At 36.4% G+C, this 142793-nt stretch overlaps 2 protein-coding genes and 1 long non-coding RNA gene across 5 annotated transcripts; 1 reads left to right on the top strand and 2 right to left on the bottom strand.

The window, feature by feature from the left end:
* Window positions 1-46709: 46709 nt before the first annotated feature.
* LOC149189705 (uncharacterized) lies at window positions 46710-88525 on the bottom strand. 2 transcript variants are annotated; one of them, XM_089413269.1, is made up of 3 exons: window positions 62730-62754; window positions 47892-48021; window positions 46710-47800 (listed from the first exon to the last, which is right to left on the bottom strand). In XM_089413269.1, exons 1-3 carry the CDS (start codon window positions 62737-62739, stop codon window positions 47086-47088), a joined length of 855 nt encoding a protein of 284 aa, XP_089269395.1. In that variant the 5' UTR covers window positions 62740-62754; the 3' UTR covers window positions 46710-47085. The 2 variants fall into 2 exon arrangements, with proteins under 2 accessions (XP_089269395.1, XP_089269394.1); XM_089413268.1 differs by lacking the exon at window positions 62730-62754 and adding an exon at window positions 88174-88525 and having other exon boundaries at window positions 46712-47800.
* Window positions 88526-99914: 11389 nt separating this feature from the next.
* LOC149189706 (uncharacterized) lies at window positions 99915-102884 on the bottom strand. The gene is made up of 2 exons (XR_016256426.1): window positions 102542-102884; window positions 99915-100601 (listed from the first exon to the last, which is right to left on the bottom strand). It is a non-coding gene; the product is annotated as an uncharacterized LOC149189706 (long non-coding RNA).
* LOC149189707 (auxin-induced protein 22B-like) lies at window positions 101102-102401 on the top strand. Of its 2 annotated transcripts, none has more exons than XM_089413271.1 (3): window positions 101102-101604; window positions 101746-102011; window positions 102148-102401. In XM_089413271.1, exons 1-3 carry the CDS (start codon window positions 101117-101119, stop codon window positions 102384-102386), a joined length of 993 nt encoding a protein of 330 aa, XP_089269397.1. In that variant the 5' UTR covers window positions 101102-101116; the 3' UTR covers window positions 102387-102401. The 2 variants fall into 2 exon arrangements, with proteins under 2 accessions (XP_089269397.1, XP_089269398.1); XM_089413272.1 differs by having other exon boundaries at window positions 102160-102401.
* Window positions 102885-142793: the final 39909 nt, after the last annotated feature.

A 142793-nucleotide genomic window follows, 5' to 3' on the forward strand; every position in this document is an offset into this window, starting at 1 on the left:
TCCCCGGTGGATTTTCTTTCTTCACCTCTCTGTGCAAGAAGACTTTCTTTTATTTCACCTTTATTTATTTATTTAATGAGAATTGTGCATTGACACTTATTTATTTTGAGGTAGAAAAGGGATCCTAACCTATTCAAAGAAAAGGAGGTTGTGCCTATAGAGAAGCATATAGATACCTTTGATTTAGGTTTTCTCATTTAGATTTTTCTCTTCTTCATTTCTACTAATTAGATAAGCTTGAGAACACTAGCAGAAAACCAAGTATAGACATGGGGTTCTCGGACTAGACGTGGTTTCATGGTTGGACCAAAAATCTCCTTACCGATGGATTGCATCTTCTGTTGGAACTTCATCGGCCAAAAGATTAACCAACACAAAGAAGATGGAAAAAAGGCTAGCCAAATGTTGAAGTGTCACAAGGCTCTTTATAGTTCGACCACACACATACTAAGAAGCCAAAACAGTTCCAGGCACAACACTTATTCTCATGATGAAAAGGAAAGGAGAAACTCAACAAGAAAGTAAACAAGTAGAAGAGAAAGAAAACACACAACAAGGAAACAAAACCAGAAGACAAGAAAATAAAATGGCTAAAGAAAACATGATGTAGAACTAGAATAAGGAAACAATGACAGACTACAGGGAACGAGTGTAGAATGAGTGCAAAAGGGGGAAAACTAGGATGTAGCTAATCCTACTCCTAACATAACATCTAGAAGGTCAGGGTCACATATAATGAAATTTCCAGTGAAGCCATCGTAGTTGTTTCGACCTGCATTCACATAGATATGAATGGTTAAAATAGATATAAATAAATGTGCAACAAAAAATATAAGAACTTGAATAACTTACACAAAAAAATGAAGCCCTTGCATGTGGGTAGAAAGATATGTCACAACCTCTACTTTCATCAAATTTTCATTCTTACCTTCCGACGAATACCATCTTTCAACGAACCTTGGAAGCTTCTCGTTGATATGTCCCCATCTAGATTGAACTCTTTAGCAAGCATGAGAGAAACTCTAAACTTGTTGTTCACGACAAAACTTGCTAAGTAAGATTTCTCCAACCATTGAATGTTGGATCGTACAATTCATGACAACCCTCTTGAAATCTTTGAAAATACGAGATTTCAATTAGAAGCATGGAATTATGCTGAGAATCTTGAAGGGGAAAATATATCTGATCATTTTCAACAATCACATTGAGATAGTGAGGAGCTAACATAACTATCAATGAAGCTTGTAGTGTTTCAACTACTCAGCACAAATATGAACAGTTAAATATTGAACGATGAAGGTTAAGAGATGTAAAACCAATGTGCTTGGATGTGTTGATGGGAAAATGATAAGCTCAATGACAATAATCAAGGACAGATGAATGATTAGATGTGATGATTAAACCATCAGATTCTCATTTTGCGATCAACAAAGGTAAATCAATTTGAATATTTTTGCGAATGTTTTTAATAATAGAATCATCTTCTTCGCGTGATGAATGTGACAGTCAATTTCTTTGTAACTAGTGACACATTGTACTAGCATCATAATCATAGGGAGAAGTGGAAGGGAGGCTACTATAGCAAGCACATGACACCAGTCAAGATGGAATGAACAAAAAGGAAATTAATTCGAACAATAACTCATGCATACATTCACACTCAATAGGGTTTCAGGTGCAATGAAGGAAAAGACTCGAGATATGATATTCACAAGCAAATCTAGGAGCTGCTCATCATGAAATACATATGATAGATATGATTCCTTTTGGCCAAATATGGTCTTTGTAATGATCAACTTCCACAAGAGGTACTCATTTCAAACCTCAGTTTTCTGCAAGAGACTTGCATGAAGACGAATGAACCAAAAATTATTATTGGGTCCGTTCAGAAGTACAATCTCAAGAGTTTGAAAGATTACATCTATACCAAACATCTCTGAGAAAAAGATTTACACTGAATGAAACCATGCAACAAGAAGTATTGTGTGAGATAATCTAGATTTGACTTAGCTCGGGGGGCTTACCAGATTCGCGAGATCTTGACATAACCATCAAAGGAAGTTGAAGTGCCTCGACTCCCTTGCGAGTCCTGGAACTTCCCAAGATTGTAGAATCACATTTTGAAGCTTGAACCATATCATGGTTTGAGGATAGTTATTGTTGCTAGTTTAAATATAGACCACCAGATGGAAACCATCTCTGTCACAGGTTACTTAGATGGAAACCATCGAATTCAACAATCAAATTACTCAAATGGAAAGGCTCTTCTGATGACAAATTCAAAGATAAATGAATCGGGGAAATTTCTTGAGAAAATTGATTTGAAGAGTTGTCTTCATGCAAGAAAAGAAATGATGAGGGATGGGAAGGGTACTCTATGCTTTGATTGTTTTGAATATCATCATGGACAACCTCACTGCATTGTGATAAATCATTGGATGAAGAAACTTAAGAGCATGGAGTATCTTCGTCGCAAGTAGATGCATTGCAAACGGTATCACACAAGGGATAGTGAGGTGAAAAGGAAGTTTTGACATAAACATCTTCTTTAACTAAATCAAATTTTGGATCAAATGTAATATCTTCATGAGAAACCGAAATATTATATGATGTACTTATACATTTGTTACCATGTACACCACCAGAATTATCTTCATTGGAATCATTATTTCCCAAGGCTATGGATTGATCGAAAGAATTGATTACATTTGATTCACTACCAAGATTGGCAAATTGAAAATCATCCAAGAATGGAAGCGCATCATATTAACGTGAAGGATCTTGAAAAACATAATAAATATTGAAAGAACCTTCACCTTCCTTCTCCTCTACCTGTGTAGAGTGGCTGCCTTGTACCTGATCGAAATTTGAACCAGCAACGCGATAATCAAGAGAGTGTTGAAGGCTAGTTAGTGGAACAAATTGCTCAAGTGGATCATGGTACAAAGATTCATGGCCTGTAGATGATAGAGTATGGTAGAAATCTAGACCAGATTCGAGATTCGAGTTATGAACACTGACATCATCTTGCAGAGTGGAGGAGTTAGTCTTCATCGTAGGCCTCATAAGCCATTCTTGAATTTCCTCCATTGAAACTGAGTCATGAAAGGTAGGAGAAGAATGAGAATATGGATTGGGAATTTGATGTACGGACTTTTCAAATTTGTTAGCATCGTAGAGAGGTACGCCTATCAAAACTGGAAAAGGAGGAGGACAAAGAACAAAAGGGACAGTAAATTCCTCCTATGAAATTAGAGGTGTCTCATGATTCCTAAGAGTTGGGAAGCAGAAAAATCATAAGGTTCAGGTTCACTGTGTGAAGTAAGAGGTCAAACTCTTGTTTCAATAATTCCCAATTCAAGCCTTCTTCTGGAATTTCATAGAAAAGGTGAAAGAATTGATGTGAAAATTTCTCAATTGATTCATTCAGCTCCATTCTTAAGAGATTGGTTATTTTACAAACATTTTGTTAATTATACCCACCGAAGGCTTGATGAAGCTCCCCAAGGAAGTGATGAAGGGAATGAATGGAAGCGGGTGGCAAGGTATGGCACCACCAATTAGCACGACCTTCAAGGGTGAGGAAGAAAAGCACACAAGCCAACTCTTCATCATCGATTTCGTAACATTCGTAAAATTTAAGAAAATCAGAAATGTGCTCGATTATGAATATTCCATCCTCACCATCAAACTTTGTCTGGGACCAGTGATCAAGAGGCTCATTTGGGGCTAAAAAATGATGAAGGGAAAACTTGAATAAACACCCCGTGAGTATTATTTGTGTGTGATACATTTTAGATAAGAGATTCAAATGAGGTGAAATGGGCTCAGCTTGTCATCTGGCCCTCCTTCTAGCCCATTTTGTTGATAGTGATGGAAATCCGTCAACCAAGGGGATATCCCCAATGTGAAGTCCCAATTAGACCTCACACCATTTGGTGTAGGAGCCCCATCTGAAATATCATCCCGGTTTCCATATATCTCAAAGATATCCCTTGGCTCTAACTATCAGTACGAGAGAGGGATGGAATGGTGTCTTTGAAAAAGCAAGGGAAGAGTGCCAGGTGAGTGTACCGTTGCAACTATTTCAAGGTTATTCTACTGCAAAGGGGGGAGAACAGTGAGCCTCTAAGTGAGAGGTAATAGTACCACCCAGAAGAGACACACATCAACTAGAAGGATTTGTCTCACATCTAGCGGAATAGTCCATAATGGATGCGGTGGTATTTACAACCAACAAATAGGGAAAGATATTTCTAGTATCCCGTGAAATAGTCCACAAGGATGTGACAGCAATAACAACCATTACAACACATTATGAATAATATAAGAACCAAAATAACTGAAATATTTCAACTATCTTAGTACATGTGAAAGAAAACATGAAATACAAACTTCCAGAGAATAGTCGTACAAACATTCATAGACAATGCATAAAGAAAAGGTTAGCCTTAAGAGGCTTTTGTTTTTAGGAAAACGTTCCAAGATAGATGTTTACAATGTACATTACTAGCCCTAATAGTGGGACATTGGAGCCACTCCTTGCTCATTAAAGAACTAGATAATCTCTCTAATGCCTCGCGAGAGGAGCCAAGGTGAAATCTCCCTTGCTCATGCAATGAGGGGGTATATATAACCAACAGGTCTTGAGTGTTAGATGACTTCTTGGATATGCTTTTTATTCTCCTCCGCATGGCTTGGTAATGTGGACTCTTCAATGATATTAATTCTTGGATGGTAGTTGCAAACTTGTTTTCCTTTGCTTCCCCTTCATAGATCCACTTGTGAGTTCAGGTACAAGAGAATCTTTAGGATTTATTCCCTTCTCCTTTTCCTTCTTCATCATCTTGCCATGACTTGATAATGTACTTGTTCCTGCAATTCACTCATGACGGGACGACATCAATCCGAGAACCCCCTAATTTAAGATTATGCATTATTATCTATGAACTGAGCTTGAGACAAGTCACAGGTTGGGAGAAAGGGCCTAGTGATTGTGAATTGCGCAATTCTAGCATACAGGGAGAGACCTTGATCGCTGACACTCTCCAATGCATAGTTAAGGCCATACTGAGGGAAATTTATGTGTATTCCTCACTGAGGGAAAAATTTGTGCAGTGCCCACTGTGCGAAAAATTTACGCAGTGCCCACTAAGGGAAAATTTTACACAGTGCCGAGTAAGGGAAAATATTGCGTAGTACCAACTGAGGGAAAAAATTGTGCAGTTCAAGTAGGAAGTGGCGACTACGGGATGGGGCCCTGGAAGGACAAACTGCCCAGTTTCAGTAGGTAAAGGGGACTGGGCAGCAAAGAGGCCTGAAGGGAAAATATACATAGTTTCTGAAGTTAGTGAGCTTTGACTGAGGGAAGGGCACTAGAGGAAGCATCTGCATAGTTTTGGAGGCCAAGGGAGGTTGTGCTCTCTTCACATTGTGCAATTCCAACATTCAAGGAAGAATCTTGAGGGTTGAAGGTGCGAAGTGTACAGTTCAAGGAAGACTAGGAGGCACAATTCTGGACGTCAAGGAAGGCTGTTGGACTCTAGAATTGTGCAGAACAACAACCCTAGAGGATAATGACTATGGACTACATAGTTCCAAGAAGTAGGGTCACATCCAAGAGGGCTGAGACTAAGCAGTGCACAGCTGAGTGAGGGCTCGGTGAAGCTAGGTTTCACAGTTGCGAAGATTTTCCGAAAATGGCTAAGTGCATGAAGGGAGATGGATTCATGATGAACTTGAATTGTGATCCCACACTTAGCATACTTTGACGACACAACAACATAGATCATCAGAACAAACAAACAAAGCATTCCCCTCTGTGTGACTGCCTCATGATAAGATGCGACAAGTGTGACACTTAAGATAGACTTTGGGATGACCGTGACGACACTTTTGCAACAATGTTGAATACTTTGTGTATAGATGTGACATATGTTTACATGGTTAGGAAAACTCATATACACAAACACTGACCTTCAAAACCACCATAAAAAGGCTCGCAAACATTATACAACACACAAACATGCCAAAAATATAACAGTTAATCCAACAACAAAAAAGGGGCCAAAGAACTTCAATAAAGCTCATGGAATGAGGTTCATTGTTTGCAAAAATCAAGGAAAAGACCAAGGAAGGCTCCAAAATTTGAGTGCAATCCAAAATTTTGGAGGGTGTTGCAACAACTCACAGGGGATTCACTCAACGAACCTATGACATATCACGTGCGTTCATGGCATATTAAACAATACTCTTAATTAGACTACATATTGGAAAATACCTTCGCATTATTTAACCCCCTACCAATATGAACCCAATATACCTTCCCAATTTTAAAACCCCTAATTTCACTAGATATTGCTGGTATCCATTTTTTCATTAACATTTTTTATACCCCTTTATATTTTTCATTAACTTTAGGCTCCATTTTTTATACCTTCCAATATAAAAACCCTCTACCCCCTATATCTCCCCCAATATATTATGTCATTTTTTCCTCAATAAATATCCCCCAATATGAACCCACCTAGTATGATATTGCTCCCCCAATGAAACTCCCATACAACAACTACAACATAACCCTTGTGAACCAACTAAAATGCCAACTGAAAAAACAAATGTTGTTCACATTACAATATATCATTTCATGAAATCAAAAAATAATTAAAAAGTTTAGTAAATACCCACTTAATCTCTAAATCGTTTCAGGGAGAACAAGTATATATATTGGTTTGTAGATTTTTGTGGAGTGGTTTCTGAGAGACTGAATTCGGATATTCCACAGTGTTCATCATTTTTATTTGTCGACGTTTCTGATGAGTCTTGGTCTAGGCTCGAAACGTCGACAAATAAAAATGATGAACACTGTGGAATATCCGAATTCAATCTCTCAAGTATATATATATATATATATATATATATATATATATATATATATATATATATCTTAAGGGCTAGTATTGACCATAGAATTTCAAAGATTTTAAGGAAACCATGCTTCCACTGAAATATCATAAGCCCCTAACCCTATAAGGTTAGAATCCTAAAAAAAGCTTTGGATTATTTTTCCTCATTAGAAAATTCAGCGATTCGTTCAACCATCCAAACAAAAATTATTGAAAAGAATAAAAAATAAAAAACATTAGTCTTGCAACTTATTCCTCCTTGCAAGAATTTTCAAATCGAAGGAAGTGCTTTATTGGACCATACCTACAAGGAAAATAACGAAGAAAAATTGTGTTACAGATTGGAAAATATAAATTTATATATAAGGAATTTGGGAAAAGAGTATCTGGTTAAATGCACATACCTCAATTCAAATTTATCCTACAGAGAAGCCAAGACCCAATGATGGGCGCTTATATTGCAAAAGAAAGGAAAAAAAAAAGAGGGTTTAAAGACCACAACCCAAAGTGTACAAAATCACTGGAGAAACATATAATGAGAATTTCCTCAGAAAATTGACGACACCATTAACCATGGCATTAAGGTAATACAACTTCTTTATGCACGGAATTGATACTGGAATAAAAGGGTCATAACCCAAGCAAACAAGGCACATATGAGCAGAAACGGAGACGGGTAGTAAGGAAAATAGATTTACGACAAAGACTCAGGAGCTTGAACTCTTCCCCTTGCATATATTTTGAAGAAAGCAATGTGTCCCTGCAAAAGTCGAGCTGTTAGGAAAAGATAACTTCTTTACCAAATAGTAAAATAATAAATGTGAACCAAAATGAACGTAATTTTCTTGAAAAAAAATACAAATCACCACTATAACGAGCAACTCCAAGAAAGATTGCCATGATAACATGTAACGAAGCAACAACAACTTTGTGGAGTTTCAAAAATATATATATATATATATATATATAGGGTACCTAGAAACGCTCACGACTGTAAAAAAATCTAAAATTTTATACCATGCTGAAAAACCCAAGATTGTAGGACATCGATTAGAACTTTTATGAAGCAGAAAAGCACAGGGTATGGAATTACTTAGAGATATGACTACTATATTCACATTACAAAATAATGATAGCAGGATTTGGCACTACCAGATGTTGAGATTTTTCTGTTTTAGATGAAATAGGCAAAAAATCCCAGTGTGTGACAACAATAGAAATCTCTTGCTGGATTAGCTCCAGGTTATTGGGAGAGAATTAATGCATCCCAAATTTGATGTGAGAGGCAGTTAGATTCTCCTTGCTATAAAATAGGTATTCATACGGATAGTTGTGTAGTGAGAGTTTCTGAGGATTCAATTAACTATGTAATCTCCTGTTTGATTAATAAAGATCGCCGATGCCTATGTTTGGTGGACGTAGCCCAGAATGGTTGGGTGAACCATGTTAAACCCTGTGTCTTTTTTTATGGCGTGTATCTGCTGTTGTTTGTTTTTGATTAAGCTGTATGATCCAACAACTGGTATCGGAGGTTGTTGGATTAACACTGCGCGCTGAGGATTAACACTGCGTGTGGTGGTCTGAGCCGTGGACCTTTGCCGTGGATCTGATTTAATATGCGTGGAGCAGCATTGAATTACCACATACCTTTGCTGCGGGCGCGTGGGATTATATTTTATTGTTTTTAAATTGGGCTGGCTGAATAAATATATAACAATTTGCTGTGTCTCCGAGTGCCCGATTTGGACAAAAGGACTCTGTTCAAGCTCTGAACGTCCATCCCATTCGCGGCAGGCCGTTCCACAATATGAGACGTGGAATCTAACCGCGTAACGGCTGGGCATAATCGTTATATAACTCAGTTATATGGACTGAAATATAGTGATGGCAATAGACTCAGCCAAAAATCAGAACTCTATCTTGTTACACACGATATCGCATGAGAATCAAATCTGCGTGAAATCAGTGTGTACATGATTTAATCTGGTGTTGCGTGGAGGTCATTGTTTCTGCGTGGAGCGTAGATCAGGCAACTGCTGCGTGGGAGTAGTGTAAAGCATTGCTGCGTGGAGCGTAGATCAGGCAGGAGTTGTCACAAGCTGCGTGGAGCGTAGATCAGGCAGCTGCTGCGTGGGAATAGTGTAAATCATTGCTGCGTGGGAGTTTGGCTGTCGTCGGTGATACAACGGTGATACAGCATGGGGATTCAATTTTTTTTTTTAAATCGCATGATTGCATACCATTTAACGCCGGGTATGGTGGTTTATTAAATCCACGGAGCGTTTTCCAGAACACACAGGTAATACAAATTGCTGAGTGCATTTGTTGATTTTTTGTCGTTTGTTGTTAATTTCATTATTAGCGCGGGTAACGCAATAACAGTCACGCCAACCAATTGAATTAGCGCGGAAACGAATTAATTAAGTGTGCCAATGCGCTAATGAGCTGATATGCGCGTATTTGAGTGGTATTCTTGCGCCATTTTGTCAACACTTACACTGTTTTTTAAAAGGCACGGTTAATGTGCTGAGCAGCAAGCGCCATTTGTTTTTTACATTGAAATCTGAGGTTTAAACAACAAAGCACAGGGGGTTGTTTTTTTTTAAAGGCAAAGATAATCTGAGGCATAGGCATTTATTGAGATTCAATTTTGTTTTTTTTTTTTAATTGAAATTGGAGATTCTTTGTTTTAGACGAGATGGCGAAAACTCAGAGTGCCCGATTTGAAATCGAGAAATTTAATGGCAAAAATAATTTCGAGATCTGGAAGGTAAAGATGCATGATCTGCTGGTACAGCAGGGCGTGGCAAAGGCATTGTTGGGCAGGTCCAAACTGCCTTACCCCGTGACAGATGATGAGTGGAATGAATTGGATGGAAGAGCCTTGAGCGGAATTCAGTTGTGTTTGGCTGATGATGTTTTATTTAACATCGTGTCAGAGAAGACTGAAGCTGGTTTGTGGACGAAGTTGGAGAAGCTGTATATGACGAAATCCTTGACAAATCAGATTCTCCTGAAGCAGCAGCTATACAGTGTGCGAATGAAGGAAGGTACTTCCATTACTGACCATTTAAATGTTTTTAATACTTTAATGGTGCAATTAGAAAGCATAAAAGTAAAGATTGAAGGCGAGGATAAAGCCATAACTTTATTGTGCTCGTTGCCTGAGTCGTGGGATCATTTTGTCACGTCTATAAGTCTTAGTTCATCTGAAACCATTGAATTTGATGATGTCGTCGGAGCTTTGTTGTCCGAGGAAACCAAGAAGCGGTCGAATGCTGACACCTCTACATCATAGGCAATGATGGCTAGAGGTCATTCTAGAGAAAGACGCTCTGGTAAGTGCAGCGATTCGCGTTCAAAGTCCAAGGGAAAGAATAGTAAAGTCAAGTGCTGGTTTTGCAGTAAATCAGAGCAATTGAAGAAAGATTGTTGGAAGCGACAACAAACTTCTAAAGAAACTTCATCGACAGAAAAGAAGGAAGCAAACACCACTGATACAGGTTCAGTATCTGGTTAGGTATGAGCGACGAAGTCTTGTCAGTTAATTTGTCAAATCATGATCAACATTGGTTGCTAGATTCCGGTGCATCAAACCACATGTGTATTCATAGACACTGGTTTAAGACATATAGATCAGTGAATGATGGAGTCGTGTACATGGGTAATGATGTCACATCTAATATTGTGGGAATAGGGAGTATACAGCTGCAAATGTTTGATGGGACAACCAAAATGTTAACTGATGTAAGACATGTACCAGATTTAAGAAAAAATCTAATTTCACTGGGGGCACTTGATACAAATGGATATAAAACTGTCATTCAAGGTGGAGTAATGAAAATTTACAAAGGTATTTTACTAGTAATGAAAGCTAAGAAAGTAGGAAATCTATTTCAGTTAGAAGGAAGAACAGGGTCAGTTCATGTGTCTACGGTGTCTGAACAGGACAGTAGTTCCATTCGCCTATGGCATCAGAGGTTGGGCCATATGAGCGAAAGAGGATTAAAGATTTTGGCTGATCGCAAGTTACTTCCTAATCTAAGATCTGGAAAGTTAGATTTCTGTAAACATTGTCTGTTTGGCAAACAAAGTAAACAAAAGTTTAAAACAGGCAAACATACTAGTAAAGGAATACTTGATTATATCCATTCAGATGTTTGGGGTCCAGCACCTACAACCTCATATGGTGGCTCGTCTTATTTTGTATCATTTATTGATGACTTTTCTAGGAAAGTATGGGTCTACATGTTGAAGAGGAAGTCTGATATTTTTACAATTTTCAAGCAGTTTAGAGCATTGGTAGAAAACAGCACTGGTAGAACAATAAAATGTTTAAGAACTAACAATGGTGGTGAGTTTACTTCCAAGGAGTTTGACAACTATTGCAAGGATGCAGGGATCGAGAGACATAAGACCACGGTTTATACTCCTCAGCAGAATGGAGTTGCTGAACGCATGAACAGGATTCTTCTAGAGAGAGCAAGGAGTATGCTGAGTAACGCCGGATTGCAAAAGGAGTTGTGGACGGAAGCGGTGGCAACAGCTTGTTATGTGATAAACCGATCTCCATCGACGGCGATAGGCTGCAAGATTCCGCAAGAGGTATGGAAAGGACACCCTTGTGATTATTCTAAACTCAGAGTGTTTGGTTGTGATGCATATGCTTTAGTGCCTAAACATCAGCGAACTAAATTAGATCCGAAATCGAAAAGGTATGTCTTTGTTGGGTATGGTGATGGAACAAAGGGATTTAGATTGTGGGATCCTACTACCTGCAAAATCATCATCAACAGAGATGTAAAGTTTGATGAATCCTCTCTTGTACAGTTAGATGTAGATAATAAATTGAAACAGGATGATGTATCTGATTTTCAGCACATTCAGTTTGACAACACTTCTGATGATAGTCATGATGACCATAGTTCAGATTCTAGTCATGAACAAGTTTCAGAGTCAGATTATGAACAGGGTTCAGATGGAGGTCATGAACAGGTCGCAGATGGCGATCATGAAGAAGTTCCTACAGATGATAGACAGCCAATTGTGGAAGCACCAGAAACATCCTTAAGGAGGTCTACAAGGATCAAACGTCCTCCGAGAAGGTATGATGATTATGTTACTTCAGTTGCTTTGACCGCTAACGATGATGAACCTTTATGTTATCAGGAAGTTGTAGAAGGTTCAAAAAGTGACAAATGGAAAGCAGCCATGAAGGAAGAAATGATGGCCTTAGGTAAGAATGGCACATGGGATCCGGTTGAAATTCCCAAAGGCAGGAAAACTGTGGGATGTAAGTGGGTGTTCAAGGTGAAATGGGGTGTGAATGATACGGAAGACAGGTATAAAGTGAGACTGGTTGCAAAAGGGTTTTCTCAGAAAGTTGGCATAGACTTTCATGAGATATTTTCACCAGTGGTTAAAATTGTTTCAATTAGAATTGTGTTAGCATTAATGGCTTTGCTTGATTTAAAATTACAGCACCTAGATGTTAAGACTGCTTTTTTACATGGTGATTTAGATGAGGAAATTTATATGGAACAACCGGAAGGGTTTGTTCAGCATCGCAATGAGAAATTTGTCTGCAGGCTCAAGAAGTCATTATATGGCCTGAAGCAGTCGCCTCGGCAGTGGTATAAGAAGTTTGATTCTTTCATGTTGAGTCAGAAATATGTAAGAAGTGAATATGATCATTGTGTTTAATTTAAGCAGTTAAGTAATGGCATGTTCATTATCTTAGTGTTGTATGTTGATGATATGCTTTTAGCAAGTAAAAGCATTGAAGAAATCAACAGGTTGAAGACTCAGATGGCAAGGACGTTTGATATGAAAGGTCTAGGAGCAGCAAGACAGATTTTGGGCATGGAGATTTTCAGAGACAGGAGCAATGGTAAGCTATGGCTATCACAATAGAAGTGTATTGAAAAAATACTTTTGAGGTTTGGTATGCATAACGTGAAGCCTGTGTCAGTCCCTCTTGCTTCCCATTTCAAGCTTTCTTCGAGTTTATGTCCTAATTCAGATGAAGAAAAGGAATTTATGTCTCGAATTCCATATGCTAATGTAGTAGGGTGTTTAATGTATGCGATGGTGTGTACGTGACCAGATATTTCACATGCAGTTGGGTTGTCAGCAGGTATATGGCAAATCCGGGTAAAGAACACTGGTCAGCAGTGAAATGGGTGCTTCGGTATTTGAGAGGCACAAGTAGTTATTGTATTACTTACAATAAGAGTAGTGAATCTGTTTGCGGATATGTTGATTCTGATTTTGCAGGTGATTTGGATAAGAGAAGGTCAACTTCAGGATATGTCTTTACTCTTGCAGGTGGAGCTATTAGCTGGATGTCAAAGCTACAAAACATTGTTGCTTTATCCACTACTGAAGTAGAATACATTGCTGCTTCACATGCTTGCAAAGAGGCGGTGTGGTTAAAAGGTTTGCTTGGTGAGTTTAGTAGGTTACAGGACAACATCAAGTTACTTTGTGATAGTCAAAGTGCAATACATTTGGCTAAGAATCCGGCCTATCATAGTAAATCAAAGCATATTCCAATCAAGTACCATTTTGTAAGACAGGTTATCACTGAAAGGGGAGTCTCTCTTGAAAAGGTGCATACAAAGGAAAACTGTGCAGACATGTTCACGAAACCAGTTTTGTTAGAGAAGCTACGTTGGTGTTTGGCTTCTCTTGGCTTGCAGAAAAGATAAAAATAATAAACAAACAAGGCATCAGGCTAATTGTTGTCAAGGTGGAGATTGTTGAGATTTTTCTGTTTTAGATGAAATAGGCAAAAAATCTCAGTGTGTGACAACAATAGAAATTTGTTGCTGGATTAGCTCCAGGTTATTGGGAGAGAATTAATGCATCCTAAATTTGATGTGAGAGGCAGTTAGATTCTCCTTGCTATAAAATAGGTATTCATATGGATAGTTGTGTAGTGAGAGTTTTTGAGCATTCAATTAACTATGTAATCTCCTGTTTGATTAATAAAGATCGTCGATGCCTATGTTTGGTGGACGTAGCCCAGAATGGTTGGGTGAACCACGTTAAACCCTGTGTCTTTTTTTTTATGACGTGTATCTGCTGTTGTTTGTTTTTGATTAAGCTGTATGATCCAACACCAGAAGACGTATTTTAAATTCTTCGTCACTGGGAATGGAGGTGAAATTATAATTTTCTCTCCAATTGAAAAGTAACTCAAATAAATACATTTTCCCATGCCCCGTAATGAATGCTAAAATAAATAAGGAAAATGAGCACATGAATGGAGGAAACGGTAATACTATAAATCTAAGTGATGAGAATAAATTTCTGGAAGGAAAAAAAATGTGTGAGTAAATTGCGTGACACCTGGACAATATCATGGGTAGCATCTATAGAAATATCAAGTAAATACTGACTTCAAAAAGGTTGGATAGCTACCAGGTGGAGTGTCTCTCTTTCCCCAACGAGAGAAAGGAAGAACAACGCACGAACAAAGAAATGTTAGTGTTTCAATTCCATTGAAAAAAACGCCAAATTGTTGACACCATTGGATATGAAGAGAAGATCTTGACTGTTGAAAAAGCGTGGATATTGAATCATGGGGAGTCACATGGAACGACCTTACAGGACTATTCAGGAATTCCTCCGTGTCGAAACATGAAACATGACAGTTGTATTCCACAATTTCGAGGTTAGTCAAAGTAGCCAAAGTTATACCTAAAAAAAATATCATAATGATATTATTGTAACAATAAAAGAATTTGTTGGATTTATGCTTGGGATAATGAGTTATTAAGAAAAAAGCATGATAATGATGTTGGACAGTTTTATATATATATATATATATATATATATAGTTTGAAAAGTTTGATATCCCGTAATGGGAGATGTAACCCAAGTTTTGATATTGGAAAGACAAATGAAAATTATAATGGTAATATTATATGTATGTATATTTTTATACATATATAGAAATATAGGTATGACACCATTAAAGGAATAAATGAATAAATATATATGAGAGACAATGTTAATCAAAGTCATCCCATTTAGATATTAAGACAAGTGAACCTTAGTAATAGCAATACAAAAGGGTTCGACAATATACCTTTGGAGATATATATGTAGATCATGAGTTACTTCAAAGGATAATGTGGGAAGGAAAACATTCCTATGGATAGTTGGTAGAGGTATATAGTTGAAAAAGAAAAGAAAAAACGGAATAGCATGTAGGAAAATATAAGCTAAGATTTTGAGGTAGGAAACGTAAAATATGAAAGAAAATATAGAAGTAAAATTTCTATATTTTATAGGTATATATTTAATTATATGTACCATTATAGGGTTAAGAAGAGAAAAGTATTAAGTGATAAGTGTTATAGGCACCATCCGAACTTAAAAAATATTTTCAGAGAAGGACAAGAGCGTTGTGAGTTTTGGAGAAAAAAAATACAACAGATTTAAGGATGCCGGGAAGGAATTCCATCTTTCTATAAATTAATCGGAACAAGAAAATCTTTGAATACCCATATGATATAAAAATATACAGTAAATATTTATTGAAAAAAAATGGTATAGAAAATGAGACATGTTACATATGGATCAGAGCAGTAGGTACAAAACTACGCCTAAGGGAAAACCACAACAAAAACAAATTGTTGTTTTCATACATAAAGGGTCGAGATAAGTGAATATCGATTGTGTTGTATTTAATTGATGTAGTTCATTGACAATGGAAATAAATTTCTTAGGTGGATTAAGATGTAAAATAGTAACATATTGTTACTTAACGGCAATAGAAACCAAAACCAATTAAAGGAACAAAGGGATCCTATGATGTAATTATAAAAATGCTATTGCAATGTCAATTCATAGCGAGTGTGAGTTTTTATAGGTAGAAAAAGGAGGTAAGAAAGTTTATCCTCATATGATTCTAATAGGATTAGAATAGAACGATACAGTTAAGGATGAACTTGCAAGCAGGTAAGCCAAACGTGATATGGTTAAATATGGATGACATGTGTTGGACAAGCATTTTGAAGGAGAAGTGTTTATGTTATGACCAGAAAGATTAGGTGTTATTTCTAAAACATATATTCTTGAGAAAACTTATATGATTCATCACCAAATGTAGAAGGATAGAATTGGGTGCTCCGAGGACCATTATAAGGAGAATTTATCAACAGAGAACGAAAAAAGTCATTTATGGTGAAGTCGTTATTTATTTAAATCAGGTGTTCATTAGCAAGGATTTCCTTAGCCAGTGGGAAAATGTGCCTCAAGGTTAAGAGGAAGTGGTATAGATGTGCTCCATCATTTGTTACTTTGCATTATGCAACAAATGATTATAGTATTAAATTGCAGGAAAATTCTATTTTAATCAAAGAATTCAAAGTTTCACGAGTCTAAATCCTAAGGGAATTTGTTTTATTGAACCATCATAGTGAGTTCATAGCTCATGTTTATAGGTAGACCAGATATTACATAATACCAGTGCAATGAAGAAGATGAATAAACAAAAAAAAAACCTTTTCTTGTAGCCTAATGACTTTTGAGAAAATAATTTGGATAACAATGGTGCATTTATGATTATGACTATAATTATGGTTGAAGTCTGATTATGATTGGAAATGAGAGGTTGTTATGGATATTTAGCAGCTTTCATATGAGATGTGATCTTTGGCTTATCTTAGGGTTCCAACTTCACTTATTTCACATGATATTTTGAGCTTAATTTTGTCAGCATAATGAGTTGTTGAAATTTATATGCAGGATAGAGTGTGTGGATTGGATAAGGCTCCCTATGTGATTTACATAATCATATTCACTATTTTCATCTTGGAAATACAGTCCATGGACTAACAAGAATGTTTGAGAGTTTAGATGTTATTTTAGATTGGAGAGGTTTTGTTGGAAGTATTTGTTAAGGAAACTAGCCATATGAATAAGTCACTATTTCGAGACAAGGCTGGAAGGGCTATTGGCTTTAGCAAATTTGAAAAAAAAGAGGTATGCATTTAATTTTATTACAACCAATGGATGTAACAAGTACACTATGATATATTTAGCAACATTCTAAAAAATCATAATTAAACAAATATTTCACAAAGTCTAAACATTGGAGGTGCCAAATTGGTAGCCAATTTTACTAGGGCATTACAAAATTATAAAAGAGTAATTTTCATTAATTAGTGAAGCAGATCTGGGAAATCTCATCACAACAATCCTCCTCTTGGGATTCATTATTAGATAGTTCAGTTAAGGATAAACTAGAGTTATTGTATGTAAGTTTCTTTTTGAAGGGATGTAATCCTAGAAGGTTGTTTCATATAAGTAGTTCAGAATATTGTGAAAAGAAAAATTCCAATTTTTATTATACAAATACAAAGCAACAAGAGTGAATAAACCATAAGAAAACAACTAAAATGTAAACATATCAAAAGGTTGTTGTAAGTCTTATAAGTTGGTAAGCTAGTGAAAAGATGGACTATTGAGAAAGTTAATGGTACCAGAACCTTGTTCCATACAAGGTACAGTTCATAAGAAAATGTTGTGAATAAGCTAGTAGCAATTGTGAGACTCTACAAAGAATACATATATGAGTGTACTCAAAATACATAAGTATTGAGGGACAGAATGAGAAAGAAATAATTAAATAGAGGATATAAAGTATTATTATGTACAAATTAGCTCGAATTTGAACATGCACACATATTTTAGAGATTTATTGGATAATCTCTAAGCTCATTTAGCAAGTTAAAAAAGAAGTTTTTGAACTCTAGAATGTGTAGCATGCTCTAGGTCGAGCATACAAAAAATAAAAACTATAATAGCCGACCAAAGCAATCACAAATTAGAGTATCATATTCTTGTCGGTAAAAGACAAAAGCATTATTTAATTGAATAGTCTATTATGCTATAATCAAAAACTAAAATGGAAGTTTAACATTCAAATCTGCTTGATAAAGGATTATTGTTAGTTTCCTTGTAAATGTATATATGGATATAAAGCAAGTAAATTGTAACCAAGAGGATTGGTTAACAAGAGGATACCATATGAATATGTGCATAGTCATATATCTAAAAAATTGTTAAATATGTATTATGTACGTAGGACAAGATAGAAAAATAACTATAAATTATGGTTAAAGGAAGTATCAATTAAGAAAATAACAAAGTATGTAGAACAATTAGATACTATCACATGGAGAACAATAGTAACAAGACAATTTTAACTAACAAAGACACAAAAAACACATGAAGGCACTCAGGAATAGTGCATAAAAGATGCATAAGTCATCAACATTACACAAAAATGGAGCAGAATAAAATTGATCAAGGTTAAAATCAAGAGTGAAAATAAGTAATCCCTCAAGAAAAAGTGTAATTGAACCTAAAGAAAAGCAAAGAAATCCTTGATTTGACATAAATATTATGGATGAAATGGTTTTAAAATTGTATGGGATTAGATTAGTATTATTTTTTCGTTAGAAAACTCGCTAATTAAAGTTTTATGGAACCAAAATAATCATAAAATGGGATGATTAAATGGAAGTTAATTAAACAATGATTGGAATGATGCAACCAATCAAATTGGGAATGTAGATTGGAAATTTTGATTTAGAACAACCAAAAACAAGAAAAATATTTTGGATGAATGATGCAACTAGAACTATGAAGGGAAAATCTCTAAACTTAATTTTTGTTGGTTGATGTAGTGTTATCTTAAATCAATGAAAATAACTATACTAACATAAACACACATAAATGTCATTGAGAACTTGCAACATACGACAAATGGAAAAACTCATGGGAGTGAGTTAAAGGAAAATAATTGATGAAGTATAGAAGGAATGCTAGAGATATGTAAAACTACCCCTTAACAACTTGTGTTGGTAATGTGATTTCTTTATTTTTTCTTCCTCCTACTTTGTGGTCTATGATGTTGGTAAGAATGAAGGGAATAGAAATTCCTTAAACTATTATTTCCTCTATGTAAATAATATGGAAGACCATGAAAGACAATTGACAATTCTATATTTTGACTTTCACAATTAAAAAAACATTGGATGCATCCATACCATTTGGAATAATCGGTGTATAAAGGTACAAAAGGACCTACTGTTACTATTGCTATGTTATACTGAAGTTACTGACCTTATTGGATGGGTGTTGATAGTTTTTGGGTGCAGGCTGATAATATTTTGTGGGATGTGTGACTAAGAATCTAAAGCATTTATTCAACATGCTAAGAAATGAGCGTGACTTGACTTGCTCAGAGCATAGTGTAATAGAAAGCACTTTAGCACTGAGTAAGATATCATGAAAGAAAAAAAGAGAGAAATGCATACTACATTATTTTTCTATCTTTAGAAAAGGTAAAATTGAGGAAACACCAAGGACGATGTTTACTTGAAGGGGGGAAGATGTAATGCCCCTGTGTTATTTTTTAAACATTGACAATTTTTAGACATTGAACTAATATTGGATTGAATAACTATGGAAGTCATGATGAGACTAATGTGATGATTGTAATATTTTATTTTATTGCTGAATTAATAAATACATTGTTTGGGATATTCAGGAAAGAGCACTAGAGTTTTAAAATATTTTCTTGCCATCTAGGAAACAGCAGTTGTTGGTGGTCAAGTCTAAGATGGACCTTCCCTAATATTCTCCTAAAAATCCCTAGGAGAAAATAATTAGGCAAAAAAAATGGATTTAATAGGATGGGAGAGAAAGATCATATTAAATCACTTAATTGGAGAGAAATACTAACTAGGGTGGAATAAAGCACGCCAGGAGAAAAAAAACATGCTTTAAAGAAAAAGAAAAGTATATTTTTCAAAGAAAAACTAAAACAAAATAACCTAGCAAAAAAAATGTCGGCAGACCTTAAAGCAAGACACTCTAAAATATAAATCAATAAAATGAACCACCTAAGAATCGAAGGGGGTGTTGATTCTAATGGCAAGAAAATCTTAAGTGAGGAGAACAAGTAGACGCAATTTATGGTCACGAGAAACATGCTCCCTTCTTGAGTATTTTCCCCAAAAACAATTATGGTTAAATTTTTGATTATACTCTTTTATTGATGATGAATGATAGTTGATACACATATAGATATTAATAGCAAAAACACATGCAATATACCCTTGTATGCGATTTTGTTCTGCATATATAGTAATGAGAATGGTAGATTTCATAAGGCCTGCATGGGAGTAGACTCTATGAATGTTGGATTTTCGAGGAAATTGTTATATGCGTAAAGTAATTAAATTCGACGAAAAACTTCTTTGAACATAAGTAATATATATATATATATAATTACTGGAAGTTTATATGTGGGCATTTCTATGAAGTATCATCATGTAAACATATATATATATATAATTACTGGAAGTTTATATGTGGGCATTTCTATGAAGTATCATCATGTAAACATGTTGCATAAATGTGGAATCCAAATTGTGCAGCCCAAGTGAATAGCAAAATAGATACCATGGTACCTGTGGGCAAGACTCTTTTATTTAAACGAAAGTATATGTCGAGAGAAGAGTTAAACTATTTATGTTGTGGAGTGTTTTCATTGTAAAAATAAAAGATCTTCCGAGTAAATAATCGCAACAGAACACTCCAAACATTGGATAGCCGGTAATACAAATTTTTGTTCTCTTTCATTATTATTGAAGGTAATATTTAATATATTTCCTCTAATACTTAAGCATTTATCCATGAAGAATAAGGATTAAAACGATTCGGTTGTTTTGATGATAAAATTTTGAAAAAAATAAATAAATGTTCATATTATATGTCTTATGGCTAATATTATGGATTATGATTACAAAGTAAGGCTAACTAACTCAATCACCTTCAATTACCAGCATCCTCACCAATAGCATCAGATAAAGTAGCAAAGGCATACCCTGTTGGAGTTTATCCCGTAGCACCAATTTTTTATACTCCAGGCGCAGAACCAGCAGCAAAGCGCCAAACAAAGGCATAGCGACCCGTCCAAGGTATTCCCCCACCCTGGTACGCCCGCCAAGCAAGCAAAGGTAGGGGCAAGTGACCCTTGTACCATCAATTTTATTTTTATTTTTTAAAGGATGCATCTTCGATCTTTTTTAAGGATGCATTTTCTTTTTTTTAAAGATGCATCTTCGATCCATCCTGGATTTTTTTTTTATGGATTAAAGGGAAAAATTCAATGTTATGAAGAAAAAGCTACAGTAAATTCGCTATTAAGATAGTGGATGCTCTGGGTAAAAAAACGTTTTTTAGACTTAACTTGTGGGGTATGTGACTTTTTGTTTTTAATTTGCCCTTAAGGTTTTTTGGCTGTATTGTCTTTTTACCCTTGTACCATCAAATTTTTCGATTTTTTTTTAAGATGCATCCTCGATCTTTTTTTTTCCTTTTTCTTTTTTAAGGATTCATCTTCACACCTACGTACCTATTTACCCTAGATACCAGGCAGGCAAGGACGGAGTCATAAGGGGTAATGAGGTACATGTCTCATATGCTTAGTGGAAATAGTAAAAATCAGAATTAAATACTAAGTAACTTGAACACACTTTAAAATTTGCCTTCGGTAAGAGATATTAATGCTCTGCATGTAAATAGAAGGAATTAATCTCAGTAAAAAAAATCAATAACTTTGCTATTCAATTTAAAAGGGGTCGTACGAATAATATTTCGAAAGAACTTGCAAGAGCTAAGCATACAGGGGAGAGAACTAAATAGAGAATATTGTAAATATGAGTAAATTAGAAATAGGGTCATACAGGGGAGAGAACTAAATAGAGAATATCGTAAATATGTGTAAATTAGAAATAAGGTCATTACAGCTAATTGTAATTATTAAGGCTTATTAACCAACGAAAATGCTAATTAGAAAATAAATGTTGTTCACATTACAGTATATCATTTCACAAAAGAAAAAAAGGGGTTTAGTAAAGACCCAAATATATCTCTAAACCATTTCATGCAAAACGAGTATACCTTAAGGGCTAATATTGACCATAGAATTTCAATAATTTTAAGCAAACCATGGTTCCAGTGAAATATCATAAATCCCTAACCTTGTAGGGTTAAAATCTTAAATTTATTCTTTGGATTCTTTTTCTCTTTGGAAAATTCAATGATTCATTCAACCCTCCAAACAAAAATTATGGAAAGAGTAAGTGTAGCAAGGAATCCAAACCTTCTATTACAGAAAAACAAAGAAACATTAGTATTGCAACTTATTCCTCGTTGCAAGAATTATCAAATCGAAGAGTCGTGCGGAGGTGAACGACGGGTTGGAGAGTCGTGCGGAGGTGCCGACGAGCTGGGCAACCGAATTTGCCGAAGTTGTGAAAATTGACTAAGTGTAAATTTGGAGTTTCCCAAGATTTAGCTTGTACATTGTAAAAGTGAAGTTATATAATATATTGATTCGGGTAGACTCATATTGCAGGGAGTTGCCCCTCCCTTTATACTATGCAATTGTCTTCTTCGTTTATAATTGTTGTTCATAATGAATGAGTATGGGTGTTCATTGGTATAAAGGATAAACATAATAATACTTGGTTGGGAAACACAAACTAAGTAGGAGAAAGTGAATTAAGGCGTAGTCCACGAACATAAGTATTGGTGAAAAGAAAGTGTTCGGTGGTGCCGCACCTCGCTATAAGTGGTTGAAAGACTACCGCAGGTGTAGGGGCGTGACAGTTGGTATCAGAGCTTGGTTGGAGCTAGTGAGCAAGGTTGCTCGTGACGAAGTGACAGTGGAAGCAGGTACTTGCAAGTGAAGGAAGCTGGTTTCACATACAAGTGGGACAAGGGTCGGTTCATGGTTGCAGGGAACTTGGTGAAGCTGGTGAATGTGAAACAGGTTTAGCAGGGGTGAAGCTTAGTGCTTGGACCAAGCTGAATGACAAGGCATGGCAGGTTTGGAAGAATACGAAGGGAAGCTCTTGCTTACCTTATACAGGTTGAAGCGATTGAAAGAAGAGAATCCCCGGATTCAAGAGGAACTTGAAGTCTTGGAAAAGAATGTTGAAGACGAACTTCTTCAACTTGGTTGGACAATGGAGCAAGATAAAGTTGCAAATTGTGCTGACAAGGAAGAGGAAGCCGTGATGATTGAGGATGTTGCAGATGTGACAACGATGGAGGATGAACTTGAGATTGATCAAGTTGGACCAGGATCGTGCAGTTTGCAGACATGGATGAATGAGGATACTCATTTGGAAGAACCTCATGATGATGATGAAGAGCAAGGATTGTTGATTGTTGCAGGACTTGTTGGGGTTGTTTGTGACCTTATGGTAGAAGGTGCAAAGGCCCGTGACAAGGGAGGAACATGATGATCATTGTGGAGGATTGGGTCATGCTCTAGCCACATGGAGAATTGGCTAAGTGCCCGGCATGACTCATGGACAGATTGGAGGGCACACACTTGAGGTATGATGATGCTTGGGTGAACTTCTCATGGCCGAGACCAAGAGATAGTCTTGGTGGAACCTTCAGTGGAGGAGCTATGATGGAGGGACTCATGTGATGATGATATGGTTGGGTGACCGAGTTCACTAGACCGAAGATTGTAGACTTGGATGAGGATGACCGATTTTTGTGATGGGTCTACTTGGTTGGACCACATGGGCAACATAGTCATGGACATCAGGTTGGAGACATGGAGCATGGCAGTGTTATGCAGGGACATTATGCAGGAGTACTTGTAGAGGTGTCACTTATGGACATCCAATGAGGAGTGCCAAGGCAGGGATGTTGTGCAGATGGATTTGCTGATGTGACATGGGGATGTTTTACTTATGAGCCGTTGGAGAGGTTGTGCACTCTTGTACAACAAGGCCATGGACTTGGATGGAGTTGTGAGCAGACTATAGAGCATTCCTACTACATGGAGAGCTAAGGCATCTTGCAAAGACCTTTGGGCCTAGACTTGTATGCTTGTTAATGTGTTGGTTGGGGATGACTTATGGAGCTCATGATGACATGAAATTGTTGTGACTTTTGGGGACTTCATATATGGTGGACTTGGAGGATTTGATGCATTGAGGAGCTGAGGTCAGAGACTTTGATGCAGGATGGGGTGCATACTTTCAAGTACATGTATGGGAATGGCTTGGAATAGTGACTTGATGTGGAGGATCGATATGAGACACTTTGAAGTGATGGAGTTACAACGATGATGATGCCTTGGTGGCAACACTTGGGCGTGGGTTGAGCCGAGACTCAACCACCCTTTTACACATGGGAGATGATTGATCTATGATCATGGGCAGCACATGGATAGATGAGACAAGTAGATACTTGTTTCTATGGCAGACTTGAGGGATGACACATTGGAGATATGATGGAGGTTGCTTCATGGACCTGGATGTGGCACACCGAGAGTTGGAGATTGATGAGATGATCTCTTCATATGGAGAAGATACACACATGGATGATGATGTTGGGATACATGTGGCTGATTTCATGTAGCACATTGACACCAAACATCATGGACAGCATGTTGCAGATGAGATGAGGACTACTTCATGGACCTGAGCATGGCTTACACTTGTATGGAGATGGATTCTTGATCGAGTTGAGGATGTGGCAGGATGTTTTGAGAAACAGTTGATGGTGGCATGAGGATGTGCATTCTCATGGTTTGGACGTGACGATTGGATTAGCTACCCAACTAGTTCAAACATGGGGACATGTAGTGTACAGAGATGTGTTAGCATATGTTGGAGTATCATGGCAGCAGTTCACATGATGACACATGATGAGGTCGACACGGGATGTTGCAGTGGGCATGTAGCTTGGATGGAGGGACCAGCCTTCCATGGTGGAGCAGCATGTGGAGATTGTGACAGGGTGATCGATGATCATGGATTGAGATGATCTCTGATGGATGACATACCGATGAGGTGTATACCTTGGTATGGTGATCTTGGTGACAGATGGTTGCCGGGGCGAGACATGGTGGAGACGGTGGTTCTACATATGTTGCAGTGATGTTTGCAGTATGTGGAGGAGTTGACATCATGGATATTGATGATCTTGGTGGATGGCTACCAGGATGATATGTTGTCGAGGACGACAACGACTTCAGGTGGAGGAGGATGTAACGTCCTGCGGTTCTACCCGGAGGTGCGACCGCGTTCGGCGACGGGCGAGCATGGGCGCGCGCGTGGTTGGAGGCGAGTTGCGATGTGCGACGGTCTCTTGGAACATTATGCGATGATATGCGACAATACTATTGCGATGATATGCGACGATAATGAGGAGAGCGTTGGGTTTAAATACACCAAGGAGCGTGGAGCGTTTAGCTTAAAGCCGACTTGCGATGGCGGGCAGGCCGACTTAAAAGTTGGGCGCTGAACGTTGCGAAGGGGTGTGCATAGCATGGTTGGGCGGTCGGCTGGGCAAGCCCCGCCCACACATTACAAAGGGTATATATGCGATGCGTTGAAGAGCATTCCTCATCACATTCGAACATCACTCATACGCACTCCTCTCTTGGAGTCAAGACTTGTGCGCAGATTTGAGGAGGATGAGCGCATAGCTCATGCGCTCCCATGGTAAGTCGCACTTGGTGAAGAGCTCTTGGTGAAGAGGTGAATGTGTTGGGCAAGACGTGCCTGAGGTGATCGTGCGGAGGTGTTTGTGCGACGACTTGGCGTGGGTGTCTTGGCGACTCGGGTGAGCGCCCGCCCACCGTGCAAGTGTGCACGAAGGTGAGATGGAGGTTGGAACCGGAGGTCGTAGAGTTGGGCAGGCGGTACTACGTGCTGTTCACACGATTTGGGCATTTGTCAAGGTTGGCAAGTGGGACTGCGTGTGGGCAGGTGTACACGGTTTGGGCGTTTGCGACCAAACGAAGAGTGAACCGGCGAAGATGTGCGACGAGGTGAACGACGGGTTGGAGAGTCGTCCGGCGACCATGCGAAGGTGCCGACGAGCTGGGCAACCGAGTTTGCCGAAGTTGTGAAAATTGACTAAGTGTAAATTTGGAGTTTCCCAAGATTTAGTTTGTACATTGTAAAAGTGAAGTTATATAATATATTGATTCGGGCAGACTCATATTGCAGGGAGTTGCCCCTCCCTTTATACTGTGCAATTGTCTTCTTCGTTTATAATTGTTGTTGATAATGAATGAGTATGGGTGTTCATTGGTATAAAGGATAAACATAATAATACTTGGTTGCGAAACACAAACTAAGTAGGAGAAAGTGAATTAAGGCGTAGTCCACGAACATAAGTATTGGTGAAAAGAAAGTGTTCGGTGGTGCTGCACCTCGCTATAAGTGGTTGAAAGACTACCGCAGGTGTAGGGGCGTGACAAGTTACGTGCAGCGGTAATTCCCAAAAAGCAAGCGCTGATATGGCAAGAGCGTCTAATTGAAGAGCGGAAAGGCAAACTACGGATATTCTAAGGACACCAAGTAAGCATTCCGTTAGCTTGAAACTATTTGTCCACTAATAGTTACTTCGGGCAATGATGTGACCACATGTTATCAGGTTGACCGCCAGAGGCTCAGGTTTTTATTTCAGTCGGGGCATATAGCTCAGCGGTTAGAGCCTTTATCGGGTCGCAGGGTTTGAATCCCGCTATGCCCATAGCCGTTGCAACATAGTCGGGCTATACAAATATTATTATTATAAAAACCATGACACAATTATATACCCCTAGACTCCGCACTCATTATATTGGTGTTGCGCTCGCTGTCGCACTCGTGCTTCCCATTTGGCAAACAGGTCTGGGCAGTCCTCCGCAGCATGGCCGGTATTTCGGCACATAGTTATATAGTAATAACTGCCATGGCATGGCGAAGGCAGAAAATAAGAGCTGCCTATCCAGCGGGTGCCAGATGGTTGGCCGATTATCCAGTTGTACTTCAGCAGGATCAAGTATAGGTCCCAAGATAGAGAATAGAATTATTCCCTGTCGCCTTACCCTGCCAGTAAGATGGTTGGACACCTGGAGGTGCAGTTTGCCTTTGCGCTATTTGACAGATGCACGAAAATGAAAATTGTGTTTGCAGTTATTCATGCAGTGATTGCATGCCACCCACTTGTCCTGTACCTTTTGCCATTTTAAGCATTTCTACACAGCCCTTCTCTGGTTTGGAATGGACGGAATGGACACTCCCGATCTTATCCGACGACAAAAGTCTTGACTGCATGAAGACGGTTCGAGAGTATGCCTTCCACGGCCTTCCTAGATATGTTTGGACAGAACCCAAGACAGGTTGCAGGTTGGGCGCTGCAGATACAACAGAGTTGTGAATTGAGATTATGGTGTTTTGGTTGGGGTCTGCTCTTCCCCCAGCTGTAATTGAGTTCATCTGCCTAAGGAAAATTCTGTCTTTAAATTATGTTCCGTATGTATCTTTTGGCACTGACTTGTCTTTCAAATTTTTCTTCCATTACCAAGTGGGGAGAGAAGATTATTAAACTTTTAGTGGTGAATTTTTTCTGTAGATTGTACATTTCCGGCGCCTGGATAAGCCGAAGGAAGATGATTTTTGTTTGGAACTATAAGTGATTCGAACCTTGGTCTCTATAATTGATGCAGGGAGGGAATTATGTTGATTTATATCTTTGAAGTTAAAATGACAACGATGTCGCGTTGCCGAAGATGAAGTCGGCGGTGCAAATTTTTTTTGTGTGCAGGGATTGAATCTCCTTTTTTTCCAGAAAACGTCATCTAAACACCAAAGATCCTAATTTTCTGAACCCTTTGAAATCCCTTTGCATACAGCGAAGACCAGAGGTAAATTCATGCTCTGAAACCATGCTTATCATCATTTGTTTTCCCCAGTTAGATGAATATCACAATATTTGTGTTACTTCCAAAGTTTTGTTGAGAGCTGAATTCTGCAAACAGGTGGAGGTCGAAGTGATGATTGTAGGAGTTAAGGACAAAGGTCCAATAATACTTTAGCAAGCCAAGAAGCATTCAGTTTCTCTTCTGGTTTTAGGGCAGCCCAAACCACCCTTACTGTGCAAGTATTGAAACAGAAATTCATGCTGCTAAATGCAGAAAACTCAGTACCATTATTATATTTGTAGTAAGGCAATATAGTATGATTAATAAAATATATGATTGGCTGATCATGTAATTGCTGATAAATTTGAGACTGTGTGCAGACTGATAAAAGCCGAAGAATGGGAAGTTATCTGATCAGTACCAAGAGACACAAGTCTAGTTTCATGTGTGTTGCGCTGCAACAGAATGTTTCTCTAGCTCCAAGATCGCATCCCTAAGCATATATGAAATATTTCAGGTTTCTGAATTAACACTGATTTCATATTTGTCCTTTTAAGAATTTAAATATCTCATTTTTTCAATGAAATTTGTATAGATTTAATATCTGTTTTTCCAGGTTACTGAATCCATACTATCAAATATCTCAAATCTTTTCAAAGCACTGATTTCATAGAAATTCAAATTCAAACTTAAATGCCTCAGGATTTTTATTTTTTTATTTTTGTATTTAAGATTTTACATATAGCAAGTAAAGGTAGGAGAGGCATCAATGAAAGAGATAGTTTGTTACCTTGTTTGAGTTTCAGTTTGAAAACAGTACCAGGAGAAAATTGACCGAGCTAAAGAGCCAATTCAAGCTCCAACGTCCCATGACCAAAGTCCCTGATTCAATTGCCTTGCCGCTGAAGCAGATAACTCATTCTAATTAGCTCTCTATGTACCAAAATTTGCAGAGGCAGAAGTCGGACAAAATTTGCAGAGGCAGAGGTCGGACAGGTTGTTGTTGTTGCTCATGCTCCACTGTGCAAAAGCACATGTTCTTGCTCATGTTCCAGATTTCACAGAGGCACAAATCAGAGAGAGCCCAAGAATGTTGAGTTTTTCTTGCCTTTCATTTTAAGAATGTTCAGTCTCGCTTGCCTTTCATTTTAAGGCGGGCAATTAAACTCGGTTGCTCTCATGCACTTGGAAATTTTGACACCGCAGGGTAGGCATGGTTTGACACGACTTGTCTCCAGACTGTACTTTAATGTGAATTTCAACTTATACTAATACCCAGTAGGGTTTGTTTATGAGCTAGCATTTAATTTTATCGACTAATGCTTAAATTAGTTCACCAGTGCCAAAATGCCAAGCAACTAGCTAGTTTCAAAATATGTCGATCAAACATATATGATATGGTTTTTGCCTCCCCGCCTCGGGAAGAGGCCAAATAAGACTCCGAAATATAATGGAGTGTAAAATACATAAAATATGTCCTGTCCATTAAAAAACTTTGGGTAAAAACAATTGAACTTGGGTGAAAACAGTTGAACTAATGTTAAGTTCGAAAATTTCTATTACTATAATCCCTGGCCATTGCGAGATGACAGGGCCTAATAAGGAAAATGGCCTTATGAATGGAGGAAACGATAATACTTTAAATCTGATAATGAGAATAAATTTATGGAAAGAAAAAAACGGTGTGAGTAAACTGCGTGAGACCTAGCCTATATTATGGGGAGCATCTATAAAAATATCAAGTAAAGACTGACTTCAAAAGGCTTGGATAGCTACCAGGTGGAGTGTTGCTATGTCGGCAACAAGCGAAAGGAAGAACAACCCACAAACTAACGAAATGTTAGGGTTTCAATTTCTTTGGGAAAAAACCCCAAATTGTTGTCAACGTTGGATCTAAAGAGAAGATCTCGATTGTTGAAAAAGCATGGATAGTAAATCATGTCAATTCACATCGAACGAGCTACTACGCTCATAAGGAATTATGTCGTGTGGCAACATGAAACATGAAAGCGTATTCTATAATTTTGAGGTGAGTCAAAGTAGACAAAGTTATATGTAATTTTTATTTTTTTATCATAATGATATTATCACAACAATAAAAGAATTTGTTGGCTTTATGCTTGGGATAACGAGTTATTTAAAAAAAAACATGATAATGATGTTGGACAGTTTCATATATATTGTTTGAAAAGTTTGATATCACATAGTGGGTGATGTAAACCAAGATTTGATATTGTAAAGAAAAATGCAAATTATAATGGTAATATATGTACGTATATTTTTATACGTATATACAAATATATGTATGGAACTGTTAAAGGAATAAATTAATAAATATATATGAGAGACAACAGTAATCAAAGTCATCCCATTTAGATATTAAGACAAGTACACCTTAGTAATAGCAATATAAAGGGGTTCGACGATATATACATAGATCATGAGTTACTCTAAAGAATAATCTGGGAACGAAAATATTCCTAGGGATAGTTGGTATAGGTATATAAAGCCAAATTTTTGTAGGAAACATAAAATACAAAAGAAAATATAGCAACATTTATATGTATATCTATATATATTTTAGGTGTATATTTAACTATATATAATATACCATTACGGTTAAGTTGAGAAAATTGTTAAGTTATAGGTGTCATAGGTACCTCAGGAACTTAAATAATATTTTTAGCAACATTTATATGTATATCTATATATATTTTAGGTGTATATTTAACTATATATAATATACCATTACGGTTAAGTTGAGAAAATTGTTAAGTTATAGGTGTCATAGGTACCTCAGGAACTTAAATAATATTTTTAGAGAAAGACAAGAGCCTCGTGAATCTTATAGTGAAAAACAAAATAGAATAGACTCCTGAATATCCAGGAGGAAGTCCGTTTTCCCATAAATGAATCGGAACAAGAAAATCTTTCAATACCCATATGATATAAAAATATACATCAAATATTTATTGAAAAAAAAGTATGGAAAATGAGACATGTTACAATAAATTACCAATGAAAAACTCACATTTACAAATGTATCTTGAAAATTGTGGTTCTTTTCTACATTTTTTTTAAGAAATTATAGCCATATGCATGATACCATATTTACTATTTTATTTCATATATTTTAACCCATAAATTATTCATCTTCTTCAAACTAGATAACCAAGGGAAGCATGCCATAATGGGGAGATCTAATACAATTTTAATAGGGCACATTTTTTTTCACTTAGTTCTTTTCATATCATGAGGAACTCGTTAGAAATTCATAAAGTTTCTACAAAATATTTTAAATGTTTCAAAATAGTACACACTTTTCGATATATACAAGTAAAATTATGTGAATAATAGAAGGAAAATAGCATTAAGAAAACTTTTTCGGTACAAATCACATAAGAGAAATGGTTGACCAATGGGTTTCAAACCAACAAGTCTGGTTCTGATGATGAACCACACTTGTTGGTTCGAAATGTGTCGGCAAAAAAAATCTCTTATATTATTTCTACCGAAAAACTTTTCTTAATTCATTATGGATCACAGAACCCTGAATTTACGAAAATATCACTTAACAATTTTTATCATGAGGAATTAATTAAAAAAACATAAAATTTCTACAATGTATATTTAAATATTTTAAAATAACACACATTGATATATACATGAGGAATTAATTAAAAAAACATAAAATTTCTACAATGTATATTTAAATATTTTAAAATAACACACATTGATATATACAAGCATAAGTATGTGAATAAATAAAACGAAAATAAATGGACTATTTTGCTAAATAAAATACATGGTTAATACATAGTTAATCAATTATTATTTATAACATTAATCTGTAGTTTTTTTTAAGTTAAAACTAACCCATAATTTTTTTTATACATAGTTAATCAAGGAAATAAATACATTAATAAAACATTCATGGTATTCCAATAATTTTTTTTATTATATTTATAAAAACTTTAACTATGTGAATGATATTTTTTAGTGTAATTATACTAATTGTAAAATTGTGAGCAAGATTATTAGTTACTTGGGCCACAAAGATAGGCTGCCTGCAATGGTCTCATGCAAATATTTTCAATGATTCTGGTTGTTTTGTTTCCTGGGGAAAGATGTCACTAAACTAGGGTTTCGATGCAGAATGATATTCGTCTTTTACCTATCATGATGCGTTAGCGATATCCTTTCACGTGCTGGACATATAACATAAAGGTCAACACAACTCTATATGAATTTTGTGGATGGTGATTTTATCGAGGTTTAGAACGAACTTAATTTTGTTTTCTATTTATTAGGTTAGGTACCGAAAGGTATCAAATTTATTGAGGGACAAATATGATTCTTTTTAGGGTTATAGGGTTTTTCCGGTAGGGTCTCGCTAGCTACACTTTGATTCATTAATACAGATACAATTTGATTCGTTAAGACAGCATTATAGGACCTTTAGGTGCCTACGTTTATGATTTTGATCCTTGCTACCAACCGTGTGTTTATATATATAGGAGTAGGGAATAAACGTTAAAACAAATTAAAAATAGTATATTTTAGTTAGACTAATTTCTTGTTTTCAATTGTTTTATATATATATATATATAAATAATTAAAATGAAAATATGAAAATATTTAATTTATATTTACCTATACATAGGTATTGAAATGATTGTTTTTTTCCTTTACATCTTATTAATTTTTTATTTTTTATTATTAAATTTTTAAATATATAAATTAATAAATATTAGTAAAATAAGATATATATATATATATATATATATATATATAAAAGGGGCATATATCAAATCTATATTAAGAATTTAATGAATTACACATTTTTTTTACTAGAATTAGGAAGTAACATAAAATTATTTAAGGTGGATTTCTTTATTTTTAATTATATGAGAATATCTATAAAAAAAACATTGTCTAGCTATTTTACATTTAAAAAAAAAATCTAGAATTCGGTGAAATAATCTTTTCTAAGATCATGTTTTTTGTTGTTTAAAATCTATTTTTGAATGCACTAATGGATTTGACACCCTGAAAATCTCTAGGGCACTTAGCTTATGCAGAGTTCAAATATCAAAATTTTGATTGCACAAATTCCTACCATAATTTCAGCGAAATTTATCAGAAAACCTTCAAAACATAGATCATCTAAACTACATCTATAGAGAAGGAATTTTCAAACTATTCCACTTTTTGGAGTATTTGGATGGAATCTAAGAAAACATTTTTAGCTCAAATCATGTCTTTTGTTCTTTAAAATCCAACTTTGAATGCATAAATGGATTCAAAGCCCTAAAAAACACGAAGGGCCCTTGTATTATGTAGATTTTAGACATGAAACTTGTGATTCAAAAAAACTCCAATTATATTCTACCCAAATTTCATCCAATGAGTCAAAGTTTCCTCAAATCATGTGTTTTGTGATTTAAAAATCATTTTTGAATGCATAAATAGTTTTAGCACCCTAAAAAACCTATGGGGGACTCAAATTATACATAATTCAAATATCAAAATTATTATTCCAACAAAACCATACAATACTATAGGCAAATTTGGATGGAAAATATACCCATGATTCTTTCAAAATGTAAAAAAAATATAGTATGACGATGGTGAAGGCATTGTCTAACTATTCTATGTTTTGGATTTTTTTTCCAAGAAGCAATTTTTTCCAAGGTCATATGAAAAACTATTTTTAAATGCATAAATAGATTCAATGCCCGTTGAAACCCCTAAGCACTTAGATTATATATAATTTAGACCCCCGATCGGGGTGAAAAAGGCGACAAAGAGGGTGATTAATGTGATGACAAGGAGGGGCTATAATAAGCCACCTTGCACACGGAGATCATTGTAGGTGGACAAGACGGTTGACAGAATGGGCATAATTGTAAAGAGCAGCGGAGAGGGAACTATGAAGACCAGAGGTGGTGCAAGTGACGGTGCTCCAGTGATGGGACAAGGGTCAGCTCGCACAAAGGCAAGCCGAGGAGGAGTGGGTGATTATGGCAAATGCAGGCGACAGAGGGAGGCGGTGCAGCAGCACAAGAAAGGGCGGCAAGAGAGAGGAATTGGATACGGGTGGAGGCATAAGGATAGGTATGCAGTTAATGCCCTTGGTGAGAGCGGGGACAAGGGTAAGAAGGTGGAAACCAGAGCAAGAGATAAAGCAGAGAGGAGACAGCAGCGGGGTCGACCTCCCGTCCCTAGAAAAACTAAGTGTAAGATAGCAGAGAGAAGAATGAGGAAGGTTGTGACTGTTAAGAGCAGGGGAGGAAGTCCTACGGGGACCGAAGGAAATTCGGTAGACTCCTGGGAAGAAAAGGAACAGAACCAGGTGGGCATGGAGGAGGCGCACAACCTAGAATAGGGTAGTCAAATGCAGAAAAGGAGAAGTGGAAGGGGGAAAGGGAGACCTTCGGAGGACATGCAACCAGAAGAGGCAGGAATTCGAGAAAAGAAAGCCAGAGGGAGAGGAGAGGAAGGCTGCCTTGGAACCCCCTCAGGCATAACTGGTCAAGGAAGTAAGGTAAAGGAGGGCAACAAAGCTGGCGCAGGACGTGGAAGGGGCCGTAGAGGCAAAGGGAGAGGATGTCAGGCTGGAAACCAGGAGCGGAGCTCCCTTCCACCAGTAGGAAAAAGACGAGGCAGGAAGACGTTGAAGCAACAGGTCCAGTATGCGGAGAGGGCGTATAGTGAAGAAACGAATGTGGATATCAGGAAGATAATCCAGCAGTTGGAGAAGGAGGCTACCCAGGAACAGTCGGAGACCGAAATGGAAGACTGGGAGTATCTGCTGCCAGACCCAGGTAACACCAGAGGACGCATGTCCCTGTATAAGCAGGCTCTCCATGTGTATTGGGTAATGAAGAGGCTGCTAGCAAAAGCTATGGAACAGGTAGCTATGGAGATGGCAGAATTGGCCCAAGGCATCCCAAATCTGAAGAAAGAGATGAACAACCTCCAGATAACCCTTCTTATGCAGGATAGTAAGCTTGATGAGATACAGCAACAGCTAAAGAAGCTTATTCCTGGAGCAAAGGAGGAAGATTACCAGCCGGGCGCCATGGCAGATTGATTTTTCAAGTTATGTAAATCGTCTCCTTAGTTAGGAAGCTGAGAGCCTGCTCTCCTTTTGTTATATTTTATAATGCAGATAGGAAACAGTGATAGTCTCTTTGAATGTGTAGTATATTTAGCATGGACAAGTAGACTCAGTAAATTTTGTTTCTGGATGGCAATTAAAAACTTAAGGTGGCCAACAGACCCGGTTTCCCTTCGGGGCAGGTTGAGGCCACTGTATGTCTGTACAGGCTTTAACTCGAATTAATACGAATGGTACCATGTTAGCTTATATTTATATACATATATATATATATATATATACATATATATATATATATAATTTAGACATCAAATTTGTGATTCCAATAAACCCTACCAAAATTACCAAAAAAACCTTCAAAACATAGAACAATTATACTATTCTAAAAAAAGTGTTCTAACTATTATGTGTTTTAGAGTTTTTTGGTCAAAATTTAGGGATACAATTTTTCCTAAATAAAATAACAAAAACAAAATTAAAATAAAAAATAAAGCAAAATTACTTATGTCTATTCACATGGAAATATCCTTTTATAAATATTATTTTTATAATTATATCAAAAAATATAATTTTATGAGATTCTATCATTAGATTAATATTAAATAGAAATATCTTTTTATAAATTTTACTTTTATATATCCTTTTATAAATATTATTTTTATAATTATATAAAAAAATATAATTTTATGAGATTCTATCATTAGATTAATATTAAATAGAAATATCTTTTTATAAATTTTATTTTTATATAATATTAAATAGAAATATCTTTTTATAAATTTTATTTTTATAATTATATAAAAGAATATAATTTTATGAAATTCAATCATTAAATTAATATAAATTTAATTAGGAAACTGAAATAAATAATCAAATATACACCAAATCACATGGAAATGTATATTTATAAATATATTTTTAATTAGATAAAATAATAATCTAATAAACTCAATATTTAAATTAGGTATGCACTTAGCTAGAACTTTAAAAGATATAATAAATATGCATCAAATTAACAATTTGTCTGTAAATATTTCCAAACGATTTTAAACAATATAAAGGTTACAATATGGTTAATCAAGTAGTAAATTTAGGAACAACTGACATGTGGAAACAAGGATGAGTAGTTTTCCAAGTTTTAGAATTGGATGATTAAGATATAAACTTATGAAAATATATATGTCAATAATATTTATCATTAACCTGGTTTACAAATAGATATTATGAGAATATTATTATTATTATTTTACTTTTTAGATATTAATTTTATTTCCTTTCTTGACAATTCATTATAATTGTTTAGTTTTTTCTTTTATATTTTAAACCTTATTTTTAATAACAAATTATTAATATTTGTTAGGTTTTGTATAAGTCAATATAATTTTTTAAGCAAAGTTTTTTTTGGTAGAAATCACATAAAAGAAATTTTTGGCCACGCTTTTGGAATTTCTCTTATGTAATTTCTACCGAAAGACTTTGCTTAATTCATTATGGATCACAGAAGCTTGAGTACATAAACTATATTTCTATTTATTTTTATTTTTATGGGAATGGGTCAACCCCTAACAAATAAAATTAGAAATAATTATTAGAAATATTTTACATTCATTTATTCTTAACACCTAGTCTATAACTAATTATATTTCTTTATTCCTAACATCTAGTTTTTAACTAATTAATTAACATTTTAATATACATCCACTTACCAATAAAAATTAATAATATTTTCTTACATTATTAGCTAATTTACGAATGGCTAACTCCCAACAATGATGCATCCATACTATTTATTCATGGATTGATTTTTCACCTTGTCATGAGGATGAACCGTATTAGTTGGTTTGAAATGTCGACGAAATCTTAATAATGTGATTAATCTTAAAAGAAATTATAATATTATTGGTAAAAATTGATTATAATAATTTTACAAAGTTATAAATAAATATAAAAAACTTTAAATGATATAACAAAATAAAGCTCTAAGAGGGAAATCATTTATTTCTATTTATATGGAAATTTAATAAATGAAAATGTTTTTATTAAATTATTATTCTATAATTATATAAAAAAATATATAATTTAATAATACTTAATTATATTAATTTTTAAATAATAACAATAAATATAAAAAATATCTTAAAAATAAAGAAAGTCGCTAATAATAATAATAATAATGTTGGTCCCCATTTACATGGAAATGGAAATGTTCTTTAATAATTATATTCCATATCCATATGTGATATTCCATATCCATATTCACATAGGGATGTCATTTTATAAATGTTATTTTTATTATATATATAATCAAATGAAATATTCTTCTATAAATGTAGCTTCCTAACGCTATTCACATGGAAATGTCCTTTCATAAATGTTACTTCTATAAATGCAGCTGCCTGACATAAATGTTACTTTTCTAATCGCATTAAATGAGTATAACTTAATGGAACTTAGTTTTAAAAATCATGTGCACTTGTTAAGAAAACAAGATATACACCCAACTCAATGGAAATGGACATGTCTTTTTGAAATTTGTATAAAAAAGATAATTTGGTAGGATTAAATTAGGTATGTATTTAGTTAGATGGCTTAAATAAATAGTAATTTAAAGAAAATATAATTATGTTGTAAGGTGTTTTTTCTGATAAGAAATCCCTTCTAATTTAGCTGAGTTTTTGTGTGTTTTTTATTTAGGTGTTAGATGAAAGAAATTGCTTTTGCCATCAGATTAAAAACTACTATTATGTAGTTACAATTCTCTAACAAGATTTTATTACCACATCCATAACCTGACATTCCTCTAAATCCAAATCCAAGCATTGACGACAACTCTTTTGCAAGTTTTGCCGAGCTAGACATTACATGTTGCTCTGACCCTTTCAAAAAGATGGCCTTCGTGGGAGCCCGAGAAGGGATTTCTTGCAGGGGTCTTAACTCAGTCTCTTCCGTAGATGGGGGTTTTCCACTTCCTCGCCCGTGGATTGCCTCGGAAGCAGGGGGAATTTTAGCTACCCATGCTTTGAAAGGATTGTATGCGGCACCTTCTGAAGTAGAGGAGGAACCATCACCCAACGTCTGGAGTGGGGATACCAGTCCTCGGCCTCTCCCTTATCTTAGAGAAGCATAAATCTTTCTCACCTCTTGTCTCGGTAATGCTCCTCTGTGGCCTCGTCCTGCAAGTAATTTGCTCTATGAGGGATCTTCTTCATCGTCATCTTCCTCTTGCGGTTTCTCTCCTGGCTTTGCAAGTGGCCTATTAATGACATTGATGCTATTTCCTATTGGAGGGATCGATCGTCAAACTTTGCCAATCCCCGAAGAAAATGGGGAACTCCATACCACCGTAGAAGAATAATAGGGGAAGTTGTTATTATCCATATAACACCTCACATCAAGAGAAATGCTTATGTTTATTTATTTATTTTAGGGTAGTTTTAGTTGGTTATCCCTTGCTTCTTCCCCTACCCTACATAGCACCTCTGCCTCTGCCCCTACCTCTTCCCCCCCCCCCCCCACCCACCATGCCCGTCAGGCCCTTCTGTAATCTCAGATCCCTCTTCCCGCTTGGACAATATATTGAATGCCTGCTTCACAACATCCTCGCCCACAAGTGTAGGAGTGGCAGACGCAGGCACTGGGTCTGGCCTAGCTTGCTACCCACCTATGACTCGCCTCAGGACGAGCGTGCCAATTTTCTTCAGTTAAATTTTTTTCGATTTTTGTTGGCAGAGGGGAAACAGGCATACCACATCCATAACCCGGTGTTCCTCTAAATCCAGGCATTGAAGGCAACGCTTCTGCAGGTTATTCTGATCTAGTCATTATGGATTGTTGCAACCATTTGAGAAAGATGGCCTCATGGGAGCCCAGGAAGGGCTTTCTTGCAAGGGTCTTGACACAGTCTCTTCTATAGATTGGGTTTTTCCACTTCCTCACTCATGGCCCGCCCTGGAAGCAGGGGAAATTTCAACTACCCATGCTTTGAAATAATTGTATGTGACACCTTTTGAAGCATAGGAGGAGCCATCGCCCAACGTCTAGATTGGGGATACCAATCCTCATCCTCTCCCTTGGCTTACAATAGCCGAAACCTTTCTCACCTACTGTCTCGACAATGCTCTTGTGTGGCCTCGTCCGACAGGTAATTGGCTTTGCGAGGGCTCTTCTTCATCATAATCTTCCTCTTGTGGTTTCTCTCTTAGCATTATAGGTTGCATGCCAATGGCATTGTTGCTACTACCCACTGGATGGATCGATCCTTGACTTCTGTCAGTCCTCGACGAAAATGGTGAACTCTATACCACCATAGAATAATAGTAGGGGAAGTTGTTATTATCCATATAACACCTCACATCTAGAGAAATGCTTATGGGCTTTTTTATTTTAGGGTATTTTTAGTTGGCTATTTCATGGAGGATTTGAACTGTTAATTTTTTAGTAAAGATATTTTAACAGTATACCTATTCACTGTAAATTCAAAACCCCATAACCAATATGTAAATATTCTGATATGTTTCTGTCAAGCATTCTCTCTTAGCAAACTATGGATTGTTGCAGATACTCAAACTACCCATCATGGCAGAGATACAAGCAATTACTCTATTGTAATCGGTAAACATGATTGCATCCTATCCATTTTCCAATTTAAAGTCAAGGTGAATTTCTACTTGTTTCCATTATTCTCTTGGAGGTTTGACAAAGATCACATTGACTTCAATCTCTTCATTCCACTGTAGGTTGCTCCATTGGAGGAGTTGCAATAACAACAATATTCTTAACTTATTATGAAAAGAGGGAAAAAATACGTGGCCGGGATCTCGCTGGTTAGAGAGAAGGGACATTGAAGCGATTGTACCCCTTGGACCTCCGATAAGAAATTTTCCAAAATTCTCTTATGAACAAGTTGCTTCCACGAGGAAAATGAAATTGTTGGAGGGGGATATGGGTCGGTCTATCTGGGAAAACTTCAGGACGGATGAACTGTGGCAGTGAAGAGATTGTATCAGGAGAACTCTAGGAGAGTTGAACAATTTATTAACGAGGTAGCCATATTTTCATCATTGAATCATCCATATGTCGTTCGTCTTTATGGCTACACCCCTGTAGACAGTCCATAGCTGCTTCTGGTATACAAATTTGTTTCAAATGGGACCTTGGCCAATCATCTTCATGGCAATCGCAAATGTCTCAAAGGATTACCATGGAACATTCACTTGAACATTTCCATTCAAACAACCAAGGCCTTCACGTTCCTTCATAATATCGATCCACCTATATTCCACAGAGATGTGAAATCCTCTAATATTCTCTTGGATGAGCAATTCAATGTCAAGGTTGCAGATTTTGGTCTTTGCAGAGTAGTGCCTGTAAATGCCTCACATGTGACTACTTCCCCACAAGGCACACCAGGGTATGTGGACCCAGAGTACCATCACTTCTATCAACTAACAGAGAAATCAGATGTGTACAGCTTCGGGGTCGTTTTGGTGGAGATCATCTCTGCCAAATTAGCAATGGACATAAATTGGAATCGAGGGGAAATCAACCTTGTCTTCATGGCAATATCGAAGATCCAAGAAGGGGCTTTGCATGAACTATTGGATCTACAACTAGACATTGAAAAAAATGATGAGGTGAAGGTCATGGTAAGTGCAGTTGTAGAAATGGCATTTAGATGTCTGGCATCAGAGAGTGATGACATACCACACATGAAAGTTGTTGTTGCCCAGCTTGAGCAAATCAGGGTTTCCTTTCCAACTCCAAATGAACGTTGGGGCATCAAAAAAACAACCATCATCTACCACCTCACACCTCAGTGCAAGTCATCTCCCACCTCATAATGGTGATGCAAGAAATTTGATGGAGTAATATTTTGATGATGTCAATCTATGGTATAATTGGATAATCTTCTATTTAGAGAGGATTATTTTAATTTTAAAGCTCCAAACACAAGGTAATCCTAGCAACTCTTACTGCTGTAAAATATGAACACCCGATGCTTTGTTTTAGTCATTGCATGTTGTTCCAAACATGATAAATGTTTTCAGAAATAAGTGTCCCACTTTGAAATTTGTCCTCATTGTTTAATTCTTTTAAGTTCTCATCTTACTAGCCAACAAGAAAGGCAGTCGACAGTGCTTGTTTGTACCCACCATTACTTAAAAAAAAAAAAATCAAAGTCTCTCTATCCATTAGAAACTGTGAACAAAACCTGCCCACCAACTCCCAGTCAACCCTAGTGAAAAATAACACTCTAAAGTAAAATTTTGCATGCACTTTTTTCCATTCAAACCTCCTTATCACAAGCTGCCAAAAATGCCCCCCATGAAATTTGAAACTGGGTAGAGGAGATAACATCTCATTGTACCAACCACTTAGTAATGGAATGCTTAGCTTTATTTCCAACGTGGTCACATAAAGAGTATTTGTGAGAAGTCAAGGGATTTGTGTAATTTGAAATCCAATGGAAATAGGAGATTCACATGATAGTCAAGGATGATACGTTTCCAATAGTTGGGGCGATATTTCCTATGAACGAATTGTCATCAAATCAAAATGTAATAGTTACAAGTGATCGCAATTAACATGCTCCTTCAGCTTGAAAGGAAATTCTCCACCGATGGTATTGTTGGACAAATCGAATAAGTAGAGACTTGTGAAATTACTCAAATATGGAGGAATACTTCCCGATAAATAATTTTCCCTACCAAAATAAACAACGATTCACGATGTCACAAAGTGTACTTGTTCATACAAAAAGGGCTTTTTGGGAGTATTTTCTTACAAAGTAACCAATCTCTGCAGTTTACCCAGCTCATTCGGAATGTGCTCAGAAAACCTACACCCTGTCAATATTCTAGGATGAGCTAGAAATTAGTCGATTGTAAAGTATTTGAAAAAAAATACCAACGATTGAATTACAAGATTGAAAATGCTTACAATGTGTGAAGGTATTGCAAATCTCCCAAAGTACTTGGAATCGGTACTATCATGCCTAGATTTTATGACAAATGCGTACAATGATGACTTCGTTTAGTCAATCTACTTATTATACCCTCTTATTTACCATGCAAACCCAATAGATTTTTGTTAATATTATTCTAATTACATCTAAAGAAGGAAGATGCTTTGTATAGAGGGTAGCACTGGAAGATCCATCCCCACTACACTATGTGTTCAAATGTTGGATAAAATTTACACAATGCATTGACTGCATTAAAAAGAAAGATTATTGCACCCAAGTAAACAAATCTCCGATATACATATGGGGGAGTTCAGACAAATGAACTCTACTTTGCAACCTCAATATTCATTGGAGAAATGGGTTTGGATGGTATCAACTTTGTGGTACCCTTGTGATTACTTCATCAATCAACTTACAGAACTTGTAGTGTTGAAAGCCGCCCAATTTCAATCAGAAGTTGTCCATTGAGATTCATTGAAGATAGAGTCTTGTAAAATTTTATCCATGGAAAGATTCAATCAGAAGAAACTCCCAATGTTTTCTATAGAGCTCAAGAAATTTCCATGAACAACATGGATATTCATTTAGAAAACAAGATGTTGTCATGATTTCAAACCAAGAAGCACAAAATACTTGCAAATAATTTATTTGGTTACTGATGCAAGAAACAGTGAAGAAACACCATCCCATTTTATACCACACGGGTCTCAGCCTTTCCATGTGGATAGTGTATTTCCCAATGTATTTTGTATCGACAACAGTGTGTCCATTGACCACATTAGAATGCATAATTGCCCACTTACATCAACATTAACATTGTTAAAAGTTTTCATAAATAAATGTACTTATTAAGTGCTCATTGAGAAATATCTATACATCTCACCATCGTTGGTGTGTGTAAATGATGTGGTAAACACAAAAGAAGAAAGCAAAGACATGATACGAAGCAGCAAATCAAATGCAGAAAGATGAGACATGGTTGACGCAGATACCAGTGAAACAAAAACAGGAACATAAACGTATCAGATATCATCTATATGTTTTGAGCTTTATGTCATGTGAGATTATGTTGGGGTTAATTTCCACATCTTTCCAATCAACGTAAGCTTGCATTATATGGGAAGTATGATGGTGGGATGGTTTATGAACATTATGCAATTGAAAATTGCAGGTATGAATTTAGAAACATGACTCCCTTTTAATTAATGGTGGGACGTCAAGGAAGCTTAATATGACTTTTTATAATCAAATGATATAATTTTATTGTTAATTATTTTATTTTATTTTGATTTTGATGGTGATCTAATATAGGAATTTTTTTTAATTAAACGATGATATAAATTTTACTGTTATTGTTTTATTTAAATTTTGATAAAATGAGAAGTTATAAGATTTATGTATTTATAATTATTTTAAGTATAGTTTACTTTGGTGTTTTTTCAAATATTTAAATAGGCACATTTTTTTAACAAAATTTTACAATTTTATTTTAATTATTAATAATTATTAAGTTGATGGTAAATATTTAATCTCCATAGAATATTTTATCTTCAATTATTCTTTATATGTTACAGTTCTTCACGAATTTATACCTTACAACCTTTCCTTTGCAACATTTGGTGCAATTGCTAATATAATAAAACTCCAAACTAAACATTTTATTATTAGTTCCAAAGCTAGAACCAACATTAAACAATCCACCAAATTAACAAACTAAGATTTAAGATTAAAGGGATATTTTATGAAAAGTCCATTGTTAGTGATGAAGACTTCTTGGGAGAGCGCCTTGCTGTACCACGTCATTTAGTATAACGAATACATATGTTCAAGAATATGAATGTGATTCAAGTTGGTTTAAAAGTTCACAATTCAGGAAAAAAAATTGTCTTACGCCTAACCATGAAAAAATGACCTATCAACAATGTCATTTATTTGCCTAAGGAAGAGAAGAATATCCCACTTGCTACATATTCAATAGGTACGGATAGAAGTTAAACAGTTAATAGATATAAAAATCATCCAGCCTAATTAAATTGAAGAATGCATGAGAGGTTGGTATGATAAAAAATAATTGCACGATTTTAATGTCTAAGCTTGCTTTATTATATGGGGTATTTGGCCCACAAGTAGCTATTTTTTTTAAGAAAACATATTTCCATTTTTATGGTGTCAACATACATTAATGCAATTGTTTCAATATGTAATTATGAATTTAGAGATAGGAAAAAACCAAAGAATGGGGTTTTCATGATGTTCATTTTGTGTTGAACTTAATTCAATGGTTGGTTTTGGGAATATTTAGTGATGATCAATATCTTAGTTAAAAGGAAAGACAAAAATACTTTTTCATCAACATTACAGATGGTTCAAGAAAAAGTAAAATCAAGAACTAAACTTCTACAATGTAAATTTATGTTCTATTCCAGTAATACAAGTTGTTACATCATTTTATAGAGTTTAAAGCAGGAAAGAGGTTGCAACTAACCATTGTTGCTATTGCAACTCACTATTCAAACCTAGGTGTTGCAACTTCTTGTTCCAATTTAGATGCTACAACTCTGCATTGCAAATATGAAGTGTTGGCATTCATGCTACGAATCCTTGCTATTGCAATTCATACAACTCCATTGTTGAAACTCACCTCAACATTGTCTCCACAACTTGCTCCAAAAAACATTGCTGCAACGCTCAGACACTTGACCATTTGGAAAAGGTGCTACAACTCTAGGAAGGTTGGTAAGGATGAAATAAAGACGAATGCTTGATAAATTAAGTCTCATCACTACATTACCAATTCCCTTGATACATATGAATCTCTTCAATGAGACCTACTATTTAACCTACTTATTCATCGGAACCATGGCATGTTCCTCCTTCCTACTTAAAATCAATTGCACATTGAAGTTTATGAAGTTCTTGTGTTTGTGTGGTTTCCCTTGAAGCTTAATCTTTTTAATGTTTTACTCCCACTCAATCATAACTTGAGCCTTATTTCTTCCCACTCTAACCATCTCCAATACATGCACTAGAGTGATAGCTCACTTACTATGTTGAGTTACCTTGTTTTTATATCTCTTTCCTTAATAAAATTAATGGTGAAAACTTGTCTTAGGAACCATCACATCTTGGGCTATTTGAAAACCAACTTCTTGGAGGCATTACTCAAAAGAATATAATAATAATTGTAATTGTCAAAACCCATTGAGAACTATTAGACCAATCTTGTTTGAAAAACATGTTGAAAAAGACGATCTTGCAAATAAAAATAAAAATTCATCTTCAAGTTTCAGTTTCAGTTTCTCTTTGAATATGGATTCACAAGTTTCATACAAAAGGTTATTCAATATACCAATCTACATCTCACATGGTCATCAAAGATTTCAAGCCCTACACAAGTCTTTCCCACGATGTTCTACATCATTCTTAAGTTATTGTACACCTGTTGCAATATTCTAGACATGTTAAAAGAGTTGGTGCTGCTACAATTGCTACAAATGATGCATCACCCATTAGTTAGATATTTCAACACCTATCAATCAATAACCGTAACACCTCTTAGGTAGATGTAGGTATGCTTCTTTTTATTTTATTTAATCTATATTTATGAGATGCTATGCACTGTTGTTTTTGGAAGTGAGATTAAGCTTTGATCGTGTTTCCTCATTTTTTCCATTTCTTGAGGGTGGACAATCTCTTCGGTTTGTAGAGTACCGTCACCTCTACATTCCTTCTTGTCCATCTCCACTACCATATCCATATATGAGAAGGATTCAAAGCTACCAAGAGTGAAAGACCTTGTTGCTGCCACATAAAAATTAGCAATAAGAGAAGAATAAGGTATTGTTGTTGCCCCAAAAGAACCAAACACTAAAAGATAAGCAGATAAAAAGGAAAACAAATCATTGCTAACACCACGACTGGATTGCTTGATCTGTGAGCATTTTCAAATCCATCAAACCATTGCTAACACCACGACTGGATTGTTTGATCTGTGAGCATTTTCAAATCCATCATATCAAAATATGGTTTTAAAAACAGTATAGCGTCAGTAAATAATAGCTCATCTACAAACTTTGGAGAGGAATAGGCTGCCCCAAGAGAACCTATAGTGTAAGAAATTACTACAAAAGCCATTCCAATAAAGTAATAATAATAAAACCACCTAATAGCAACAATGGCGCAAGGAATCTCCATTACTACTAGACAAGAACCACTAATAGGAAGTCCTATTGCTGCTACAAAAGAACGATTCAGCATAAAATAAAACATCACCGTGTCATAAAGCTTAAACTAATATGATTTGTTGTTGCTAATACTCATGTTTTAACACAAATTACAACGAGTTAACCAGAAATCGCTTCATCCAAATTACAATCCTGTTTGACTGAAGACCAAATTGTTCTTTAGGTTTCATTCCTACAATTTCATGAAAAGTGTTCTGGACCAAATTGTCATTTAGTTTTGATTCGATATGAGTACGATTTGATGAAGACGGTTGTGGGTTTCATTTTTCAATCGCTGAAATGGTGGAAACTAAGTAGATAGATATAGTAAGTCAAATGCTCTATAAATTTATGGATCTGTGTTAAGGAGAATTTGCCTAATCACCCGTCCATATTGCGGTTACGAACTTGCATATATTTGTACAGCGTGGGTCCCATTAAAACGACCGTTTCCAGCTGATAATTTCCTGGTTAAATTTCCTGTTTATTTTTCTCCATTTTGAAAGTGGAATTTCACCCTTAAAAACTCAGTATCACTCGACCTTCAATATGATTTAAATATTATGACGTTTTAACTATAATTGAAAGTATAAAACGACGAACCCTCTTCATTTCCCTTCGGAAAAATCAGTCGCAGTAGATCATAAATTTGATTTAATTTTTCACAGCACTGCAATTTCTAGTCTAAAAGGTTAAACAGCAAACTCCACCACTCAGATATTAGCAATTAATTATCATTTAAACGATAAAACAACGAACTCCTAAATTTCCAGAATTGCGTTAAGCTTAACTCGACTGTAACTACTAGGCATTTAACCGTTGAGCAAAATTTATTGACTCCAACGGAACTCGATTGTTGGGAGAGGACATTTAACTGTCGTGCAGTAAAATCCGCTTTGTTCCAAATCCGTTGGAAGTACCAAACCTACACTCAAAATAATCCTTTTTTACCAGAAACAGTAACGCGGAAATACTGTTGAGAATACAAAAAACAGAGTATAAACTTTGCAGTTGCCACCAAATTTAACTGATCCGGTTTTATCAGACAAGAAAAGAGAGTCAGAGTGAAAGAGAGTATTAACAGCTTCATTCCGAATTCTTTCTCTTGTTGCTCAATATAATCGCGTATCCTCTGAGGATTGCCAACTGCGAAAGGAACGGTTATCTTCTTCATCCATGTTCCATAATACATCCGAATAACAAGACAAGTAAATTTCGCTATCGGAGACAGCCTCCGGCGAAGCTGCCACAGAGAAGGAAAGAGGCGATATTTTGCAATCTTGAATGGCGCTATCTGCAAAAAACTCAGAGGATAGTAATGTTACGAGAGAACCCACAGAGAAAGTGTGAGGTAACCTAGTGTTCTGAAACACGCTGTCCGGTCCTTCCAAATGTTCCGGGTTACTTTCCCCTGACTGCCCATCATCATTAATTTGATAGTGACCATCAATTTCTCCGCACTGCAATACATTTTCAGAATTTCCTTCGCTACTCTGGATTACCTGCGGCGGGGTATCATTTTGAAGAGAAGGGGTTGTGTTTGTCTGGACCATTATCTCCTCGGCATTTTGCTGTGGGAAACTACTCGAAGGCTCTGCAACGTATACTTCAGGCAGTACATGGGATGAAGTAACTGGGAGGCAGCAAGATCCCAATGAGCTTTCAAACTGTACTCCGTCGCTTTCAAACTGTACTACGTCGTCTGCATCCACGCCGGCGATGTCCTTCTTAGTTTCTGAGTTTAGTTTTCCCTTCATACGAGTTCTCCAGAAATTCTTGATTTCATTGTCCGTCCTTCCCGGTAAACTTTGTGCAATACGAGACCACCTGACCATTTGTGTAATTAGCATAGATACAAACAGACATATATATGTCCCGGAAAATATATTGCATTTTATTATGAATATAGTATTTATACCTATTTCCCCAACGGCGATGGAGTTCAATAATCAAACGTTCTTCTTCAGGAGTTATCTTGCTCCGCTTGAGATCAGGCCGGAGATAGTTGACCCACCTTAGCCGGCAGCTCTTACCAGTTCTCTTGAGGCCTGCACAGCACATAGGTCAATAAAAGGAAAAAATGGACCTCACTTGAAAAACAAATTTTGATCCCAACCATTAATAACTATTTATGTGTTTTTTTACTTGTTAGTCTGGGTTGAATTAAAAATGGTATTACTTTCTGATTAATTATATATATACATCATGAGAAACTGACTTGGTCGATCCAACCGGATTTCCCCCCGCCCCCAAAAAGGCGAGAAACTCTAAAATTGACATTACCCAGGCATATTACTATTTTGGTAGATAATTTAATCCAGGAATGACCAGGGAATCATGCAATTTTCTAACAATATTTTTCACTTTCTGATTAATTATATATATACATCATGAGAAACTGACTTGGTCGATCCAACCGGATTTCCCCCCGCCCCCAAAAAGGCAAGAAACTCTAAAATTGACATTACCCAGGCATATTACTATTTTGGTAGATAATTTAATCCAGGAATGACCAGGGAATCATGGAATTTTCTAACAATATTTTTCTCTTTTATCAAATTATCAATTTATTATTTAGAAGAGATGAAGATCCTTGAATTAATCTTAATTCTAGGGGTCTATAAGTGTAGGTATTACTAGCTACATTAGTATAGTAATCTGATTCATAGAAACATTTGTGCTCACTCATTGATGAAGCTAAGAACATTATTGTGTGTATTTATTATTGTTGTGTGTCTTCATTCCAAGGGTGAAATTAGACATCTGAAAGATGAGATAACACTTCTTATGGCTGAGTTGTTGAAGAGATTTATTGTTGTTGAATGTTATTTCGCTGATTCGCTGAAGATTTCTTAGATCTTGTTGGAACTTTTGGATCTTACCATCCTCGTGACATATTCTTGGCATCTCGAGGAAGAGAGTATTCAAGAGGGGAAGACATTATTAAGATGATCGGGCTCTTGATAGATCCTGCAGTGGAAAGTCATATTATCATAGTCCATTGGCTGCAAAATAATATGGCCTCTCTAATTGAGGAGGAATTGTATATTACATTACTCCAGTGATGCCTAACTCAACACATCTGCAAGCAAATGCTACAATGCCCTACAATGCCTTTCTAGAGCCTGTTTATGTATACTTTAATGAAAGGATTAAGTGATTTTACCACATTGGCTAAGATGTCTAGATAAAACAGAAGGAGAAGCATATTCAGATAGAGCACATGGAGAGGCATATTTGGGAGTCTTAAATGTGACAATGCCCTTCTCAAGCTTGTTTATGTCTACCTTAATGAAAGTGTTAAGTGATTTTCCCAAATCAACGAAGATGTATAAATGAAGTAGATGGAGAGGCATATTTGGGGGTATGGCATAGTAAGAAGGTTAAAGCCAACAAATCATGGCTTCATGCAGAGCCCTCTGCCCCAAAACCAGGGCCTTTGTTCAAAAACCCTATAATAATCCTAATGACCTTTAAAACGAGGGTCTTTCTTAAAAAACCCTATAATAAACTCGATGATATTTAAAGCATACAACAAAAAAAACCCTTCAAGCAAAAAAAGGATCTACCTTCAGGGTCAAGGGTTAATACACGCATTCCCAAAATGGAAAATAGCCGCATTCTACAAATAAGCCTCATAGGAAATGTTGGATTGAGGATTATCCATTTTGATAGTTGGAATCTCTCAGCCTAATCCACAATGAAGGTTGGCTTGGAGAGCTCCTTCAAAGTTGGACGAAAAAAACCCAGCTTAAGGATTTATCCCATGAAAACGTTGGCCTTGAGCTTTTTCAAAGAGATGAAAAAAACCAGCTTAATGGCATCCTTAAAAGAATTAGCTTAAGAAGAATATGCACCCTAGCCTTTAGCTCAACCCTTTAATCTTGAGACTAAGAAGATGGTAGTGTCTTTGGTTATGCCATAATCTCTGAATAGATTTCTTTCTTACAGTGGTTATTACCATGAAAGCGCCACATTTACGATGAAGGAGCCACATAAAAATGGAAGGGATTCTTATCTAATCTTGAATTCTGGCAACCAGCATTAGTACTAGTTTGGCTGATTTCAAGTGAATACAGAAAGCATCATCAAAGGCTGGCCTCACAAAAACTGAGAAATGCAAAAAATATGAAACAAAGACCTCATAGTGAGTGCACGAAGAGCTCTGTCACGAAAATAAATTCCCTTTATTAAGCAGAGCTTTCTTTCGGTCGCTAAAATGGGAAGAACTGGAGACCTACACAGGGCCATCAAAGAGAGAGAGTTGTCGGCCGCAGCAGCTGCAGAGGCCTGCCCGAATTGGTTAGTCCGACTAGTGTTGGCCATAGTGCAGTTTGTAAATGTGTTAGAAAACCTGCACAGATGAATCTAGCTAGTAAAGGTTGAACACGCAACTTTGCAGAGAAAAAACACTGAAAGAAAATCGAAAGAAAAAAAAGAATGATTCATTTAGAAAATAGGTTACAATGCTCATGATATAGCAATACTAGGTGAAGATCTCAAGGTAATGCACCATAGTGGTGATCAATGAGAGGACTGAACACCTACAACAAGTTTTGGAGAGAACTAGCTAGTTGCGGAGTGAAAGGGGGAGCAAATCAGGGAGTAAACCATGCAAAAGAACTAGCCAGTTGCGGAGTGAAAGGAGAGGTAAATCATGCAGAAGAACTAGCCAGTTGCGGAGTTAAAGGAGAAAATTAGGGAGTAAATCATGCAGAAAGGATATTGCATGTAGTCCCAGGCTCTAACTAAGTGTCTGCGTGTGCCAGTAATGAAGGTCCTAGGTGTGTAGTACCTCCAACACCCCCCCTGAACACCACTGTGGGGAAAAATAGAAAATGGACACTAGCAACTAAGGCCAATGGTCACCCAAAATACAGTGCAACTTGTACTAAAATTGAAGAAAGAGGGAAAACCTCGGGGGAACGCCCCCCCCTCAAAATACAATGTAATCAAAAGAAAAGAGGAAGAAAAGACAGTTGCTAAGCAACTGTGTCCTTCACTCCAAGACGACCGCACAGAGAGCGAAACTTATGCTCAGTGAATGTCTTGGTGAAGATGTCTGCAGTCTGTTTTGCTGAAGGACAAAACTGCAAATCAATGACCCGATCATGTACTAAGTATCTGATGTAGTGCATATGGATCTCTATGTGATTCATCCGCTGCATCTGTACTGGATCCCTGCAAAATTTGAGAGTGCTCTGGTTGTCACACCAGATGAAAGTGGGCTAGTGGAATTGGATTCCCAACTCACTGAGAAAGTGTTGTAGCCACAGAGCTTGAATGATGATGTTGACTACTCCTCTATACTCGGACTCAGTTGAAGGGAGAGCAATAGCAACCTACTTCTTGCTCGACCAACAGATAGGGCCAGACCCTAGGCTGAGTGAATATCCGGAGGTGGAGTAGCGATAAATTTTGTTGCCCACCCAATCAGAATCTGTGAAGCCAAGGAGATTCAATGTAGTTCCTATTACATAGTGAATCCTAAAGGTGATGGTGCCCTGCACAGATTGGAGGATGCGCTTGGCAGCATTCCAGTGTAGCTCATGCAGCTCCTGCATGTATCTGGAAATTTCCCCTACTGCATATGAGAGATCTGGTCTGGAGTGGGTGAGGTACAGTAAGCTCCCCACTAGCTGTCGGTAGAGAGTACTGTCAACTAATGGAGTGTCACCTCCATCCTCAAGGCAGACCCCAGACAGAAAAGGAGTCGGTGCTAGCTTGTAGTCAGTCATGTGAAATCTCTCGAGGAGATCCCATGCATACTTAGCCTGAGAGAGTTTGATGCCTGTGGCATCCTGGCTAATCTGAATACCAAGAAAGAAGTGTAATGGACCCATGTCCGTCATCAAGAACCTATCATGCAAGGCCCTCTTGACTACAGGAATGGCTGAAGCCGAGCTATCGGTGATCAAGAGATCATCCACATACAAAACTAAGATAAGAAGAGAATCATGTGTCCTAAGCATGTAAACATTCGGATTAGACTTACATCTTTTGAAGTTTTGTGATAAGAGAAAAGAATCCATCTTCGCATACCAAGCTCTCAGGGCCCTACTTAAGGCCGTAGAGAGACTTCTTCAGTGTGCAAACCAAAGATGAATCCTAAATGAAACCATGTGGCTACTCCATGTAGATCTCCCCAGATAGGTCTCCGTGAAAAAATACATTCTTCACATCCATCTGATGTACTTCCCACTCCTGGGCAGCCACAATGGCAAGTGCAAGGTGTATGGAATCCATTTTTTCTACTAGATCAAAGGTCTCATCATAATCAATGCCATGCACTTACTAGAAGCCTTTGGCTACTAACTTAGCTTTCTGTCTGGTGATTTGCCCATCTGTAGCACCCTTGGTCCTGTAGACCCATTTGCATCGGACAAGTTTCCTTCCTGAAGGAAGGGGGACCAGATCCCAGGTTTGGTTCTTGAGGAGGGAGTTTTACTCCTCCTCCATGGTGGGCTCCCAAGAGGGATGCCCAAAAGCCTCAGCATAGGACTGCGGATCAGAAGACCGAACCAAATGACAATGCCAGGATGGCGTTGGTTCAGTGGCAGTGAGGGCAAGAGGAGGCTCAATAAACTCTGAGTTAGTCCTCCACGGATCAAAATTATCCCCCACAAGACCATTTCTAGCGGCTCGGTGGTCTTGTGCATATATCTCACTTAAGCTCCTTATTCTCTGATTTATGACAGGGGAAGTTGATTCACTGCTGAAAGCCCGATCTAGGCTTGGATGTGGATCATCATATGCATGCACTGGAATTGTATCTGAAGACTCTGTCTCTACATCTTCATGCTCTATATCTACATCTGAGTGTACTGAGTTATCATCTCGGACATGAGGTAGATAAAAGGTGTCTGCATGCAGCAATTGAAGTGCATGCGAGAGACTTTCCTCAAATTTGACACTGTGCTCAATGATGAGCTTGTCCGTAGAGGAAATTAGGGGTCGGTATCCCTTCACACCATCATGGTATCCAACAAATATGCGCTCAATGCATTGTGTATCAAGAGCTTTCCTCTTTTCAGAGGGGATCCTGGCCCATGCTCGGGAGCCGAAAACATGGAAGTGGGTGACCTCCGGTTTAGTGCTGCTCCAAGCCTCAAAGGGGGTCTGATCCTTGACAGACCTATGAGGAGATCTGTTATGTATGTAGTTAGCACAATTAAGTGCTTCAGCCCATAGCTTATGAGATAGTGACTTAGCATGCAACATGCAGGAAGCCATCTCTTTGAGAGATCGGTTCTTTCTCTCAGCAACTTCGTTCTGCTGCAGAGTGTATGGCACTGTGTACTGCAACTGTATGCCGGACTCAAGGCAAAGGTTCTGAAGTGCTGTGTTAACATATTCCCCCCCATTGTTTGTACGGAGGGCTTTGATCTTTCTCTCTGACTGTGTTTCAACTAGTGCTTTGAAATCTTCAAAGTGCGCCAAAACTTCAGATTTGGCCTTGAGAAGATACACCCAAGTATACCATGAGAAATTGTTATCACCAAAAAATAGGAGCTTACTTTTTCTTTTGCATGGTCTTAGATGAGTGTGTCAAGTCCTCTTATGCTAAATGGGTAGGTGTTAGGTTAGGAGTCTCGAAGGTTTAGGTTTTCTTTTGTGTCTAAATAAAGTCCAACATTCCTTTCTTATGTTTTACGAGTCCCACAACCATGTTAGAAACTCATAGCTCAAGGAAAATTTGAAAACTTTGAAATTAGTCCTCAAACTACGAAAACACTGCTCTTTTGGTAGCACTTTTCATACCGCGCTACGAAAGCGCAGATTCATAAAAACAGTGTTGTCAAACATCAATCTGATAAAAACCCGTTAGCGTTTTCATGATTAGGTGTCAGTTACAATTCAGTCCGCGAGCATGCCACTGCTCCAAACTCATCATTTCGAATTTAGGGGTCTTTATGAATGATAATTTCAAAATTCAAAGAAGCTGGCCAGTCTCATCGTCTTAGTTTGCATGCAAAACATGAAATAGAGTTGTTTTCGACAATAAACTTTGGCAATTATTCAACAAGGTTTCCTCATCCATCATTCAAGCGAGGCTGATCAATTGAGTTTCAAAAGAAGCCGGTTTTGTTACAGGAACTCAGAAGAAAAGGTGATGGAGGAAAAGAAACACCACAGGTCTAGCCATTGTTTGAGAACCGAGCCAGAAAACACTAAGGTCTTAAGCAGAGACAAAGCAGTTGTTGAGGCCTTTAAGAAAGTAGGGTGTTGGAAGTTCTGTAAAAAATTGCAAGGAGGGCATACCCAAGTAACCAAGGAGTTTGCACTTCATTTTGATGGTTTAAAGACACAAGTTGGAATGTTTAACATGCAAGTTTCTCCAGAGGTTATAGCGTTGGTGACTGAAATTCCTAGGGGTGAAGAGGAGGCTTGGTTCAAGAACTTTAGATTCAACATGGAACCATGCAAGGTGTTCCTGAAGCCACAGTTTGCAGAAACCATCTTAACCAAAGCAATTCCCAAAGACTACATCAAGGACAGCTACACCAACTTGCTTTTCAAGATTCAGCGTTATTTCACCTGTGAAAGCAGATATCAGAAGGTCTATTCATATCATTTTAAACTTCTTTTACATTTTACTGGTATGATTTCTCTAGATTTGCCTTACTTCTTATTTCGAAGTATAGCTAAGATGGCAGATAAAGTTCAGCGAAAGTCCCAAGGGTGTGAGACTTCCCTGTTTTATCATGGCTAGTTAAATTGATAGTGTTACATGAACTCAAAAAGGTCCAAAAAGATTGGTCCAAGCTTATGTTTGTATGTGACTTTGGAATAGGAAAACAAGGTGAAGGTACTAGCTCTGGGGTAAAAGAAACTTCATCAGCAGAAGCTAGCAGACCTGCAATGACCAGGGCAAAAAGGTTTGCTAAATTAAAGCCAAGGAAGCAGGTCAAGGATAAAGCAAGCAAAACCTCTGTAGCTAAAAGTCCAACAGTCATTCTTGAGCCTCCTAAATCTGCCAAGGGAAAGAGATCTGAGCTTAAAGGAGAAACACCAGAACAGTCATCCAACAAACCAGTTCAAAGGAGACTTACTAGGAGCCAGATTGCAAAGGAAAAGGGGAAAATAGTGATTTCAGGAGAAGGTTCAAGCTTGAAGGATGACTTAAGTGATATCTTAAGGGCCATTGACATTACGAAATCCCCTTTGGTGCAGGCAAATGTAACAGAAGTTGATCAAATGAAATCGAAGAAGGTGGAACCCTCCAAAATACTGGAATTTAAGGATGAAGTTGTATCTTTTCTTTTCAAGCGCAGAAAACCCTTAACCCGACAATCTAAGAAGATGCAGGAGTCCAATATTGAATTGGAGAGAACAAGGGAAGCCTTTGTTGTTCAAGAAGAGTTAGAATTACCATTTTCAAGCCTTGAAGGAGACAAAAGTACGATTCCTGCTACTCAAATGCAAAAGGCCAGTTATGAAGTCATGGAAAGAAGGTTAGAAGCTTCCAACAATGAGATTGCTAAACTAAGGGCAAAAGCAAGAGAACATGCTGCTGAGAAGAAAAACTTCAAAAGGGTGAAGGCTCTCTGGGAGGCTGAAAGAGTTCCCAAATCAGAAATAATTAGCAGTGAACAACAATACTTCACTTGGACTATTCCTGCAATCAAAGAAGCCAAATTTGTGAGAAAGATTAATACTCAGCTGAGAGCTACAAACAAGGGATTGAAGAGGAAAATTGAAGATCTGGAAATACAACTAACTACTCTGGAAAAAGGGTCTACAACAATGATGAAACAAAGTGTTGAAGAAAGGCAGTGAAGGAGATGTATTGAAACAGTTTTTGGCACATAAAAGAATTTTTGGCATATAGAGGAAGAACAACTGCAAAGAAGAATATCTATGAAGGGATGTGATTTTGATGCTTGATTAATACATCAATTTCTAAAAAATTTGGAAAAAGCTCCCAAATCACTAATTGTTGCATGCCATGTTGAAAAAGAATACACAGCAGTTTCATAGTGCGCTACGAAACTGCTGAAGATGATTATTTGGCTCTTATAGATGCATTGTGGAGGAAATGTTGGATCAGTTCCGCATTTTGAAGTTTCTAATGGATATAGGTTCATGTGTGAACTCTCAGATAGCAGGGGGGAAGTAGCAAAGCTTCAATGAATACTCCATAGGTAAAAGGAAGGTTGTGCTACGAAAACAGAGTATTTTCATAAGCACAATAATGTCCTCATCAACATGCTCAAATTTCCTTTTTTGCATAGGTGGAGAACAATGTTTCAACAAATCATTAATGCTTGACACCTATACACCAGCAAAAAATTGTTTGAAGATAAGAACAAAGGGTTAAGGGCCTAAAAAAGAGGAACTCTGTTTCCTGATTTTTAGGGCAGTTAAGGCATTTTGTAGCAGGTTTTTGCAACAGCATCATGGTCATCACCAAACTCGAGGACAGGGATGGAAACTGATTAAACAGTGTATTAAAGACTCAGATAAGGGTGTTGAAGACTTGTTTTAGGAGTTTTAGTCCTATTTGTATTAGGATTCTTAAAAGACAGCTAGCTGTCAAGTTGTAATTAAATAATTTGTTTTTTAATAGATAGGTGTCTAAGTTAGGAATTCGAATTCCTTCAAAGGTGGATGATAGTATCCAATGATGTAAAGTTCTATATTAAGCTTGAAAATCGAATTCCTCAAGGTTGGAAATTTCATTAGTAAAGGAAAAATTGTGTTATTGTAAAGAACTGTGTTTTTCATACTTAATACAGAGATCAGTTTGACTATTCAAGATTCACAAGGAGTTTATATGTTTAATGTTCTTATGGCTTTATTCAATTACTTATTTGCAGTGGTATGAGCTTGTGATCCTTAGAATTCATTAGAAAATGCTCTAACTTCCTTCACATGCTTGTAAACTGTGTTGTTTCATTGTGTTACTGTTTTATTCATAAACCTTAAACTCTAAGTACCTTGACTTCCATATCTTGCTGATCATGTTTTTTTGTTGAAGACTCTTTTGACTCCATAGCCCAATAGATATTTACTAATCATAGTTTCAACCAGCCAACTAGTTGTACTTTTGTTCATTTTGTTCCTATAGTTAGCCATCTAATCATTAATCAAAAACGCTAAACCTAGTGAGAGAGCCCTCTCAGGTTGAGGAGTCTAAGCCTCAACCAAAAGATTGGTTTGAAAGAGTTACTCAGAGTTTGCTTGATCAGCGACCTATCAAGGTCAAATTTTGTGATAACAGAAATCATCAATAAATGTAAGCAGATACCTTGCTTTGTTGATGGAAGGATGAGGAAAAGGCCCCATGAGATCACTATGGATCAGATCTAGAGGAGAGGATGCTCTGTGAGTCTTGCCAGTGTCAAACGTTTCTCTAGGATGTTTGCCAAGAACACACTCTTCACAAACTCCTTTGGAGAAACTAATATTTGGCAAGCCTTCCACCATCTGATGCTTGCTTAGCTGCTGCATATACCTGTAATTTAAGTGAGCAAAAATCTCGTGCCAAAGCCTACTACTATCATCAGCATGTGTAAGCAATAAGGAGGATTCAGATTCAATAAATTCAGAAAATGTATACAATCTGGATCCATTGTTTACCTCACTAGTTGCAATTTTGGAGCTGCTATGTAGGTCATATATGTTCACTGCATCTGGAGTGAATTCCACTCTCTTTCTAGTGCCTAAATGAGTGATCTGATAAACTGAAAGTAGGTTTACCGAAAGTTTTGGAACATGAAACACATCTTCAAAGCTTCCGTGTAAAAGTTCCACTCTACCTTTTCCGGTGACCTCAATAGGTGAGTCATCTCCCATGAGGATGGGAGGTCGTTTGCATGCATCCAAAGAGGAATAGACTTCCTTTGTAGTAGTCATATGATGTGATGCACCAAAATCTATAATCCATGCATTAGGGGAAGAATTAATTGCAACTAAAACATGAAAATTGTTACCTTTCCCGTGTGGCGGATCCTCAATTTTCTTCTTGGCGCCCTGAGGGATGTGGTCCCCAAGGTTGTGCTTCTGAATAATTTCTTCCATTTGGTCAATTTTTTTCTTCATGCAGGAGGATTCCAGATGGAATCCTCGGTGACAGTAGGTGTATCTCTCCTTTCTTCCCTTTCTCATTTCTGGAGCCGGAGGAGTCATTGAAGGGCTTGGTGCACCCTTCCTTCTTTGGATGCGAATGCACTTTTCCCTTGTCCTTTTGCTGTTGATTTTTCTGATTTGAATCATATATGTGATTTTTATTGTGGCTGCCATCATGCACAGCAAGTGCATGCTCTTTTGGAGGTTTGATTTTCCCCATGCCAATGAGTTTATCTTTCTCAAAAGTAAGGGACTCCATAAACTCTTTGAGAGAAGGCATAGTGTAGGATTTACCTGTTGCGAGCCTTACTGAATGAAATGTAGACACAAAGACAGAGTATTTTAGTCCGAGCTTTGACATAATAGAGAGAACTTGGTGACTCTCCTCCTTGGATTTGTCAATTCCACAACCCTTGAATTGTAGTAAATGATCATTATATTTGGTGAAGAAGTCTTGAATTTTGTCATAGTTCTGTGGATCCAATGAGAGCAGCTCCACTTCGAGCAGATGTCCTTTCATCTCATCCTGTTTCCCATAGAGTTCTTCAACCTTTTTCCAAATCTCATTGGGAGTATTGCAGGCAGATAGATGAAATTGCAACTCTGGGGAGATGCACATGCATATGGATCCGTGGGCCTCATCCATGCAGTTGAGGTACTTGGATTTCTATATGGATAAAGTGGGTTCCACTTTTGCAACCATGATAATCCTGTACAACCCTTTCTGACGAAGGTATTGAGTCATTTGGTCCTTCCATTCGTGATAGTTGTACAGTGTTAAGATCGATGCTTTGGGAAACTCCATTTTTCTGTCGATCTTCGATCTCCAAGCTGTAATACCTGCAAAATAAAGTACTGGTGTGCCTTTTATCTTGCAACCTATGGGCTCTGATACCATGTAAATGTGTTAGAAAACCTGCACAAATGAATCTAGCTAGTAAAGGTTGAACACACAGCTTTGCAAAGAAAAGACACTAAAAGAAAACTGAAAGAACAAAAAGAATGATTCATTTAGAAAATAGGTGCAATGCTCATGATATAGCATTACTGGGTCAAGATTCCAAGGTAATGTACCATAGTGGTGATCAATGAGAGGACTCAACACCTACAACAAGTTTTGGAGAGAACTATCTAGTTGTAGAGTGAAAGGAGGAGCAAATCAGGGAGTAAATCATGCAGAAGAACTAGCCAGTCGCTGAGTGAAAGGAGGAGAAAATCATGGAGTAAATCGTGCAGAAGAACTAGCCAGTTGCAGAGTTAAAGAAGGAGCAAATCAAGGAATAAATCATGCAGAAAGGATCTTGCATGTAGTCCCATGCTCTAACTAAGTGTTTGCATGTGCCAGTAATGAAGGTCCTAGGTGTGTAGGACCTCCAACACAGTTATCCGACTATACGATATTTTTATGATCTAACTACTTTTTTTTTAGTAAGAAAAAAACAATACATTTCATAAAAGAGGAAGTACAAATGTTAAAATTATAAATGTTAAAATTATTAAGGTTATATTTTTATTTCATTTTTTGTTTCTAGATTTGTTGAGTCATTATCATTATCTTATCTTTTATTTATATATGATTTTTTTTTCAATAATGATCCCTAGTGAAAAAAAAGTGGTAGGAAATCCTAGAGTTATACAAAACAAGTGCACGTGCATGCATATAGGGTAATTTATAAACATTTGTCATTATTCTCAATGGTATAGATGTAAATATAAAAAATATTCTATAACACACTTTTCATTTAATCATATTAATATTCAAGAAGGGTTTAAATATATTAGTTTCCTCCTAAAACAAAATGCATATAAGAATAGAGATTGGATATGATTCTTGGAAGGAATTGGGACAAAGATCAATACTTGGTGTAAACATGGTTATAAAGTAGCGAAATGTTGACATTTACAACGGCAATGCTAGAAGGAATTCCATTGTCATGACATTTTTACTTTCAAAAGGGGTATGGGTGAATATAAGGAACAATCGTTCAAACCTTGATTGATAGGAAAAAAGAGAATGAAGGAATATTTCTACTAAATACATAACTAAGCTAAAGGATGTAGGTGGTAACTGGGCTTAAATAATATTAACATATTTGGAAAAATATTTCCAACTAAGAAGAGCCTACACTTCCTAAAAGGGTTGGATCCAATGGTTGAGAGCAAGGAGTTTTTCATCATTGGAAAAGGTTTAATTCACATAAGAGCTTAGCTTGGAGCCATGGGAAATGTTGAGGCAGTGGTTGAATATGTGATTTCGCCCAATGATAGTTTATTAAATAGCCTCATGACCTACACACAGATAAGTGGATCAAAGACCTGCATGTCTTCCTTTCAAAACCCCACAGAGGGTTCCAAATGGTGATGTCATATCTCATTAAATGGGTAGGAAGAATTGTTCAAGGAAATAAAACACCAAAACACTTGGAATTTCAAAGGAAAAATGATTAATGAAATTCCATTGATGATGGTTCATAAGTTGAATGGATTTTGTTTAAGCAATTCCACAACCTCCCCTATGATTAATTCCTATAGTGGTCATACTTCTAGTGATGCAAGAACAATGATGGAAGGGAAGGTCGAGTCAAAAGTGGGATGTGATAAGAATGGGTAGTCATGAGATTGGAAATTCATGTTGTTTTGCAAGTATTCCCCTACAACATCATTTTTTTACCATCTAAATAATTGGGATATAGTTTACCGATCAAAACAAGAGTATTTATCTTATATTGTTTTAAATTTAGACTAAAATTACAAATTTGTTGGACATTTCAACACAATAGAGATTGCTTTATTTAGGAGAGATATTTCTTGGCAATGTTTCCTTAACAATTCATTATAGTTAAGTGGTTTTTTTAATCTTTCTTCTTGATTTTTGTTTGGTGTTTGAAAGTTAAAAACATCATTTGGTTAGTTAACATCCTCCTCCTTTAGCACTCTTTTCTTGTGTTGGGCTGCTAGATTTCTTTTTCTTGGGGGCTTAGAGGAAGCACAATGGGGTTTATTTGAGGGGATATCCTATTGTCCACATTACTCTCTAGTGTTTCTAGAGGATATGTTTCAATTCATTATCTTGGTATTTCATAATAGGAGTGGAATTTTTCAATGAGGTAAAGAGGAAGCTCTTCTCTACTCCTTCCCATGTCCCCTTGGTGCCCCTTTACCCCGCTACCTCCTATACTTTCATTAAATTTATGCAAGCCTTGATTGTTGTGTATCCCTTTCTTTGAGTTGATCGTATTATTTTTGGTTCCCCAATGCCACATATCCACTCTCCATCTATGCATTGAAGTCATTATTCAACTTATCCAACCTATGATCCTCGAGCCGAGTCAACATTTGAGAACTTGATAGCAAGATATGTTTCCAAGACTATATTCGAAGAATAAAGAGCCATCAATAAAGAAGAAAAGGAGGCAAGGATTAACGGTATATTCATTTATGATCAAGATAGTGGGAATTTGGATCATTGAAATAGAAAATACATGAAATCAACACACAAGTTATCTATAGACAGTGGATCTACATTAGCAACTAAAGATGACCATGGAAAAATTTATTGTCGAAATGATCTAGGGGATCAAATTTATACTCAAAACTTAAAGTGCTCAAATTCTCCCAAAAATAGCTTCAAATTGTAGATCTCGTCGTTCTGATTCCAATGACGCTTGAATTTCCTCATTATCACACCGTATGAGAAATATATCGCATTCCAAATTTTTTGACAGACAACTAAAAAGTCAACTTGTGGGGTTGGCTAGACAAACTGTACGATAATGTGGTGCTGATACCAATAGGATGACTAGGCAATGTGGTTGTCAGATGGGCTAACCCTGTGAGGAAAAGTGGCATATTTCTACTAGCAGTTGAATTTCTTCAAGGGGGAAGGCAACCACATGCCACCACGTGGTCCAATGAAAGGCCACCACATGGCCCTATGGAAAGTCACCACATGGCCTAGGATTCTACGTCAAAAGTTGGACCAAACCTCAACGAGGTTCGACCCCATAACCTCTCAACTACGGAACAAGTGCCCTACCATTGCCTCTTTGGTTTATTTGGGTCATATTTTAGGAGCGGGTGAATTGAAGATTGATCCATCAAAAGTTGATGTTATTGTTAATAAGCCTAAACTCAAAAATGTAATATAAGTTAGGAGATTTTTGGGAGCAACCCAGTATTGGAGAAAATTTATCGCTAACTTCTCACTCATTGCAGCGCCATTACATGCTTTTTCATGTAAGAAATAGGTTTCAACTGAATGGACTGCAAATATGTTCTTCCAACATGTATGGGTTCACTTTTGGTTACCCACTTCTATTATTTTTTATCGAGATTCTCGATTTGTCAGGAAGTTTTGGTCAAGTTTATGGGAACTCATGTACACAAAGTTACACACAAGAATTAGAAGAAGAGCTTTAATCTTAGGTGTTGATTTGTCCTCACTAGATACTCTCCTTAAATATATAGGTGGATTACATAGTTATTTGTGACATACTAAGCTTATTTTTAATCCCACCAATCTAGATGAAGTATGTGTTAAGGCAACTCACTTATAATCAAGAGGCAGGAATTTTCCTTAAGATACTAGCATGAAAGATTCTAAATCTGGAGACAAAGTGAAGGGGAATTTTAAAGGCAAAGGAAAGAAGAATTCTACTGTCAAGAAATAGGGAAAGAAGCTTACCTGTAAACATTGTTCAAAAGAATTCCATGACGAAGACCATTGTTGGAAATTACATCCTGAAATGAGACCAAAGAAGTTCAATAACAAGGGGAAACAAAAGACTATTGTTGCAACTCAACAAGACCTAACATCTGATTCAAGTGATGAAACCAAAACCATAGCCATGGGAATGAAAGGTATAGCTTCGAATGCAGGTACTAGTTCTTCTAGTAAGCCTATTGAATCTCAAAATGATAAAGAAATAAGTGAGGGTTTCCATATGAAGGTCATTACAAAACATAGAGAGGTTGATACATTATTTGATAGTGGTCCATTATTTGTTTAAAGGTTTATACTGACATGTAAATATTGTTCAAAATAAGGCCACAATGAAGAACACTTTTGGAAATTACATCAAAAAATGAGACCAAAGAAGTTCATTAACAAGGGGAAACAAAAGATTGATGCTACAACTCAACAAGATATAGGGTTTGATTCAGGTGATGGAACCAAAATCATAGCCATGGGAATGAAAGATATAGCTTCTAATGAAAGTACTAGTTCTTCTAGTAATTCTATTGAATCTCAAAATGATAAAGAAAGAAGTGAGTTTTTCCTTATCAGAGTGATCACAAAACATACAAAGGTTGACCCACAGCCACAAGCCACCATGTATCCCAATGAAAGGCTGCCACATTACCCTATGGAAATCCGCCACGTGGCCTAGGATTTTGTGTCTAAAGTTTGTTGGCCTGACCGAAAACCTCCACGAGGTTCGACATGATAACCTCTCAACTATGGAACAAGTACTCTACCATTGTGCCACTATCGGTTATCAATAACTATGGTGCATAAATTTTATTCAAGTTTGTGACTGTCGATGGTTGGGGAGAGGGTCATGCCAGCAGGCACACTGAACTGACCTAGCCTAAGGTCTTATTATGATAACATGACTATGGCGTAAGGAAAAAAAGGTGGGGCATGTGGTACCCTACTCATAACCTAGCCCTTGGTTCCATGTATGTTTATGTGAACGTCGGTGGGAGTTCAGGATGGGCGGGTGGTGTGGAACCCTTCCCGTGCCCTGACCCACGATTCCTTTAATGACAGGTGACCAAGAGCATGGCCAGGTGTAGTGTGGCCTATGGCCCATGTCCCACAATCATATTTGCTGCCATGTGATCGATCTGAGGCAGAAGAATAGTGGCACAACCAATTTGTTTTTAAAAATCAACTAATTGTTTGACATTTTTCACCCAACACGGCAGTTTTTGTGGGCCGAATATGCCACCTATGGTGCCTAAAATTTTTCCTTAAAAGTCCACCAAACGAGAGTTTTGTTGCTAATTTTGATAGAGGGACGAATTTCTAGAACATTTAACATAGAAATGGAGGAGGACTAACCTGGTTATTTTTCAACGTTTTTGAGCCCAAGAAAAGCCTACATAGGGGTTTTTGGGTGTTGTGGCCACAAGGGAAGTTTTATTTTTGCAATTTGAGCATTTTATGTTTTTGTAATATCATATTTGAGCATATTATATAAAGGGCCACCATTGGAAGCTGAACCCAAAGATGTATCCTAGTATGGGTGAACTCTATCATCAAATTGTTATGTTGTGATGTTGCTTTTTGTCTATTTTTAATTGTTAAAACTTGAAAATTTTAACTTAGTTTTCATTCTTTTTCAATATCGATCTATTTGCTATAAAACATAAACTAGATTGCAAAACTTTACATGAAACCTTTTGTTTTAATTTAAGATCAATTTCGTACCAGAGCATGGTTTTTATGAAGGTTTGACAATTTTTGCAAGTGTTTTCCTTGAATTATTACAAATTCTAAATTTAAAAGAGGATAAGGAGTGCTTGAATAACCAAACCCTAAAATTGGTTCAGTGAGGCCACAAACCCCACCAGTCATGGCACATGAAGAAGGATAGGAGTTGATGTATGAGAATGAGAGAGATTTTAGAAAGGATCTCTATGATATGCCTAAGATGGTGAAAGTGTTGTACAATGATAGGAAAACAAGGATGCGAGGAGAAAGTTCTAATCAACCAAAAGGTAGTGGTGGTGATGGGATCATGCCTCAGCCTCCACCTCCTTCTTCCCCCCCCATATACACCTCCATCCTCACCCCCTTCTTCACTTCCTTCATCTCATAGACCTATTCCTCCTCCATTTCCAAAAGGACATTCTAAGTCTCCTTTGATTAAGCTTGATGTCACGTTTGAATTCCCTATGTACAATGGGTAAGTAAATGTTGAAAAGTTGGATAATTGGGTTCATCCAATTGAAGTCTATTGGGGGATTTAAAATATATATGATGATTTCAATAAGATCCAACTTACTTCTCCTCACTTGGAAGGTGCAAATCTCATCTGGTGGGAGGCAAGAACTTAATAATATTTGAAGAAAAGTGGTAAAATTGTCTCTTCTGGGAATGATTTTATAACTACATTAAGAAGGAAATTGTATCCATTAGCTTACATGCAAAAAGAAATTATGGATGGGAAAAATTTTAGACAAGCTAAATGTCAATCCGTCCAAAGTTACACACAAGAATTTAGAATAGGAGCTTTAATCTTGGGTGTTTATTTTCCTTCACAAGATACCCTCCTTAAATATTTAGGTGGATTACATAGTTATTTGATATGTACTATACTTATGTTTAATCCCACCAATCTAGATGAAGTATGTGTTTAGGAAACTCATTTAGAATGAAGAGGCAAGAATGTTCCTCAAGAGACTAGCAAGAAACCTTCTAAATTTGGAGGCAAAGGTAAGGGGAAGTTTAAAGGAAAAGGAAAGAAGAATGCTACTGTCAAGTAAGAGGTAGAGAAACTTGCTTGTAAACATTGTTCAAAAGAAGGCCAGGATGAAGACCACTGTTGGAAATTACATCCAAAAATGAGATCAAAGAAGTTCAATAACAAGGGGAAACAAAAGACTACTGCTACAACTCAACAAGATCTAGGATCTAATTCATAAGATGAAACCAAAGTCACAACCATCTGAATGAAAGGTATAGCTTCTAATGTAAGAATTAGCTATTCTAGTAATATTGTTTAATGTCAAAATGATAAAGAAAGAAGTGAGCTTTTCCATATCAGGGTCATAAAAAAACATACAATAGTTGATACATTATTTGATAGTGGACCCCAAGACAATTCTATCTCTAAATAAATTGTCAAGAAACTTAATTTAGAAACTACACCTCATGTTAAACCTTACCCTTTGGGTTGGGTATGTGATGATGACAAATTAAAAGTGACAAGAAAATGTAAACTCAAATTTTCCATCACTGCTAATTTTATAAATGAGGTAGAGCTTGATGTTCTACCGCTTCACATTTGCAGGATTGTTTTAGGGAGTCCATACTTGTATGATTGAAAAGCCATATTCTATCGTCATGAGAAAAAATGTCATAATTTTAAAGATGGAGTTGAGTATATCGTTAGAGCTCATAGAAAGAAGATTAACTTATCTCTTGTTAGTGCTGGTCAAATGAAAAGAATTGTAAACGCTAGTAATAATTTTTTGTTATTAATGATTAAAGCTAAAGATATTGTTGAATATGAAACTTTTACACGATGTGATTCTAAACTCCAACATGAATTTGTTGAAGTTGTTAACAATTATGACAAGATGTTTCAGGAACCTGAAGGTTTACCTCCAAAAAGAGGAATCCAACATGAGATTCACTTGCAGTGGGATGCACCACTTCTAGATATTGACATGTATAGAATGCCAGTTTTGGAGAATGTAGAGATCAAGAAGAAAATGCAAGAGCTTCTTAACAAAGGAATCATTAGGCCTAACACATCTCCTTGTGGGTCTCCTATTTTTGTGGTTCCAAAGAAAGATCGTCAATGGAACATGTGTGGATTTCCGAGAATTGTACAAAATCACACTATACAACCATTATCATCTTCCTCACATTAATTATTTTCTATATTAGTTAACTGAACTTGTTTACTTTACTAATTTAAATTTCAGATGCGATTATCATCAAATAAGGATTGCTGAAGATAATATTTGGAAATCTATTTTCAACAAAACAAGGTTCATTTGAATGGTTAGTTATGTCGTTTGGGCTTTGCAATGCACCTGGAATTTTCATGAGGGTTATGAATGATTTGCTCCGACCATTCCTTGATGATTTTTTTATAGTATACTTAGATGGTATTCTGATTTTTAGTAAGACTCATAAAGCGCCTGAAAACCATGTGAAACAAGTTCTAGATGTCTTGAAAAAGGAAAAGTTGTATTTCAAGATGTCTAAATGTGTATTTGGGAAAACTTATTTGCTTTATTTTGGTCATATTATAGGATGGGGCGAATTGAAGATCAATCTCTCAAAATTTGATGTGATTGTGAATTGGCCTAAAACCAACAATGTAACAGACATTTAGGAGCTTTTTGGGAGAAACCAAATATTGGAGAAAATTTATCGCTAAATTCCCACTAATTACAACACCATTACATGCCTTGACAAGTGTGAAAAATGTATTTCAGTGGGGAGGCAAGCAAAAGAAAGCCTTTGACGCTTTGAAAGAGAAAATCAATACAACACAACTTCTAGCACTTCCAAATCTTAAGCAGCCATTTGAAATTCAAACTTATGCAAGCAAATATGCTATGGGAGTAGTTTTGATGCAGCATGGTAAGCCAATATGTTGTCATTCTGAAACACTTAACAATACAATAATTAAATATCCAACTTATGATAAAGATTTGTACGCTTTAGTACCGAGTGTGAAGTAATGGAAGCAATATTTGATGGATAAAGAAATGATTATTCATACTAACCATCAAAATTTGCAATATTTATAGTCGCAAACCAAGCAACACCAAGCTAGACATTTCAAGTGGATCCAATTACTACAAAAATTCCATTCGGTACTCAAATATAAGAAAGGTATATACAACAAAGTTGCAGATATGTTATCAAGGCCTATTGTTAGTGCAACTATTACTCTTAATCATAACTCAACCATGTATGAAAGTTATATTGAATAGTATGCACAAGATGAATATTTTAAAGATGTTTATGCAACTTTGGGTTAAGGAAATCATGTTGAAGTGTTGGATTATCATGTTCATGACAAGTTGTTGTATCATCTTTGTGAGTTATGTGTTTCATAGGGTGAAAGAGCCTATGTCATAAGGGAATCCCACCCTTCTCTTATTGGTGGTCACTTTGGTGTAGGCAAAACAATTTGTCCAATTCAGAGGTATTGTTATTGGCCTCACATGAATGAAATTGTTTCAATATATGTGAAAGGATGTTCCATGTGTGTTACTAGCAAGCGTAGTAATTAGATTTACCACCTTGCATGCAAATTTATTCCATTATGAATATGGAAAACTTGATATTGTTTGAGCCTCCAATGATTGATGATCAAGAAGAGAATGTTCAAATTCTATCTTTAGAATAATTTTCTCCTGAATATTTAAATAAGTTGTAGTAGGACTCAATTCTTGAGAGGAATACAAGGACTTCCCACAAAGGCAATGTGGAGTATATTCAAGTGGGGCCCAAAGGTATTAATCCAAGCAAAGAAAGGTTGATAGAGATCGGGAAAGTGAGAGATTTTTACCCTCACTTACTTGGTGGGTAAAAATAGACTTTTAGTGGTCTAAAAGCTTCCACTAGGGAGGAATGATCCAGGGGGTCAAAAAATATGCTAAAAAATAAAAGTTCTCAAATTCTCCCGAAACTAATGCCAAATCATAGATCTTGTCATTCTAATTCCAGCGACGCTTGAATCTCCTCAATTTGACACCATATGAGGAAGCTATCACATTCTCAATTTTTGACAAATAGCTAAAAAGTGAACTTGCAATGTTGACTGGGTAGACCATATGATGATGTGGTGCTAACATCGACAGGCTGACTGGGCGATACAGTTGTCAAACAGGAAAATCCCATGAGGACAAGTGGCATATTTCGATTGGCGGTTGAGTTTGTTTGGGGGCCAACCACAGACCACCACATGGTCCAATGAAAAGTTGCCACATGGCCCTATGGAAAGCTTCCACAAGGCCTAGGATTCTATGTCAAAAGTTTGTTATACTAACTAACAACCTCCATGGGGTTCAATCGTGTCACCTCTCAGCTACTGTATAACAACCCTGCCACTGCCCCACCGATGGTTCTCAATAACTATAGTGCATAACTTTTATTTAAGGTTGTGAGTGTCAGCGGTTGTGGAGAGGATCGAGCCAGTGGGTGTGCTCGGCCGGACCAACCCCAGGTCTTATTATAATAATGTTACCATGGCGTAAGGACGGAAGGATGGGGTGTTTCGCACACTTCCCACACCCGAACCGTTGGTTCTATTACGTTTCTGTGCATGTCAGCAGGAGTTCAGGAGGGGTGGGGCGCATGGCTCCCTCTCAGCACCTCAGCACACGGTTCCTTTAATGGACAAGTGACTAGGAGTGGGGATGGGTGGTGTGTGGCCTATGGACCACGTCCCATGGTCATATTTGCAACCATCTTACTAACCAAAGACGAAAGAATAGTGGTGTTGTACCTTAAGAAACCAATTTCTTGGTTGTGGAGAAATTGTGCTTAAGACATTAATGATTATTGTTTGTTGTCACTTATTTGTCACTTTATTGTTTGTTGAATTCTTAAATGAAGGACCTGGAAAACTTGGTCTTTAACCCTTAATACATATGTGATCTGAAAATCTCAGAATGCCATTTGTTGCTAGATATAAATGACAAATGAAGAAAACTTGAAGGAGAAGTTCAAGATAATATGCTGCTTAACACAGAACCTACTATCCATCACTTAGAAGAATTATGAAAATGAGAACTGAATCATGGACAATATGCTACTTGACACAGAAACTATTATCTCCCACCCCTGGAGATATTAAAGATAATATGCTACCTTACACAGAAACTATTATCTATAACTTAGAAACAAAGATGAAAACTTCAAGTATAGAAGCGCTCTTTTAAAGGATTTTAACTTTATCTACATAAGAAAATAAAGACCTGCAACTTCACTACTATACTTGAAAGAAGAAAACACAAGATGACACTACACAGAGAAGTTACAAAATTATACCCAACAATTCATGGAAACTTCTGATTCTTTCATTAATCAACAACTATATCAGGAGAATAGTGGCTTAGTCTCCATGTTCTCCAAAATTCCAACAAACCCCCATTACAATTCCCTTTTCAAGCTTTTATCTCTTCCCTCTCTGATTAACTATCAAATCAGTTTTGGAAACTGATTTCTCAAAATAGCTAATAAATCACTTTATAACAGTTATAAAACTATTTCCTATTTGAAATTATTCAACTTTATTGCATATAAAATATTGAAACTTAGAACATATGTAAAACTGTGCAAAGAGCTTTGGAAGGGGTCCACATATATGTCGGGAGTGTTCTGATTGGCAGAAACACAAGGAAACCCGACCAATCACCTTTTCTTTGTACTCGTCTCTAACATTGATTTTCCCTTTATACAAAAAATCGACACAAACCTTTGGCTATTGTGGAACTCAAAAGAATTAACTCTAATTTATTAACCCGTCAGATCCACCTGTTCAATATTTCATTGACTTCCCATCGCAAATCGTAATCGGTACTCTAAATCGTTGTATTGACTCAATCCTTAACAAACCGCAATATGACGGATGCGTTGGAGTTATAAAACATGGCATAAAAAATATCCGGTATGGCCCATCGCACATCGCAATCGGCGAAACCCACACATATGCAAAGACGCTTTGCAGACCCGCCGGGACTTATAAAATACAACATATAATTTTTTGGGTTCAGCCAGGGTGATTTCATATAAGTACCGCTGAATTTAACACATATATATAGGGTCCATTCTCCACCGTAGATTTCAACCCCACGATCCGATGGCTGATATCAATTTCAGGTGGACTACTTGCACGAGAGTTACTCGCCTGAAATGAGTGGTTTTTCTCTCTCCTCTAGTTGCTACGTGTCAACCATTGAATGGAATCGGGTGCTTTCCTCTAAATATCATTTACCATTTTGCATCCGCCCGAAATCCCGCTTATAGCTTTGAAACTGCCTTTCATCTTGGTTAACGTCAGGACTTGTTTGCACCCGATGACCATAGATCTTCGACCATCGATGGTGGCGATGCTCCTTCAGATTTCTCTTCCATCAGTGCTTCTAGTTAATCTTTGTCGTTCATTCCTTGATTCCAATCTACATGATTTAATCTGGATCGTTCATTTCCTTCGATCTCATCCGTTGATCTCCAAGATCTAACGGTTCCTGTGCATTCATTCTTGATCGGTCCACTCACTTTGACTTTGTGCCATTTCTTCAATATTTTGTGGTTCCGGGCTTTTCTTCAAGGTTTTGGCCTTTCATTTTCCCGCTGCTCAACTCTCTCAGAGCTTGACTTCTGCAAATTCTTACATGTTGTTGTTCTCGAGCTTTACAACACAGTATATATATATTTCGGTTATGGCTCTGTATAACCATTTATATTATGATTTAAATTGATTGCATGCGTATACTGGGACCGATTCTTTTATACAGTTTTCTTTTGCGATTTTGAATATAATAAACAAAATATTTCATTTCCCTTGGACTCTGTGGATGTAAAGAAAATAAGGGAGCTTCATTAAGGTTGAACCCCTGCAGTGATTTTTAAACCACACGTTATAATAAAAGAGATAAATAAGATTAAAAACAATATGAGCTACAACATCTGGCTACAACTAGGGATAGTGCTTCTGCCACGGAAGCACTAAGAACCACAGATCAGTGCCTTCTCCTCGGGCATGGAGTCATACACTGCTTCGCCAAACTTAACTATGTAAAATTTGTTCAGTAAACCCACGCTAATATATGCAGTGATAGGATTCTTGTGCTTTGATAGAAAATATTGAGAATCATAAATCAATAGCCTTATTTGGGCATGGAGTCAAAACTTTGAAAACCCTGAAATTTGACAAACTGAAATTTAACATTCCTGAAGTCTGAAACCTCTGCAAACTAGTTGGAAAGTCACCATTATTCATCAACTAAGATTAAGTTGAAGAACTGCAACTGGAAACCTAATGCTCAACACCTGAGCTTATTTATGTACAAGTTCCTACATATGTACATGATTGATCTCCATCAGGTGAAGTCAATCTTATGGTACCATGTTAGCATTTGAGTGCTTAATCTAGAACCATTCTGCCAGTGAATCTTGAAAAAACAATTCATCCTGAGTTTCTCCTAAGTTCCAATGTTGTGATCCTGCATGTGTTCATCCTGTGAAACCTTCCCTGAGTCAATAGCCACATCATTGGGGTTAGAAAGCCGTTCAAGGGGAACAAGTCCCTTTGGCAAAATATTATCCTTCAATTGAAAAATCTTCTGATTAGCTATTGAATATTTTAAACCACGGATTTCTACAACTTCTATTGTTTCTTCTTTATCCTGATCAATTTTTGTGCTCTGAAACACCTCAACTATAGTAAAAAATTCTTTAATCTGTTGATCATCATCAAAATCTTGCCAATTTTTAACATTATCAGGAACAGAGGGTGTGTGTCTCATCCCTACCTCATATCTTAGTCTTGGATTAATAGGAGGCTTGAAACTACTAGCAGCCACAACCAATGAATCTGCTAATCTATTCTCATTTCTTGGAATAAATTCAATGTTAAAAGCTTCAAAAAAATTCTCAATAAAATCCCATACCTCATTTCTGTATGCCCTAAGCCTAGGATTCTTTGTTTGGAAATGATCTTTTATTTGCTTAACAATCATCTCTGAATCGCCAAAATCAGAAATTGACCTAACTCCCATCTATTTAGCTGTTTGTAGAGCAATAATCAAGGACTCATATTCTACCACATTATTTGTTGCCTCAAACTCTAATTTAAATGAACACGGGACATATTACCTCCAGGCGCAACTAGAAGAAAACCAGCACCTGTTCCTTCCTTGGAATAAGCTCCATAAAAGAAGCATTTCCACACTCCTCCAGTTTGGAGCTCTGTAATTACACTGGTTGAAGCAAGTTGCTTCTGATTATCTTCAACCAGCGCTGCATTATCATGCAACATGAAATAAGAAAAGTCATCCTTCTCTTGGCTATATACAGGTGAATTACCTGCTCCATTTTCTATAATTGTTTTTACAAATCTATTGTCTCTGTACAATCTCCTCTCTTCCCCACCAAAAGTCGATATAACATCATATGTAAAATCTAGTTTCAAAACACCACCCAATTTAACCCCCTAGGACCTAGATAGAAGCATTCCAAATCTAGCAGGGATATCTGTTACTACTACATCCATGACCAAGCTTCTAGTTGGAATTTGAGCTAGTGACACTGCCAGATCCTTAATGACCCCAAGACACTTGACTTTATTCGAATCAAAAGAATACAAGTCCCTATAGGGTTTGGTAACTTGTAGATTTAGTTGCTTCATTACTGACAAATGCATAAGATTGTGTGAAGCTCTCAAATCAAACATACAATTATGTAAGAAGAAGTCATGGACCACTAAGGAAATATAAGAAAGAGATATTGAAGAATCTAATTCCTCTACATGTGGACCAAAAACCACTACTGGTTTATCTTCTTGCAAATTTACAGTGTCATTTATACTCTCATTTTCTTTTAAATTAATAAACTCAACAATCTCCTTTTGATAAGTAGATATATTTGCCAACTCTGTAAGGGGAACTTGTATTCTTACCTTTTCCAACTCCTTAGTAAGACTAAACAAGTGACCCTGTTTAGCAGTCCTTTCGTTCTCATCTTCACCTTTCTTCATGACTGGAATTACTTGAGGAATTGAAAAAAGTTTCTCCAAAGGAGTTTTTTCAACTTGATCTTGAGAAGACTCACCTTGAATTTTCTGTGTCTTGCCATTTACATTCTGCTGCTGCTTTCCTTTATTCACTTGTTTTGCAAGCTGAGATTCTTGTGGAGTCGCCTTTGGTGAGGAAGTTGAAACTTTCTGCTCACTTTCATTTTCTTGATTTCTTGATCTTTTCCTCGATCTCAAGTCATATTTCTTATGTAGTTCAGCCTGCATAAAATCAAAGAATTGCTTCCAATATTCATCAATTTTATTTTCATCATGAATGGCATATGTTTCATCATATTCATACTCTTCTTATTTGATACCAAGTTCATCTTCATCTCCTGCATATAATGTAGGAATTTGATCTTCAGTATGCTCTTGTTTTTCAACAGGATCTGCCTCTATATATAATGGTGCTTGAATCTGATCTTAATCTTTTCTTCCTCTCTACAAAGTTGGCAAAGGTTGTCCTCTGTATTGGGGATTAAAGCTCTTATTATACTGTGTTTGTTTCTGAGAATTTTTTTTTTCTAACTCTAACTTATTTAACTTATCTGACAAAGTTTTAATTACATTACACATATCCTCCAATGCTCGACTTTGAGAGGATTCTATCTTTGCCTTTCCCTTGTCTTGGATAGGGTGTTCTTCTAGTGCTTTTCCTGCAGCCACCAAATTTGCTTCTATCTCTAATGCATCTCTTTGGATCTGATCAAGGGTTGGAGATCTTCTTTCCCTTAATGTGAATCCAAAATTTGATTCAAAAGCCCCTACAAAAGTTATTTTTGCACCAGCAGGAGGAGGCTTAATCTCAACTAGAAGACTATTTTACAATTTGTTAAACCTTCTCACAAATTCGACCACAGTTTCATCAGACTTCTTCTTTATGGCATTAAACTCTGTTAATGAATACCCATTGTCTCTTTTTTCTCCCCATTTCTGGATGAATAAACATTCCATCTCTTCCCAAGAAGGAATAAAATTATTAGGAAGTCCTTTAAACCATTTCCTTGCTTCTCCATCCAAGGACTGGACAAAAAGTCTTAGAATAACATATAAATGTTCAAAGTTTAGGCTGTCTGCAAAATTGCAAAATATTGATACATGATTCTTTGCTACTTGTTCATCTTCCCCTATAAAACGAGGAAGAGTTGTGAGGTAATCATGTGGCATTTGATTAAATGGTTGTGGCAGTTGAAGCGATGCATACCTATTCATTAAGAATGTAGGCACTGCCATGTTTATTGAACCTTGATTACCAACAGATGTGGAACCTGACTGAGAAGTAAATGTAGTGTGCAGAGTTGGTAATGTGGCTATTGGTTCAGGTGGAATAATTATAGCAGGTAAAGTAATGGACACTAAAGAATGCTTTTGACAGTTAGGTTCCTGAAATAAAGATGATGAAAAGGATGACTCTTTATTAGATGAATGTTCGGATAAGTTGTAGCTGATGTAGACAATGTAGGAATTGGCATAATTGGGATCTTAGACTTTCCAACCCTCCTAGAAACTAGCCTTTCAAGATCTTAAAGGACTTGAACCTTCTGTTGTGAAGTGTCTGATCTTGTATGGGGTCTTCTTGAAGCCAGAGTTATTGCTTTGATTCAAAACAACCAAATATTTCCTCCTCACTGAACAACTAGAGGAAAATATTGAAAAACCAAAGGAAAAGTGTTCTTGTCTTCTCTCCCGAGCAACGGTGCCAATTAATGTTGTACCTTAAGAAACCAATTTCCTTGCTGTGGAGAAATTGTGCTTAAGACATTAATGATTATTGTTTGTAGTCACTTATTTTTCACTTTATTGTTTGTTGTATTCTTAAATGAAGGACCTGGAAAACTTGGTCTTTAACCCTTAATACATATGTGATCTGAAAATCTCATAATTCCATTTGTTGCTAGATATAAATGATGAATGAAGAAATCTTGAAGGAGAAGTTAAAGATAATATGTTGCTTAACACAAAACCTACTATTCGTCACTTAAAAGAATTATGAAAATGAGAACTGAATCATAGACAATATGCTGCTTGACACAGAAACTATTATCTGTGACCCTTGGAGAAAGTAAAGATAATATGTTGCCTTACACAGAAACTATTATCTATAACTTAGAAAGGAAGATGAAAACTTCAAATATAGGAGCACTCTTTTAAGGGATTTTAACTTTATCTACAAAATCAAATAAAGACCTACAGCTTCATTACTATACTTGAAAGAAGAAAACATAAGATGACACATGACAAAGAAATTACAAAATTATATCCAACAATTCATGGAAACTTTTGATTCTTTCATTAATCAACAGCTATATCAAGAATATAGTGGCTTAGTCTCTAGGTTCTCCAAAATTCCAACAAACCCCCATTACAATTCCCTTTTCGGGCTTTTATCTCTGCACTCTCTGATTAACTATCAAATCAATTTTGGAAACTGATTTCTCGAAACAGCTAATAAACCGCTTTATAACAGTTATAAAACTATTTCCTATTTGAAATTATTCAACTTTATTACATATAAAATATTGAAACTCAGAACAAATGTAAAACTGCGCCAAGAGCTTTGGAAGGGGTCCACATATATGTCAGGAGTGTTCCGATTGGCGGAAACACAAAGAAACCTGACCAATCACCCTTTCTTTGTATTTGTTTCTAAAAAAGATTTTCCCTTTATACAGGGAAATCGGTGCAAACCTTTGGTTACTATGGAACTCAAAAGAATTAACTCTGATTTATTAACCCATCAAATCCACCTATTCAATGTTTCATTGACTTCCCATTACAAATCGCAATCAATGCTTTAAATCGTTGTATTGACCCAATCCTTAACAAATTGTGATATGACGAACGTGCCGGAGTTATAAAACATGGCATAAATAATATCGGGTCTGCCCCATCTCACATCGAAATCGGTAGAACCCACACATATGAAAAGCCGCTTTGCGGACCCGCTGAGACTTATAAAATGCAACATATAATTTTTCGGCACCGGCCAAGGGTGATTTCATATAAGTACCATTGCATTTAACACACACATATATATTGGGTCCATTCTCCACCATAGATTTCAACCCCAGGATCGGACGATTGATATCAATTTCAGGTGGACTACTTGCACGAGTTACCCGCCCAAAATGAGCGGTTTTTCTCTCCCCTCTAGTTGCTACGTGTCAACCATTGAATAGAATCAAGTTCTTTCCTCTAAATACCATTTACCATTTTGCATCCTCCAGAAATCCCGCTTATAGCATTAAATCCTCCCTTCATCTTGGTTAATGCTAGGATTCTTCGCACCCGATGACCGTAGATCTTCGACCATCGATGGCGGTGATGCTCCTTCGAATTTATCTTCCATCAACACTTTTGGTTAATCTCTGTCGTTCATTCCTTGATTCCAATCCACATGATTTAATATGGATCGTTCATTTCCTTTGACCTCATACATTGATCTCCAAGATCCAACGATTCCTGTGCATTCATTCTTCATCGGTCCACCCACTTTGACTTTGCGCCATTTCTTCAGTATTTTGTGGTTCCGGGGTTTTCTTCAGGGTTTTGGGCTTTCAGTTTCTCGTTGCTCAACTCTCTCAGAGCTTGACCTCTGCGAATTCTTACTTCGTTGTTATTCTCGGGCTTTACAACATAGTATGTATATATATATATATATATATATATTTCGGTTATGGCTCCGTATAACCATTTATATTATGATTTAACTTGATCGCATGGGTATACTAGGACCAATTCTTTTATACTTCTTTCTTTTGCGATTACGAATATAATAGACAAAATACTTCATTTCCCTTAGAATCTGTGGATGTAAAGAAAATAAGGGAGCTTCATTAAGGTTGAACCCCTGCAGTGATTTTTAGACCACGCATTATGATAAAAGTGATAAATAAGCTTAAACACAATATAAGCTACAACATCTGGCTCCAACTGGGGATAGTGCTTCTGCCACAGAAGCACTAAGAACCGCAAATCAATGCCTTCTCCTCGGGCATGGAGTCATACATTGCTTCGCCAAACTTAACTGTGTAAAAATTTGTATAGTGAACCCACACCAATATCTGCAGTGATAGGATGCTTGTGCTTTGATAGCAAAATATTGAGAATCATAGATCAGTAGCCTTAGTTGGGCATGGAGTCCAAAACTGTGAAAACCCTGAAATTTGACAAACTGAAATTTAACATTCCTGAAGTCTAAAACCTCTGCAAACCATTTGGAAAGTCACCTTTATTCATCAACTAAGATTAAACTGAAGAACTACAACTAGAAACCAAATGCTCAACACCTGAGCTTATTTATGTACAAGATCCTACATATGTACATGATTGATCTCCATCAGGTGAAGTCAATCTTCCAATGGTACCAAGTTAGCATTTGAGTGCTTAATCTAGAACCATTCTTCCAGTGAATCTTGAAAAAACAATTCATTTTGAGTTTCTCTTGAGTTCCAATGTTGTGATCCTGAATGTGTTCATCGTGTGAAACCTTCCCTGAGTCAATAGCCACATCATTGGGGTTAGAAAGCCTTTCAAAGGGAACAAGTCCCTTTGGTAAAATATTATCCTTCAATTAAAAAATCTTCTGATTAGCTATTGAATCTTTTAAACCACTGATTTCTGCAACTTCTGTTGCTTCTTCTTTATCCTGATCAATTTTTGTGCCCTGAAACTCCTCATCTATAGTAAAAAATTATTTAATCTGCTGAACATCTTCAAAACCTTGCCAATTTTTAACATTATCAGGAACATAGGGTCTGCGTCTCATCCCTACCTCATATCGTAGTCTTGGATTAATAGGAGGCTTGAAAGTACTAGCAGCCACAACCAATGAATCTGATAATCTATTCTCATTTCTTGGACTAAATTGAATGTTAAAAGCTTCAAAAAAATTCTCAATCAAATCCCATACCTCATTTTTGTATGCTCTAAGCCTAGGGTTCTTTGTTTGGAAATGATCTTTTATTTGTTTAATAATCAGCTCCAAATCTCCAAAAGTAGAAAATGACTTTACTCCCATCTATTTAGCTGTTGGTAGACCAATAATCAAGAACTCATATTCCGCCACATTTTTTGTTGCCTCGAACTCTAATTTAAAGGAACAAGGGAACATATTACCTCCAGGGAAAACTAGAAGAAAACCAACACCTGTTCCTTCCTTGGAATAAGCTCCATCAAAGAAGCATTTCCACACTCCTCCAATTTGCAGCTCTGTAATTACATTGGTTGAAGCAAGCTGCTTCTGATTATCTTCAACCAACTCTGCATTATCATGCAGCATGAAACAAGCAAAGTCATCCTTCTCCTGGCTATATACAGGTGAATTACCTTCTCCATTTTCTGTAATTGTTTTTACAAATTTAGTTTCTCTATACAATCTCCTCTCTTTCCCACCAAAAATCAGTATAACAGCATATGTAAAATCTAGTTTCAAAACACCACCCAATTTAGCTCCCCAGGACCTAGATAGAAGCATTCCAAATCTAGCAGGGATATCTGTTACTACTACATCCATGACCAAGCGTCTAGCTAGAATTTGAGCTAGTGACACTGCCAGATCCTTAATGACCCCAAGACACTTGACTTTATGCGAATCAAAAGAATACAAGTCCCTATAGGGTTTGGTAACTTGTAGATTTAGTTGCTTCATTACTGACAAAGGCATAAGATTGTGTGAAGCTCCTGAATCAAACATACAATTATGTAAGATGAAGTCATGGACCAATAAGGAAATATAAAAAGGAGGTATTGAAGAATCTAATTCCTCTACATGTGGACCAAAAACCACTACTGGTTTATCTTCTTGCAAATTTACAGTGTCATTTATACTCTCATTTTCTTTTAAATTAATAAACTCAGCAATCTCCTTTTGATAAATAGGTGTTTTTGCCAACTCTGTAAGGGGAACTTGTATTCTTACCTTTTCCAACTCCTTAGTAAGACTAAACAAGTGACCTTATTTAGCAGTCCTTTCGTTCTCATCTTCACCTTTCTTCATGACTGGAATTACTTGAGGAATTGAAACAAGTTTCTCCAAAGGAATTTTTTGAACATGATCTTGAGAAGACTCACCATGAAGTTTCTGTGTCTTTCCATTTGCATTCTGCCGCTGCTTTCCTTTATTCACTTGTTTTGCAGGCTAATATTCTTGTGGATTCGCCTTTGGTGAAGAAGTTGAAACTTTCTGCTCACTTTCATTTTCTTGATTTCTTGATCTTTTCCTCGATCTCAAGTCATTTTTCTTATGTAGTTTAGCCTACATAAAATCAGAGAATTGCTTCCAATATTCATCAATTTTATTTTCATCATGAATGGAATATGTTTCATCATATTCATACTCTTCTTCTCCGATACCAAGTTCATCTTCATCTATTGCATATAATGTAGAAATTTGATCTTCAGGATGCTCTTGTTTTTCAACAGGATCTGCCTCTATATATAATGGTGCTTGAATCTGATCTTGATCTATTCTTCCTCTCTGCAATGTTTTCAAAACTTGTCTTCTGTATTGGGGATTAAAGCTCTTATTATACTGTGCTTGCTTCTGAGAATTTTTATTTTCTAACTCTAACTTATTAAACTTATCTGAAAAAGTTTTAATTACTTTACACATATCCTCCAATGCTTGACTTTGAGAGGATTCTATCTTTGCCTTTCCCTTGTCTTGGATAGGTTGTGTTTCTAGTGCTTTTCTTGCAGCCACCAGATTTGCTTCTATCTCTAATGCATCTCTTTGGATCTGATCAAGGGTTGGAGATCTTCTTTCCCTTAATGTGAATCCAAAATTTGATTCAAAAGCCCCTACAAAAGTTATTTTTTGCACCAACAAGAGGAGGCTTAATCTCAACTAGAAGACTATTGTACAATTTGTTAAACCTTCTCTCAAATTCGACCACAGTTTCATCAGACTTCTTCTTTATGCAATTAAACTCTGTTAATGAATACCCATGGTCTCTTTTTTCTCCCCATTTCTAGGCGAATAAACATTCCATCTCTTCCCAAGAAAGAATAGAATTATTAGGAAGTCCTTTAAACCATTTCCTTGCTTCTCCATCCAAGGACTGAACAAAAAATTCTTAGAATAACATCTAAATGTTCAACATTTAGGCTGTCTGCAAAATTGCAAAATACTGATACATGATTCTCTGCTACTTGTTCATCTTCCCTTCTAAAACGAGGAAGAGTTGTGAGGTAATCCTGTGGCATTTGATTAAACAGTTGTGGCAGTTGAAGGGGTGCATACCTATTCATCAAGAATGTAGGTACTGCCATGTTTATTGAATCTTGGTTACCAACAGATGTGGAACCTGACTGAGAAGTAAATCGAGTGAGCATAGGTGGTAATGTGGATATTGGTTCAGGCTGAATAATTATGGCAGGTAAAGTAACAAACTCTAAAGATTTCTGTTGACAGTTAGGTTCCTAAAATAAAGATGATGAAAAAGATGACTCTTTATCAGATGAATGTTCGGAAGTTGTTGCCTGATGTAGACAATGTAGGACTTGAACCTTTTGTTGTGAAGTGTCTGATCTTGTATGGGGTCTTCTTGAAGCTAGAATTATTGCTTTGATTCAAAACAACCAAATATTTCCTCCTCACTAAACAACCAAAGGAAAATATTGAAAAACCCAGAGAAAAGTGTTCGTCTTCTCTCCCTGGCAACGATGCCAATTAATGTTGTACCTTAAGAAACTAATTTCCTGACTGTGGAGAAATTGTGCTTAAGACATTAATGATTATTGTTTGTTGTCACTTATTTTTCACTTTATTGTTTTTTGTATTCTTAAATGAAGGAACTGGAAAACTTGGTCTTTAACCCTTAATACATATGTGATCCGAAAATCTCTGAATGCCATTTGTTGCTAGATATAAATGATGAATGAAGAAAGCTTGAAGGAGAGGTTAAAGATAATATGTTGCTTAAAACAGAACATACTATCTATCACTTAGAAGAATTATGAAAATGAGCATTGAATCATAGACAATATGTTGCTTGACACAGAAAAAATTATCTGCGACCCTTGGAGAAATTAAAGATAATACGCTGCCTTACACAGAAACTATTATCTATAACTTAGAAAGGAAGATAAAAACTTCAATTATAGGAGCACTCTTTTAAGGGATTTTAACTTTATCTACATAAGCAAATAAAGACCTGCAACTTCATTACTATACATGAAAGAAGAAAACATAAGATGACACATGACAGAGAAGTTACAAAATTATATCCAACAATTCATGGAAACTTCTGATTCTTTCATTAATCAATAGCTATATCAAGAATACAGTGGCTTAGTCTCCAGGTTCTCCAAAATTCCAACAAACCCCCATTACAATTCCCTTTTCGGGCTTTTATCTCTTCCCTCTCTGATTAACTATAAAATCAATTTTGGAAACCGATTTCTCAAAACAGCTAATAAACCACTTTAGAACAGTTATAAAACTATTTCCTATTTGAAATTATTCAACTTTATGACATATAAAATATTGAAACTTAGAACATATGTAAAATTGTGCCAAGAGTTTTGGAAGGGGTCCACATATATGTCGGGAGTGTTCCAATTGGTGGAAACACAAAGAAACCTGACCAATCACCTTTTCTTTGTATTCATCTCTAACACTAATTTTCCCTTTATATAGCGAAATTGGCGCAAACCTTTGGTTACTGTGGAACTAGAAAGAATTAACTCTGATTTATTAACCCATCGGATCCCCCTATTCAATGTTTCATTGACTTCCCATCACAAATCGCAATCGGTGCTTTAAATCGTTGTATTGACCCAATCCTTAACAAACTGCGATATAACGGACATGCCAGAGTTATAAAACATGGCATAAATAATATTGGGTCTGGCCCATCGCACATCGTAATCGACGAAACCCACACATATGCAAAGACGCTTTGTGGACCCGCCGGGACTTGTAAAATGCAAAATATAATTTTTTTGGGTCTGGCCAAGGGTGATTTCATATAAGTACCGCTTCATTTAACACATGTATATCGAATCCATTATCCACCGTAGATTTCAACCCCAAGATCCGACGGCTGATATCAATTTCAGGTGGACTACTTGCATGAGAGTTACGCGTCCGAAATGAGCAATTTCTCTCCCCTCTAGTTGCTACATGTCAACCATTGAATGGAATCGGGCGCATTCCTCTAAATACCATTTACCATTTTACATCCACCTGAAATCCCACTTATAGCTTTAAATCCGCTCTTCATTTTGGTTAACGCCAGGACTTGTTCGCACCCGATGACCGTAGATTTTCGACCATCGACGACAGCGATGCTCCTTCGTATTTCTCTTCCATCAGTGCTTCTAGTTAATCTCCGCCATTCATTCCTTAATTCCAATCTACATTATTTAATCTAGATCATTCATTTCCTTCGACCTCATCTGTTGATCTTCAAGTTCCAACAGTTCTTGTGCCTTCATTCTTCATTGGTCCACTCACTTTGACTTTGCGCCATTTCTTCAGTATTTTATGGTTCCGGGGTTTTTTTCAGGGTTTTGGCCTTTCATTTTCCCGCTGCTCAACTCTCTCAGAGCTTGACTTCTGCGAATTCTTACTTCGCTATTATTCTTGGGATTTACAACCTAGTATATATATATATATTTCGGTTATGGCTCCGTACAACCATTTATATTATGATTTAACATGATCGCATGGGTATACTGTGACCGATTCTTTTATACTTCTTTCTTTTGCGATTTTGAATATAATAAACAGAATACTTCATTTCCCTTAGACTCTGTGGTTGTAAAGAAAATAAGGGAGCTTCATTGAGGTTGAACCACTGCAGTGATTTTTAGACCACGCATTATGATAAAAGTGATAAATAAGCTTAAACACAATATAAGCTACAGCAAGTGGTACGACCAATTTGTTTTTAAAATTAACTAATCGTTCCACAATTTGCACACGAAACAATAGGTTTTGTGGGTGAACCCGCCACCTTTGGTGGCTAAAAATTCCCCTTCATAGTCAGCCGAAGGAGATTTTTGTTGCCAATTTTGATAAAGGGGCGAATTTGCAAAATAATTAGGAGGGAAATGGGAATGGAGACCTAACTTGGCCATTTTTCAGCCTTTTTGAGCCCAAGAAGAGCCTAGACAGGGGTTTTTAGGTCTTCTGAACACAATCATAGTGCTATTTTTAAAATTTAAGCATTGTATATTGTTGTATTATTAGATTGGAGAATATAATAAAAATGGCCACCATTAAATCTAGACCCAGAGATGTAACTCATGAGGGGTGAACTCTGTCCTCAAATTATTGTGTTATGATGGTGCTTGTTCTCTATTCTTAACTATTAAAATCTGGAAAATTGAACCTATTTTGTGTGCTTTTGCAATATTGATCCATTGCCCTTAAGACATAAACTAGCTTGCAAAAATTTGCATGAAACCTTCAATTTTACTTTAATATCATGAAAAAACAAAGAAACAATAAGAGATTCTATTGAACATGGGTGAAACTTGGAGGAAAATAAATACATTAGATGGAAAGGTCACTCTAGTTTCCAAAAAGGTGGTAGACATTAAATTCATCAATTATGATGAATAAGCAGGAACTCTGACAACAATCCAAGTGGACTCACCCTCACATTAAATGAATATTTGAAATGTCTTTGATTTTTGTTTTAATGGCAACAATGTTGTTAATCATAGGAAAGTAAAGTCTCTAATTTATCATATTTTTCTACATATCATCAAGCTTTTAGCTAAGATTGAAGATACTATTTTTCAAATTCCAATAGCATGGACACAAGCTATCTTTCTATTCTATTAGTTTGGTGCCCCTAGTGATATGCCCACATTGAAAAAATATTAACTTTATTTTTTGCAGTGCAGTAATACAACGATTTGCCTAACCTTGTAAATTGAAAAGGAAGAGCCTGTGGTGTATATTAATTTTATAAACAATGTGTGGAAGTAAATAATACAATAGAAATATATAATGTTGGTCGCTCTAATTTATTAGATCATAAACCCAAAGAAGAATGTTAATAATGACTCAACTCACTCGAAGACTCTTCTTCAAGCTATTCGTATGATTAGGAATTGGTTATCTTGGAGGATAGGGCATGGTGAACATTGGTTCGAAACACTATATAATTTATAAGTATCTAATATTATTTCTGAATTATGTGAGAGATCTCCTTAATATGCTCCCTAATAGGAAGGACAGGTCACTGCTCAAGCTCCTTCAGGATATGAAGATTAACATGTAAGCTTGTGAAATCTATATGTTGGTAATATTCATTACAATAATATGTTCACATGGTCCATGAATAAACATTGGGGGTAGAGTACTCATCTCGTAATAAAACCAATATTAAACTACCAAAACCTAACTCCTTTAATAGTAAATCACAATTATAAGTAAAAAAATATTAAGAAAATAGAAAAAGTCATGTTAAAATGAAAATTATAATACTAATAATTAGGATTGATTACACTCTATTTAAAAACTATAAATGAATACATAAATACTTAAAGGAACAAAGAAAAATTGCTTATCCCTATTCACATAGAAATGTCTTTTTATAAATAGTGTTTTCATATGGAAAATTGTAATTCAGATCATCCACAACTTTTTCATAATTATATATAAATAATATAATTTAATGAAATTTGATTATAATCATCTTAAATATCTATAAATAGATATAAAAAATGTAAAGGTATAAAGAAAACAATAATTGTTTATCCCTATTCATATGGAATTTTGTCTTTTATAAAAATTGATTTTATAATCTTATAAAAATAATATAACTCAATGAGATTTAATACCTGAATTAATATGTATTTATTTAGAAAACTGAAAAAAAAAAAAAAAAAAATATATATATATATATATATATATAAGTGCATTTTTATAAATGTTCTTTTTAACTGTATGAAAACAATATAATTTAATAAGAAACCCTTAAATGAGGTAACTGAGAGTTATGAACTTAGTTAGATGCTCAAAGAAACAATAAAATACTTACCAAATTAGCAAATTGTTGGTTAATAGTTCCAAATAACTCTTTAGAGAACAATGTTACTCTATGGTTAACTGTGTGGCAAACTTAGGAACAACCAAACTCTAGCAACAAAGATAAGTCAATGCTCAAGCTTTAGAGAATTGGAAGGGAACCAAAGATTAACTACTATATTAATAAATCACAATAAATATATAGAAAAAATAAAACTAAAATGATAGTTATAATACAAATAATAAGGTTCACACATAAATATATAAAAAAAGTCAAACTAAAATAAAAGTTATAATACAAATGATAAGATTCACAAATAAATATATAGAAAAAATCAAACTAAAATAATAGTTATAATACAAATGATAAGGTATAATTATGCTCAGACATAAATAATATAGAAAAATTTAAAACCATATTAATAATAGAAATAAAATATAATAAGAAGAAAACAATAAAATATTTATCTTTATTATATGAAAATACTTTTTATTAAATAATTATCTAATTTAATGAATTTTGATTATGATTATTTTAAAAAACCATGAATATATATAGAATAAATAAAAGAAAGCTGTAATGAAAAGCAAAGAAAATTTGCATATCCTTATTCACATGGACCTGTCATTTTATAAATGTCATTACCTATCTAGATTCATATGAAAAATTCCTTTTATAAATATCATTTTTATAGTTGTATAAAGATAATATAATTTAATGACACTCAATCCATAAACTCATATACCCTTTGGAAAAGTAAAAAAAAACAAATAAAATATACACCAAATCACACGGGAATCTCTTTCTGTGAATTTACTATATAATTTAATAATGTGATAAGACTCAATCTTTAAAGTAGATATGCACTGAATTAGAAAGTTAAAAAAAAACAAATAAAATATATATTTAATTTAACAACTATTAAAAAGACGCTTTATAAAAAAACTATAAATATGTTTTATACAATATTTAATAATTGTATAAAGAAAATATAATGGAAGAAAATTCAATCCTTTAATTAACCATGCACTTACTTCAAGGTGCAAGAAACGATAAAATATCCACCAAACTCACAAACTGAGATTTAAGATTAATGGGATTCTCTGTGAAAAACAAACCGAGATTTAAGATTAATGGAATGCTCTGTGAAATGTGCAATGCTGGTGATGCAGACTCCTTGGGAGCATGCCCTGATCCATCACATCATCTAGGATACCGAATACATAGATACGTTTTCTACTCATGTCCGGGAATCTAAATGAGATTCAACTTGGTTTGAAAGTTCATAATTCCCCAAGGAAAAATTCGTCTTTATGCCTGACCACGGAATACTGACCTATGAGGGTTCAGTGATGCACTTGCTTTGCCAAGGGGGTGAGGAGAATATCCCACCTGCCAATAAAATGCTCGTATACTGAACAGCTATGGACAGAAGTTAAGCAGGTAACAGTTATAAAAAGCATCAGGCCTTGTCAATTGAAGAATGCATGAGAGGTCGGTAAAATAAAAAAGAATCGCACGATTTCAATGTCTTACCTTGCTGCATTATCTGGAGTATTGAGCTCTGAAGTAGCTCAAAATTCTGAAGAAAAACATTTCCTTTTTAACGTATCAACACAGATCAAGGCAATGTTTTCAGTATGCGGTTATAAATTTACAGATAGACAAACCCTAAGCATCGGGTTATAGAGATAGACTAAACCGAAGCATCGGGTTTTTCTTGTGGCCTTCCTTGAGTGCTGAGGTTAATTCAATTATGGAGTTTGGGAATATTCAGTAAGTAATTGGATGTACAAAAGTGGGGCGGAAAACTTAATCCGATTTGATTCTAAAAGACTTTTCAAATCGACAATCCAGATAAATATGACTATCTTCAAATGCAACCGGATCAAAGTAGTGATGCTGGAAGGATCAGAGTATGAAGAAACAATCATACTTATTATACGAAGGATAACTAATTCCCTAAATTCTCTTTGAACATAACATTTATAATATTAGAGTACTACTCCCATATATTTCTTATTCAATCTTTCTCCCATATATATAATTAATGACAGACCTTAGATGACAATTTTTAATAAAATCACGAAGTACTTCCTAGATTGCAGTTAGCATAAGCATCATAACAAGGAGAGTTGTAACCCACTATAATAAGAATTGAATCGTATGGCAGCCAATAACATTTTTTTAATAAATTCACTACTACCTCTAGGCATCATAAGCATGGTAACATATCCAGAGTTGCAACCCATTGATCCTCAGAGGCCCACATCTCAAGATTTTAATATAGCTGTAAGGTATTCTCTGGGCAAGCATTTCTCCCATTTATTTTGGTTATAACCATAACGTAACTAAATGTTGTAAGTGAACCAGGAATTGACAGTTCTTGTAAAATCTATCTAGAGGAACTCTCTGATAATACTATGATAAATGTCTGATATTCACTGTCATTTCAAACAAGATCAAACTAAAGTAGTATTGAATTTCAGATTATAGAATTTGTTTTAAAAAATTTCATATACTGTAATATTCAAGATGTGAAAACTCCTTAAATTTGATTTTCAGATTTTTGCAAATGCTTGGCCGGCAACATCCACTGCAGGAGGAAATACTGTCAACGGTCTAAAAAAATATTACATACCAGATGCTCTGGCGAGAAAGGTCCAGCGTCCTTCTCCGTGCAAATTTACAATACCAATAAGTTGCATGTCCTCTTCCACAGTCCATGGACCCTTCCTCGTATCGGCTTCGTTCTCATAATCAAAGTCTGAACCTCCCCACAAAGATCTGTTCGCCATTAAATGAGCGGACTAAGCCATTCCAACTTTCTGTATTTCTATTGTGAATGCTTCATATAGGCTCCCCTGTCTCGGACATTTATGCCTGCCGTCGACTGCACAGTCGCAATCTGGAGACAGATGAATTTAGGCATGTCTCTATAATCAGCGAATAATGAATGTTCCCTTCATCTAATCTGGCTTCCGAGGGTCGAATCATTTTGTCGTCCGCCATTTATAGCCATCTTCATAGGATACCCTTACATGTTCATGATTCGGAGGATCAAAATCGGGCTCGTTCCGTGCCAGCACGACAGAGTGAAGGACATGAAAAGATCCTCTTTGAAGCATAGTTAAAAAGGCAATCTAACAATAACATCCATACGCGTGAAATTACCATTTTCAGCTCCTTTACACGACGTCAGGCCGCCTCCATTATGCCGGAGGCGCTTCCAGAGCTGCCACGTAAAGTCTGCAGGACCACTATAGGGCATCTATATCGATATATATATTCAGACAGGGGGCCGTGCTGACAGGGAGCCGTGTCTAAGCGGTACATAAATATATTTTGAGTCCCAGATATTGGCGGGGTCAAAAAGTCATAAAATAAAATAAAAATGGGAAATTATTTGTCCAAGGCAACTCCAGCATTAGTTCAAGAATGTTCTAAAATTGCTGTATCGAGTGTTACTACAATTATATATATGGAAAGTTCAAGAATGTCATCCAGTTGGATTTCGGTAAGTTTTCATATTCGAAATTGTTTTCAAATTATTAGGGTTATTTATTAAGATTTTGTTTGTGCTTGATTTAATTATGAAATAATATTTTTTATTGAAATAATATTTTTTATGATAATTTTAATCTTGGTAAAGATTTTTAAAAGTTTGAATTGAAGTTGTTTAATTTGTAGAATTGGAATGCTTTAAATTACATTTTTTCTTGAAATTATTTTGCTAGTGAAAATGTCTATTTTGTCTATAAATTAAACTATTCTTTTTATTTATAATGAATTAACAACCTTCAAATAATTAATTAATAATAATTTATTATATTAATAAGCTTGTTTATTTGTGAATTAACAAAATTTGATTATAATTACTTAATAATAATTTATTATATTATTAAGTGTGTTTATTTTAAAATAAAGGTTTTATAATTTTAATTTATTTATTAATAGTTATTAGGTTAACTATATAAAATAAATGACTAACAAATAAACATCAAGGCACAGTAAGTATCAAACTATTTCTCTCATCATAGAACTCAAGTTGCTAAAATTAAAAATTTCATAAAAATTAACTAAAATTATAATTATATTTAACATAAAAATAATTAATATATAAGTGAAATGTATATACATTTTGAAGGAATATATAAGAAGATTTTTTACCGTGGATATATACAATATTATGGTTTATCAATACTACATGACCAAAACATAGAAGGCATTTCATATGACACTTGCTCACGTAACATTTTTTAACTTAACTAATTTAATTAAAAGGAAAAAAGTCATAACTACTTTGAAAATATACTTCAACCCTTAAATTTGCTTATACTATTAAGAATATTCTATGGAGGTCACATTCTTACTATTCACTTAATAGTTATTAATTATTAAATTAAAATTCTAGAAAAAGAATTTTAATTTATTCATCAATAACTATTAGGTGGATAGTAGGAATTTGACCACCAATAGAATATAATAGAATACTTTTAGTAGTATATGTAAATCAATGTTTGAGATTTATTTCAAAAGTGTTAGGAGTAGTTTGTTCTACATTATGGGTATATTTTCCAATCAAATATTTTCAAAATCCTACAAGGATTTACCAAAAGTTGTTTCATTGGATTTCTCCTTCTTTCTAATTAAATTGATTAATTAGAAAAATGTTACAGGAACATGTATAAAATGAATATGAGTTATGGTGTTTTTAGGCATATAGTATTAGTAAGCCATGTTATTTTATTGTAGCAAAGGCTATTAAATAATAAAATAAAATTGAATCTCATAACTAAAAATCTTGATATGTGTTTTTCTAAATCCATATATATCCAAGTCACATATTAAGTCTTTTCATAATTAATAATAATAATAACAATTTAAAAATTATAATTTAGTTAATTTAATTACTCTATTTAATCTTAATAATATGAAATATTAAGATTAAATATGAAATATTTCTGTTCATATATTATTTGATTCGTCATATTTATTAACTATTTAATTTATATAACTGTATTAAGATATTAAACTATATAAAATAACAAATTAATTTAAAAAATAAAATAAAATAAAAAATAACTTTCCTGATATTAGATTTTTGATACAACTTTCATAACCTATAAAAAATTATAGCATAACTTTAATCAGTCTACTAATTCGAAAACAAATAATAATTAATGCAAACATAAATTGAATCTATTCTATTGTAATCTAATCGAATCAATAGGGCCTGGAGTATGCCCTAACACTGCTTCTGCTTGGCTAAGAGCTCGTCTTCCTCGGACGTAAGGAAACAGGGTAACGGCCCAAGACCCAGAGGCATCTGGCAGGAGTGATAGTCTGCTCCCTTACGGACCACCAGCGGGTTATTTCAGGTGGCGTGGTTTTCCTTGATAACAGTGATGTGTCAACTGACATTCGCGGATAGCAGCGAGAGATGGCTGTCCTCACTGTTGGTTTGACAAACTGAGTTTTGATAGGTTTTTCCACCTTTTGAAAAAAAAAAAAAGAGAAAAAAGAATAATTAAAAAAAAAAAAAATCTAATCGAATCAATGAAATTTATACGACATCCTAAAGAAAACTTCTCTGATAATTGACTTACTCAACCGAGACACCATGGCAAGGGCTAACCAGCCATATATTGTGCCATTAATGCCCTTGCCAGCTATGTATGGGCAGCACGTCAGGCAGGATGGCATAGGATGCATACATGACTCCGGCCGGCGACCTCCCGTTTCCGGTGACATACCCGGGACCCACCAACGAGGGCCCGCCCACCCCGTCCCTCCGTTCCCGCTAACCACGTCAGCGCACGGGATCTATGTTCAAATGAAACTCTTCCCTCGCGCCCATTTCATTAAAATTGATTTTCGAACGCCGATGGCTCTGCAACCTGCTCTGCGCATCCGCTGCTAACAACCGCTGCATCCTGCTTTGCATGTCCTCTGCTACGTGCTCTACGACTGCTCTGCGATCACAGGTATTTCTCTGACTACATTTGACAAGTCTGTTATTTGTCTGCTGCGAAATCTGGCACATGAACTCTCTCAGAGAAAAGGAACATTGGGTTCATCTTCTTTCTTAGGGTTACTGTGAGATAAACTTGCTAGGGTTCCCCTCTTGATTCCAGCAGCATTAGGCAGTTGGATCACTGGGTCCTGTTTGCTTAGACGAAAAATTCTCACCTAGACAACGAGCATCTGAACTCTTCATTACTCGCAATCTCTTCACAGACTCCACAAACATGCTGAAAAAAATAAAAGCATTTTTCCATTCAGAAATCTGCCTGTAACGAAATTCTGGATTGTCAACTTGAAAGTGAGGATAAGCATCTACTTAATAGATAAAATTTTGGTTTCACATAAACTTATGTGAATGATCAGTAGCCCCTTGTGCAGATTCTGGAACCGGCATACCAGATAAGAATGTTACCCTTGAAACTGCCATAAGGGATTTCTCAGGCAAATTGGAAGGATCTATTTGTGAGGAAAACGAGGCAGAGATTTTCCAAAGCTTCACTTCCCATACCTGCCATTGTAAATTTAGAATTCAGTTCTTTGACAGTAATAGCTCAGTTCTTTGACAATACTACTATTAGCCCTTAATGATACTTGCATCCGCAATGGAGGAGGAAAAAGATATTGGTTATTGAATTAACCATAAACAACAAATCATGACAGATAAAAAGAGATCATCTAAACTATAGATGATTTAAAATGGTTAGTTTAGTTGAGGATACTGGACTTTCCAACAGAAAATAAGCTTTACAAATATTTATATAGGACAAGGATGTGACTTTTCATCTCTACTATTCATCTTGCAGGCAGTCTTGCTGATGATATCAAAGGATTTGCAGAATTTTGCAATGGCACTAATCCTTTGACATGAGGAACTGTACCCTTGATTTGACAGGAAATATTTGAAGCTTTGCTGATTGAGAGCTTCAAAGTCTATTCATGGTTCCTCCAATACGAAGAACCACCCGTAGGCGTAAAAAATGGAGTGCAGCGTGAAATCAACATGATCAAAATCCCTGGAAACAAGCTACAATCTCAGTAAACAGTTTAATACAGGAACTCCAGAAATATCATAAAACAAACAGCTATATTGAAGGGAAAATCATATGCAATTACAGATGTAAAGAAGTTTTTCTTGATAACCTTTTTTACTTCTACTATGAAATATGTTTTGTCAACTTCATCTAGTGCCCTAAGCTCATTTGGAGTTTTATCATTTAAATATTTTATCATTTATTTTGTTGTTAGGACTTTGTTTTCCAACTCATTATTAATTATTTTGATGACTGTATATGACTTTCCTAGTAGATATTTTTGTTCTTCCACAATGCAAATATATTTCAAAACTGAGTGCATCACCTGTATGATTTCTTCCAAAACTTTCCACTTTGCTTCCAACAGGGAGAAGTTTCTTTCAATTTGGCCTTCAATTTATTGATTTCTTCTTGAGAGACTTATTTTTCATGTATCAGTTTTTTGTTTCTTTCATTTTATGAATTGAGATGCCTTTCTTTGATATTAAATTGTACTTTTGCCTCTACTAGAGTGCCCATGTTTCCTCAATTCTATTTCAAATAATCTAAGATCTGATAATGCTTTGGACATTTGTTCTACAAGATCCTAAGTATATATGGCATTTGAAGTGGAAGCAACACAGACATGAGCCTTCTGAGATAGTTCTAAATGCTAAATCTTCTCTTGCAGATATTCAATTTCATTGTTTCTTCGTATAAACTCTTCTAGCAGTTGCGCCTTTTCTTTTTCTACTTGTAAAAGTTTTGTTGTTTGTACATGTTCAATTCCTAGGATTTTCAACTTTTTCCTCAAGGACTGCATTTTTGTTTATGTGTTTTGAAGGAGAATATTGATAGCCTTTATGTTAATTGGATTCACTCCCATATTCATTGTTAACTTCTTATATTCTTGTAATTGCATATGATAAAACAAACTTCAAGTTAAACTGATATATGGATAACCACAATTACATACACAGTAAAAGCTGAACAGTAAAAGTGCATCAGTATGCTTATAAATCTCTATATACAAACTGTATGCTCTTTTCTATTACACTGCAATAAATTAGAGGTTTCCATTAACATTTTTTAATAATAATAAGTTCTGGCTACTTAATGCGGATCATTCACAAGGCTGTGTAAGCATTCTTGAATTATGAGACTAGTAACAGAAAAAGGAAAAATGGTTACTTCAACTTAAACTGATATATGGATAACCACAATTACATACACAATATGGTTATAAATTTTGAGCTGACAAAGAGTATATATATATAATTGGCTCGTTTTGTTATATAAGGCCATGGTGGGTATGCGATTGCATAACAACGTGTTTTTTTCTTTTTTGTTACAGCTGAAGCTCCTCCTGGTGCTTTGTTATTGCGTGAGGAGATCAAGGATCAACAGACCTTGGCTCAATCTACAGTTGCAACAGTTTCTCAATCTACAGGACTAGTATCTCTGTCTCAATCTACTGGGTTACATGTTCCTCTATCTATGAGTTCACAGTCAGCCAACAATATAAATTTTCAAACGCCTTTGCAAGGAGTCAAACAGAGTGAGTTGAAATCAGCTTCATCAATTGCTAAATCCAGTGAAGTCAATCTGGCAGGTGCAAAATTTACCTCAAATGTATCCCAGTCAAAATTGCTTGAGATTGTCTCCAGAAGTAACCGACTTATGCAATGGGCATCTGCCAAACCAGCTGAACATGTGCAACCTGTTTCAAGTGTCTAGACGACAACTTCTGGCAGCACTGGTTTTGATAGAAGGTTGGATGGTAATTCCAATTGTGTGGCCAGGGAACCATATGGTGATACAAAACTATCAGGCATTTCTAGTAGTGTTCCTCAATTTATTCAACAGCAGGCACCCATGGACATGCCTCTGTATATGCGTTCACAGCTGAGCTGGATGCATCCTCAGAATCTGTCATCTCATGCCACTTCTCAGGGAGGTGTAAACTCGATGTTAGAATTGCCGAATTCAACCACGCAGAGTCCTTTTAATTGCAGGCAGATACCAATGGGAGCTGATACATCCCAATCTCAAAAACAACTATGGAAGTCTTTACCTTCAAAACAGCCTTCTCAACAGACATCTGAATTTTCAAATTCGATTCCACCAGATTTGAATGTAGAAAAACAGTCTCCAAGGTCTCCAGTTAGGCAGTCTTCTGGAATGCTGGTTGATTCACAGCCTGATTTGGCCCTCCAGCTTTGATTTATTGAGCATTTAAAAGGTTGACAGGGAACATAATTATGTGTGAATCTCTTGGGACAGTTTTGAATAACTTGAACTTCTTAGTGGTTGGTGAAATTTGTTGGCTAGTTAGGGCATTGAAACTGGTTTCCTTCTATTTGTATGTTTAACTATGCTTGTGGTTCCTTTGCAGGCACAAACCAACTTGGTCTTTGTAATATCAAAAGCTCTGCATTTTTGCGACCATTGAAACAGTTCTGTTAATATTATTAAGGGAAAAATTCATGAACTCTTAATTATTTCAAATTCTGAGTTTTTCTTGTTTTCATTAATTATACACAATTCCCACTTGTTCCTGAACTTTGGCTGCTGATGACCTGTGATTCTCCAAGCAAGTTTCTAGGAGTACTGCACTGTTTCTAGTCTATTCTGTCAGCATTGTCGTCAAATCTATATCAAACCTCTTTTTCCATCCATATTTTCAGGCCTTAAAAGAAGTGTGGATTGATAGCACACCATAATTCAGGTGGAGATTGAGAGGCACAGAAATGTCTAAAATATAGCATTTGAAGCTGTCAAGGCAGACAATATATTACAAAACCTAATAAACTCTGGAATTGTTGATAAGGAAGTAATTTTGTAATTATTGAGGAAGATAATGCTTCCTTGACAGTACCCTCATGCTATGAAACTCTTGGTAGGCACAACCATCAGCAATATAAACTACAATCCAGCACTGTAAAATGATTGGCATCATTAATCTCTTGGTTGACTAGAAAGTCTATGCATCTCTGCATATGATGTTGCAGGAAACAACTTAACGATACCAGTGTCATATTGGTGTGATAAGAACTAGTGTATTATGGCAACTCTGACATTCTATTGGAAGTCTGAATCACTGTAACAGAATTTTTGCAAGGTTCCAGAATGACCAAAGAAATTGTGCTTCCCAATGCTATATGAAATGAGGACAGTGGGATCTTTGAAACATTCAGAGGCATACAAAGTGAACGGGCTTCCCATTGTTGTGCATCAATGGACATGATTATCACAGCTCGTTTAACCATTTATGTCATATTGGTTCTTCCAGAGACCCTGAAAACCCTTGGGACATGGTCGAATATAAAATTGTCATAGATCCAAAAAGAACCATGATTAAAGTTCTGAATTTCAGTTGAACTGACACACAGTAAATGGCTGATTCACGTTGATGAAAAACTCACCTGTTCTTGAATCATTTCAATTTTCACTATATGTGACATTTGGTTATTCCCTGGGTACTAATATTTCTCGTTGTATGGAGGGAATATAAATCCCATCTAATTAAAATAACTGAATGGAACACAAAAGGAAGAAGCATCAGTCAGTTTCTCAAAACAAATTGTTGGAAGCACATTGGAGGAGATTTCAAGAGGGTGTGCTCCATTAAAGAAAACTGTTGAATGGAACATCAGTTTGAGATGACGGTATACACATTAAATCAGAGATCAGTTTCAATGGTAGACATGAACAGCACCAATCTGTTGTCAATTTTCGGTAACACTGGTTTTCCTCTCAATTGAGTGGCCAGTTTCTGCAAATTAATAATCACTTAATTTACAGATTTAATTGAAATGATGATTTTTCAAAAGTGAGTACAATTTCTAGGTGAGGCCTAAGATCAAATCTAGGGATTGCCATTATAATGCCAAGGGTATATTCAATAGCCAAATATACCAGGAATTTTTGATTTAGCAAGATTTGAGACTCCACGACAGTGGGGGAGCCTACTCTTTGAGCCTTATCACAAGGAGCTAAAGATGCCCCTGTGTGATTTGAAATCGGGTGGAGAGGATAACATCCCATTGTGCCAACCACTGAAAAGAGGATTTGAAATTTTGAAACTGGATAAAGGGGATAATATATCCCATTGTGTCAACCACTAGATCGTCCCATCAAGAAAAAACAAGCTCGTCCCATGAAGAGAAAACAAATCCAAATTTTTAAGCATGTTTTGAAGACATAAATTTTTAAGCATGTTTTGAAGACATAAAAGGTTCATGGTAACTGATTTGGTTTGGCAGGATATGATAAAAGAGGCATGCAATTGAAGAGATTAAAAACTCAACAGCAGGCATTAAGTTTTATTTTGTGAAACAATACTTTAAGTTAACGAGAGAGCAAAAGAATAAGAAAGGTCATTTGGGTTGTTATCCTGCCCCTGAAGATAAGTGAGAGATCAGAATGTGAGGGCAGGTGACTGAGACTCCTGGTTAAGATATTCTAGCCAAAAGCAAAAGGAAAAATTCTCGAGAGAATTCACACTAACAGTAATGTAAGTTATTATCACCAATCAGAATCATAATGTTCATATTGTTGCAGGATAAACTTAATTGGAATTAATTTTGAATAAAAACCACCAAAAGCACAGACAACCCAGATAATGTATAATTGCCCCTTTACTATACTTGTATGGTAAAATTGTGCAGTGCATATATTACTACAACAGGGGCAGTAAACTGTCCCTTCCCGAGTGGTAGAGGTCCACTTATCATCAAAGATATGAAATGTAAATGTTTCTCCAAGTACTGATCTGTTATAGATGCCAGGATCACCACCAGCAATGCTCTGATTATATTGCTGTGTATGCTCGGATTAGTTTTCAAAATTTACTTTGGAAAGTGGCATTGATTATTGTTCTTTTGTTGAGCCTGAGATTAAATAACCAAGGGCATGGTTTTTGATTTTTTACTGCTAAGAATTGTTATATGTAACCCTTCATTTTCATATTATGGATTACTTTATCTTGTTTTATGTAGATTTATTTTTTTGATATCAGTCTACTTTGCAATTAAAATACAGCTATTAGCCTATTGCTGGGCAAATGACTTTACATGTTAGCCAGTTCAGACTTTCATTTCATGGGTGTATCTCTGTTTCTGATTTTGCTTAGTGTTTGCATTCTAATCTGGCATATACAACTTTGTACAAATCAAGTTTGCATTATTAATCATCATGTTATTATGAGTACTGGATACAGAGAGTTCAAGAAATATCTCCCTCTGCAATATTGATGTCTCTGTTATTTATTTGTTCATGCTTATTATAGCAATTTGCTTTTGTATTCATGGTGATAGGAATGCGTATACTTCAACTAAATTACCGATTGTGATATGTGTAGAAGATCGTTTATATAGAGATAATTACATATATTAGCTAAAATTGTTCAGTGCACATAACATATGCCTTTATTGTCGTTATTGGATTTACACATGTTCCACTACAACAGGCCGTGTACATTTGTATGTTTTTAAACAAAAGTTTGCTTTAGCTTGAAATACAGAAGAAAAATAGTTTTGTTCGTATCACTTACCTATCAAAGCATGTAACTAAACAAGATTAATACCAACAGAATTAAGGAGAAAACTTCTAGCTACTTGGGCAATGCCATCCAGCACATCAATAATATTATTGCAAGAGCTTCTGATTGATGATGCAAAAGAAGTGAGGAAGCTAAAAATTAAAGCCCAGCTAAAGCAGCTCAGCCTCAAAAAGAACCCAAACCCCATTATGTCATTCTTTGTCATTCTCAGCCTTTGGTGGCATGAATGGCTAATAATCCAATCTACATAGCAAGGACTGAACAATCTTAGTTTTTTCAAACAGTTGAAAGATAACAAACCCCCCAGATATTTTACCCAAGATAGATTGTTGTGCAACTAATTGATAAATCAATGGCTTAGGAATTTTTTTTGATGATGCTGCTCAGGGACAACCTCAATTCAGTGGAGCTGGTGGAATAATTTTCTTTAAGAGGTGCTTATTTTTTCAGTCTAAAGCCGGTCTAGAGAAAGAACTAACCATTAACAAATTTCAGAGTTTAATTAACAAATTTTCAAAGCTCGTGACCTTAAAGTTGACTCTCATTCTTGCTGATGGAAAAATGTGTAAACAACATCCAAATTTATGTGATTCATAAATGGTAATAAACTAGATGAAGAGTGCATGCACTATGGAAAGACAAATGTTAAGATCGATTTTGAGGAAGTCTAGTTCATCACAAAACAATTTTACCATCTTTTTTCAACATGTGTAACAGGAAAAGGATTGAGATGACAGAGGGTCTTTCCAAAACTGTTAAAGATCCATTTTAAGTCGAGTTCATCACAACCAATCTCTTTTCAACATGAGTACAGGGAAAGGATTGAGATGGCAGATGGTTTTTCCATAACTACTTTCTGGTTGATTCCTGGTCGTTGGCACATTATTCAAGAGGAACGTGGTCTCTCAGTTGACTATTTTCATCCTTTTTTTCCTTTAAGTCGTCTGCTCTGCTCTATGTATGAAATGTATTCTTGCAGAAATTTATTCTAACGAAGTTGTGGATCATTAATGCTATTCCATGATAATGTGAGCATCCATGCACTGAGAGTGTAGCGTAATTATGCATGGAGGTTGATTAACCTACAAGAAATAAGAGGTCTAACATGAATGTTACTAAAGTTCAGTTGTGACGGTTGTCTCACCCAAATGTCGAAGAATGGTTATCATCAGACGACCAGAGGTTTGCAAACATGCTTGAACCTGGCTATAAAACAGTTGTCCTTAAAGAAACAAAAAGAGAATTAATACTTACATGTTCCAAGTGATCAGCATTCTAAGTTTATATGTAGGTGTTAAGGATTCCAACTTCGTGTCAAGCAACAAGTTGAAGGAAATAAATATGTGGTGAGTGCATATAGTATGGAAAGCAAGGAAAAGAAAGGATTTATTACCTAGAATTGCTTGTGTGTTGCAAACCCTACTCAACAAAAATGCTTCAAATGAAGGAAATCAGATTGCTTGTGCAGATAGTTGTGTTGTTTTATGGAGCAGCTGCAAGTATGTGGATGGAATTAACAGGTGTAGATAACAAGGTAACTATGAGCCTTTGGTACCCTCCAAGTATTAATAGGCAATCATGAATGATGCTTGAAGAAGATTGTGCATACATATTATTAAGCTGAGGAGTTATAATTCCATGTCCAATAGTAGTCTAGTCAAGTTTGAAAAATATTAAATGGACATAATTAAAACCAATCAAACATTCACATATTCATATGCACTGAAAGCAATGATCCACACATTTGCCAACTTGTGGATGGCCTTTAGAATCACCAGTAGGTTAAGAATAATTAGTTCACCTCAAATATAATGTACATAATTGGACACATGAATTCAGTTATAACATGATTGGACATCCAAGGTGAATGATATTACAAAACCAAAAAAAAGTACATCCACGAGTACTTTACTGAAAGAACCACGGTATGAGAATCCCAATAAAAATGACAACCATGGTGTATACACATAGTCGAGACCTATATTGATGCTGATCAATGTTTGCCAGTGGAATGAACGATGATCCTGAATCATCTCTGGCACCTACATCTACACTTGAGATTGCTCCAACCATTAGATGAGTAGAGATTTTATGGATCTCCGCAACGTGTTTTATCGAAAAAGAATTAAATCGAGCACTCCAGATTTTTGCCTCTCTGTAGAGGGGCCTCAAATTGTCTGCGCGAACATTGTAGATGCCTTCCATGTGATTACAGATTAATTCTGAGTTTGTCAGCACTGTTATGTTATTCACCCCATTGTGTTTTGCCTCTTTTAAACCTGCAACAAGTGTAATGTAGTATTCTTCGTTATTGGTTGTCTTTCCCTGCACTTCCCATATTCTATAAATCACATGATTTTTTGCCCCATTGTGAAGGACAATTTTTAAAGATGCTGGACCAGGATTGGGGCGGCATGATACTTCAATGCATAGTGTCCACTTTTCCACCATTCCGTGGGCTTAGAAGCACTGCATAGTGACAACAACAAAATAGATTCATGTTAGAATACTTTAACATGACAAAATATCCTGATTGAAATTGATTATTGTTATGCTACCTCAAGTCTGAATGCACATCCTTGAAACATAACAGAAAATACCATATCAGTGATAAGACTTAGAGGATGCACATCCTCAGCATCAGCAAGTGTCAGAGGATGAGTCCTCTACCACAATTTGGCTTGACAGCTCTTCAGGTTAATTTTGTTTGGTTTATCCTTCGGTAGATTAACTAATTTTTGCATGAAATGTGATGCAGTCTAAAGAGTGTTTGTCTCCCTGACTTTGGATGTTAGCCATGGTTTTGGATTCTCCTTAACTCATCAGTTAGCTCTGGTATTCTTCCTGATCCAAGAGATCTGCTGTTGAATAATTTCAGGTAGTATCTGCTCATAGGATTGCACTCATCATGAACAATCCTGATTAAATGTCATTTACTACTGTTTGATTTATCATTTATACTTGAAATTAACATCGACTATCACATGCTGGAACCAACAGCTTCAACCAGGGCAGCCACAACAAGAATTAGGAGTCATGGATTTTCTACTAAGTTTGCTTCAGGAGCAAAGCGAGGTTTCTCTGATGCTCTGGGAGTGAATTTGATGCGTGATTTTGGGTTTGGATTACCAGAGTCGGACTCAAAGTTGTTGAATCAGTTACAGCCAAGGAATTTCATATTTCCTTGGGCTGTTCCGCAGCAGTATGGCCTTGCAAACGCTTGGCTCACTTGGGAGCAGAAAAGCAAGCAGAATTTGCAACACTATTCCAAGGCTTTAGCGCCCAGCGGGATTCCAGATGATAAAACGAACAATCGATTTGGGGAGGGTGCTATATCCACCCAAAATACCCAATCTGTAGTTAAAGCTTCTCAGGAGAGCCAGAGACCGCCGGCGCCTGTTGCTGCCTCTGAAAAGATACAAACCCCAGCTGAGACTGATCGTGCTCCGAACCAAAGTGTAACCCCTTCCAGGTCTGTACAACTTATTGTTTTTATTTTCTTAAATTTTTGGTCTTTAATTTATCTTTCCTTCAATTTCTTTGTGTTTTTTCTTTTGAGATTTTGGGTAGAATGCATTTTTCATGAGTGCGTTTAATTTTTTGGCTGTTACAGAGCACCGCCGGTGGTAGGATGGCCTCCTATCTGGAGCTTCAGAAAGAATTTGGCTGCGCAACCCAAAGTAGCCGCGGCCCCCTCTTGTAATCGTCCTCCACCTCCACCTCCAGCAGCAGATCCAGGGGAAAAGAAAATCAACACCATGTTCGTCAAAGTAAATGTGGATGGCGTGCCTATAGGCCGCAAAATTGACTTGAAGGCCTATGACAGTTACGAAAAGCTCACTGCTGCTCTGGATGAAATGTTCCGAGTCGCCATAAATGGTTTGTTTCCTAATCTCTCAATCTTGCACAGAAATTATGATAGAAGTATTCTGAATCTTTCGCTTGAAATAAACATACAAGTTTTCTGAATCTTTCGCTTGAAATAGACATAGAAGTATTCTGAATATTTCGCTAGTTCTATTTGCAGCTCAAACATCGGATGCAAATCCTTTACCTGAAAATAATAATAACCAGGCGAGTCTCTTGTTTTATCATCGTTACAGGCAGATTTCTGAATGGAAAAATGCTTTTATTTTTTTCAGCATGTTTGTGAAGTCTGTGAAGAGATTGCGAGTAATGAAGAGTTCAGATGCTCGTCGTCTAGGTGAGAATTTTTCGTCTAAGCAAACAGGACCCAGTGATCCAACTGCCTAATGCTGCTGGAATCAAGAGGGGAACCCTAGCAAGTTTATCTCACAGTAACCCTAAGAAAGAAGATGAACCCAATGTTCCTTTTCTCTGAGAGAGTTCATGTGCCAGATTTCGCAGCAGACAAATAGCAGACTTGTCAAATGTAGTCAGAGAAATACCTGTGATCGCAGAGCAGTCGTAGAGCACGTAGCAGAGGACATGCGAAGCAGGATGCAGCGGTTGTTAGCAACGGATGCGCAGAGCAGGTTGCAGAGCCATCGGCGTTCGAAAATCAATTTTAATGAAATGGGCGCGAGGGAAGAGTTTCATTTGAACATAGATCCCGTGCGCTGACGTGGATAGCGGGAACGGAGGGACGGGGCGGGCGGGCCCTCGTTGGTGGGTCCCGGGTATGTCACCGGAAACGGGAGGTCGCCGGCCGGAGTCATGTATGCATCCTATGCCATCCTGCCTGACGTGCTGCCCATACATAGCTGGCAAGGGCATTAATGGCACAATATATGGCTGGTTAGCCCTTGCCGAGACACCATATCGTCGAGCAAATACGATCAATCCTACCCATGGAATTATTTTTCTCTGAAATCGACAAAGGGGCAGCGATGTGGTTACCGATACACTATGAAATTAATTTTCTCTGAACTCGACAAACAGGGGGCGATGTGGCTGCTGATGGTTGGATGGAACAGCCATTATTTATGTCCAGCTTTTCGTACAAAAGAATTGTTTACTTGAAATTATGACAGCGGAGACTTTATCCCAAGCTGCCTCGTGGACTGCAGCCATTCGATTTTATAAATTGGTGATAACGTCGGTAAAACACAGTGTGGACGATGGCTCCCTTCATGCACGCCAGACAGGCGTACCATCTCTGAGATACGAAGTGTCGCTGCTTTGGAATAAATTTGTTTAAAACTTCAGATTCCTTATTTCCCATTGGATTAATCCACTCGTTTTTCACGGCACAGGTTAAAATAGAAAACGAAAAGCCTGGTGAAAAGGCGGGCTAGAAGAAGCATTGCAAATGGCAACCAGCAATTGCATAAATAACTATCAGCCAATGGCCTTGAGACAGACATTAATGGAAATCTAACCCAGCAATTTTATAATAACTTTGAAGTACCATACCAAATAATAAAATATAGTAAGAATCTTAAAAAATATTTGAAAGTGAAATTTTTTATATTTAAAACCTTTAGCATTAAAAAGTTTTATAATGGTTTACATAAAATGTAATTTATGTAATTTATTATTAATGTTTTGGGCGAGTTAATTTTTTTATAAAATAATGTTGTCAAAAGATTTATTATAATTTAGTTCCAATCAAGTAATAAAATATAGTAAAATTTTTAAAAATAATTGGAATGGAAATTTTCTATATTTAAAAGCTTTCACATTAAAAAGTTTTATAATGGTTTACAGCATGTAACTTATGTAATTTATTATTAACGTTTTGGGTTAGTTAAATTTTTTATGAAATAATGTTGTAAAAAAATTATTATAATTTAGTTCTATACCAAGTAATAAAATACAGTAAGAATTTAGAAAAATAATTGAAATGGAAATTTTTTATATTTAAAAGCTTTCACATTAAAAAGTTTTATAATGATTTACATAAAATGTAATTTATGCAATTTATTATTAAGGTTTTGGGTGAGTTATTTTTATTTTATAAAATAATGTTGTGAAAAGATTTATCATAATTTAGTTCCATACCTAGTAATAAAATATAGTAAGAATTTAAAAAAAATAATTGAAATGGAAATTTTTTATATTTAAAAACTTTCACATTAAAGAATTTTATAATGGTTTAAATAAAATGTAATTGATGCAATTTATTACTAATATCTTGGAGTTAAATTTTTTTATAAAATAATGTTGTGAAAAGATTTATCATAATTTAGTTATTATATTGATAGTAGGGATAATTATTATTAATTATTATTTGTTATTATAAATTTATTAATTATTAGTATTGATAAAAATTATGTCCCTTCAAATAATTTAATGATGGTTTCTAAGAAATTGTTGTCTTGGGCTATTAAGACAAATCCCTAAAAACAATTAAAATAAATAACAAATGTAAAATGCACTCCTTAAAACATATTTTTTTTAAATAACTACAATAAATGAACTTATATTCATAAATGATAACATTATCCTAATACTAATAATCATAATTAAATTAATATTTTTTTGTCAATAATACAAATTTTGGACTAAAAAAAATAAATTACGGTATTATTTCACACAATCATTGTATTACTCATAGATTATCGATTTATCATTGATAAGTACCACTATATTATGCAATAGCATTGTGATAAATCGATTTGTTATATTAATATTTAGAACAAATTATTGTTAAATTTCATTTTTTGTATTTTCATATATTCATACCATTTATACCTTTTTCTTTATTTCAAATAGAACTCTAGACTTCACTTAGAAAATATAAACTTTACTTTGATAACTATCTAAAAATTCATGTTGATATTAGGTCCCCTTTCCAGCATCATATAGTCATCATACATTTTCTAGCATTCCATGGTTGAGGAAGATGAGAGGTGCTAAAATTTTATTTCACGTAAAGCTTCACATTATTGAGACAACTATCTAGACACCCATGTTTCTATGATATGATATGTGAGTATTGTATATTTGAACCATACAATCATTGTACACCTTTTTATTTTTAAGATTATGAGAGTTTACATTTTTTCACTGCCGCACTAGGGCTCCAAATCTCAAAGTTGGAGTCACACTAATCGTACAAAATTAATGTTATGAAGCAGGGGTGATTGAAGTAGCATTCTTGGGAATTTGGGAGCTCATCAAAACCACATTTCTGGGGTCTGAATACCTCAAACTAGGCTTTGAAACCACGATGTTTGATGTGGCTCTTACATTGACTCTCATCCCCATGCAACACTACACCCTCCAACACGACGTCGACATTAGCATACTTGAACTGGTCACACGCATTTATCTCTAATCTTCAAACAAAATCGATGGGTATAACTTCGTATTTTTATTGGTGTATTGAGGAACAAACTCCCTCCTGTACCCACTAGCAACCATTTGGAAAATTCTAGCACAATCCCATAAGCATCTTCCCCACTTGAATTGACATGATTTCAATATATTGTGTAGGACTAGCATGGCCTCCAACGGCATCATGACGATTTTATTACTAAAACGTATTATTTCGCTCATCTAGGTTTTTTTTAAGAGTTGGACTATCACTTGAGGGACCTCTCAATAAATGAAGACCTCATCAATTTAAACGTGGACAATCATCAAAGGATCATTGTTATTTCACTATTTAATTTCTGTTATAGAAAACATTCTTTGCTCGTACAAAAAATCCACAAGGAAGCATCATCTACTATTTTCCTTCGGTTGCGCGTAGTGGTTTATAACATCTTGGAGAAACGTTGAGATGAGTTTCTTCCCATTTTCACAGAGTTATTGATTTGTTACTACTTTGTTTTTATTAGAGAGATCACTATGGTTTGAATATTTGTGTTAGAGATCTTTGTCAGATGCATAAGTGAGGAAGAAGAAATAGGCACTAAGAGTTCATTTAAAGATGTCAACTTGGCTATCTCTTCCAGATTTTGTAATTTCACTTAAATATTAGGTACTTCAATTGCACCTAATTTATAGCATTTTAAAAGAATTCTACTCTAGATTGATGGAGGAGTAGCATAGAACTTGGTACATCGTAGAGAATTTTTAGGTGCATAACAAATATATCCCTAAGAATTCCTACTACTATTTGAGATTCCTACTCTTCATACTATGCATACCCATCTATTCATGTTTACTAAACTAAGGGAAATTGGGTTTCCTCATCCATTTTGGGTTCCCTATAAACAGTGGTTCTATTATTTTATACAAAAACATAAATGCATCTCACCCTAAAGGCCCCCAGAGGTCATCATGTAATTGAATTATAAAGAAATTGATTTGTTAAAATGTATGAATATGTGTGAGAATCTATATACATGGGCGTGAGGCCAACTTGGCGTTGTGGGGGATGATGAATGATGCAAGGGTGTGTTGCATACATGGAACCACCAACAAAAACATATCATCAGATCTATTTTCCAACATTCACCAAAAATCTATTGACTTGTTGTGTATGTAGCTAAGTGTAGGCACAATACTAGTTTTGTGTTCGGTCAAGTGCAAGACTAGTATAGGTCGTAGTCTTTTGGAAAGAACCTCATTGTATTTGAAATTGTATACACTATTGGGTTGAGGCATGAGAGGGTTGAAGCCCCCAAGAGGTGCACCATACCTCTCTTCCTTGGTACACCACTAAAAATTCTAAAGTTAAACACTCAATCTTGTTTGTAGATTGGAGAGAGATGCAAATTTGCAGTCTAAGTACGCTAACGCGGACATTGTTTTTGCAGCACTATCCTCCCGCATCTACCCAATTAATAGGCCAACCGAGGTAAACGTGTGATGAGAAGTAAATATGATTCAAATCCTTATGTGTCAGTTAAGGAAGTGGAACTGACAAAGCACATCACACAAACCTTCCACGTCAGCAATAGAAATCCTGGGAGCTTTCCCAACCACTCAGGTAGCCAGCCCATGAGTCCCACTGAATTTTTAATGCATCAAGCTCCTGGACACTCCCTTGATATGGATCATCATGCATCTAGGAGGCTCCAGACGCTCCCAAAGCAAGGGTAAGCGAGTGTCTGGGGACTTGTTTCCCCTTTGTTGTGCCCGCGACTCCAATATTTGTGCCACTTTTTTCAGGCCCATAGCCCATGTCACTACCTAAAACTTAATGACACCTTCATAAATAAATTTATACAACAAAATTTTTATTCATTTTCAAAAGCATTGACAAGGACTAGACTGGAAACCTACCAGCCATGACAGGAATTTCGTCAAACATGTAAGAAACATGAAAGCTACAGGTCTTAATAGAAAAACTCATCATGGGGGTCTCATACTTAACTGAGAATCACTAAGAAGCATTGATGCATCCACACATTAGCTACAATTTCATATATTAGGCGATAGATACATTGTTCATTCATTTACAAGTAAAAACATGATGAGACCCATACATAGCCATTGTGATAATACATGTTCATAACTACAATAATAACAATAGAAATACCAAGGAAACAATAGCCATATCATCCACATATAAACCAATATAATACTTATGAATTAACAAGGATAAATAACCTCATATTAATTATGGAAAGTCGAACGAGGTGTGGGATTTCCACGAACCACCCAACTATAGACATGGCTGAGCCAAATCTCTCTTCAGCCAGTCACGCCCATGCCATATTCCAAGCATGAATGTGGGATCTCATGGAGCAATCCATCAAACCCAACCAAAGCTTCCATAGGCCAAGCCACCTCAACCCATCAAACAGTGATTCCACCTCAAGGTCACACATCACAAACCATCACCAAATTGGTCTCTACCCCAGCCTTCCAGGGCTCCATAGCGTTTGTTTGAACCAAGGCTTCCATGACTAGTAACTCAACCCACAACTGTCGTTGGGCTTCCAAAGTGTTTGTCCAACCAGGGCTTCTAGGACTAGTATTTCAACCCACCAAGGGCTTCTAGAGCATTTGTCCTACCAGGGCTTCCTGGATTAGTAACTCAACACAAGCTGTTACAGGGCTTCTAGAGCATTTGTCCAACCATGGCTTCTGGGAACTAATAAATCAACCCAAGCTAAATGAAACATGAGAACCAACCAAAAAAATAAAAAAATGAATCCACAAAACCATGCCCATCCAATTAATGGAAAGGCTAGGAAGATCCATTTTCAATCCATGAAATCCTCCATGTCAATGACAGATCATGACCAATAAACCACATGCATATGCCATGCATGCAAAAACTAGTGAGGAAAACATACATGCAACTCGGTATCTGCAAGAAAAACCCATTATAGTTTCTGATCTCGTCGTCCTCTTCCGCTTTCCTGCTCTTCCTTTTCCTTCTTGCTCCTAAACTCCAAGTATGCAACACTCCTCCAAGAGTTCTCCAAGAAAACTCTAAGTGTCCAAGAGTATGAGAGAGATAGAATAGAATGAGAGCTCCAAAACTGAACTGACAAAAATCTGTGAATTGATCCTCAGAAGCCTTTTTATTAATGAGGCCAATATTTTGTTCATTTTCCATTTTTTTCCTCCTCACGTGGAACCTGTGATCTTTCACCTCCCTTTTCTCCTAATTTCCATTATTTTCATAAATAAATGTGCAAAAATGCCACTTTTCCTTTCCAAAGCCTTATCCGTTGCCTTTGCCAATTTCCTTAGCCATTAATCAATCTCCAGTGATCCCCATGACTATGCTTTTGGCCAACATTCAACTTGGAATAAGTGTCCCATCAACTGTGGTTATTATTTTGCCTTTATTAACTTTTATTACATGGAATTTTGATTAGGATTGTTACATAACCCTCCCCATTGGGAGAACATCGTCCTTGGTGTTCAATGACACATATAACCAACAAGGATGTTGTAAGAGAAACATACTCCCCATGGAGATTTATAACTTAGCTCGTTGCAGTATTTACAATGATCATCCTGCAGAGAAGTAAACCAACAAGACAATATAACAAGTATAACATCATAATGACATGATGTCCATACCGCTTACTGGAGCTTTATAACATAGCTCATGGCGATATTTACATCCATATACATATGTACATATACGAAACATCACCAAAACATGTACCAAAAACATATACCAGAGACATATACTAAAACATCCACTCAAACAACAAATAAGGAAGGATACATAGCCTACATTTGATTCATCATCTCCCATGTAGCTCCAATAGGCCCAAAGTGCTTCCATTTGTAACAGCCCTGGTGAAAATTCCATGTAAAAATATATCAATACCACAGATGATGGGACATGTATTCCAAGCTGAATGGTCAAGAAAACATCCTAATGGGTGTTGATTTGGTTGTATATGGCTAAGGAAATTGGCAAAGGCAATGGCTAAGGAATTAAAGAGGCAAAAAGGTATTTTAACACATTTATTTATGAAAATAGTGGAAATTAGGAGAAAAGGAAGGTGAAAGGTCACAAGTTGCATGTGAGGAGGAAATTGAAGTAAAATAATGGAAAATGAAGAAAATAGAGGCCTCCTTAATAAAAAGGCTTCTGAGGATCAGTGGGCAAGCTTGGTCAGTGAAGGCTTGATGAGTTTAGTTTTGGAGCTCTCTCATTATTCTTTCTCTGTCTCATACTCTTGGATACTTAGAGTTTTCTTGGAGCACTCTTAGAGGGTGTGGCATACTTGGATTCTTGGAGCAAGAAGGAAAAGGAAGAGTAGGAAAGTGTAAGAAGGAATTGAGATCAACAGCTACATCAGATTTGCTTGCAGGTACCAAGTTGCATGTATGATTTCTTCACTAGTTTTGGCATGCACGGCACATGCATGTGGTTTCTTGGTTATGATTTGTCATTTGCATGGAGGATGGTCGAGATTGACAGTGTATTTCCTAGCCTTGCCATTTCCTGGATAGCCATGGTGATTGTGGGTTTACTTTCATTGCTTTATTTTCGTTGGTTCTCATGCTTCCAAAGCTTGGGTTGAGTTACTAGTCCTGGAAGCCCTAGTTGGACAAACGCTCTGGAAGCCCTTGGTGGGTTGAGTTACTAGTCGTAGAAGCCTTGGTTGGACAAATGCTCTGGAAGCCCTGTATAAGCTGTGGGTTGAGTTACTAGTTTTGGAAGCCTTGGCTCGAAAAATACTCTGGAAGCCCTGGAAGGCTTGGATAGATACCAATCTGATGATGGTTTTGGTGATGTCCGACTGTGAGGTGGAATCACTATTTGATGGGTTGAGGTGGATGGCCTCTGGAATCCCTGAATGATTTTTTATTGATGTGTTCTATGAGATTCCACATTCATGCTTGGAATATGGCATGGGGGTGAATGGTTGAAGAGAGATTTGGCTAAGCCGTTCTACGGTCGGGTGGAATGTGGTAGTCCCATATCCGGTTGGTTCATTGCATTCACTAATGAGAAATCAATTCCCTTGATTTTCATGTGTAAAGGTATTGATGTACTTATGGATTTTATGGCTAATATGTTTACTGTATTTATGTTCCTATTATGTTAGTTATATGCACATTTCATGACAACAGCTATGTATGTCTCTTAGCATGTATTAACTTGTATATGAATGGATAACATGTTTATGAGTTAATGGAGGATAATGCACCAAATGGCATGAGGGAACAATGGTTCATAGCGATTCTCATATAAGTATGAGATCCCTACACTTAATTATGTTATTTACACTTGTAGGTTACATGTTGATGATATGTTTGACGAAATGAATGTCATGGCTATTAGAGGTCTGATGATGATCTTGTTCATATTATTTCTTTTGCATCATTGTTTCCTTGCATCCTTACTAATTCTAAGTGATCATTCCATTCTGGGCAGTGTCCCGGGCTCTAGGCTGAAAAAGGTGGCTCAAATCCTGGAATGTTAGCATTAGTGCTGAGACTAACTCGCCTGGGCAGTGTCTGGGTAGCATTATAAATCACGTAGGCAATGTCTGGGGAGCGTTAGTCCTGAAACTAACTCGCCTGGGCAGTGTCTAGGGAGCGTTACCCTGCCCTTAAGTCTCTCAAACAGTAGTGGGACCCAAGGATAGGCAGTCTGAGTGGCTGACTTGTCCCTTGAAGGTTATTTGGATGAAGTTGGATGACTATATGTGATGTTCTATCGATTCCATTTCCTTAAAGTCACCAAGGAGGTTGAATCTTATCATAATGGCCTCTCGTCGCATGTTTACCTTTGCTAGTTGGTTGCTTGGGTAGATGTGGGAGGAGGGTGTTACAGAGTGGTATCAGAGCATGATTCCATTCTTGGACTTGATGGGTTGAATGTGTGTTGGTCATTCATGCATTTCAGTTACATGTATGTCTCTTACACTTGCATTTCATGTGCATGTTGCATTTTCTTTATGATGGATTAGGGTTATAGTATGGTTATCATGGAGGATTTGATATTGATTTCATGAAATATATTTGAAATAAGTATGTGACTGAATGTATATGGTTATTTATCACTTACATGTTGATTTCATGTCGCCTACATACATCCTTGTATGTTAGGTTACATTTTTGAATATTTTGGATTACATGCATGATCCTTGTAGGTTGATTACAAGAATTGATCTCTTATGATCGACTACATGCGTTTATGTGTATGTGTAGTTGATTATGCATTGCTTCTGCATGTTGATGGTTGCATGTGGAAATGTGTACAATGGAGTAATGTTTGTTGTCATGCATGACGTCATGGTTTGTGTAGTTGATATGGTCATGCATTGATGATTGGATTCCAGCTGGAATGATGAGTATATGGTTTGGCACTCATTTTTTATGTGTGTATATGCATTTGTTATGCATGTATGGTCTTGGTTATGATTATGCATGTATAGTAGGTCCAACATGCCTTGTGAAGTCATTGTAAACAATTTAGGTCATCATGGTTCTATTGGTATGTTATGATGCTAATATGTTGAATGAGATAGAGCAACAGATGCAGATCATCATAATGAGGTTGCAACATTGGACTTTAGGGTAAGAGCAGATCGTCATACAGGTTTGCATGTTTGGCATGCAGGTATGTAGATTAAGGATTGTTATATGCATTAGGGTTATATACATTAGGTTTACATACATGTCTTTTGATGTTATGGTTACATTCATGATAGATGTTAGTTGATTAGTGTAGTTATATGCACATGTGTCGGATAGTCAAGAATGATAATAACTCGTAGTTGTATTCATTGCTATTGTTGCTTTAGATTAGATAACCTTATTATTATGTTGTATGTTGCTGATGACCATGATAAATAGCTTATTGTTGTAATATGCTATTAACTTGATGATTAGAGTTATTTCATTGAGATCTTGATGTTGTAATTTGGATTGGGCATATGTGTGATGGTTATGTTCATTGCATTGAAGATCTTGATGTTATATGTATTGTGTTAACCTGGTTTGACCTATGAAGATGGTTATGGTTGCAATATTCAGCCATCAAACGACATATTTTGATTGGTGTCATACTAATCTAGACTGATCATACATATGTGATTGTTATGCATGAAAGACAAATTCTTATGAGCTTATGATGTGAACATATTAGTTAGTTACAATTATGGATATCATGATTTAAGTTTGAATTGATATTTTATGAAGTTATATCGTGCTAATTAGATTGGTTATGCAGACAAGACAGCCTCCGATGAGGTCCACTAAGGTATGAGTTTGCTTATGTATTATACTTAGTGTTTCATAGTTGATTATGTCGTATATTTGGTATTTGAGTGTTTGGTGCCGATTATGTCATCTCATTGATTTATTTAACATGTCATGTTTGTGAGTTGGTTGAATGTTTGATGAATTGCATAATATGAGTATGTGTTCCAATGATCTTGTTTTAAGATGATGGTACCAATACATATGTGTTAAGACAGTTGATAAGCACGTGAGTGTAGTAAGTGATAGTTTTAGTATTATGTCTAATGACTATGAGTTGATTATGGATTATGACATGATTGTTTGTAAAAGTTGATTTCAAATTGATACATATGATTGTCTTGATGTTTGGAACATGTGGTCGACATGTGTGAGTAGTTGCAGGAAACATGTTGGTATTATCTTGACAAGGTAGTAGTTGATGTGTTTATATCACTAACAGTTGGATGATGTGACAATATATAGTAAGGCTCAGTTGCATCAAAGTAAAAATATAAAAGGAAGGAGTTGGAAAAGAATTCATTTGTCTATGTTTGGAAACCCTAATTCCAAACGAGTGATTTCTTGACATACATGAAGTCTTCTCAACCTTGATTTTGTCTGACATTATGTGGATATGTGCTATATTCATGAACATGCACTTGAGAGGTATATTAGCTAGTCTTTAGCTACAAGTGGATCTGTTAAAGGATTGGAGTCCCTTGAGAGATGGTGTGGATGTGTTCAGTTCCAAGAAGTGTGCTTGGCACAATTAGATGAGGTAATTGGCGTATTATTATGCTTAATTATACATTGATAGTTATGTGTTTATGACAGCATGATGTAGGGAGTTGCATGGCAATACAGGTTTCCATGAAATCTTAAAGATGGCTCAGGTTGTGCTTTTGTTGAGAACCATGGGGATTAAGTCATGGTGTCAGTCTTGTATTTTTGGTCTTTTGAGCTTGATCTGTGGTTTTTTTTAATGTCTGGTGCAAGGCCTTGCCACTTTGTTGTAGTTTCATATCGTTATGGGTTTTTGTGGTCTTCTTCTTGCTTTTTTCTTGTCTTCTCTTTTATTGTTTTGAGTCTTGGGAATTGGTTGGGAAAAGGGGAAAGTTGATGGATCTTGGAGAGAGATTTGTGGTACTCGAAAGGTAATGTAAGATTCAGACGAAGCTCAGTGCATGAGTAAGCACAGTGGAAGGTAAGGCTATGACAGTCGGTTGGACTGGCTAGGGCCATTGTGCTAAATGGATGGTAGCAGTATAGTCATGAGAAAGGTAACATGAAAAGGTAAATTACATGGATTTGAGGAGTCATATGCCTTGGCTATGTTGGGAACTATTGTTCTCAATGTTGTGCATGTGTTGCATGAATAAAGGAAGTTCTCTTAACCTAGACCTTATGTTATCTGGTAATTATGTTATGTTCATGATTATGTCGATGTTTATATGTATATATGTGTATATATGCATATTATTGCCTGACAAGATCATGATTGTTTACGATAATGCTTGTATATGTGTATGTATCTATGTCATGGTCAGATAGGGTTGTTAAGGATCATTCTTGCAGAGGAATGATTGCCTATGGAGGAGAATGGCATGAAGAGGTCCCTTGTCTTATGAGGAATCAAGTGGGAAGAGTAGTGATGACAAATATACGAGGTCGGTATCATGTGGATATGATCTGGTGTTGTATACTTGTATTATGCCTATGTTTATCTTATGACAGGTAATGTTGAAGGATACATTAGCAAAATGAAAGCAGTGTGGCTGTGACATGCTGGGATAAGCATGAATAAGACATTCGAAGCAAGGTGTCTTGGTATGGAAAGTGTATTTTTGGATGTGTGGTACTACTATTATGCATATGTTGTATATGGTGTACATGTTTCATCTGTGATGTTGCGCGCATCTGCTGTTGTGCATATTGTAGAATTTCCTACAAATTCTCTACAAATCTACCTCTGAGATCTATGTAGAAAATCTGACTGTACATTAACTCAATAATACAATATACCAAATAAAAATACTATAATCTACTTCTACTATCAAACTTGTGAAAGCTTAAAGATCGAGCTGGATCAGAGATGAACACATATAACCATAAGAAGAAGAATAAATGCACATGAAACATAGAAAATACTCAGGAGAAAGACTCAGCTAAAAACCCCACTATCTGTATTATCATACAAGGTGGAAATACATCAGAATTATACAAAGCCTTAGCTCTCATAGCTAGCCAACTCTCATAGCTAGCCAGCTCTCAGTACAAACCTCCTCTATGCTCACAAGAAATCAAAGCTTCTCACAAGCCTTCTCCTCTGCCCTCCAAGCTCCTATTTCCTTGCACAGTTCCTCTGGGATGATCTCCTTCACCCATTGGAACACTGCTCTCACACACTACTCTAACACACTTTCAGAACTGCGCAATCCTCAAGGAACCTTACCTTGAGTACATGGATGAGTTTCCTTTTATAGGAAAACACATGCAACTGATAGTAACATGTCCTTGACATTTAGCTAAACTAGGTGTTTCTCTAAATAGACATGCATGAGTTTCTGATGAGAGAATCTTTAGTTATCTGGAGTACATTGTTTGAGTGCATGCATGCATCAACTGACTGATAACTCACAATTAGTTCCTCAAATAGTTTGGAACTAATTTAACTAGACTTAACTCAGTAAACAGACTTAACTAATTACAACTCAAATATAACTTAATCTTATCTCTTTAATTAAGGGATAATCTCCTTAATTTAAGGGATAACTCTTGCATGACTTCAGAAAGACTTCTAACTTGAATTTCTCCAACTAATTAATCCATAATGAATTAATTAATTAATTCCAAGCAGCTGGTAGGACTAAATTCGATTTTAATTCACAATTTTAATTCAAGGACAAATTAAAATTGGAATTTCTGGATTCTATTTTTATCATTTCTTGTTGTTATTTTCAACACTCCCTCTCAACAAGAAATGAATTCAACTCGATCCCGATCCTGAACCTTTGGAATGTTCTGCACGCAACACTTCTCTCTGGTGTTGTTGCTCCAACAATCTCCAGAAACAAAAAAAACATCCAACTTGAATCAGAATGATGCCTCTGTCATCAAAATCTCTGATTATTATTGCGTCTGTCGCCTGAAAACTTTGCACTTCTACTGACTCAACCTTTCTGCACTGTTGTCAATCCTTCTCTATGCTCTTCAATATCTGACTGCTATAGCCTTTGTCACTTTGATCTCTGACTGCATCAATCCCACTGATTCCTCCCGCTACTATGTACTTTAGGCTCCTGTAGCAAGGTACGATCCATGAGACAAAACCTCTTAGTGGACCCTTCCCAATTTCAACCTTCTTGGGACTATCACTTCACATCGCCCCACCTCACACCTAGAGGTATGGCTGCATGTGATCCCTCTGCCCACTTCTCCAATTGTGGCTCCTCCACAATTGTTTGAGACTTCTTCTGGGACTACATGTTGAGAGGTAATTTACTCTCCCTCTAAACCACCAGGTCTCTAAAATTTTCCTTTCTCCTCAAGGCTTTGCATGCATCTTGAACCTCAAGAGCATACAGCTTCTTAACTCGTGAACTGATCTGTTTCACTTGTCTCGTGGTGATGTGTCTAAGGAAAACCTTTCCCTTACTAAAGACAACATCATAGCCTTTGTCCTCCAACATCGCGATCGATACCAAGTTCTTCTTCAGTTCAGGAACATACTTCACATTGGTCAGTGTGATAGAAGCTCCATGCTCCCTCTGAAAAGCAACAACACGCACTCCTAAAAAACTAAACCTTTCGTCGTCACCCATATCTATGTGCATCTTGAGGTCTTTCTCCTCCAAGGTACCAAATAAACTTTTATCATTGGTCATGTGGAATGAGGCTCCACTGTCAAGAAACCAACCACAACCCATCATCGATGACACCATGAATGCGATGAGGGTAAAGTCCATTTTGCACTGAGAGGCTAATGCCTCACCTTCCGATCCTATCGATGATCCCTTCTTGGACTTCTTTGATGGGAAATTAGTCACATAATGTCCCATATCAATATATATATATATATATATATATATATATAAAGTATGATATGAATTCGATTTGCACCTGCAATCCCGAACTTCAAACTTCTAATTCTCTTCTCTGTATATTGTTCACTGCTCCGATAAACTAGGCTTTGATACCATGTAGAATTTCCTACAAATTCTCTACAAATCTACCTTTGAGATCTATATAGAAAATTTGACTGTAGATTAACTCGATAATGCAATATACCAAAGCAAAATACTATAATCTACTTCTACTATCAAACTTGCGGAAGCTTAAAGATCGAGCTGGATCAAAGCTGAACACATATAACCATAAGAAGAAGAATCAATGCATATGAAGCATAGAAAATACTCAGGGGAATCAGCTAAGAACCCCACTATATGTATTATCATACAAGGTGGAAATACATCAGAATTATACAAAGCCTTAGCTCTCACAGCTAGCCAGCTCTCAGTACAATCCTCCTGGATGCTCACAGGAAATCAAAGATTCTCACAAGCCTTCTCCTCTGCCCTCCAAGCTCGTATTTCCTTGCGTATTTCCTCTGGGATGATCTCCTTCACCCAGTGAAACATTGCTCTAACACACTGTCAGAGTTGCGCAATCCTCAAGGAACCTTACCTTGACTACATGGATGAGTTTCCTTTATAGGAAAACACATGCAACTAATAGTAACCTATCCTTGACATTTAACTCAACTGGGTCTTTCTCTGAATAGAAATGCATGAGTTTTTGATGAGAGAATCTTTAGTTATCTGGAGTAAACTAGTTGAGTGCATGCATGCATCAACTGACTGATAACTCACAATTAGTTCCTCAAATAGTTTGGAACTAATTTAACTAGACTTAACTCAGTCAACTGAGTTAACTAATTACAACTCAAATATAACTCAATCTTATCTCCTTAATTAAGGGATAATCTCCTTAATTTAAGGGATAACTCTTGCATGACTTCAAAAATACTTCTAACTTGAATTTCTCCAACTAATTAATCCATAATGAATTAATTAATTAATTCCATGCAGCTGGTGAGACTAAATTCGATTTTAATTCACAATTTTAATCCAAGGACAAATTAAAATTGGAATTTCTGGATTCTATTTTTATCATTTCTTGTTGCTATTTTCAACACATATATAGCATGCATACATGTTTTTTATGCAATGCTATGTACTAGGTGTTAGTATAGATATTGTTGTATGAATGTTGCATATTCAATGTTTGGTATGTTAGGTTCCTATGCCAATAGGAGTCATAATTTTGAATGACTAAGGTTAAGCCTTGTAATATTGTACATACCTTTGCTTTTTGCAAATGTTTTCCATATTAAAAATTAAAAAAATGTGAAGAGGGTATGTCCTAAAAGAAAAATCAAAGGACAAAAAAAATAACAAAAGGTAAAAAAAAAAAAAATGAAAATATATGAACCCCAAAAAACAAAAAGAGACCATGAAAGTGTGCAAGTCTAAATGCCACTATTATTTACTTTTACGCATAATAATGATTGTGTGCAACTTGTTATTTATGCCACAATCCATGGTAATCAAACTGTTTAATCTTGGTTATTCCATGCTTTGAATTTTATGTTTTTAGTTAGAGAATAAAATCTGACCAAAAAATTTAATCTTGACAGATTATTAGATAGGTAGAGAAAATAAAAGGAGCTCATCAGTTTAATCTGAGACCTTGGATGATATAAGATTAGAAATAGATAGATTAATTTTCAAAGGAAACATAGATGATAAGGGTTTGCTAGCCTAAATGCACCCAAATAAAATGAAGAAAAAATTGTAGAATATGTAATGGGTAAGTAGAAGAAAGGTTGCTGAAGTTCAAAGTTGGTTGGATCAAAACATATGTATCATGCTTAGACACATATTTCTATATGTATGATTAACTATGGAAGCAAAAACAAAGGTTTTCAAGTTAACATTTTTAACCCCCCCTCATGCAGTTTCCCCTTACTTACTAATTTCCTATCCACAAGTATGTTCTAATACTTTAAATCCTTCAAGTCAAAGAGGCTCAGAGCATTTCTATGACTTTTGGTGGGACCGGACCTTCGGCTTAATTACTTATGGGTATCAAGTGTTAGAATCCCCTTCATGAAAGTCATCCCCCTTCATTACCCTAATAAAACCCCTTTTCTTGAGTTCAAACTTCATTTGACTAGGAAAAGAAAAGCAACTCCATGTTAAATCCCTTTTCATTCAAAAAACCCACAAAAAACATCTTATCCTAAGTGTTGAGTGTATGTAAATAAAGTGCAAAAATATTACATTTTACATTATGCTAAGGATATACCCACTCTGCCAATTTCATATTAATTTTTAATTTTATTATATAAATCCCATAATACCTTTTCCCTTATATTAATTAAATCCCCTATGTAATATCTGAACCCTTAGTTTTAATAAAATCTATAAGAGGAGAACATAGGAAGACCATATCCTCAAAATGACTGAAGAAGCCATAGAGGATTATGAGATGAATTTGGGGGGATCTTCTCTTCCCTAGAACACAAAGCACAGATAACCTCTCTTCTGGCTAAGAGAAGCCAGATTCTTAAGGATAGGGAGGAGAGCTGGAGACTGAGAAGCAGAGCTAGTTGGATCAAGGAAGGGGATGATAATACCAACTTATACCATAAATTTTCAAATGGGTGCAAAGCTATAAATACTATTTGGCAGCTAGCAGATGAACAAGGAGAACCGGTGAACACCTTCCCCCAATTAGCAGCTATGGCCACAACCCACTTCAGGAACATCTATAAGACTCCCCCAAATGCCACCCTGGCTGAAATCATGAGGACAACTCAATTATTTCCAAGGTTTGTTGACCAAGAGGAAGCCTTGGAATTGGAAAAGGAGGTCACCCTGGGAGAACTGGAATCCACCCTAAAATGGTTTAAGTGAGACAAAAGCCCAGGCCCGGATGGCTAGAATGTGGAATTCTATCTGGCTTTCTTTGATACTCTGGGAGGGGACCTCCTACAAGTTATAGAAGAATGCAGATCCTCTGGAAGAATGTATGAGGCCTACAACACAACCTTTATCGCCCTCATACCCAAATCGGACAACCCCACCTCTTTCAATGACTTCTGACCCATTTCCTTGTGTAACTGTATCTACAAGATCATAGCCAATCGCCTCTGGCCGATCTTATCAAACCACATCTCAGCGAAACAATTTGCCTTCGTTCAAAATAGACAAATCCATGAAACGGTTACAACTACTCAAGAAATTCTACATTCTATTCAGACCGAGAAGCTCAAAGGTATGGTCCTAAAAGTTGATCTTTCAAAAGCCTTTGACAGAGTAAATTGGCTATACATTAGAATGATATTAACACACTTGGGATTTCCATATGAATTCATAAGATGGATTATGTGTTGTATTACTAATGTAACATTCAATGTTCTTATAAATGGTGCGGCCTCTCCTTTCTTCCACTCCGAAAGAGGTCTCAGGCAAGGATGCCCATTGTCCCTGCTACTTTTCTTACTCATCATGGAAGGTCTCAGCCGTATCTTAAAGGAGGAACACCGAAAAGGTAGGCTAAGGGGGATCTGAATCATAGAAGGATGCACATTGACACACTTGCTCTTTGTTGACGATGTGTTACTCTTCCTAAATGGGAGTATTGGTGACGTGACTGCTCTTCTCAACTCTTTCACTATCTTTCTAGCAGCTACTGGAATGTTGGTAAATTATACAAAGTCCACTATAATTCCTATAGGGTGCTTGCCATACGAGATTCAGTATGCCCTGCGAAGATTCCCATATACCCTCCAGCAATTGGATGAGGGACTTAAATACTTGGGCTATAGATTAAATCCCCTTGGATATAAGAGCGTTGATTGGATCTGGCTTATAACCAAAATGGAGAAAAGGCTAAACATCTGGTTCCACAAATACTTATCAAGAGAAGGAAGGTTGTTCCTCATAAAAGAAGTTCTAGAAGCAACCCCAGTATACTGGATGCCTTTAGCATGGATACCAAGGGGAATACTGGCCAGAATAAAAAACCTACGTTACAGATTCTTGTGGAAAGGGAAACAACCGGGAAGGATATTTGCTTGGACCAATTGGGAATCCCTGGCTATCCCAAAGAAATGGGGATGATGGGGAGTCAAAAGCCTTGGCACTTTCTCCACAGCCCTGGCGACAAAACTAGGGTGGCAGCTAATCACATCACATAACCTGTGGACTAAGGTGGCTATCTCTAAATACATAACTCCTTTAAATCTCATTGATTGGCTACGACAACCCCAGTGGATACAAGCCAGAAAATCAAACATATGGAAAGCAGTCCTAAAAGCGATGCCCCTTATCAGGGAAGGCCTCACTTGGACAATAAAGTCAGGAGATGTCGTCAGAATAGGGATTGATCCTTGGATTGGATGTGGGAATGCTCACAGGCTCCCACAGGAGCTTAGAACACACCTCACTGCTAGAGGGATCACACATCTTAGTCATATAGCGGACAATGAATGCTCTACTTTTTTGCAACAAGCCTGGAAATCTGGGAGGGTATTGCAGATCCCTCAACCATGGCAACAACACTGGAAAGAATACACGGAGGCCCTCACGGAATCTCATATCAAGATACAGGAAGGGGAAGATGAGTTAATATGGGCACATGCAAAGCATGGGAAATATACACCAAAAGTGGGTTATATAACTCTTATGAACCTAATGAAACCTCCACTGTGCAAACTTTGGTGACGAAGTTTATGGAAACTAAAAGAACCTCCTAGAATGAGGCTCCTCATGTGGACCATTCTAAGATATAAAATCCCAACACGAGAAAATCTTATCAAAAGATCCTTTCATGGACCCTTTTGGTGCGTCCTTTTCAAATTCGACAATGAAACAGTGGACCGTCTCTTCCTTACATGCCCATTCATAAAAGAGCTATGGACTACTATACACTTACATATACCCTCACTCCCACATTGGTAGGGCACGACTGTTCAGGAAGCCTGGCAGCGATGGTGGTCTATTGTACCCTCAGTGAAAGCTAGAAACCTCCACTTACTTAATTGCTAGGCAATATGGATTGCCCAGAATATATATATTTTTCAGAACTCCTTCCCCCACTGGTCAGCCATCATTGCTCAAATATTAGCTGACTATCAACTTATCCCAGAAGAGGAACCTAATTCCAATCCTAGGCATATCATACCAGAGAGCATAAACCAAACACATCCTTGGGAATATTTTAACGACTCAGCACAAGACACGAAATGTGAGGGGGGTGTCGTCCTACATCTTACATCAACTCATTATTACAAAATTCAAATTGGCCTGGGCAAAGGGACGAACAATTTTGCTGATCTTTCAGCAGCAAAATACACCATACATTTTGCACTGGAAAAACAATGCAAAAAATTACAACTTTTTGGAGATTAAAAAACAGTATGCAATTGGATAAAAAAAATTGCAAATTGTAAGGCTTATTCTCTGAGACACATCATGGAAGAAACTCATAAACTTATTTGACACATTTAATTGTCAACATATATACAGGGAGCGAAACACAACTACCAATCTAGTATCCAAGGAAGCAGCGCACAGGCCTATAGGAACATGGAGCATACTGGAGCAAAAGGATGGAACCTTCCATTAGTACTATCATTGACCTTTTATAGACATATCAAAATAGCTATCTCTAAAGGAGATTGAAATATATTTTTGTTTATTTGTTTATATAATCTTATATATATGCATCATCAAGTAGACTTATACATGATAGTTATTTTTTGATACTCTCTGTGTAGAGTAAGTACATATCTTTTATTGCAAATCTCGGTAACAAAGTAGTGTCTCCCTACATGGAGTACACCTCAAATTTTGATTTCTCAAACAGGATAGGCTTTCTAGCCCAAAGTACAGTATATGCCATGGGCATTTGCAAAGTGTTATTTTCCTCATTAATGAAAATTACGACTTTTTTCCAGGGAAAAAAAAGCCTATACAATTCACCCCATATCCTGACAAAACCCTCTTAATACACCCCTATGGGATGAACCTAAACTAAACTCCGTCATTAAACCCCGCCTGATTAATTAAACCTGTGATTAACTCTTAATTAATCACAAATCACCAAATATTAAAGTCCTGCCCCCCCCTGACACCTCAGTTCATTTCATTCGTGCACCTCCATCACCCAACTGTCGTCTGATTACCATCTCCCACATCCGATGGTCCACAACCATATCGGCCGCGCCTGATGGCTGATCGTTACCCACCCGATAAAGCGGTTTTCCCTAGCCCCGACTGCTACATGTTGATCTCTGAAGTAGATCGGGTGACCTCTCCTCAATACCGCCTGACCCTCATAAGCAGTGCGATGGCCTTGGAAAACACCTCCCTGCTCGACCCGATAAACCACCTAATGTTGATTCTTAAAATTTGCCGCCAAAAAGTGACTGTTGCTCCATAAAAACGTTGGGAAGCGCTTTTCCGTCTTTTTTTGCTTGAGCTCTTTGTAAACCTCTGTGAACTGGTGGGACACCTGCAAACCTGAAAATTACCAATTAGCCTCATTTCAGTCCTCAAAGAAGCTACAGAGACCACCTACAAAGCTCTCAGAGCCCTTTCAACCTTACGTCGTCGTCCAGAACACCAGCTTCAAGTCAATTCACCTAAAATCTAGGTATTTGTGAATGAATTACCAGACCTCCTTTCAAAATTTGAAAACCTTCACTCTTGAAGTATTTTAATTAAGTAAAATTAATTGAAAATTACTTTAAATTTAAAAGCCTGCGACCAAACCCTTTTGAAAGTTTCCATTTTCCATTTAAAAAACCCCTGAATAAACCTTTAAAGCCAAATTCAAATCCACAAGAATTGAATTATGGCTGCCCCTGTCGCCATGGATGTTAGACCTATCACAACTCCCCATCTGGACCTAGACCACCTTCCCCTGGCAGACAGGGATTTCCAAATCAAAGATACCAATGCATATGAGGTCCTGCTCAAACTTCATTGTTTGAGTAGGGACAAATATCTAAACCATTCTGATGACATTGGTCTTTGGGAATCCAGTTTGCCTAACTACCAATTTCCCCAAGTGCATGTCTTCCCTGAAATTGTCCATATGTGCCATTCCTGTTACATTCCTAGCTAGAGAGCTATTATGTCCCTTGACCAAAATATTTTGTTCACCATTACAGTTGAAACAATTAATGAAATGTTACAAGTCCAACCAGGTCCAAATCTGACCCCACTCTCCATTCGGGATTTGTTGTACCAGTACTCCAAATTGAGTCTATCTAGGTTAGCCCAAATATTCCAGACATTCATTGTTTCAGAGCAACATATTCCCAAAGATGCCCCTCCATATGTTTCTGCCATTTTCTCTGAGAGGGGCAAGCATATTGTGACTATGATATCAAATGTTCTGGGTTGTACCATTGATGAATTTGTTGATGAGCTTGTCCTGGCCTTCATGTCTATTTAAACCCCAAGACATCCTCTTGTTGTTGTGTATGATTATGACCAGTTCATAGCTGAAAGAATGCATGAATAGTTCACCAGAATGCTCAATGAGAGAGTATTTAAATACTCATTTGTTCTCTACCATATGTACCTATACTATGAGCCAGACAAATTTCCTCTCACTCTTGAGAAGCTAGATACTAAAGGCTAACGCAGGTCTACCATATTTTGGACCCCACTTTTCCACAAGTTTCAATCACCATACACCTATACAAATTTCATTGATTCTTTTGTTCATCTATTCGTGACCATGATGACAGGAAGCCCTCCATCCAGAATAAGTCAAGAGAACAGAAGGGTGCTTTAGTTGTCTAAACAAAGCAAAGTGGGAGATTGGTACCTTTACCAAAATCACACAGAGATAATAATCTATGGTTACCAGCTTGCACCATATAAACTACACAATTACCTCCCCATGAGGTTATTTGCTCTAGAGTACTATAGACAAATAATGAACTTTGATAAGATCAATTTTGTCTCAGCTAAGAAAAGATCACAATGTAAAGTCAAAAACCAGTTAGGCCCCTTCATTTGCAATTCTAGAGAGGCATGAGAGGAGGCAGACCAAATTTTGCAGCAAATGAAGTTCCAAAAGAGTTTCGTGTGGAGGTATGACCCCTAGGAGTTTATAGAGAGATTGAGAAAGAAGGCCAAGTTGGGACCTTATATTCATCACCCCATACCATAGATAGAAAGATATTCCAATCAATATGAGTGGGTGGAAAACATTCTTGTAGACAGGGATAGTAGAAAGGTAGATGTAGAGAATACCTTGATTTACTTAGAAAGACAGCTTGATGAGAGCTCATTTCTGCACGTACCTGAATAGCTAGAAAGAACCCCAAAAAGGACTACAGAGGAACCCTCAAGTTCAGGAATGGGCACACCAAATATACAATGTGAGACCAGTCAGAGAAAAAGGCCTCTAGCTAAATCCCATTTCAGAGCAGGAAGACACGGAAGGCTCAATAGAAATAACTAATACTGAGTTGGATAGAAGTAAAGTCACAACTCCATCTGGGGAAACACAGGGACCATCCACAACACAGACCCAGATTTTGGAAAGGCAGCTAAGTGTAGAAGTATCCTCATTCAGTAGTCCCGCTGATAAGGATAAGGATATAAAAGATAGATATAAAGATATCAAGATGAGAAATGAGAAACTGAAGGCCCAAACTTATGCTCAGTATCTCAAACTCACACCTACCAATCAAACCAGGTTGATGTCATCTTTCGACATCAAAGAGGGAAAACTATAGATGTCCTTCATAAAACCAACTGCACAATAGCCAAGGACATCATCGGACTACAAAAAGATTGACTTTGAGGTATTGGCAAGGGATATTCATCCCATTGACCAAATTGAATTGCACAAATAGGCTGGAGAGATTATTTAATCCACCCTCACAGGTAAAGCCATAGCTACTCATCAGTTGCAAAATTCATTGAGAAATATCTCAACTCAGTATTAGTTAGAGAAGGCCTCCTCACAGGCCAAAGACACCAGAATTAAGTCTTTGGAAGACTTAGTGATTGAATTGGGACATGATCCCAAATATGTTAAAGCCACTGAACAATTGATAAAGAAGAAGAATGATGACATTGCAACACTTAAAAAACAACTGAAGATACCTCAACTGCAGCATCCCCAGACACTGGAAGTCTTGGAGAGCTAGACTAGATATGAAGAATTGATGGACCTAGTCCTGAAACTCATAATCAATTAAGAGAAACAGAGAAGGAATTGGACACTTTAATCCAATTGAAGCAAAGTGATATTGCCACTACACCTGCAAATGTCATCCCAACAGTCTCAACAACAGTCCCTTCCACATAGGCAGCCTCATTGGCACACACAGCTCCTATACCTACAACAAAAGCAATTTCCATAGAGTCTACATCAACAGTAGGTGCATCAGGTGAGGAAGCAGCAAAGTTGGTTAGAGATATGGAGGAAATGTCCATATAGGCTACATAGATGAACAAACTGAAAGAAAAGGTGACAACCTTGGAAACAGATTACAAGCTTGCCAAAATCATGCACAAGGAAGAAGTGCAGAAAGTAGCCAGAATGAATGAAAGATTAAAAGCCATGGAGAAAGATCTGACACTGAAGGAACCCCTTGGGCAAGCCAAGGAACTATTATGGGCCAATATCATTGACTCTGTCAATGATATTTGGCCATCCATTCAAGTGGTTTTTGAAAAGATAGATCTAATAAAGATGGCTACAGATGCTATCCAAAGAGTCAAGGAAGAATTATGAGACATGCCTGAAGATGCTACCAGACTTATCAACTTCCTCAACAGTAAAAACAAGTATGAACTTCAGGAATTAGATATAGAAGATAGAACTGAAACAATTTTGGAAGTGAGGAAGGTCCTTTCCAAGAGAAACTTGATGTTAAGCTTCGAGGACAAATGTCAAAATATTTAGGTAGCCATTGATAGATTCATGGCTAAGCTTCAAATTTTAAGAGAGAAAGGGTTACCCAGTCCCTTAGTTATAAATGACAAGCTCATGGCACAACAAGATTGCAACAATAAACTCAGAGAGCTAGCAAAAGAACGGGCTAGTACATCTTCAATGAAGGCATTGCCAACATGCAAAGTACTATACCACACGTTTGAAAACTTGTTTTACTTCCAACATGAGGTAAAACACTTGTTTGTCAATAAACCTACTTTTTCCGAGTACACTAAGGCAGATGAAATATACAGAAGGATGTTGAAGATCCAATTACCTGATGCTGAAATGTGGGAAAAATTGACTGATTTACTGTAAGAAAAATGCAGTAAAAAGGTAAAAGTGAAATAGCGAGGTGAAAAGATGAAGACAGATCAACAGAGTCAAAGAGTATTAGATGAAAAGCCTAAAGTGACTAAAGCCTCCAGTGTGAAAGTTCAAACAACAAAGAGCATAAAGGGCTAAAACCAAACCATAAAGGCCAGCAGTACCATAATAAATGGGACAACATGAAAGCAGTTCAATAGTTGTCTCTATCTTCTTGCAAGAAGATATTTTTATTTCCTAGATTAAATCTCAAGTTAGTTTGAGATATTTTGTAATAATTTTTGTATAAATACTTCACAATTCGAAGTATGTAGTGTGGATTCTTAGACATTTCTATAGACTTCTTGATCAAAAGACTATAAAGCTATTGTATCATTGACTAAGCCGGCAACTGGATTGATGAATAAAGACAAGATATTTCACAGGATTCATGTGTTGAGCAAAGTGCAGACAAGTATTTTCTTATGTTATCGTTATATTTCTTAAAGTTTTTTACAATCTTCAATGTATTTCTGAATCTTAATGCTATAACTGGAACAATATCTCAGGATTTGTTTAATTACACTCTGCTTTAACAGTTATGCATATAAATGTTTGCTACTGATATCTAAGTTAAGGAATTCTTAATTTCTCCTTAGTTTAGGTTGTTTCCTGATAATCTAGGTCAAAGGATTCTTAATTTCCCTTTGCTTTTGATTACCCTCTATTCCTCGTTTATATCCTGGTCTGAGAACCCTTAATTTCTCTCTCACCATGATTAAAACCATTTCACCCCCCCCTGCATTCCAAATACCTGCACTTTACTCTGCTAGCTTGCCCTTTGAACATTCCCTTTAGTGAGTTGACCCAGTTCTGCTGCCCTTCCATTGACTCCATAGCCCAATGGTCTAAAGACATTATTCTATCCATCTATTTTAAGGATCCCACCATCCAATTTTTAATACAAATCAAAAACCCCCCTGAACATTCGTAACTAGCATGAAATCCCAGCAAAAAAAGCTAAATCCTATAGAGAGAGCCCTCTCGGAGCCTAGGTTGGCTAGAGCCTATGCTCAGAAGTTGGTTTGTGGTTACCTCGGTCATTTTCTTTCTTCTAATAACTTCTAGAGAAATTTCTGAGTGACAACATAGTGGTGACTCCACTGGGGAACATCGAATCCTCATTCCTAATAAAGCTTCAAGAAAATTCTAAATCTACATTCTGAGCTTCTTATAGTGATTTCTTAGAAGTTATCTTGAAAAATATCATAAAAACAATTAAAAAATTTGAAATTCTGGCTTCTAGGAAGACTCATTTTACTAGGGCTAATCCAGATCCAAACCTTGCCCCAGTAGTTGATAATCCCAACCTAATTTCAAGAAAATCTAAAAAAGAAGAAAGTTCGGTTAGCAAATACCATTAGTTAAAGCTAATTCATGTCCTGATGAGTGGTTATTTCTAGAATAACTTCCCTTTGATGTGTCATTTTATCTTTCATTATTTAGAACAAAATCTGAAAATGTAATCGATGAAACTATCCTAGATCCTAAATTTATTGCATACCTTGAAATTCAACAGGCCAACAAATCAATTGATGAATACATTTTGAAATCTCCACAATCATCCATTAATACTGCCATGACCCCTGAGCTTTTTGAACAATTTTCCACTACTTTGAGTTCACCATTGTTCCCTTCAACTTCAACAATAATACCTTCTGAAGTCCATTATTCACCACCATTTATACCTTCACTCCCTCACCAACCTATCATTACTCATTCATCATCTACTAGTCCTGGTTCTTCATCCACTACTGCATCACCTCCAAGTACCTCAACCCCACATCTCAGCCCCTCCCAACTTACAGCAATGGAAAATAGATATGCTCCCTTGTTTTACCTACCCAACTTCATGCTATGCTTGCAGATTATCAGAGTAAGATTTTCCTGTTTGATGCTACTGGTCATTACACTACCCAACAGCATGTAAACAAGATGTCTGACTTTTTTGAATTACACAAAATAGATGAAGCAGATGTCCAGATGAGACTCTTTGCCCAAACTTTGACTAGTGATGTCAAGAAGTGGTTTAAAGCCTTTCCTGCCAACCACATTGCAGACCTAGCAAATTTCCTAAGGTTGTTTATTGATAGGTTGGAAAAGAAAAAGAATCCCTTACAAATCCTTTTAGAATATGAGAATATTAGAACATGACCTAATGAAACTGTTCAAGATTATTGTACTATATTCAATAATATATATAACGCAATCCCAGTTAACCTTAGACCCCCACCTAACTTAGCATTAATAAATTTCCCTAATGGTTTTGACACAAATATGGCATACCAACTTAGGGAAAGAAACCCCCCAACATTAGAAGAAATGCAAAGTGTAGTTGTTAGTGTAGAAGCTAATTTGTTAGCTAAAAGGGCTAGAGTTAGAAATGAAAGGAGAGGAACTACAAAGGATGAAACCTCACCATCTGACATTAAAATAGATAGTTTAGCCAAAAGTATGGAAAGACTAATGGATAGAATAGAGAACATGGGGAGGAAACCTCAATGGGATAACCAAAAAGCACCTCCATTTAGAAACCCAAATTTTAGAAAAAACCAAAACATTGGGAAAAATGGACCAGATCAGAGCATTAGGCCTCCTTTTCAAGGAAATTATGTAGAGACATCCCATCTGGAAGATCCAGAACAAGATACACAAATTAACCTAATGGGAATATATTATGAGGACATTGATTTTCTAACTCAAGATGAGTAGGAACTGTATATGCTGCAACAATTACAAATACAGTCTAGGAAATCATTTGATTACAAACAGGGATATGATTCTGCCATCTTTGAAGTTCATAAACAATATAACCTAAGAAGAAAAAAGAATGCTGATGTCCCTCACCAAACTAAGAAAATAGTACAAAATCAACCCAAGAAAATAAAAGAAGCCCTTGTTTCAAAAATCCTCCAAATTCTCCCTAGGGAAAGCCCAAAACCTTCTAGCCCCACAATTGTAGACATAACCTCTGATCAACCATCCACTTCAAAAATCCTCCAAATTCTCCCTAGGGAAAGCCCAAAACCTTCTAGCCCCACAATTGTAGACATAACCTCTGATCAACCATCCACTTCAATCCCACCTAAGGAACTAGTGGACAAAGCTAAAAACATCAAATTTGAAAATCCACATAAGGAAGTCCCCAATAAAGGAAAAGAAGACAAGCTTACTCAAATCCCTGATGCAAAAGTTTAAAACCTTCAAACAGAAAAAGTATCTTTGCCATTCAATTTGGGAACGGAGATAGAAAAGCTAAAGATTTCAATTCCTTTAACAGAACTAATAAAGAATGAAACTTATAAATCACAGATAACCCAAAGCTTAAGCATTGCTAAAAATGAGGATTCAGTCAACTTGTTTGATGACCAACCAAAACTAATATTTGGTTTAGATGTTAATGGAAAACCATTAGAAGGAGTTCCACCTTTTTACATTAGCCTTAGTATCCATGACAAAATTCTACATGATGCAATGTTGGATTCTGAGGCCTCTCACAACTTAACGCCCAAATCAGTGATGGAGAAATTAAACCTAGAAATTATAAGGCATTACAAAGACTTATTCTCATTTGACTCCAGTCAGGTAAAGTGTCTAGGATTGATTAAAGACCTGTGTGTCACTTTAGTCCAATATCCTGCCAAAGGCATCCTTATGGATATTGTAGTTTCTGACATCCCACCAAAGTATGGCATGCTGTTATTAAGATCATGGGGAGCCAAACTTTAGGGATCCTTACAACTAGATATGTCATATGCAACAATCTCTATTTTTGGACAACCTAAGAAACTATACCGAGAAACCTTAATGAAATATATGGTAAGTAGCCAGGATTGGCCTCAAAACTTTCCCATCTACTCCATACACTCAGATATCGATTCTTTTATCCTGTATAATGTTGATCAAACACAAGAAGAAATTTTAGACAGTATTAATACAAAACCAAAAGAAATTGCAGTTTCTACACAAAATGAAACTAACTAGACTACAGAATTGTTCAATGAACAAGATGGTCAAATTGTTGTAAATGATGAAAAGTTTGTTGCACCAGATAGTGTAAATATAGATCATGAGATATTATGGCATTTAGAATTTGATGGATCAGTCAATAGGTTAGGAGCAGGAGCAGGAGTGTGGATATATAATTTGGAAAATAATCACTCAGAAGGCCATGCATATAGATTGAATTTTAAATGTACCAATAATATGGCCGAGTATGAAGCATTAATTTTAGGTCTTAAGTTAGTTAGGAATCTAGGAGCTAAAAGAGTTTCTGTCATGGGAGACTCTGAACTAATTGTAAAACAGATTGATGTTGTATATATGACAAAGGACCCTAGATTAAGTTGTTATAGGGGAACTATCGTAGAAATACTTAACACTTTCCTAGAAACAAAGCTTGCAGTAATTCCTAGAAAACATAACATGCAAGCCCATAGTTTAGCAATGTTTGCCAGCACTTGCAAATTACCCTTCCAGCCCAACCATCAGTACACTGCTGAAGTTAGGCACAAACCTGCAATTCCAGATAATTTGAAGAATTGGCAAATATTTTCTGATGATAAATAGATAAATAACTTTTTAATTTCAGAAGAAGAGTTTACCAATAACAATATAGATACTGATACATCAATAGATCTTGACACTAAGGATGAGATAGAAATAAATGAGATAGAAGGTGATGAAATAGATAGACTCAAACAAACTAAATTTCCCAAAGTAGATGTAGATAACTTAGAGCAAATTGAGATTGATGAAATAATCAGTGAAGAAACCGAAGTAATTAATCTCAAGGATAACTTCTTACCAAAGGGATTAACCCCTCTGGAAGATTTATTTGATTCAAATGATGTTCCTAGGAAACCTAAAATGGAACCTTCCAGGTTTGATATAGAGGAATGTAATATAGGCACTGATGAAAATCCTAAACTGATCAAACTTTCAAAATCATTACCCCCAACTGAAAAATTAAAATACATTGAGTTGTTGAAAGAATTTCAGGATGTCTTTTCTTGGAGTTATGAGGACCTCAAATCCTATGACACCAACATCATCCAGCACACAATTCCTATTAAAGAAAATCAAAATCCTTTCAAACAAAAGCTTAGAAGGATTAATCCTGTCTTATTACCTGCAATTGAAAAAGAAATTTAGAGGATGTATGATGCCAAAATAATTGCACCAATCATATTTTTTTATTGGGTCTCAAACTTGGTGCCAATTAGAAAGAAAAATGGTGAGATCAGACTCTGTGTATCTCAGAAACCTCAACAAAGTGTCACTAAAATACAATTACCCTCTCCCCAAAATGGACCACATTTTACAGAGAGTAGTTGGATCAACCAGAATCTCATTGTTGGATGGGTTTTCTGGTTACAATCAAATCTTGGTTCATCCAGATGAACAACCCAAAACTAACTTTACTACTCCTTGGGGCACATTTATGTATGTGAAAATGCCTTTTGGGCTAATGAATGTAGGAGCCACTTTCCATAGGGCTATGGTTATAGCCTTCGCAAAAGAAATTCATGATTTCCTTGTGATATATCTAGATGATATTACTGTATTTTCAAAATCTGACAATCAACATTTGGATCATCTAAGGCAAGTTTTTATTAAATGAGGGAAATTTGGAATCTCCTTAAACCCAAAAAGTCCTTGTTTGGGTTAGAAGAAGGAAATTTTTTAGGTCACATAATTTCGAAAGATGGTATAAGAATAGACCCTGCTAGAATAGAATCCATCCTGCAAGTAAAACACCATAGGAACATTAAAGAGTTACAAGCTTTCTTAGGAAAAAATAATTTTCTTAGAAGATTTATATCTAACCTGACAGAGTTAATTAGATCACTAAACAACATGCTGAAAAAGGACTCCACCATAAAATGCACTGTTGAGGCTAAAAAATCCTTTGAAGACATTAAACTAGCCTTGACTAAAACACCTGTATTAATCAGTCCTAAATTTGACAGAGATTTCATATTGTTTTCCTTGCTTCTAAGCACACAATTTTTGCAGTTCTATTGCAGAAAAATGACCAAGGCTATGAACAACCCATTGCTTTCTTCAGCAAAGACCTGAGAGATGCCCCCTTGAAACATAATATAATGGAAAAGCAAGACTTCGATTTAGTCAAAGCCATTAAGTATTTTAGGGTATACATCTTATATTCTCATATAGTAGCCTACGTTCCTAATTCAGTAGTTAAGACATCCTAACTCAGGATGGTCCTGATGGAAAGAGGGGAAAGTGGATTGCTACTATTTTAGAGTATGATATAGAAATATAACCTACTAAGTTAATAAAGGGCCAATGTTTAGCCAAACTCATGGCTGAATCAAACTATCAGGTCCTGGATATAAACTTTATTGCAGCAATAGATAATGAAGAGGAGATGGCAACTCCACTGATCAGCCAAGCCTTTATTGAATCACCTTGGTATGCTGATATTATTTATGTTTTACTCAATTTGCAAGCTCATCCCGAATTATCTAGGACTAAAAGCAGGTTTTTGAAAATGAAATCCTTGAAATTTTGTATATTAGAAAATGCTCTGTTTTGGAGAGATCATGAAGATATTCTTCTCAATTTCTTATTAAAATATGAGGCTGACAAGATCTTGGAAGAATTTGATGTAGGTGATTGTGGAGGACACCTTTATTGGAAGACAACTATAGATAAAATCCTTAGAGTTGGTTTCTACTAGCCTATCTTGTTTTCTGATGTCAAAAAATATGTGACCTCCTGTCACAAATGCCAAATTTTTGAGGAGAAGAAAAAACTCTTACCTTTACCCCTCAAGCCAATCTCTGCAGAAATACCTTTTCAGCAATGGGGTTTAGACTTCATTGGTGAAATTCACCCACCCTCCTCTGCCCAACACAAATGGATCCTCACAGCCACAGACTACTTCACAAAATGGATAGAGGCCATACCTTCAAGGCAAGCCACAAATACTGTTATCATAACCTTCCTTGAAACCAATATTCTATCAAGATTTGGATGTCCAACTAAGCTCATTACTGATAATGCAACAACCTTTAAATCCAAAAGAATGATAGATTTCTGCAATAAATACCATATCACCCTTGGCCATTCCACAACCTATTACCCTCAAGGTAATGGACTGGCAAAATCCTCAAACAAAAGCCTAGTAAACATCATCAAGAAGTTACTAGAGGACAATAAGAAAACTTGGAATAAAAAGCTAGTCAATGCCTTATGGGCAGACAGATTGACTACTAAGAAATCAATTGGTACTTCTCCCTATCAACTAGTTTATGGGATGGAAGTTGTCTTTCCATCCTCTTTGGGAGTACCAGTAATGAAGATACTTCAAGAATTGCAGGTTGAACCAAATAGTATCCAAATAAGAATCAACCAAACTATTCATCTACAACAAACCAGAGAAGAGGTCTATGTCAGGTGTCAAGTTGTGTAGGAAAAGATTAAAAAGATTTTTAATAAGGTGAATATTTCTACATTGGTGACAAACTGCTCAAGTGGGATTCAAGGAGGGAAGACAAAGGCAAACATGGGAAATTTTATTTCCTATGGAAAGGTCCCTACATCATTTATACTTACAGAGGAAATAATGTTTTCTTCTTGAGATAAATTGATTGTACAGATGCAGAAGGTGGGCCAGTGAATGGTCGAATGCTAAAACATTATTTTGAACCAAGTTACTAATTTTCATTTCCCATTTGTACATATTTTATTTTCAAAAGTCTAGTTTGGATTGGATGGTGATATTTGAAGTTGAAGCCCGAAGAGAAGGCCCTAAGCTTTAAAAGATTCACTGTCATAAGTATCAATAATGCAGATTCACAGAAGGACACTTTGCAAGGTAACATCAGCAACAATTCAAAGGCTACTGATCTTTAGAGTTCTTGACATTTCACTAGAAAATTCCATCCCCAAGTGGAGCCACTGTTAGGTTCCTATACCAATAGGAGTCATAATTTTGAATGACTAAGGTTAAGCCTTGTAATATTATACATACCTTTGCTTTCTGCAAATATTTTCCATATTAAAAAATAAAAAAATGTAAAGAGGGTATGTCCTAAAAGAAAAATCAAAGGAAAAAAAGAAATAAGAAAAGGTAAAAAAAATGAAAATATATGAACCCAAAAAAACAAAAAGAGACCATGAAAGTGTGCAAGTCTAAATGCCACTACTATTTACTTTTATGCATAATAATGATTGTGTGCAGCTTGTTATTCATGCCACAATCCATGGTAATCAAACTGTTTAATCTTGGTTATTCCATGCTTTGAATTTTATGTTTTTAGTTAGAGAATAAAATTTGACCAAACAATTTAATCTTGGCAGATCATTAGATAGGTAGAGAAAATAAAAGGAGCTCATCAGTTTAATCTGAGCCCTTGGATGATATAAGGTTAGAATTAGATAGATTACTTTTCAAAAGAAAAATAGATGATAAGGGTTTTCTAGCCTAAATGCACCCAAATAAAATGAAGAAAAAATGGTAGGGTAAGTAATGGGTTAAGTAGAAGAAAGGTTGCTGAAGTTTAAAGTTGGTTGGATCAAAACACATGTATCATGCTTAGACACATATTTCTATATGTATGATCAACTATGGAAGCAAAAACAAAGGTTTGCAAGTTAACATGTTTAACTCCCCCTCATTCATTTTTCCCCTTACTTACTAATTTCCTATCCACAAGTATGTTCTAATACTTTAAATCCTTCAAGTCAAAGAGGCTTAGAGCATTTCTCTGACTTTTGGTGGGACAGGACCCTCGGTTTAATGACTTATGGCATCAAGTGTTAGAATCACCTTCATGAAAGTCATCCCCTTAACTACCCTAATAAAGCCCCTTTTCCTAAGGTCAAACTTCATTTGCCTAGGAAAAGAAAAGCACGTTAAATCCCTTTTCATTCAAAAAACCCACAAAAAACATCTTATCCTAAGTATTGAGTGTATGTAAATAGAGTGCACAAATACTACATTTTACATTATGCTAAGGATATACCCACTCCGCCAATTTCATATTAATTTTTAGTTTCATTATATAATACCTTTTCCCTTATATTAATTAAATCCCCTATGTAATATCCCAACCCTTAGTTTTAATAAAAACTATACAATTCACCCATATCTTGACAAAACCCTCTTAATACAACCCTACACGATGAACCTAAACTAAACCCGCCCAATCAATTAAACCGTGATTACGTCTTAATTAATCACAAACTGCTGAAGATTAAAGTTCTGGACCCCCTCGACAACTCAGTTCATTTCATCCGTGCACCTCCATCGCCCAACTACCGTCCGATCACCATCCCCCACATCCGACGGCCCACAGCCATATCAGCCGCACCCGATGGCTGATCGTTACCCACCTGATAAAGCGGTTTTCCCCGGCCCCCCGACTGCTACGTGTCAATCTCTGAAGTAGATCGGGTGACCCCTCCTCAATACTGCCTGACCCTCATAAGCGGTGTGATGGCCTGGGAAACTGCCTCCCCGCTTGACCCGATAAACCACCTACTGTTCATTCATAAAATTTTCCGCCAAAAAGTGACCGTTGCTCCATAAAAAGGTCAGGAAGCCCTTTTCTTTTTTTTTTTGCTCGAGCTCTTTGTAAACCTCTGCGAACCAGTGTGACACCTGCAAACCTAAAAACTACCAATTAACCTCATTTCAGTCCTCAAAGAAGCTGCAGAGACCACCTACAAAGCTCTCAGAGCCCTTTCAACCTTCTGCCATCATCCAGAACACCAGTTTGAAGTCGATTCACCTAAAATCCAGGTATTTACAGAGAAATTACCAGACCCCCTTTCAAAATTTGAAAACGTTCACTCTTGAAGTATTTTAATTAAGTAAAATTAATTGAAAATTACTTTAAATTTAAAAGCTTGCAATCAAACCCTTCTGAAAGTTTCTAGTTTCCATTTAAAAAACCCCTGAATAAACCTTTAAAGCCAAATTCAAATCCACAAGAATTGAATTATGGCTGCCCCTGTTGCCATGTATGTTAGACCTATCACAACTCCCCATCTGGACTTAGACCACCTTCCCCTGGTGGACAGGGATTTCCAAATCAAAGATACCATTGCATATGAGGTATTGCTCAAACGTTATTATTTGAGTAGGGACAGATATCTAAACCATTCTGATGACATTGGTCTTTGGGAATCCAATTTTCCCAAACACCAATCTCCCCAAGTGCATGTCTTCCTTGAAATTGTCCATATGTGCTATTCCTATTACATTCCCAGCGAGAGAGCTATTACGTCCCCTGACCAAAAGATTTGGTTCACCATTACAGCTGAATCAATTAATGAAATGTTACAAGTCCAACCAGGTCCAAACCTGACCCCACTCTCCATTGGGGATTTGTTGGACCAGTACTCCAAATTGAGTCTATCTAGGTTAGCCCAAATATTCCAGACATTCATTGTTTCAGAGCAACATATTCCCAAAGATGCCCCTCCATATGTTTCTGCCATTTTCTTTGAAAGGGGAAAGCATATTGTGACTATGATATCATGTGTTCTGGGCTATACCACTGATGAATTTGTTGATGAAAGTGCTCTGGCCTTCATGTCTATTTACACCACAGGATAGCCTCCTGCTATTGTATATGATTATGCCCAGTTCATAGCTAAAAGAATGCATGAACAGTTCACCAGAATGCACAATGAGAGAGTATTTAAACACTCATATGTTCTCTACCATATGTTCCTATACTATCATCGAGACATATTTTTTCTCAATTTTCAGAAGCTGGATACTAAAGGCTAGCCCAGGCCTGTCATATTTTGGACCCCACTTTTCCACAAGTTTCAATCACCATACACCTATATAGATTTCATTGATTCTTTTGTTCATCCAGTCGTGACAATGCTGACAGGAAGCCCTCCACCCAGAATAAGTCAAGAGATCAAAAGGGTGCTTTAGTTGTCTAAACAAAGCAAAGTGGGAGATTGGTACCTTTACCAAAATCACACAGAGATAAGAATCTATGGTTGCCAGCTTGCACCATATAAACTGCCCAAATACCTCCCCATGAGGTTATTTTCTCTAGAGTACTATAGACAAATAATGAACTTTGATAAGATCAATTTTGTCTCAGCTAAGAAAAGATCACAATTTAAAGTAAAAAAATAGTTAGGCCCCTTCATTTGCAATTCTAGAGAGGCAGGGGAGGAGGCACACCAAATTTTACAACAAATTAAGTTCCAAAAGAGTTTCATGTGGAGGTATGACCCCCAGGAGTTTACGACCAGATTGAGAAAGAAGGTCAAGTTGCGACCTTATATTCATCACCCCATACCAGATATATAAAGATATGCCAATCAATCTGAGTGGGTGGAAAACACTCTTGTAGACATGGATAGTACAAAGGTGGATGTAGAGAATACCTTGATTGACTTAGAAAGAGAGCTTCATGAGAGCTGAGCACCCCTCCTATCATGAAAACTCCTCAAAATGAGGAAAAGAACCTCAAAAGGACTAGAGAGGAACCCTCAAATTCAAGAATGGGCACATCAAATATACAATATGAGACCAGTGAGAGCAAAAGGCCTGGGCTAAATCCTATTTATGAGAAGGAAGACACGGAAGGCTCAGTAGAAATAACAGATACTGAGCTCGACAAAAGTAAAGGCATAGCTCCATCTCGGGAAAAACAGGGACCATCCACATCACAGACCCATATTTGGGAAAGGCAAATAAGTGTAGAAGTATCCTCATTCAGTAGGACTACTAATAAGGATAAGGATATAAAAGATAGATAAAGAGATCAAGATGAGAAATGAGAAATTGAAGGCCCAAACTTATGCTCAGTATCTCAAACTCACACCTACCAATCAGACCAGGTTGATGTCATCTTTCGACATTGAAGAGGGAAAACTAAAGATGTACTTCATAAAACCAACTACACAATGGCAAGGACATCACCAGACTACAAAATGATTGACTTTGAGGTATTGGCAAGGGATATTCATCCCATTGACCAAATCGAATTGCGCAAACAGGCTGGATAGATGATTTACTCCACCCTCACAGGTAAATCCATAGCTACTCATCAGTTGCAAAATTCATTGAGCAATATCTCAACTGAGTATCAGTTAGAGAAGGCCTCCTCACAGACCAAAGACACCAGAATTAAGTCTTTGGAAGACTTAGTGATTGAATTGGGACATGATCCCAAAGAAGTTAAAGCCACTGAAAACTAATAAAGAAGAAGAATTATGACATTGCAACACTTAAAAAACAGCTGAAGATACCTCAGCTGCAGCATCCCTAGACATTGGAAGTCTTGGAGAGCCAGACTAGACATGAAGAATTGATGGACCTAGTCTTGAAACTCAATGATCAATTATGAGAAACAGAGAAGGAATTGGACACTTTAATCCAATTGAAGTAAATTGATATTGCCACTACACCTGCAAATGTCTCCCAACAGTCTCAAGAACAGTCCCTTCCACATTGGCAGCCTCATTGTCTCCCACAGCTCCTATACCTACAACACAACTAGTTTCCACAATCTACATCAACACAGGTGCATTAGGTGAGGAAGCAACAAAGTTGGTAGAAGCCATGGAGGAAATGTCTATAAAGGCTACAGAGATGAACAAACTGAAAGAAAAGGTTACATTCTGGAAACAGATTACAAGCTTGCCAAAATCATGCACAAGGAAGAAGTGCATAAAGCAGCCAGAATGAATGAAAGATTAAAAGCCATGGAGAAAGATCTGACACCGATGGAACCCCTTGGCAAGCCAAGCAACTATTATGGGCCAATATCATTGACTTGTCAATGATATTTATTCATCCATTGAAGTGATTTTGAAAAGATAGATCTAATAAAGATGGCCACATATTTTATCCAAAGAGTCAAGGAAGAATTAGGAGACATGCCTGAAGATGCTACCAGACTTATCCACTTCCTCAACAGTAAAAACAAGTATGAACTTCAGGAATTAGATATAGAAGATAGAACTGAAACAATTTTGGAAGTGAGGAAGGTCCTTTCCAAGAGAAACTTGATGTTAAACTTGGAGGACAAATGTCAAAATATGCAGGTAGCCATTAATAGATTCATGGCTAAGTTTCAAATTTTGAGAGAGAAAGGGTTACCTAGTCCCTTAGTTATAAATGACAAGCTCATGACACAACAAGATTACAACAACAAACTCAGAGAGCTAGCAAAAGAACAGGCTAGTACATCTTCAATGAAGGCATTGCCACAGCCAAAGTACTATACCACACGTTTGAAAACTTGTTTTTACCTCCAGCATGAGGTAAAACACTTGTTTGTCAATAAGCCTACTTTTTCCAAGTACACTGAGGCAGATGAAATATACAGAAGGATGTTGAAGATCCAATTACCTGATGCTGAAATGTGGGAAAAATTGATTGATTTACTGTAAGAAAAATGCAGTAAAAAGGTAAAAGTGAAACAGTCAGGTGAAAAGATGAAGACAGATCAGTGTATCAGATGAAAAGACTAAAGTTACTAAAGCCTCCAACGTGAAAGTTCAAACAACAAAGAGCATAAAGGGCTAAAACCAAACCATAAAGGCCAACAGTACCACAATAAATGGGACAACATGAAAGCAGTTCAATAGCTATCTCTATCTTCTTGCAAGAAGATATTTTTATTTCCTAGATTAAATCTCAAGTTAGTTTGAGATATTTTGTAATAATTTTTGTATAAATACTTCACAATTTGAAGTATGTAGTGTGGATTCTTAGACATTTCTATAGAATTCTTGATCAAAATACTGTAAAGTTATTGTATCATTGACTGAACCAGCAAGCTGGATTGATGAATAAAGACAAGATATTTCACAGGATTCATGTGTTGAGCGAAGTGCAGACAAGTATTTTCTTATGTTATCATTATCTTTCTTAAAGTTTTTCCACAATATTTAATGTATTTCTGAATCTGAATGCTATAACTGGAACAATATCTCAGAATTTGTTTAATTACACTCTGTTTTAACAGTTATGCATATAAATGTTTTCTACTGATATCTAAGTTAAGGAATTCTTAATTGCTCCTTAGTTTAGGTTGTTTCCTGGTAATCTAGGTCAAAGGATTCTTAATTTCCCTTTGGTTTTGATTACCCTATATTCCTCGTTTATATCCCAATTGAGAAACCTTAATTTCTCTCTCACCCTGATTAAAACCATTTCACCCCCATTCCAAAGACCTGCACTTTACTCTGCTAGCTTGCCCTTTGAGCATTCCCTTTAGTGAGTTGACCCAGTTCTGCTACCCTACTGTTGACTCCATAGCCCAACAGTCTAAATACATCATTCTATCCATCTATTCTAAGGATCCCACCATCCAATTTTGAATACAAATCAAAAACCCCCCTGAACATTCATAACTAGCCTGAAATCCTAGCAAACAAAGCTAAATCATATAGAGAGAGCCCATTCTGAGCCTAGGTTGGCTAGAGCCTATCCTCAAAAGTTGGTATGTGGTTACCTCGGTCATTTTATTTCTTCTAATAATTTCTAGAGAAATTTATGAGTGATAGCAGGGTATATATGGTGCTATCTACATGTTGGATATACAATGTTGTGTGCATATTGTACTGTGTGCATCATGGATATGCGGCGTTGTATGCATATGATGCTATGTACATGTTGAATATGCAGTGCTATGTATAAGTGGTGGTGCGTGCATGTGGTACATTGGTACTATGTACATATGGTGTGGTGTTCATGATTGTACAAGTGGTGTCGTGTGTGTGTGGTGTTGTGTAAATATCGTACAAGTGGTGCTATGTGCATGTGGTGCTCTGTACATGTCGTGCATGTGGTGTTGTCTACACGTGGTGTCGCATAGATGTCATGAGCATGGTACTGTGTACATGTTGTACATATGGTAGTGGTGTACATGAGTATTGTGTGCATGTCATCCATGTTGTGTTATGGGCATGCAATATTATGTATGTGAATCAAGTAGTCATGTCATAGCAGCATGTGTACTCGTTGTGTTATAATTTTTGTAGATACATGTATTGGGTGGTATTGCACATCGAGTATAGATGGATGCATTGTGTTTTACACTGGTTTTAGATGTATGAGTTGTACGTCAGGTGTAGGTGCATGTATTGCATGGTGTTGTGTCTCAGGTGTGGTTGTATGTGTGTGATGCACACTATGTGTATGTGCACATGGTTGAGGAGAAGGCATTGGGTGTTTGTTGGGTGTGGAAATTGATCCGATGTGTGTACAGAAAGAACAAAGGCAGAAGTAAGGATCGATGAAGGATAAGTATCAGTATTGTATTTCAGTTTTACTATGCATATGATTTATGATTATGGTCTATGATGATTACATGTGAATTATGATTTTGGTTTATGATGGTTACATGTGATTTATGATTTTGATGGCTATGTTTTGAGCTAACCTGATGCGATATTTTTATACATGTTGATTTGGTCAAATATGCTAGTTTGACTTCTTGTGACGGGAAGCAAACAAGATTGCAAATGTACATATTGACGAGCTACATTGAGGTATGGTGTGAATTTATTTCAATTTATTTTAAATCTAATGGAAGCTATGTGCTTGGTACAAATGCATGAAATGCCCAGTTGGGTGGTTGAAATCAATAGCAAGAATAAGCAGCAAAAAAAAAAGGAATTCAAACATGTAGAAGTATGTTGTAAAGCACTACAAAGCAAGGGCCATTTTGGGACACTAGTACCCATAGATTCCATTCATTGCCATCAGCATGC

The sequence above is a fragment of the Pinus tabuliformis genome, chromosome 3_1, assembly GCF_031772625.1.
Source record: "Pinus tabuliformis cultivar Carrire ecotype Pingquan chromosome 3_1, CPIR1, whole genome shotgun sequence".
NCBI classification, from domain to species: domain Eukaryota; kingdom Viridiplantae; phylum Streptophyta; class Pinopsida; order Pinales; family Pinaceae; genus Pinus; species Pinus tabuliformis.

What these genes read in the sequence shown, in the direction of transcription:
- LOC149189705 (XM_089413268.1), bottom strand. Translation starts at nt 88,330, where the DNA reads ATGGCGAACAGATCTTTGTGGGGAGGTTCAGACTTTGATTATGAGAAC. An exon ending in CTTTCTCGCCAGAGCATCTG is followed by an intron (nt 48,022 to 88,173) that starts GTATGTAATATT and finishes TGTGCTGTGCAG; the next exon opens with GCCTCAAGAGAACTGGTAAG. An exon ending in CATCGCCGTTGGGGAAATAG is followed by an intron (nt 47,801 to 47,891) that starts GTATAAATACTA and finishes ACAAATGGTCAG; the next exon opens with GTGGTCTCGTATTGCACAAA.
- LOC149189707 (XM_089413271.1), top strand. Translation starts at nt 101,117, where the DNA reads ATGCTGGAACCAACAGCTTCAACCAGGGCAGCCACAACAAGAATTAGG. An exon ending in CAAAGTGTAACCCCTTCCAG is followed by an intron (nt 101,605 to 101,745) that starts GTCTGTACAACT and finishes TGGCTGTTACAG; the next exon opens with AGCACCGCCGGTGGTAGGAT. An exon ending in GTTCCGAGTCGCCATAAATG is followed by an intron (nt 102,012 to 102,147) that starts GTTTGTTTCCTA and finishes ATATTTCGCTAG; the next exon opens with TTCTATTTGCAGCTCAAACA.